This window comes from Vigna angularis, chromosome 11, assembly GCF_016808095.1.
Source record: "Vigna angularis cultivar LongXiaoDou No.4 chromosome 11, ASM1680809v1, whole genome shotgun sequence".
In the NCBI taxonomy this organism is placed as follows: Eukaryota; Viridiplantae; Streptophyta; class Magnoliopsida; order Fabales; family Fabaceae; genus Vigna; species Vigna angularis.
The window spans coordinates 22508415-22652593 of record NC_068980.1 but is presented as its reverse complement, the minus strand read 5'-3'; the positions used below and the strand labels follow the sequence as shown (position 1 = coordinate 22652593).

General features: G+C 33.7%; 6 protein-coding genes and 1 long non-coding RNA gene across 10 annotated transcripts; 2 read left to right on the top strand and 5 right to left on the bottom strand.

The window, feature by feature from the left end:
* Positions 1–31584: 31584 nt before the first annotated feature.
* On the top strand, positions 31585–34403 carry LOC108332284 (uncharacterized). Its single transcript, XM_017567453.2, has 5 exons — positions 31585–32454; positions 32661–32718; positions 32831–32914; positions 33001–33136; positions 33555–34403. Exons 1-5 carry the CDS (start codon positions 31806–31808, stop codon positions 33843–33845), a joined length of 1218 nt encoding a protein of 405 aa, XP_017422942.1. The 5' UTR covers positions 31585–31805; the 3' UTR covers positions 33846–34403.
* Positions 34404–50893: 16490 nt separating this feature from the next.
* LOC108333778 (uncharacterized) lies at positions 50894–51240 on the bottom strand. The gene is made up of 3 exons (XR_001832590.2): positions 51174–51240; positions 51020–51085; positions 50894–50929 (listed from the first exon to the last, which is right to left on the bottom strand). It is a non-coding gene; the product is annotated as an uncharacterized LOC108333778 (long non-coding RNA).
* A 9430-nt stretch (positions 51241–60670) lies between these two features.
* LOC108332628 (probable aspartic protease At2g35615) lies at positions 60671–62249 on the bottom strand. The gene has a single exon (XM_017567947.2). It carries the CDS (start codon positions 62206–62208, stop codon positions 60838–60840), a length of 1371 nt encoding a protein of 456 aa, XP_017423436.2. The 5' UTR covers positions 62209–62249; the 3' UTR covers positions 60671–60837.
* A 9406-nt stretch (positions 62250–71655) lies between these two features.
* LOC108332630 (zinc finger BED domain-containing protein RICESLEEPER 2-like) lies at positions 71656–76156 on the bottom strand. Its single transcript, XM_017567948.1, has 3 exons — positions 76085–76156; positions 72422–73266; positions 71656–72379 (listed from the first exon to the last, which is right to left on the bottom strand). The coding sequence occupies exons 1-3, from the start codon at positions 76154–76156 to the stop codon at positions 71656–71658; spliced, it is 1641 nt and encodes a 546-aa protein (XP_017423437.1).
* Positions 76157–80201: 4045 nt separating this feature from the next.
* LOC108333909 (nuclear-pore anchor) lies at positions 80202–118700 on the top strand. Its single transcript, XM_017569411.2, has 48 exons — positions 80202–80636; positions 80747–80893; positions 81103–81201; positions 81543–81671; positions 81767–81859; positions 81948–82013; positions 86827–86916; positions 87029–87106; positions 87379–87488; positions 89136–89256; positions 89344–89436; positions 89978–90026; positions 90495–90598; positions 90677–90745; positions 91900–92040; positions 92126–92230; positions 92328–92441; positions 92806–92884; positions 102435–102487; positions 102678–102751; positions 103383–103485; positions 103567–103701; positions 103807–103905; positions 103969–104010; positions 104096–104149; positions 104270–104449; positions 104535–104582; positions 105042–105092; positions 105277–105360; positions 105437–105511; positions 105599–105783; positions 105864–105966; positions 106578–106694; positions 109261–109353; positions 109922–110080; positions 110165–110218; positions 110582–110695; positions 110855–110932; positions 111138–111287; positions 111386–111457; positions 113424–113579; positions 113659–113712; positions 113822–113909; positions 114024–114091; positions 114198–114326; positions 116534–116638; positions 116805–116979; positions 117131–118700. Exons 1-48 carry the CDS (start codon positions 80331–80333, stop codon positions 118486–118488), a joined length of 6249 nt encoding a protein of 2082 aa, XP_017424900.2. The 5' UTR covers positions 80202–80330; the 3' UTR covers positions 118489–118700.
* Positions 118701–130698: 11998 nt separating this feature from the next.
* On the bottom strand, positions 130699–135188 carry LOC108334170 (YTH domain-containing protein ECT2). Of its 4 annotated transcripts, none has more exons than XM_017569860.2 (9): positions 134639–135188; positions 134423–134493; positions 134045–134210; positions 133866–133942; positions 133098–133529; positions 132513–133013; positions 132178–132390; positions 131918–132070; positions 130699–131174 (listed from the first exon to the last, which is right to left on the bottom strand). In XM_017569860.2, exons 1-9 carry the CDS (start codon positions 134658–134660, stop codon positions 131067–131069), a joined length of 1743 nt encoding a protein of 580 aa, XP_017425349.1. In that variant the 5' UTR covers positions 134661–135188; the 3' UTR covers positions 130699–131066. The 4 variants fall into 4 exon arrangements, with proteins under 4 accessions (XP_017425349.1, XP_017425350.1, XP_017425351.1 ...); XM_017569861.2 differs by having other exon boundaries at positions 134423–134490; XM_017569862.2 differs by having other exon boundaries at positions 134423–134484.
* A 5960-nt stretch (positions 135189–141148) lies between these two features.
* On the bottom strand, positions 141149–141921 carry LOC108332631 (F-box protein PP2-A15-like). The gene is made up of 2 exons (XM_052870230.1): positions 141418–141921; positions 141149–141344 (listed from the first exon to the last, which is right to left on the bottom strand). The coding sequence occupies exons 1-2, from the start codon at positions 141919–141921 to the stop codon at positions 141171–141173; spliced, it is 678 nt and encodes a 225-aa protein (XP_052726190.1). The 3' UTR covers positions 141149–141170.
* Between the last annotated feature and the right edge of the window lie 2258 nt (positions 141922–144179).

Sequence of the window (144179 nt, the reverse complement as noted above, 5' to 3'; positions counted from 1 at the left end):
TTTATTTTAAATAAATTTATTTACAATTACCTCACATAATTATATTATTGTATATAATAAAATTATTAATTTTTGAAAAATTACTTTAATATCTTGTTAATATAAGATTGTCTAGTATAATATAACGAAATTAAAATGAAATAGTATTTAAATATATAAGACATTAGGATAGAAATGCTAAATGTTATTATTTAAGTGTTAAAACGATATAGAGCATTTAACAACTAAGAGTCTCTAATGTATGTCTCATAAGTATTAAACGCTATAGAATTCATAACAGAGCGTCTAATTGCAAAAGCATCTAAAAGAAAGTTAGACTGTTTAGAATACATACAACTTCACTAAACATTATATCCTAAACACTTTAAAAGTTACTCAAAACAAACAAGTGTTAAACGTTACCATATGTATCATGTCTAAACACTTAGGTTGTCATATATATTCTTTTGTTTATTGTAACATCCCAAAAAAAATCACCCAAAATTAAAAAAAATTATTATCAAAACTTAAATGTTGTAATAATACATAACATCCCGAACATCAACTAAAATCTATACATCAGTTTTAAGCTCAGACGCAACTGCAAAGATAACATTGAATCCTTCTAATTCGATCTTCCATCTCTTCCTCCATTTGCACAGGATCACGTGACAATCCTTCAACTGCTCCCGTATAACATCACACATTATACGATCATAACAAACAAGCAAAGTAAGGGTGAGCTAACCTGAAACACATCATTTATAAAACGTGCATAGTTATTTCAATACAAATATCATATAATAATTAAGTTAGACATCCTCATGCCAACGTACCACAATTCCTGTTGGACACTCATCCCATAGTACCCAATAATTAACCCAGTACACAATAAACTTTCATCCGGATGATACGTTGATGAGCAAATCAACGGAAGGTGCCCCACTTGTGATTTCATTCTTAGTCCCCTCAATATGACCACAATCAGCCCACAGATCAAGATATCCTACTACAGTACCCTCAACCTCAATATATACACAGATATCGTATCCTTATTGAATCAAACGATAGAACCACGAACTTATATTATATCGAATACCGTTTACACGAACGTTAAGATTGATCACTTAGGCTCGACACTAAACACCAAACGCTATTATACCGAATACCATTAGGTCGCATACCAAAAGATCAAACGCTAAGTAAGATTAAGTACTTAGACTTCACGTTAAGACAGTGTACTCTACTAGAACAATTACTATTATTTCAAACACTATTCGAACGATTGCTCAAAGATCAAATCTCGCGCCCCACAGATTAAGTACCATTCGGACGAACACTTAATTAATCACTTTACTGGATTTAACATTATCTGAGGGTAACCTCATCGAGGCCGAATGTTCCCTATGTACAACCACTAATTGTTAACAATCCTTATCTGAGACAAGCGTCATCCAAACCGAGCACTACCTATGAATGATCACTGTCTGAATCATGCATCATCACGACTAATCACTATTTATTAATCGATCGCTACCTCAACGAATATCAAGACCGGTCACTCCCCGTAAATGATTACAACCTCAGAGCAACATCACCAATAAAGATCATTCCCTAAGAACCATCGCTACGAGACAGAGCACTATAATAAAGAACGCTTGAGTCTGGGTTAAACGCCTAGAGTACTCTGCTGAACACCTCAGTACTGACCGAACGTAATCAAGCTAAACCTCAGGTTACCAAATTAAGATCGGACACTAGATACCTGAGAACAACTATCATCAAGATCAACAGTTACCTAATAACGCCTGCTACCTGAAAATAAATAATACCAAAACCGAACATCACTAATAATAACGCACGCTACTACCTATAGACCCAACAAGTTTTACTTCCCATCTCCCTCGAAGAATTATTCCAAATCTAGATTTATCTGTACTACCATATCTCCCGTACCAGTACGATTATCACGATTGGAAACCACAGCCACAACATGCAAGATGAAAAACCAGAAGTATCACCTCATAAACCCATTACACCTACTATAACAATTTCCACGATAAATCGACTCACATGACACTGCAGACTAGTCTTTCATAAACTGATGTCGTTTACTTGTAATTCGTCGTCATAACCTGCTCTCAATAACAGGCGACCCGAGCTGTCTTCCATCGCGACTTTAGACCTATCTCCCCGACTCCTCAAGGACTAACGAGTAAAAACATCGATACTACGCGTAACAATGCACTATACTCAACACGAGCCGAAGTCATTGGGCGAGACATTCACCTCCTCGCGCAGAAGAAGGTGACACTCGAATCTCCGTCTCACGCGTGAGACTAGCAAAAATGCTAAAAAGACCGACGAAGTTACAAGTAAATAACATAGTGTATGTACCACCTCCAACAGAATAAACGTGCTCAATCACGAATTCATACATATTCTCAATAATATGTATAAATAAACCAATAGAATAAACGTGCTCAATCACAAATTCATACATATTCTCAATAATATGTATAAATAAACCAATATTGGATCAAGGAAATAACCAACAATTCTCAATAATTGATTTAAAATACTCCCACGGATTCATGCATTATTGCCGAACGCTATTTCCAACTCTGATGCTGTCTGAACAAACGTTCTGGAATCAATCCTCATCAAAGGCCGAACGCTGCCGATGAACACCAAACCTTATTAACCGAGCTCCAAGGACGAACGCTCACAAAACCAAGGAGGAACGCTCACAAAACCAAGGACGAACGTCCAAGATCCACACCGAACACTTAATACCGAACGCTCATTTATGGCCAAAAACCGAACACTCATTATACCAAAATACTGAACGCTAAAACCGAACGTTATATCTAATTAACTATTGTTTAGACGAACGCTCAACGATTGAAACTTAAGAATACTAACTCAGCCGGTCGCTCATAATTACAACAATACCAAGGCCGAACGCTCAACTACTGAGCCGAACGCTAAGATCAATGACTTAGGCCGAACGCTAAACCATTGAACGCCATACTGAATTCATCACTGTTTGGACGAGCGCTTAAAGATCAAACATCCTCAAAGAACGAACGCTCTTTATAACCTATGGACGTTCGTCTTGAGACCAAGGCCGAACGTTCAAGATTACTCCACGAAGTTACTAAGTTAAGGACGAACGCTCATTAATTCACTGTTTAAATACGATTTGGACGAGCGTCCCATATACTAAGACGAACGAACGCGGACGTTCGTTCAGAACCGAACGCTCAACAATTTGGACGAACGTCCAGTTTCACCAGAATTGGACGAACGTTAGGCCGACCACTATTTGGTCGAGCACTGTTGGGACGAACGTCCTTTGACTCACCAAAATTGGACGAACGTGCATTCTGCAGAATCGCACCAGAGTCCAGAAAACCCAGAAAAAAACCTCATTGTTTCACCCCTCTTTCCCAGATTTACAACAGTATAATTCTACCATCACTCATACAGATTCATAGCTAAGAAGGATACTCTAAACATAACATTATTCATCAAATAATCATAATATGATATCAAACCTATTATTCCTACAATTTATATACACAGATCTAGCTTCCCCTTACCTGGTTTTTCTCCAAGCACAACCATCCTACAGTCAAGAACTCTGCCCCGATCGGAACGACGAAAACGTTCGGTTGCAATGAAGCCCTCTACTCCATGGAGGCCATGGTAGCATCAGAATAGAATTCCTATGGTTCAAGGTGCTGGAATTCTAGAGTGAAGTGAGAGAATTTTGGAGATGAATGGTTTTCTTCCTTTGGTTGCTCTCCCCTGACGTCCAAAACAAGAGACCCTCTCCTTTGCTATGCTTCCGTAATAATGCACTCCAATAATTGCATTCTAATAGTCAAAGAGGTGGGTGACCACCATGTCCCCACCATGTCCCCCACCATCCAAAAATACGGGTCTTACATTTATTGTGTTTTTTTCCTTTTTTTTGTGGAGATTATCAACTTTATCAAAAAGTCTAGTCATAATCAAAACGATGTGAAGAGATAAAAGGATATTCAAAGAAATTCTCCTACATGCTTTATTCCTCTTATTTTTGTACACTGAGCATAGTTGCTCAGTCAGGATGCAACATAGCTTCTGACTTTATCTTAAAGGCTACATCCTAGAAAAAAGTCAAAAGCTCTGAGTAACAGATCTTTTTCAAAGAAGTCGATATAAAGGAGTTTACATGAATAGAAGAAGAGAACTTTTTGTATTAAGAATATTGCTACACTCTCTACTCTCTTTCTAAGCTCTTTAGTCTCATCTTTGAAAATATCTTTTTACAAATTTTTAGAGGTTCATTATATTGATTTTATATCCTTTCCAAGAGAATTATCTTCTGTCTTGTAAGATTTCAAAAACACTTTGTTATTTTAGTTTCATAAGTGAATTCAAACACTTGTAAAGTTTAACTCAGTGGAGTTAAACATTATAGATAGTTGGTCTAGTATTGATACCAAGAGTGGTAAAACTCGTCTAACCAATTTTGTTAGCTTGTAAATCAGGAGTAGTTTAACTTGTTTTTAGGGGAACCCCTTAAAAGGTTTTTATGGAAAAACTGGACTTAGCTCAGTTTGAGTGAACCAGTATAAAATCAAAGTTTCGTTTTCTGCCTTTATATTTAAACAAATTTTTCATTCAACGCTTTCTTTAAACCTAAGTGTTTAACTACTGTTGCAAATCATCTAATTCCTGCAAAGTGATATTAAACACTATACGAAAAGTTTTTAAAACACTATTTAAATCTCCTATCTAGTGTTTGCAAACTCAAAAACCATGGAAGTTCAAGTATTAATAACAAAAGCATGACAACTCATGAGACAAGCTTGTAACATTCAACCAAATAGAAAGGAAAATAAAATCAAGTAAATAAATGGAATTAAAAATGAATTAAGATTGGAAAAGGAGTAAGAGCATGTCACCTTTAATACAATAACTAAGGGATAAATGCAAGGACATTCACCACATGAAAAATATTATCAAGATACGAACCAAAGCAAGAGTAAAGAACTCATAAACTCTAAAAAAATTCATAAAGGATAGTTTCATTCAACCTTTAAGGTGTCTTTTACAATTGAAGGAAACTTCTATTTGTAATGGAGGTGTTCGGCCTAAGCGAGAAGAATGGAGAAAAAAATGGATTTAATTTTGATAATCAAGAGTTAACTTACTAAACATGATTAACACATCTTAAACCCTTAACATTAGGCAATGCAGATGAGTAGTTCCTTGAAATTAGAGAGATATAATAATGACATGCAAAAAACAAAGATAACTTGAATAAAATGCACATGGGTGGCATTGATAGCCATTGTTGTAGGTGGTTTCAAATAACACTAAGTTTCTCCAAATGTTGTAGAATAGAGTACAACCTAGGTTGATCTCAAAGGACACAATTGTGTTCAATCTTTAGTAAATCTTTAGTAATGTTTCTTTTACAAATTAAATTGGTGATTTAGGTTTTTGAAAACATAAATGCAAATGGAAATTGAAAACCAAAAAATTAAAACTACTGAATATAAATGCAGAGAAATTAAGAGTGTTAGAAATTGAACTTGATGACAATTAAGTTGTTGGAAAAATAAATTGCAATGAATTGAAGTGCAAAAATATAAAGTGCAAGAAATATAAAGAGCATAAACTAAAGAACTAAAAATTAAAGATCAAGAAAGTATAGAGCAAGAATACATGAACAAAATATATAAACAAATCCATCACAAATTCAAAAACCAAACTAAACCAAACCAAAAATCTTATAATCTTTAATTGATCTTGAGCTTGTGAATTGATTCTCCTTACTTGAATGAAAGTGTGGTACTGTAGAGAAGAAAACTTGAAAGAGAAGTACCACTTCACAAACCACATTCTCTTCTTTCTTCGAGCTAACCAACTCTTATCGTGAGCTATCGGTTCTTCGTGCATCCTTTGGTAGTTCTAGGCTCTTGAAATCAACTCTTCTCCACTAGAGTACGAACCTCTCGGTGCATCTCGCGGACCCTCTTTGCATCTTCCTCGAGAGCTTCTTCGAACCCTAGCTCGAGGGTTTCAACTTGAGGGAGAATTCAAACTCAAGCCCCTTCTTGCATCAACATTCAATTAGCTTTGCATCTAGAAACATTTAGCTGAGGGCCTAAAATGGTGTGTTTTGCTAACTACACTTAGGGTACCTCAACTTTGACCAATTAGTCCCCTTTGGCCAGGGGTATTTTGCTAAACGAGAAAGAATAAGAGGGGTCAAACAAAAAATAAAGACAAAAGAAGGCCTATTTATTAAAAGGATATTTTTCAATTCTGATTTTTTTTCTTCTAAAGAAAGACATTTTATTAATTAAAAAAAAATAGTCTTAAAAATAGCTTTTTAAGTAACTTTTCATCAAACTTTGGATTTTATACAAAAACTAAAATCTAACGTAATTCTAGAAAATTAGAAACTAAAAGAAATTAAAAAGATATTTTTACAAAGGAAAAATAGAGAAAAATTAGGAATTATTAAGGAGGCAGTTGGGAGTCTATTAATTTGTCTTATCATGTCCATGTTGTATAACTTCAAAGGAAATCATCTCATATAATATGTTCCCTAATTTTGGTTAAATTAAACTTTCTCTTATTTAAACAATTGACACAAAGACATTTAAACTTCACTTCATCATCACTTCTACCCTTATTATGTTGTATTCATCACCACTTCTACCCTTATTATGTTGTACAAATTGTGTAAAGTCTTCTACTCCTCTCTTGTACTCAACACTATATTCATGGTAAATTATCTAATCTCAATTCATACCTATATATACTAAATTATGTGAACAATTTCTGTAATCAGTAAATGAATAAGGACCTCACTTTTGTATTCAAGGTGTGATCTTATCCCATTCAAGAAGGTTCACTTTTTTTAGTTTATTACTACATATCAATTTTAAACAACATATCTTAAATTTCACAAAATTTTATCTACATTTCGTATTGATCTTCTAATTACACGAAACATATCAGTTGTGTAGATTTTCAGTTCCTTAACATCCAAAACCTATACATTTCGCCTAAATAAAATAATTAAAAGAAATAGTGAAAATTTTGTAAATTTTGTAAATTTATAGGTTTTGAAATCGAAGCATATATCTCATACATGTTTAGGTTATTTCAACAACAGAAATTTATAAATTCGCAATAATTCTAAAAATAACATCACATTTTTATATTCTTCATTCTTTTAAAAAACAAAAGTGATTTAAAAAACAAAAACTACAATAATAATACAAAATATATACATTCCTAATCAGCTATTTACAAACAAAGAATGAAATTAGACCTTGTCACTGATTAATGTTACAACTCCTATTATTGGTTTTCATGACCTATCCAATATTTTTTTTTTAGAGTTAACATTTATTTTAATTATAATTAGAAATTAAAATCAGAAATTATATACAATTAGACAATTAATGGGTGAAGATTATTGCATATTCCATTTTTATCTGCTATATATTTTTAATTCGAAAAAATACATCATAATTATTAACTATAGTTTTTTCCAAATGGTAAATATATAATTAAACATCTTTCATATTTTTTTCTATTTCTTTTGCCTTTTTTATTAAATTACAATCTCTTTCCTGTGATTTTCTTTTCTCGTTTTCGTTTTCAAGTTTAGTGTATTAAAATCATTTATCCTGCCTATAAAACAAATCTGTGTGTGTGTCTATATATATATATTAAAAAATTATAATATTATTATCGTAGTATCACATAAATAGAGAGTAGAGTATTCGATTTTTCGGTAGTATACATAAAACTCCAATATAATTATGTTAAAGAATAAAATATCATTCATCATGATTGGTTGACGCGTCTTGGATAATTCTTCTTAGTAAGAATGATCATATCGTGTTGCGTTGGTGAAGGTGTCAGAATCGATTCATTTTATTTTGGGTCTTGCATGTGCTTCAAGTCCAAGCATAAATCATGTATGCACCCATTCCAGATGGCTGGCTACACAATAAATTAGTAAAATCACTTGGTTTAGAATCCCAACTTTACCCAAACTTGTAGTGGCTGCTGCTTATAACGTAAATTACCACTAATATATATATATATATATATATATATATATATATATATATATATATATATATATATATATATATATATATATATATATATATATATATATATATATATATATATATATATATATATATATATATATATTTCGTATAATTTCCTATAATAATATAGTACAATTCAAAATTTGAATCTGAGATATCGTTGGTTAAAATTATTTCTGATCGAGAATAATGATTAACAATTTCCATAACCTAAAAGGTGTACAGAGTTAAATAATATTATTTTAGCATATTTTATTTTTATATTTAAAGTGACATCATAAAATTCAAACTCTAGATCATTTGGTTGAAAAAAACAACTTGCTACTGTTTCTACTAACCAATGATGGTGTGATGATCACATATTTGATGAAAAATATCGAGTAGTTTATAAATTATAATTTTGAAACAATCTAGATGTTAAGAATTAATTCAAACTGAAGCTTAATGAAGTGATTCTTTTTATAAAATTAAAATTAACACAGGATAGTGAAAGCTAATTGAAGTTGAATGATAAATTAAAAAAATCTGAAAAGGAAGTTTAAAAAATTGAAATACATTACCTTTGTTGGGTAGTTCCGAGAAGAATGAAAGCAAAAAGAAGAGAATAATTTGTGGAACAAGAACACATGTGGTTTTCCCCTGAAGAAGACACCGAAACAAAGGTGTAAAACCAAAATTCGAAAAAGAAAAGAGAGAAAGATGGAAAAGTTGAAATAATTAACTGTGGTCTCGTGCGTAGCTTGATAAAGAAAGGCATGAGGGGTAAGACAATCGTACGTACAAAGTCTAGGTACAAATAATGCAGCTATAGCAGGTGATTGTACTTTATGTATTATTTGCTTTTTTTTTTTAATTTATCATATTTTTTCTTGGATCATGAACACCCTTATAACAACAAAACAAAGTAACAACATCCTTTTTGTTTTCAGCAAGACAACTAAATATTCCCCACCACAACATAATCCACCTTTCTACATCCAACAATGCCAGCCTCTAATACCCTGCATTGCTCTTCTCTCACTCCCACAACTTCATATAATTCAAAATACTAAAAGGCCTTCGTGTAGAGGAAGAAAGTGGAACATGATATTTGATAGAATTGGGTAAAGGAAGATCAATTAAAAAAGAGATTGATTCTATAATCTCCATTAATAAAATTTAACATATTAATACTTATTATTAAAAAATAATTTTTTTAAATTTAATTCAACACAAAAAAAATCATCTATTTATATATTATAAATTAGTCTGATTTATATTATTAATACGAGACTTTTAACACATACAAAATATTTTATCACTTATTTAACATATTATTTACTTAATATGAATATTAATAAAAAAAATCAAACATTTTTAAAGTTATCTCAGAAAATGAAAAATGTTAATCAAAATTACTAAATTAATTTTACTTTTTACTAATATAAGAACTATAATACACTTCACTTGTGTCTAAATATAAAATTAGATATTTATCGATTATTTGAGAATAATCTGAAAGCAAATGGCTTGAAAAAGTCATTAAACTTGCTTAGGATACACTCTTATGCTAAAAATTAAGTTTAAATTTAACTAATAAATAAGATCTGATTTCTAACAAAATATTTATTCTTATAAATCACTTTCAAAATATTTTCTAAGAAGTATTTCTGTAAAAAAAAAAAAAAAACAGTCCAAACATGGAAATAAACTTTTTGCAGGTGTGTTAGATTTGGATAGTTAAATCAAGAGTACCTAAATGTTCAATACTATATATTATTGAGAAACTCTTTCTTTTTCTCTTTCCCTCTCTCCATCTTACCTTGAAAACTAAATCCTTCTGTATAAACTTCTAATTCGAGTAAACATTTAAAAAAATGTAACAAAAATTAGCAGTCAAAACCACATCATTATTTTATAATGGGAACCCACTGGGAAATTATGTTATGTGTCTTGATCGATGACGAGCAATAATTCTTGCACTGTAAAATTCAAATAAAACCAAAATAGAAAACTCTGTTGTTCGGTTCTCGATCACAATAATAATAATTCATGAGGAAGCCTCAAGGAAATGAGAATCGTGTGCTTTTCATCTCAGGAAAGAAAAATAAAATGAATTAAATAAAAAATTGCACAATGTGTTAGGAATTGGACTGGCATGCATATTTAGCATTTTAATCTTGTCCTATTTATCATTGCAGACATTATTAATTAATAATTATTGGGTTTAGAAGACGCGTTTCATAATCACATGGGATGTTTTCTTCGTGGGGCAAGAGTATCAACAAGAGTAGAGGCATAATTTTGGATATTAGGTAAATTATGTGCAAAATCATGAACATATATTACAAAAGAAGACATAAACCTGAATAAAGGATAATAAAACTACCATGTCAAAACAAGAAGAAGTAGAAAGGAAGAACTCGTATGTTGTCGCTGAGGTAGAAAAGTTTGCATTCAACTGCCGAGTAAAAACAATAAGAACTTTTGTCTATGAAGAAATTTAATTTATTCATGACAATATAAATTACACTTGAAACCGTAATCTATTTCATGACAATAATAATATATCACTACTTTAATATAGATTACATTTTTCAAATAATTGTGATCTATCATGTATAATAATTTTACATATGTGTATTAGTAAATTTAATAAATTTAATTATATATTTTACAGTTATGCATTTATTTTTATATTACACACATTTTCTTAAAGATACACATTTTTATATTTTTCAAAAGAAATTTAAAATTTTTTATAATACGACTTTTATGATATTTTAAATATAAAATAATTAAATCACTCACCTTTTTAATAAAAAATATTCAATTTTTTCTATTTTAACACTTTATTGTTTTAAATTTTCATATTTTTATATAAGTTTCTGTTAATATAACATTTTGAGTAAAATAGTAAAAGTGTATATCACTTTTTTAAAATATAAGAGAAAGAAGTGTCACTTGATGAACATAAAATAAAAATGTATATAGACAAATACTTAATTAAATAATTTGAGAGGTTTACTTACGGAAGCTAAATATATAACTTTAATCAAGTTGTAAATTTAGTTTCGTAAAAGTATGAAACATCTGGTTTTAGATATTTAGACAAAACATGTGTTCCCATGAAAACAATTTAGGTATCGTAGAGAGTTTGATATTTTCGTCACATTTTTATCATTAAGAAAACAAATAAAAAAGTTAAAAAGAATATATATATATATATATATATATATATATATATATATATATATATATATATATATATATATATTTACCACTAAAAAAATAGTTGTGTAACACGTTGCTTGTCACAAGAATGAATCATTGAATAAATACACATTATTTTAAAATCACTAAGCAGAAAAGTAACAGCATTTGTCAGCGAATAATCAGTGGCGCACTGTGAAAAAGAAAAGGAAAAGGAATATATAGGCAGAGAATTTTATAAAGGCAGATCCCTTTCCTCGTTTTCTCCTTACGTACATCGTTAGGTTTTTTGGTTTTGACAGCGATTACTCTAATTTTTAACTAAGTTAAACTTATTATTTTTAAGACATAATTACTGACATTAGTAGAGTGTTAATTTGCTTTTTTTTTTAAACAAAATTAATTTCATTCCTAAATTTGTTAATGTGTATCAATAAATTTTTCTGTTAATGTCATTGAAATAATTAACATTGACTGATTATACATGTTTTCATGAAAATTTATCTAGATATCACATATAAGGATTTTTTGACGTGAAAATTTAGGTTAGGAAATAAAATAAAAAAAGTAAAGTGTTAAGAGATTAACAAATAATTACAGAGTTTAGTTAAGAGTAAGGAGAACTCAAATGGTCTGACAAGACATTCATATACCTCAGTTAAATGTATAGAAAATTCAAATAGTTTAGTAAAATTGTTAGAAGTCTCACATTGATTAGAAATAATGTAAGGACCGTGCAAAGTGGGGAGGGGTGGCTGCACGTTAGAAGTGGAGAGGAACGGCTGGGTGGAGTAGGTAGCAGACATGGTGGTGGGTCTTCCCACTTGGAAAGTGCTCCAGCCACCAAAACACCATCATCTCCATCCAGTTATTGGGCTTGGCACTAGGAAGGGAAAGGAGTGGCTGGGAGTGCAGGGTTTTCCACTTTAAAGAGAGAACCGTGGGTTTGAAGAAGGATTGGAAGAATTGTTGCAAATTCTGGAGAGAAGAAACAGAGAGCTTGCTGCACGTACGGGAGAAGGAGAAGAGGAAGCTTGCTGCATCCAGTGGTGAGGCAGAGAACGTCTGGAATTTCACTGCATTCAAGATTTGCTAGGAGGTCTTCAAGAGGTAAGGGGAGTTGGATTTTTGGATGTTGATAGTGGTTGCATGAGTAGGATGCTGGAAAATTGTAGTTGTATGTATGGTTGGACTGAAATTGAGGTGTTGATTCATGTACGAAATCTTGTATGTTTTGGAATTGAAGGAAATTGGAATTTCATAGCTTTTTAGTTATTTGGAGAGGAAGTGAGGTAGTGATTTTGAGTATTTGGGATCTAGAGTGTTATTGAGCCTTTGGAACAGTTTCACCCACTGTATTATGACTTGTTAGAGCCATCAAATTGATCAAAATAGGTGTAAAGTGGTAGAATTGGATTTTGAGTATCTAAGTTGTGAAAATTGGTGTTTTATGGTTGAATTGGAGTATGAATTCCTTAAGAATTGAATAAGGAACGTTTATAATCAATTAGGTAAGTCCAATCTAGTATAAAACATGAATTTAGGGTGTTAGAAGTTAATAAAAAGGGTTGAAAATGGTAAAACGAGGTTCTGGCCTCAAATCTGCAGAATTCTGCATTCTGCAGAATTCTCGCCCGGGCGCCCCTATCGCGCCCAGGCGCCCCAGCCTCTGGAAATGCCGCGCCCAGCATGTCGCGCCCGAGCGCGAGATGCTACGGAGCGCGTTCGTCCGAGCCAAATTGGACGTTCGTCCAATTTGCTCTACAAAGCGTTCGGCCTTAAGTTTCTGTGAGCGTTCGTCCTCCACTTCAACAGTGAGTGAGCGTTCGTCCAAATAGTGAGCGTTCGTCCTTAAATTGCATGTTGAACGTTCGTCCAAATAGTGAGCGTTCGTCCTTAAATTGCATGTTGAACGTTCGTCCAAATAGTGAGCGTTCGTCCTTAAATTGCATGTTGAACGTTCGTCCAAATAGTGAGCGTTCGTCCTTAAATTGCATGTTGAGCGTTCGTCCGAATAGTTGAGCGTTCGTCCAAACAGTGAGTGAGCGTTCGTCCAAACAGTGAGTGAGCGTTCGTCCGAATAGTTGAGCGTCCGTCCAAACAGTGAGTGAGCGTTCGTCCGAATAGTTGAGCGTTCGTCCGAATAGTTGGCGTTCGTCAGAATAGTAAAGCGTTCGTCCAAACAGTGAGTGAGCGTTCGTCCAATAGTGTCCAGTGAATAGTGCTCGTCCAAATAGTATTTTACAAATATGTTGAATTTTAAGTTCCTTTGCTTTTGGATTGAATTATGTACCAATGTTTGGAATATTATCTATGGCATGAAATATGTGAATGTATGAAATATGTCGGATTTGTTGTGTTAATATGGCGGTATCTGATTATTCATAATTGTGGTTAAGTTTCAAAGTAACAACATGATTCATGGACGTAATTCCATGATCCTCAAGGAGAGGATACATGGTGGTGTTTTGGGGTTGTATAGAATGATTACACGGTAGCTCAGTTTTGGGGGTCATCCTGAAACTCCAATGGTCTTTCTTCTCATGTAGAGAGGATTGAACATGTGGTGAGGAGTAGCAGGAGGTCCTAGTCTTGGATGCTTCCATATGATCCAAGGTGAGTGATAACGGATTAACCTCGTGATTGTGGCTGGGCGGGAGTGCCCAAAAGTTTCACCAGGCGGGAGTGCCAGAGCGGGAGTGCTCAAGTTCCATAAAGCCACCACGAGTGCAAGACCCGCCATAGCTCGGTAATCATTCTGGTCCGGACGAGTCGGGATATAAAGTAACAAGTCGGGGTTTAATGTAATAAGTCTTGTGATATTGATTTACCATGTATGATTGACTTTTGTATATCACGTTAAATTGTATAACATGCTTTTTACATTAGCTCACCCTTGCATTGTTTGTGTTGTGTGCTATTTGGGTATGATTCTTTGGCGATGATCATCCACTTGGATGAGAGCAGATGGTGATGAGGGTACTTTGGAAGCAGCTCTTGATGGGGACAGCAGTGCTGCAGCTTAGTTTAGCTAGTTTCTCTTCGTGGTTCTTAATGTTTGGAATAAACTTGTGTGTATTCTAAGTTTATTTTCTCTCCGTTTTTCATGGAGAAATTCTATCTACCCTTGTTGAATTTCCGCTCTATTCTGAGGATGACTGTAATCCTTAATATTACTCTTGACTGCTTTATCATATTACGTATGATGACGTCTTTATTATATATGCATGATGTATATTTTTGGGACGTTACATTAGTGGTATCAGAGCAGTTTCTTCCTTAGAAACCTGTAGGTTATGAGTGTGCTTCGTTTGTGATTGCGTACTCTAGTCTCGTATAGGAAGTTGTGTTAGCTTGAATCAATCTAATGGTTTTTCTCTCTGTGTGGGCAGAAGATGGCACCCACGTCTCCACATCGTTCTCCTCCGCGAGTCGATCAACTTGACTCTAATCAGATGCTGAATGAGGTGCTCCAGACGTTACGACAGCAGAATACTGAGTTGATTCAACAGAATACCTTTGCACTGCAAAATCTTGAAGCCGCAAGGGTATCGGCGGAGAACGCGAGAGTGTCTTCCGAGAACACTCAGAGGGAGTTGATGGAATTTATGACTAATGCTAGGACTCCTCCGAGTGTTTCTTCAGTTGTGATTCCTGCACAAGAGTGGAGCTTAGAGAGCTTTCTGCAACATCGCCCAGCGAGATTCACTGGTAAGTGTAGCCCTGATGAAGCCGATCACTGGTTTGAGGACATGGAGAGGATATTCGAAGCCAAGGGATGTCCTGATGAGAAGAAGCTGGCTTACACCCAATACTTGCTAACAGGTGAAGCGGGACATTGGTGGAACAGTGTGAAGACGATCTTGGAGAGTAACGGGACTGCTATCACTTGGGAGATGTTCAGGACTAAATTCTACACTGAATACTTCCCAGACAGTGTCAGGTTTGCTAAGGAGATAGAGTTTCTTGAGTTGACTCAGGGCAGCAGATCAGTATCAGAGTATGCAAACAGTTTTAAGCACCTGCTTCGCTTCTACACCATGAAGATTAATGAGGAATGGCAGTGTCGCAAGTTTGAGAATGGCTTGAGGAAAGATATAAAGCTTCTGGTGAAGGGATTGCGCATTAGAGAATTCTCTGCTTTGGTAGAGATGGCCCGTGATATGGAAAAGACCAAGGGAGAACCAGAGGGGCCTCAGAAACAACAGAGCCAACCCCTTAGGGTTGGTGGACCTGTGATGTCCCGGGGAGGATCCATTTCCAGAAGGACTCCTTTTTCTAGACCTTCTTCATCCGGATTCAGGGGTTCCTCCTCTCAGTCATCGGGACGATCCAGTTTTGCCAGTTTCGTTAGATGCTTCAAGTGTGGTGGACCGCACTTCCAGAATTCCTGCCCTCAGTTAGAAGGGTATAGGAGGTGTAATATCTGCCGGCAAGAGGGACATTATGCCAGAGACTGTCCTACTACTAGGAGGGTAGGACCACAGCCAGGCCAGGCTGGCAGATCTATTCAGAGGGGTGGGCACAGACCTCAGGCAGCAGGGAGAGTATATGCATTGACCGGGACTGAGGCAGCCAGTGCAGGTAATTTAATTGTCAGCAGTTGTTTGTTATTTGGAGCATCGTGTGTGACTTTGTTTGATTCGGGGGCGACACATTCTTTTGTGTCTAAGGCTTGTGTGGAGAAGCTTGGTTTAGTTGTCAGAGAGCTTCCGTGTGATCTGGTGGTGTCTACACCAACAGCTGAGTTAGTCAGGACATCTAATGTGTGCTCCAAGTGTCCTATTGAGGTAGAGGGCCGCAGGTTCAGAGTGAACCTTATTTGCTTACCTCTGCAGGAGCTAGAGGTAATTTTGGGAATGGATTGGTTGGCAGCCAATCGTATTCTTTTAGATTGTGGCGGCAAGAAGCTAATATTTCCCGAAGAAGATGAAGACATGTCATTGACACTCGGTGTTTTGAGACAAGACATCTTCGAGGGAGCCAGTTGTTTTCTAATCACGTTTCATGAGAATGGGACTTCTGGTTTGAATTCTTCAGCGCTTGTGAACCAGAGTGTAGACCTTCTGGTTGTGAATGACTTCATGGATGTTTTCCCTGAAGAAGTTCCTGGTTTACCTCCTCCGCGAGAAGTGGAGTTCTCTATTGATCTGGTCTCAGGAGCAGGACCAGTATCCATAGCCCCTTATCGGATGGCTCCAGCTGAGCTGGCTGAGTTGAAGAAGCAGATTGAAGAGTTGTTAGAGAAACAGTTTATCCGGCCAAGTGCTTCGCCATGGGGTGCGCCAGTGTTGCTAGTAAAGAAGAAGGATGGTAGTTCGAGGTTGTGTATTGATTATCGACAGCTGAATAAGTTGACGATCAAGAACAAGTATCCGTTGCCAAGGATTGATGATCTGATGGATCAACTACACGGAGCCACGGTGTTCTCTAAGATTGATCTGAGGTCGGGTTATCATCAGATTTTGGTGAAAGAAGATGATGTGCAAAAGACGGCGTTCAGGTCTAGATATGGTCACTATGAGTATGTAGTTATGCCTTTTGGTGTGACTAATGCTCCAGCCATATTCATGGACTATATGAATCGAATTTTCAGACCCTTCTTAGACAAGTTCGTAGTGGTGTTTATTGATGACATACTTGTCTATTCTAAAACTCGGGAAGAACATGAAAATCACCTTAGGGCAGTACTTGAAGTGCTGAGAGAAAGAAGATTGTACGCCAAGTTGTCCAAGTGTGAGTTTTGGATGGAAGAGGTTCCTTTTCTTGGACATGTGATTTCGGCTGGAGGAATTGCTGTTGATCCCGCTAAGGTGCAAGCAGTACTTCAGTGGGAGAGACCTAAGACGGTTACAGAAATCAGGAGCTTTGTGGGTCTAGCGGGATACTATCGTCGTTTTATCGAGAGCTTTTCCCGGATTGTGGCACCGTTAACAAAACTGACTAGGAAGGATCAACCTTTTGTTTGGACCGACCGTTGTGAGACTAGCTTCCAAGAGCTGAAGAGCAGATTGACCAGTGCACCAGTTTTGGTTATCCCTGACACAGGTAAACCTTTTGAGGTTTTTTGTGATGCCTCTCATCAGGGATTAGGATGTGTACTGATGCAGGAGAAGAAGGTAGTGGCATATGCATCAAGGCAACTTAAGGTTCATGAGAATAATTACCCCACTCATGACTTGGAATTGGCAGCTGTGGTCTTTGCTTTGAAGATTTGGAGACACTATCTGTATGGTGCGCAATTTCAGGTGTTCAGTGATCATAAGAGCTTGAAATACCTCTTTGATCAGAAGGAGCTTAATATGAGGCAAAGGAGGTGGATGGAGTTTCTTAAAGATTTTGATTTCGATCTCCTTTATCACCCTGGGAAGGCTAATGTGGTGGCAGATGCATTGAGCAGGAAGTCAGTGCATATTTCAGCCTTAATGGTCAGAGAGTTAGAGTTGGTGGAAAGCTTCAGAAATTTGAGGTTGCAGGTAGAATTTGGAGCTGACAGCATCAGATGCAGTAATTTGGTGGTGTCCAATGACTTGTTGAAGCGTGTTAAAGAAGAGCAGTCGAAGGATGTTGAGCTCCAAACGTCATCCAGTTTGATTGGGACTGAGCAAGGAAAAGATTTTGCTTTGGGGACTGATGGTATCTTAAGATTTAAAGGCAGAGTTTGTATCCCTAGCAATTCAGAAATGAAGAGGTTAATCCTTGAGGAAGGCCATAAAAGCCGTTTTAGCATGCATCCTGGCATGACTAAAATGTATCAAGACCTCAAGGAGTCTTTTTGGTGGTCCGGTATGAAGAAAGATGTAGCTCAGTTCGTTGCTTCTTGTTTGACTTGTCAGAAAACGAAGATAGAGCATCAGAAACCGGGAGGTTTAATGCAGCCATTACAAATTCCAGAGTGGAAATGGGATAGCATCGCTATGGACTTTGTTACCCATTTGCCACGCACTATCCGAAGGCATGATGCAATATGGGTAATAGTGGACCGATTGACCAAGAGTGCTCACTTCTTGGCGATCGATTTGAGAATGTCTATGGCGAAGTTGGCGCAGCTGTATGTTAAGGAGATAGTAAGGTTGCATGGAGTGCCTTCGAGCATTGTATCGGATAGAGACCCGAGGTTCACGTCCAGATTTTGGCAAACTCTTCATAGTGAGATGGGAAGTAGACTACAGATGAGCTCGGCTTATCATCCCCAAACAGATGGACAGTCTGAGCGGACGATCCAATCGCTTGAAGATTTGTTGAGGACTTGCATTTTGGATCACTTAGGGGTATGGGATGAGATATTGCCACTGGTTGAGTTCACTTACAACAACAGCTACCAGGCTAGTATCGGCATGGCACCGTTTGAAGCGTTGTATGGGAGGCGCTGTAGAACACCTCTTTGTTGGTTTCAGGATGGAGAAGCAGTTTTGACGGGACCAGAGATAGTTCAGCAGACTACAGAGAAGGTGAAGCTGATACAAGAGAGGATGCGAGCATCTCAGAGTCGGCAGAAGTCCTATGCTGATCGGAGACGCAAACCGTTAGAATTTGTAGTTGGGGATCATGTGTTCCTTCGAGTGACTCCTACTACAGGTGTAGGAAGAGCCATTCGTGCTAGGAAACTTTCTCCTAGATATCTTGGTCCTTATCAGATTCTTCGACGAGTAGGACCCGTAGCTTATGAGATAGCCATGCCACCTCGGTTAGCTAACTTGCATCCAGTGTTCCATGTATCTCAGTTGAGAAAAAACATGTCTGATCCGTCACATGTGCTCGAAGTTGACGATGTGCAAGTCAGAGAAGATTTGTCAATTGAGGTGCAACCAATAAGGATTGAGGAGAGTCAAAACAAACAACTTAGAGGAAGAGATGTCAGACTTGTCAAAGTTATCTGGAGCAGTGGAACGGGCGACTCTACCTGGGAGTTAGAGGACGAGATGAGAGAAGCTTATCCCCACTTATTCTGTTAAGCCTCATTTTCGAGGACGAAAATTTTGTTGTTGGGGAGAATGTAAGGACCGTGCAAAGTGGGGAGGGGTGGCTGCACGTTAGAAGTGGAGAGGGACGGCTGGGCGGAGTAGGTAGCAGACATGGTGGTGGGTCTTCCCACTTGGAAAGTGCTCCAGCCACCAAAACACCATCATCTCCATCCAGTTATTGGGCTTGGCACTAGGAAGGGAAAGGAGTGGCTGGGAGTGCAGGGTTTTCCACTTTAAAGAGAGAACCGTGGGTTTGAAGAAGGATTGGAAGAATTGCTGCAAATTCTGGAGAGAAGAAACAGAGAGCTTGCTGCACGTACGGGAGAAGGAGAAGAGGAAGCTTGCTGCATCCAGTGGTGAGGCAGAGAACGTCTGGAATTTCACTGCATTCAAGATTTGCTAGGAGGTCTTCAAGAGGTAAGGGGAGTTGGATTTTTGGATGTTGATAGTGGTTGCATGAGTAGGATGCTGGAAAATTGTAGTTGTATGTATGGTTGGACTGAAATTGAGGTGTTGATTCATGTACGAAATCTTGTATGTTTTGGAATTGAAGGAAATTGGAATTTCATAGCTTTTTAGTTATTTGGAGAGGAAGTGAGGTAGTGATTTTGAGTATTTGGGATCTAGAGTGTTATTGAGCCTTTGGAACAGTTTCACCCACTGTATTATGACTTGTTAGAGCCATCAAATTGATCAAAATAGGTGTAAAGTGGTAGAATTGGATTTTGAGTATCTAAGTTGTGAAAATTGGTGTTTTATGGTTGAATTGGAGTATGAATTCCTTAAGAATTGAATAAGGAACGTTTATAATCAATTAGGTAAGTCCAATCTAGTATAAAACATGAATTTAGGGTGTTAGAAGTTAATAAAAAGGGTTGAAAATGGTAAAACGAGGTTCTGGCCTCAAATCTGCAGAATTCTGCATTCTGCAGAATTCTCGCCCGGGCGCCCCTATCGCGCCCAGGCGCCCCAGCCTCTGGAAATGCCGCGCCCAGCATGTCGCGCCCGAGCGCGAGATGCTGCGGAGCGCGTTCGTCCGAGCCAAATTGGACGTTCGTCCAATTTGCTCTACAAAGCGTTCGGCCTTAAGTTTCTGTGAGCGTTCGTCCTCCACTTCAACAGTGAGTGAGCGTTCGTCCAAATAGTGAGCGTTCGTCCTTAAATTGCATGTTGAACGTTCGTCCAAATAGTGAGCGTTCGTCCTTAAATTGCATGTTGAACGTTCGTCCAAATAGTGAGCGTTCGTCCTTAAATTGCATGTTGAGCGTTCGTCCGAATAGTTGAGCGTTCGTCCAAACAGTGAGTGAGCGTTCGTCCAAACAGTGAGTGAGCGTTCGTCCGAATAGTTGAGCGTTCGTCCGAATAGTTGGCGTTCGTCAGAATAGTAAAGCGTTCGTCCAAACAGTGAGTGAGCGTTCGTCCAATAGTGTCCAGTGAATAGTGCTCGTCCAAATAGTATTTTACAAATATGTTGAATTTTAAGTTCCTTTGCTTTTGGATTGAATTATGTACCAATGTTTGGAATATTATCTATGGCATGAAATATGTGAATGTATGAAATATGTCGGATTTGTTGTGTTAATATGGCGGTATCTGATTATTCATAATTGTGGTTAAGTTTCAAAGTAACAACATGATTCATGGACGTAATTCCATGATCCTCAAGGAGAGGATACATGGTGGTGTTTTGGGGTTGTATAGAATGATTACACGGTAGCTCAGTTTTGGGGGTCATCCTGAAACTCCAATGGTCTTTCTTCTCATGTAGAGAGGATTGAACATGTGGTGAGGAGTAGCAGGAGGTCCTAGTCTTGGATGCTTCCATATGATCCAAGGTGAGTGATAACGGATTAACCTCGTGATTGTGGCTGGGCGGGAGTGCCCAAAAGTTTCACCAGGCGGGAGTGCCAGAGCGGGAGTGCTCAAGTTCCATAAAGCCACCACGAGTGCAAGACCCGCCATAGCTCGGTAATCATTCTGGTCCGGACGAGTCGGGATATAAAGTAACAAGTCGGGGTTTAATGTAATAAGTCTTGTGATATTGATTTACCATGTATGATTGACTTTTGTATATCACGTTAAATTGTATAACATGCTTTTTACATTAGCTCACCCTTGCATTGTTTGTGTTGTGTGCTATTTGGGTATGATTCTTTGGCGATGATCATCCACTTGGATGAGAGCAGATGGTGATGAGGGTACTTTGGAAGCAGCTCTTGATGGGGACAGCAGTGCTGCAGCTTAGTTTAGCTAGTTTCTCTTCGTGGTTCTTAATGTTTGGAATAAACTTGTGTGTATTCTAAGTTTATTTTCTCTCCGTTTTTCATGGAGAAATTCTATCTACCCTTGTTGAATTTCTGCTCTATTCTGAGGATGACTGTAATCCTTAATATTACTCTTGACTGCTTTATCATATTACGTATGATGACGTCTTTATTATATATGCATGATGTATATTTTTGGGACGTTACAAATAAAGTCAATTTAAAGTATATAAGTGGGTACAAACCTCACTTTATAAGTCAGTTTTGTGGGATTAAGTTAGATTTAAAGTACACTTCTTAACATGGTATCACAGCCACGTTAGAGCCTCCTGGTGAGATTTGTGTGGACATATTGTTCCATTTACTATCGGGCCACTATCGGACTACCCATCAATGTCTAGTCTCACGCTCGAGATGTATATACCTCGGCGTGAGGGGCCTAGTGAGATTTGTGTGGACATATTGTTCCACCTACTATCGGACTACCCATTAATGTCTAGTCTCACGCTCAAGACGTATATACCTCGGCTTGAAGGGTGTTTTGGAAGTCTCACATCGATTAGAGATAAAGTCAATTTATAGTATATAAGTGGGCGTAAACTTCACCTTACAAGTTAGTTTTGTAGGGTTGAGTTAGGCTTAAAGTTCACTTCTTAACAAAAATATCTAGAGAACTTGATAAAGTATATGGAGAAGACATATAACTCGACAAGACATCTCCAAAGCTGGGTAAGGTGCATCTGATTTCTCTTCATGCACTTTACTAAGCTATTTATGTTTTTATGCAATTAGTTGAGCTATTTGGATGTCTTATTGAGTTGTTTATGTTCTCCATGCTCTTAGTTGAGCTCTGCGAATATCTTTTAGACCTCTCAACCTTTTCATTGTACAATTTCAAATTTTGACATGTATACATTGTCCTTTATCACATCACCAAACTCTTAACATCATTTCTAAAAAAAATAAGAATAAAGATCATCCGAATTTGGAAACAAAACTAAAACCTTTTGAAGATCAAGTTGACACATTACTCCCAAAGTGAAGACCATTTGAATAATTGAATCTTATTTTAACTATCAATCTAATATAAAAATTGAGTTAAATCATCAAACTAGATCATTTTAAAAATACTTACTAAGACATATTGCAAAAATAATTATAAGATTTTTAATGATTATAAAATTACAATAGTACTTAAAATACATATAAACATAATACAAGTTTTTGACACATTATATTATTTTATCACATAATATATGATTGAGTAAAGTTAGGATGCATTTAAAATTCATAAACATCTTATCTTAATATTAAATAAATGGTAATCAATTTAATGACTGAATGTAATCTTCAAAAAAATATAATTAAGATAAACAAGTGAAAGAGTTACACTTTAATTATTAAGTCAAGACAAGTATAGGAACAAGTTCATTTGGGTCAAATTGACTTCAGTTTTTTAAATGAGATTTTAAATTTAATTTTCTAAATAAATAATATGATTGAGAAAGATAATTAAGTTCTGCTTCAATTAGTTACGATTTTGATGGAGAATACAATAAAATTTGAATTCAAACAAAATATTGAGATAAATTTATAAATTTTTTACTTGTGTATAATGTTTATCCTTAAATTACTTGAATCAAGCCGTTTCCAATGGAAAAATTGACTTCATACTTTTAACTTGTTGTCTAAAAATAATGATATAATGACATTCTGATTACAAATTGATTCAAAATGTCATTTCAGTGGCTTTCTTGATCCTAATAAAAAGATATATGATTCCTTAATTTTGAATTGAAGACTGAGGACTTTTTGTAAAGTCTAGAAGTCTTTCAAGCCATGAATGACCTATCACTGAGCCTATTGTTATTATTATTAGTATGTTTCATGCTTCTACCTGACCCCATAAAAGTATACTATAATGTGCATTACGAGAACAACAAAACGAGGAACTGTTTTTTCTTCAACTAAACTCACTTTCTAGTTTTCAAACGTCAGTGGATAGTGAAAGTTTAAAATTGAGTGTAATATCTTTTACATTCATAATTAATTAAATATTATACTATATAATTTTCAAGGTATTTATTAAAAGAAATTTTATTATTTAATATTAGCTAATTTTATTCTTTTGAATTCAAATCGTTTATATCATCAATCTTATGATTTTGCTTTTAAACATGACTTTTCATAAAATAAAATATTTATATATCTAAACACTTATCTATGTGATTAATATTTTTTTGTAATGTCAATGCCTGCTACATTTACTTTTGATGAATTAAGATTAAGAAACTATTTATATAATTTGAAATGTGAGTTTAAAATAATTAACTTTATTTTATTCATAATATAAAAATATTTTAAAGTATATATATATATATATATATATATATATATATATATATATATATATATATATATATATATATATATATATATATATATATATATATACACCCAACACCAATACTTTTTGAGTATGTAAATTAAGTAAGGGACAAGAGGTTACAAAACAAATTAACGTTGTTTGACTTGATTTTTTTTTCTTAAAAATTTCTGTTTTTTAGAGGAAAAAGTTTTTTTAGAATTAAGATACAAATTAAAAACATTATAAATAAAACAAAAGCTATTTAATAATGATATTTTTAGTTTTAAATTTCCTTTAAAGATAAACGTGGTTTGGTAAAACAGATTAATTTATTTAAAATTAATTGCCAAACTAAAGGAATATATATATATCGATAAAAAAAATAAAAGTATTTTACAAGGTAATTTATATATATTTTAAATTTTAATTTATTCATTAAAAGATTGAAACCAAATAAATAAGAAATGAAAAAAAACAAATGTATAGTACACAGAAGAAGAATGTTTTGTATATATACACAAAAAAGAATAATAATTTTGGTGATACAACCAATATGAATTACTAAGTCATATAACAATTAGAAGGAAAAAAAATACAACGGAACTCTCCAATCAACATTATCAATTATTTTGTTATTAAAGTGAAAAACAAATGAACTAACAGAACAAGAGGAAGGTCGATTAGGGTTAAATAAGTGTAGGAACAAGGGATTAAAGAGGAATGAGCAAGAGTTTAAGAGTTGTTTGTTTTTTTAATTTTGAAAATTAAAATTATTCAAATATCCTTAACCTTAATATATATATATATATATATATATATATATATATATATATAAATATATATATATATATTGGGTTTGCTAAGTTATGTAACCTCTTAAAGTATACCAAAATTTAGTTGACAAAAATATCATCATATATTAAAAAAGACATAATTTTTATTTTTAATTTAAAATAAAAAATAAAAAAAAGTCAGAAATTATTTAAATATCTTTAACCTTAATACTTAGAATTTATAATATATAAAAATATTTTTGTCAACTAAATTTTGGTATAGTTTGAGAGGTTAGGTAAGTTAACAAATATATATATATATATATATATATATATATATATATATATATATTTTATATAGTATAGAGTTATTTATATGGAATTAATAATAAGTATCTGTGTCAAATAAAAAATATGAAAAAAAAATAAAAAAAAATATTGAAAATTGAAACAAATAATTACTACTGTGTACATAATCAAGTAATAAAGTGACTAACAAATTGTTTAAAAAAAGTGAAAACCGAGCAAAGTTAATTCAATCACATTCGGATTGGTTAATATCTAGTCATTCAATCATTTAATAACATGAATCCTTTTGGGTTTGACTTTATATATTTAAATCTAAAACTGATATATTGAATTGTAATTTTAAAACTCGAAAACCGATAATCTTAATGAACATGAACTTGTCTTTCCAGCCTAATTGAAATTAATCAATTTATCGGACCCATTCAAACTTATGTCGATCACTTCTATGAAATTGGAAAACAAGGAATAGAACATGGGCACGTATCTGTTCCTACCACTATTTGTCATTAGTGGTTGATTAATCAAAACCTAGTTTGGTTAAGCGTCTTGTTTCACCTTGCAGGATTCTAACACATGCCAATGATTTCCACTTTTGGAGAGTTCCATTAGAAAATAAGTTAAACCCTAACAATTGAGTATAAAGTCATTACTTACTCTCTCATATACTGATGTGTATCAATAGGTTTTCGGGTTGATAATAAGATTAAGTTTGAAAAATATATTCAATTATAAATAAGTTCTTAAGTATTAAACAATAAATATATTCAGTTTTGATATACATAAAGAAAAAACTAGACTTATAGAACATTTAATCAATCATATAATAGTTCAAACCTAATAATGTCATTAAGGCACATAAATCACTCTTCTTAACCAAAACATGTGAAATCATCATACTATTAAAGAAGTAAGGAGAATCTCTAATAATAAATATAATGAATCAAAACAATAAATAAGATATTATAGGTATTAGAAGAAAGAACCAAATATTAGGTTAAGCATTAGGTTAGGGATGATAATGAAAAGAAAAAACAGATGAAACACTAAATATTCTAGCCTAAAGTCTTCATATTTCTTGACTGCACATTTTAGTATATATAGTGAAGGAGGTGAATCTTGAACCACTTTTAGAAATGCAAGCAACAAGAAGGACAATAAAATAGACAAGAGGTTGTACTCCAAACCTCTACAAGTAGATGACAAATTAGCACCTACATAGGTAGGACCTAACAAAATTTGCAAGGTTTTAAGAAGGGAATCATATTGTTTGGAGTCGTACATGAAAGCCTTATTTTGACAACATGGAATGTATCAAATCAAATCTTCATATGTATTATGGCTAAATTATGTTACTTCTTTATCAAATCTTAAGCACCCAAATTTGAGATTTGAGATTGTAAGGTTAGGGATCAAAGCCAAACTGGTTACCAAGCTGAACTAAACTTATAGAGCATTTAAGTCTAGTCCATATAATTGGCCAATTATGATAATGACACTAGGCACTTAAATCACTCTTGTTATCATGATATAATATGAATATCGAATAATAGGTTAAAATACTCTTTTAATTTTAAAAAAATAAAAGTACTAACTTTTTTTTTCAATTAAGTTTCACTTTTTGAAATTTTAATTTAATTAAGTCTTCTTTTTTTTAATTTCTTCTAACAATGTTAAAAATATGTCACAGTAATTTGTAAGATACTGACTATTTGATATAAGAGTGATTAAACTCGTAGTAATTTTTTTAAAGATAAGTAAAATCTTTTAAGAGTTCTTCAAAAAGAACTGAACATAGTTCTGATGAAGTGAACAAGCATAAAAACAAGTCTAGTTCTTTATTATATTTTTAAAAGTTTCCTAAAAACTTCTAAAAATCTTTAAGTATTTAACATTATTTTGAGATCGTCTAATCCCTGCCAATAGCGTCTAGTATTAAATTGCGAAAATAATTTTAAACTCTCTTCAAAAACTCTTTATAAAGTTTACCTATAATTTCAATTGTTTGTTAACATGATAGTTAAATTAAAATATATGTCACATAACCTATACTATTAGTAAATTAAATGCATAAGTCATTTTGATTATCTATTCTAATAATACACGTTCATTATTATGTTATAAAATAATTTGATAGACCAAAAGAGAAATTTTAAAATATTTCAGAGATAATAAAGGAGACAATACAATATTTAAGACAAAATACAATTCTTTTAACCAAAATTTATAGTTTATTAAATACTTAACTTAGAAAAAATAATTTATTAAGTGCTCCAAACAGAAATATATAATATATTAAGACCTAAAACTTATTTAATTAAAAAAAATTAGATATATGAAAATATAAATAAACATTTTTTAATAATCAAAATTAATCGAACATCATCTCTTATTACTTGTTTTTATGTTAATAAAACAATCTTTTAACAAAGTCTTGATGTATCTATCTAATATTATAAACTTTAAGAAGACTTTCGTGGAAATTAATAATACACAAGATGTTATCTTAAATAATTGACGTGAGAAAATGGTAGAGATCTTAAATAAAAATTAATTTTTTAATATATAAATAGGAGTTTATCTTAAACTTAAATTTCAGTTACTCATAAGAATTTGTTCTAAATAAAATCTGTTGAAGTTATTAATTTGTATTAAATTCACTTGATTCCTATACCTTTTAGCGCGAAAATATGATGTCTCCACGTTTCCGCTACCATACTAGAAAAAGGAAGAAAATAAATTGATGTTTTGATTTTGTCCACGAAAGAGTGACTAATACCAAACCTTGACTTTAATGTCAATACAGCACTTAGTTGTCGAGTGAAAATCGCTTAATGTTTTGGTGTAAAAAGATAATGTGCAAAAAATTGAATTAGAGCTTTCTTCCAAATTCCAATTATTGAGCTGAAAAGTGACAAGCAAAAATGAAAGGAGTGTAAAATTGATGTTTCAGATTCTCTTATTTCCACATCACATGTCTTTATGTGCAATACAAAGAAAGTTGTTCTGCTAAAAGAATGCATGCTTATTTTAAGAAACAAAACCAGAAATATATATATAAACTATTATGTGGCATTTCATTAAAATATTAATGTGTATATATAATCATTAATTATTAACTTTTAAATCTTTATATATGGTTTATATGATTAGCACGTCTTTAAATATTGGCCTTTATAAATCTAAATTGTATATGCTTAATATACATTGATAATGAAAGTTTGTGTTTGTAAATGAATTTTTTTTTAAGAATTTAGTATGTTTGTAATTTAAATTGGTTTCATTTAAACTTTCCGTATTTTTAAATGTTTTTTATAAATTAATTTAAATTTCAAACTTTTAGTTTAGATAAGTTAATTTAATTTTTCATTGATATAACAGCTATACATTCCTTAAGAAAATATATTTATTATGCTGTTTGGATTTAAAAATTTATTCCAAAAGAAAAATTCATTTAAGAAAAGTTATTTTTGTTTTTTTATATAATATTAGGATAAATGATCTAAATATAAAAGTATCATAGTCACGATATTAAGAAAAATTAATTCAAGTTGTAGTTGTAATATCATACTATTTCTATAAATTAATTATTATATTTTTCTTTATCATTTTGATTCAGGTTTGACATAACTTCCACATAGCACTTTAGAGTAAGAGTTCCACATAACATATATGCTGTCCTTTCAAAAAAATTATGAATTCTCTTTACTATAAAAAATTGATTATAATTAATTTTTAATTCAAAATACAGCAACATAAATACTTTACTATAAAAAAATTGCAAATAATAATTAAATTACAGAATAATCAAACTTATTGCATATTCTATAAATATTTACTCTCCAAAATATTTTCCTTTGCAACCTACATCATTAACATATTATTTCCATTTCTTACTCCTTTTTTTTCTATACCCAAGTCATAAATCTTACTCAAAATATATCACATACATACCTAATAAACTCAACCATATATAATATAATGTATCAAAATTAGAATGTATTCGCTTCATTCAAATAATTTCTACATTATAAAATCAAAACAACTATATAAACAATTTTAAGAATACAATTGTTAACTAACTATCAGCCTTAATATCAAACCAAATATTGTTTTTAATCATAACTGCGTTTCCTCTCTTAATTTGTCTAGCATCATTTTAATTTATTTTTCTAATATTACGAATCATTATTTTCTTGAGATATCATAAAACATCAATCCAAAAATTCCTCCTACATTAACTAAATATTTTCTTATATTCCATATAAGTCTTTGAACATTGTTAAAATATATTTTCTCTTAAAAAAATAATGATCTTTTCTTTTCTCCAGTTCTAACATAATCACAATAGACCTACCTCTCCTTTTTATTTGTATTAATCTTAAAATACATAACAAAAGACTAATTTCACAAGCATTCTCAAATCTTTCTCTCTAATTCAAACAATAATATAAAACAATTAAAAATAATAATAAACTACATAACACACAAACTTCTCTTACAATCTTACGAAACTTCATAAAATACACTTTCGTTACCTTACTTCCGGTAATTGAACTATAATTTCATACTTCTTCTTTCTTTATCAAAACTTCATAAAACCTCAATTTCTCTTCCAATTCTTCTGTCAATTTTTAAAATTATTTATCTAAAAGAATTAGTATGTGCATGTACTCTATTAAGCCCTCCCTCTTAATAAGAAAATTACAGTTTTACTTTTATTCTTCCTAATTATCATTGAAGAGTAGTCATACTAATTTAAATTGTTTTTAATTGACATTAGTATAATAAAATTGTCCACCTCTGAGCTTTATATCTCCTATGAAAATATCTATATTTTCTTGAATAATTATTTTTTAAAATATGTATTTAATCTTTCATTTTTTTAACTAAAAGCAATTCACTCAAAAATAAATAAATAACAATAATAAACTATATATATTTATAAACCTAATTAAATATTAAAAAATATAGGTCCTTACTATAGTTATTTTGAAGCAAAATATTCAATATTAGTTTATAAGCTTGATGTTAATGAAAATTTATATGATGAGTTTAAGTGATTAATATTGAATTGACATGAGTGGAGGATAATGTTTGAGCAAATTATTATTAATAATTTTGAATTGTTTGAAATGCTTATATATCTTAAAGTAACTTTGAATAAAATATTTGAAATTGATTTGATTTTCTTGTATGTGATTGATTTTATGATATTTTTTTCTCAAGCAGTGAATTTTCATTTAAATGAAAATAAAATAGAAATTTAAGTCTAGTTCTATTTTAGCTTAATAGTACTAAAATGTATTTTTCTTTCTTTTTTCTTCTTATAATTTTAATGAATTAGATTTAAATATTTATTATGAATATAAAATGAACATTAATTTGTATATTAGTTGATTTTGTTTACATGAATCATGTTGTATAAAAATGGTTCTTGAGGATGCTTGTATGAATTTGTGATCACAAATTTAGAATCACATATATAATATTATATAATATTGTTTGATTTGTATATTAAATATTAATATTTATATTAATAAAAAAATTAACGGAAGAGTTTTTACCCTTATCCATTATTCTTAATTATTTTTTGTAAATCTAAGTAACGATTTATAATTGAAATAGTTTCTAGTGGAACATTACATAGTTTTTTTTAGGGTATTATAAAATTGAAACTAGTAATTAACTCATACGTGCCTTTAGGGGATTTATTTCAAGTATGTTTTGTAGCACATGAAAAGAAAATTCTCTCTTTAAATAATCACTAATATCCGACTTTGGTGAAAAGCAAATGAGACTAAATTTACCCTAAAAAAATCCTTTAATCAGAAGGTGTCCAGGAATATAAGAACAAAAAACCAGAGAAACGATCTCAGTTCGAGTGTCGTAACAAAAGTCTAACAAAAGAGTTTCACACATGGCCTCAATATATCATATTTGTGCTAGAACACCACCATTTAATTCAATCCAACAACAATCTTTCTCCGCTCTCAATGCTCACTTTCTAATGTTGCCTCAACGGATATCACGTATGTACTTTTTCTACCAATCCGTTTGAACTCACATTCTCACACACACAAGAAGATAAACATAAAAAAAATAATAAATAAATAAAAGACTGATTCCATACAGATAAAAGGAATGGGCCCAATGATTGCTCTTTTTCCTTGCATTTTGATCTTTCTTATGCATCACTCCAACACCGATAAAAGTCCCACAGGAAGTCACACATATACTGCATACATACAACACTGCAGAGGGCAGTAAAGTTTCACTGTAGGAAATTTTTAACATGGTTGATACATACATTATATGATTCAAGCACAGCACAATATCCCACCCAACGAATCCTCCAACAAGCTTCCTTGATTCTCTCCCAATTAAAACCTTATATAATATAAGTTATAAATTTTGATGCAGTGGTTGACAAGTTTAACTGATTCATAAGGTTTGTACATTGTAAACTTACTTTTATCCCTTATGGAAGCAGCATATGAGTATGAAGAAGTATTAATTTAGAGAGATTGCCAAGTGGCAAAAGTTAGAAGCGCGTGTCACAGTCATCCTCGTGGTTTAGTTTGCAAAAAAGTAATGCCCCTCACAAGAGGTTGTATGGCAGATCCCCACCTCCCCATGTTACAACTTCTCCTCAACCTGTCCCTACCTTCCCCACATTTTATAAAACCCCATAACCCTCTCTTCCTTTCTCCTAATTCACTTCCTCATCACACCCTTCATTTCATTTCCTCTCTTCCTCTTCCTTTCTTTCTTCACCCTTTTCAATCTCAACTCATATCATAACTAAAGGCACCAACATGTGTAGTTCTAAGGCCAAAGTTACTGTTGGCATAGAGGGTGTTGCTGCAGCTGCAACCACCACTGTCATGCCTTCTTCAGTGGCTAGAATCAATGGAAGGCCGGTCCTTCAACCCACTTGCAACCGTGTTCCAAACCTTGAAAGGAGGAATTCAATCAAGAAAGTGCAGCCACCAAAGTCACTTTCTCCACCATCACCACCTCTTCCTAGCAAGACCTCATTGACACCCCCAGTTTCTCCAAAGTCTAAGTCCCCAAGGCTTCCTGCAGTTAAGAGAGGCAGTGACAACAATGGACTCAACACTAGTTATGAAAAGATTGTCATCCCAAAAAGCTCCCCAAAAGCTCCAACTTTGGAGAGAAAGAAGTCCAAGAGCTTCAAGGAAGGGTCCTGTTCGCCAGCCTCTGTAGAGGCTTCCTTCAGCTACTCCTCCTCTTTGATCACTGACTCCCCAGGGAGCATAGCTGCTGTGAGGAGAGAACAGATGGCACTGCAGCAGGCGCAGAGGAAAATGAAGATTGCCCATTATGGAAGATCAAAGTCTGCTAAGTTTGAAAGAGTTTTTCCTCTTGATCATTCAACCACTGCTCTTACACCAAAGCCAACTGAGGAGGAGAAGAGATGCAGCTTTATCACAGCCAATTCTGGTAATTCGCAGTGAATATTTCAATTGGGTATTTTTAATATTGTTCTTGATTAGAATTGGATTTTTTTATACATAGAACAAAGTTATTTCAAATATTAACAACAGTTACTGGAAAAAACTCTAATCTTAGTTGAATGAATGTGCTTTACCTTAAAAAGCAAAAAGCAAAATGTGTTGCTGAGTCTCAACGTTGCTTTTGATAAATAGATCCCATCTATATTGCTTATCACGACGAGGAATGGGGAGTTCCAGTTCATGATGACAAGTAAGCCACCACTTCTTTCTTTTTCTGTCTCAAACACATCGCAGTGTGACACCTAACAGAAATATGCAGAAACTGACAATGATGACTGACAAAATCACTATTCTCCATCCAGGATGTTATTTGAGCTTTTAGTCTTAAGCGGTGCTCAAGTTGGATCTGATTGGACCTCAACCTTGAAGAAACGCCAAGATTTCAGGTTGAATTCTGTTTAAAGCATTCATATTCATAATTCTATGAACTTTTTTCGGGTGGAGGAAACTAATATTTTTAAATTATGTACAGAGCTGCATTTTCAGAATTTGACGCGGAAACTGTGGCCAACTTAACTGATAAGCAAATGATGTCAATTAGTTCTGAATATGGCATTGACATGAGCAGAGTCCGAGGAGTTGTTGATAATGCTAACCAAATTTTAGAGGTAAACAAACTCAAAAGCCGTAACCTTTTCATCACTCTTTTCAACTTAGTCTCTCTTCTTTTCTTCTCATGTCCCCCAAAATTATAGTTTGAGCTGGCTTAACTGAATATTCTATTATGAAACAACAGAATAGTTAAAAGAGCATTAACGGTAAGGAGGCTTCTCCAGCTACATCTTATTATTATATCTTTAATGTACCTAATGACAAGAAATTTCCAATAGATTACAAGTTTTAATAGTGACCCCACCCAGTTGATTCAATATTTTCATAAATTACGAAGTTTTAGATGCTGTTAGTTAACACTGGCTAACAATTATTGTTTACTGTTCATTTAGCTGGTAATAATATCAAAGTTGCATTAATTATCTATGGTTAACTATCTGCTAATGTTTGGTTTTTGAAATTGGGGTGTTGCAGATTAAGAAAGACTTTGGATCATTTGACAAGTACATTTGGGGATTTGTGAATCATAAACCCATCTCCACTCAATACAAGTTTGGGCATAAGATCCCAGTGAAAACCTCAAAATCAGAGAGCATAAGCAAAGACATGGTGAGGAGGGGGTTCAGGTTCGTTGGTCCAACAGTGGTTCATTCCTTCATGCAGGCAGCTGGCCTAACCAATGACCACTTAATCACATGCCACAGGCACTTGCAGTGCACCCTATTGGCAGCTCGCCCTCATTGTACCATAGAGTCCTCCCAATAAAGCCAATTTGAACTCAGAAATAAGGAAAAAGAGATTGACCCTGAAGAGCTCAAGACATAAATTAAGAGTTATTATGTATGCTGAAGATGGTGCATATATAATAATGTGGCTAACAATAGTTACTTTTCGGTTAATGTTGTGTATAATATTAGATAGGACAAAAAGGTTTTCTGATTTGTGAGATGTTGTGAGAACTTTTGATGACAGTTTGGGTGTGCTTTCATTTGCATGATTAATGAAAAAAAAAAGTGATTATAAGAGAGAAGAAAAAAGGGTTTAGGGAGGAGGCTTAGGGAACAGTGACCATGTGCATGTGCAATTGGGAGGCAAGGGCATGTGTGGTGTCAGTTTGCTTTCTAGACCATGTGACCCATCAGACTTTGCATTATTTGGTTCCCTTTAACAGCCTGTGTGTGATACTTGTAAGAGGGGATTGTAGGACCACCCTCCCCTCCCTTTTTCTGCTCTTGCTTTGTTTATGGGGTTGTTATCTTTACTGTATTCTCTAACTTTTTGGCTTGCCTCATATAAATTATATACCCCAATATATTTTGGAGTTGGTGTGGATGTTTTGAGTGCCCTTCAATTCATTTCCCATGTGCTTCTCTACTGTTTCATCCCTAATATACTTTTCAAAACGTTAACCAGATAAGATAAGTATCTCCCTATCTCCTCCATGTGCTCACTCACCTTATATGTTAAAGAAATACTTGTTTTCAAACATCAATATTCTAGTACGAGTTCAAGTTCTATATGAAAAAAAAAAAGTAAAATAAAACTAAGACTCTTTCTCTTCTCTTTTTCTTGTTTTCATTCTCTCCTATCTGGTAGTACTTGAGAGATAGTGAAACTCATTGCTACCACCACCAGTGTAGCAGCATTTAAGATGGTACACATGCATGCAAAGGACTTGGAAAATGCATGAGAGTGTTATTATTAGTGAGATTGGTCCTAATATGAAGGCTAGTATTAGTATACCTTCCTAGACAAAAGAGCATCCAATAAAGAATAAATGGCCAATTAATGCGAGGTAGTTGTCAATACCAAATACTGTAAAACAAGAAGAATCCGCTAAAGTACTCGCCAAGTATCCCTTTATTGCAAGGTGTAAGCAACTTCGTGAACCATGCCAACGAACATTGTACCAACTAATTAATTTTCACAAGTTAATAATAATGGTTGACTATTTTCTCTCCATCTTCTTATAACAGATTCATTAAGAACAAACTGAGAAATATAATATTCATTCATTTCATCAATCCAAATGCAGATAGGTTTTGCCTCGTTGTTTTCTAGGCTATATATGCTAGGATGATATGCAGATTCCTCAGAAAGTTATAGGCCCATGTCCTTCATATTCTCTGTTTTTTTTTCAGAAGGGTTATTCTACATTAGTGATCTTCATTGTTCTTTCTGCCCTTTTTCTAACTCCTAGGTGAAGTTATTGTAACAAAAAATCAAGCACTTTCAGCTTTGTATAGAGTTTCAGGCTACTTAGCTCCTGTCACCGTAATATGGTTCATACCAGATAATACGCAAATGTTGTTGTGCATCGATAAATAATTTTGAAAAATAACTATAGGTAAATCTAATTTCTTGAAGAAATATTGTTGTGCATTAATTTGTAAATAATTTTTCTTGCAAAAAAGATATTGTAAATAATTTTTATAAAAAAAAAATACAGACAGAATAAACAGGCAAAAAAGTATAATAAATAATAAATTGACTTTATTTTTAATTGATTTGGAACTTTCAGAATCAAATGACAGAGTAAGTTGAGTTGATCACATGTATAAATAAGAGTGTATTTTCTTATAAATTTAAAGTTAAAATACTTAAACAGTTCATTTTACTACAGACAGAATTTATTTGTATATTATTTATTATAGATAAATATATCTGTACAACTTTTATTTTTTGTATTCTAGTTTATTTGGATGATTCATTCACGAGTTGTCGTTTTCAATATAATTTTTTATAATATTGGGAGTTATTCAATCTAATTTCACTACGGATTAGGTTAAGATTTTCAACCTTATAAACAAACAACTTCAATCTAATCCATTTTTTAATGATTTAGATTAAATAAACGCGTTTGGCATTCCTAATTTGTATCAATCTTTTTATTTATTTATTTTTTCCCCGAAATCTCTAGATTCTATGTTTTAAACCTTACAAAATTAACTACTTTATGTTTTAATTCTTAGTCGCCTATTTTAGTGGGAAGCTTACATTGAAAGGAAACAAACAACAAAAATTAAAAGTTTGCTTATATAAAGACCTAATCTAGAAATATTCTGGTATAGGGAATAAAAGAAAAAGTTACCACTCTAGTATACAGACAAAAAGATTAACTAAACCTATTACATGTAATTTTCTCTCATGGTATATATGACCCACATGATTTTACTTTGTTAACTACCGTTAAGAAAAATTATTCTCAATTTTTATTTTGCTATGAGAAATATAAGTATTACACACAAATAAAATTTAAAATTTACAATATTATATATAAGTAATGATAAATATATAAAAAAAATACCATCTATTAATTTATATCTTAAATTATTGTTTTAAATATATTATATAAATTTAAGAATACATTTAAAAACTTATGTTTTATTTATTATATGTATGAACCTATTAAAATAGTTGTACTTTGTCACCTTCTAAATGCTCATATAAACAAAACGTTTTTATTATTATGGTTATTGAAATTAAATTTGATAGTTGTTATTTTTCTCTTAATATTTAAATCACCAAAAACATTTTTATTCTAGGTTTTCAGATCCTCTTTAAGATTTTTTAGCTTTTCTTTAATGGTAAACATACCACTTCCATCAATCTCATGCCTCTCCTATAGAACATCTTAATTGTTTCCTTAAAGTCTCTATTAGACTACCAAACATCTAAAGATCTGAATGGCTTTGGTCCTCGGTCTATTTGGAAGTTTTTGACAACAATTGCGCAATGATATGATACAGTCTTATCTTGGACATATTGTTTACTAGGAGACACCATAGTTTATTGTTATCATTTCTTCTACTCTGAATTATTTCCTCCCACATTTTCCTTTTTTTTTTCGTTATACACACAAAGTGAGTAAACATTCACAATAGTTATTGGACATTTTTGCTCTCCCCACTTACCCTTTATGATTAGAAAGCTTTTGCTTCTGCTATAGTTTTCTAATGTGAATGGGTTTTTGCGCCACATACAGAGAATTCCTCGTGCATGGTTCTTTGCAGTAGCATAAGCCCATTCTATATTATTATCACCCCACAAGCATAACATTTTGCATCATTTATTATCTCTGTTTTGGTTTCTTGTAGACCTACTACCTTTTTCAAACACTCCCTCCCCCATAAGTTTATTGGGATCCCCCAACATCTAATAATCGTTACTACTCTGTTCCAAAATTTCAGATCCTTGATCCACGGAATAATAGATTAAAAAATTGTTGCGAGCCATTCACTTTGCGCTTCCATTAGTTTGCTGATATTTTTGTCGTGAGCAGCATATTTGTTATCACACAAGAGTTGCACATGTATCAAACCATGGCAAGTGTACCGGTTGCAGTGTAGCAAGTAATAAGTATTTATATTGTTCTCTTCCAAGAGATTTGTGAAACACATGACAACTCTTTCTTTCATAACTCAATTAGACACTAAAATGCACAAAACCACAAGAAACTCCTTTTAGTACTTTTATCAAACAGTTGATGTGCAAGGAAATGTAACATACAGTATTTACAAATTTATTAAGGCTAGAATTCATCCATTTTATTCTCATGTATATTAAGACATCTCAATTCCATCCATTAGGTGTTCAATTTCAGTTCTAGGTTCATGTCATATTTTCTAATACATCAAGAATCACAAATCAAGCCACAACAATTGTTAAGCAAGGAAACTGAATACTAACATGAATTGGAAAAACATATATTATTAAAAGCACAAAATACACAAGAATTCCACCTTTTACAGCTAATTTCAACCAATAGGAATAACCCTCCATGGTGGAGGACTTAGGGTTCTACAAAATTAAAGAGATAGGCAAGACATGGTACACCAAAGAGAGATGCACATCCTTTCTCAAGGTTCTTTGTAGTTATTCTATGCTCCAATCGTGCTTTCCCTTCACATCAACACCTCCAATTTGTGATCCATCGTCATCCTCAACCCAAAAGGAGCAAAATCCCCATTGATGAAGATTGAAACCCAAGGAGGAGAAGAGAGAGCTTCCCATCACCCTCAAACAGTCTCTAAGGGCCTCTCCTAATCGCTCTGGGTGAAGAATGAAGTGTGAGAGGAAGAGAATCTAAAACCCTCACGAAAACTTGATTAAATACCCATTTTCAAGTTTCTAGAGTGACAGACTCGCCCAACAAGCATCAATTATTGCCTAACGACTGAACAGTGTTGCCTAGCGAGTGAATAGTACTCACCCAACGAGTGAATAGTGCTCACCCAACGAGTGAATAGTGCTCGCCTAGCGAGAGAAAGGTGCTGAGTGAATAATGAACAGTGTTGTGTGAGTAGTGACACCAAAATAATTTTATTTGCTCATTATATAAAATCTATTTTTTATTGTTTAACCATGCTTCCTTGAGTTCAGGCTTGTTTTCCTCCACCAGCTTCTTAATAACTTATTTCACACACTTAAACGATGCACCTAAAATACATTTCTTTGCTTTGTACATCCATAAAAATCCTTGGCCTATTGGGTGAAGAAAATAAATGAACTAACTACAAGACTACCATGTTATTGAATCACTTACATGCTTAATATGAAGAATATTTTTGGCTAGTTTTATAGTTGTCCCATCAATAAACTTAAGTTTACTTTTGGCATTTAATGCAGTAATGACATATTTGTTGTAAAAAATGCTGACAAAATCACGAGCAGTATTTTCTGAGGCGTGTAGAGTCACTGTCCTTAAGGACTTATCCGCGGTGTATTGCGCAAGTCCCCAAGGATACAACAGGAACTTCTTAGAATTTCTGAGGATCTCAGAACTAGCAAGGATCTCTAAAAAGAGTATAAAATAAACCCAGAATAATTTTATAAGAGGAAAAGAAGAAAAGAAAAGGAGAGAAGACTGACTTGGGATGTTTTTGGAATGGGGGTAAAGCTCTCTATTTATAGAGTTAGGAAAGAATAAAATCAATAAAAGGTAATAAAAGCCATTAAATATTTTACTGTTGGGGCACTTAATAAAATGAATTTAAACGTTATTGGCAATTAAAGTTTTGAACGTTGCAATCCAACGTTTCTCTTTTGCAATAATTTAACATTATTACAACAATCCCCCACTTATTGCAAAAGAAAAAGATAAGAAACTTTTATTCTGGGTCTCATAGGATGTAATGCATCAGACCTGGTATAGCAAGCTATATGAACCAGTCTTAGATTGAAATACTTAACACACATTGTAGTTGGTATAACAAGCTATATGAACCAAAGACACTTGACGTGTGTTAGAGGTTTATCAATCACAATACACCCCCACAATCCTTGTTGTTATCGTTGTGTTGCGCTTAATAGGCCATGCGCGTGCCCAGTATTCATGAGTGCTCTAGAGATCATGTCAAGATCTCATGCAAGCGGCCCCACTCGATACTCATATAGGTGATTTCATCAAGTGTATGCTGCAAATCATACACAACCTGTAAGGGATATGAAAAATCATTAAAAACTTTGTTTAAGCTAAAATTCTTTCACCACATAGAATTTTAACGACAAAGTTTAACCTCTCAATATTGCAGTCTCTAGCACTTTCACACACACCATAGGAAGGGACATAATTGATTAAAATCAATTTAGGGCTATCAGAACTAACAAGTGACTTGTTGTTACCCATATGAACCTTATTCATGGGATCTCCAATCACAAAGGTTGAGTTACCATCACTTGTTTGTTTGCTAGTGGCTTAAGTCTCATTCCCCTCGATGTTTCTAATATCATTTGTCTTCCTAGGGTTTTGTCAGAGGATCTGCTAGATTCCGTTCTGACTTCACATAGTTAATGGAAATAGTTCCACTCTTTAGCAGCTGCTTCATCAAATTTTGTCTCTATTCTTTCCATTGTAATTCTTGTTTTTAGATATAGCTATTGTCGATTGGCAATCACAATGTATTGATACCGATGGGGTTGGTTTCATTCCTAGTGGAATGTTCGCTAAGAAGTTTGTCAACCACACAGTCTCACTACCAGCCATCTCAAGAGCAACAAACTCATATTTCATTGTTGATCTTGCAATAATTGTTTGTCTGGCTGATCTCCATGTAATCGCACCACCCCAAGTGTGAATACATAACCACTAGTGGATTTTGTCTCATCTGAATCAGATATCCAGTTAGCATCATTGTACCCTTCTAGTACAGTGGGAAATCCACTATATTCAATGGCATAATCTATTGAACCTCTTATGTATCTCATAAGCCTGGAAAGTGCATCCCAATGTTCTTGATTTGGACATTGAGTGTACCTACTCAGTCTACCTACTGCATAACAAAAGTTCATCAAGTGTAGTAAGCTCCCAATTATCTGGGCATACTGAGGCTGAGATAATAATTCTCTTATATTTTTCATTAATTTAGAATTAGCATCATAAGGGGTACTCACTGGTGAGGTCATAAAACCTAAACTTCTTAAGAAGTTTCTCAATATATTATTCTTGGGATAGTAATATACGATCTCCCTTCCTTATGATTCTAATACCTAAAATTACATTGGCTTCACCCATGTGTTTCATTTCAAATTTTGATCGATCCTAGAAACAATTTAGTTCTAGCGACAATCTCATTACATGTACCAAAATCATGTCATCCACACACAAACATATAATGACAATCACCATTTTCAAATTTAGAATACTATCAATATCATTAGGTGAAAAAGCCAATTTTATTTCTTTGAGTAATTAAGTAAAATTATCAACACTTATTCTATTTTTAAAACAAAACTGCCACTACATTTATACAAAACAAATGCACCACCTTAAATCAAAATAATATATGCCAAAAGCACTAAACCGTATGTTAGCTTTCCATTCAATACCATGTGCCAATCTTTGAAAAATTTCTACAAACTTAACATTATAACAAACGAACCCATCATGGTCCCACAATATTAAATCCAAATTTTTATGCACCAAATCATAATATATATGTATGAAGATATGTTCACAGTACAATAAAATTGCTTATTCAAACTAAACTAAACCAATATGTTGAAGGCAAAGTTAACATCACACTTCACGAAAAAAAAAAATAAAGCTGACCATTAAAATAACTGTGCCTCAAATTATAGCCGGAACAACAATTCCAACAATATTATCCCGACATTCTTCATATTACTATTTTTGATAGAACAATTCAATATTACCATCACATTCTTGTTTAATTTCTATAATCACAAAACTTGAATACAGACAAAAATATTCAACCATTTCATTAATCATTATTATGAAAAAAAATTAACTTTAGTCTTCCCAGTTTACCAAAACATAATTATTTCATTTAAAAAAAACAATATTCATCAAGTGTTAAAGCATACCATAATTTATCCACTATCCATAGATATTCAAATCACATTCTTATTTTCCTTTATCAGATTTTTTTATTTTGTAACCTCAAAAATTAGAATTCAATATATATATACCCCTTATTTCACTTTTATCCAAGAAGACATATACATTCAGTACTTCCCCGAGACATCACACACAAAGAAATTACAAAGCAAGACAACCATACAATCTCATAATTTAAGATAACCATTGCAAATCAAGATAGTTCCCCGTACCTTTTTCGTTTTGGATAGTAACCGAATCAAAAATCAAAGGAATAAAATTTCAGTCGCTTGTATCTATATACAGATGTATAAGTCCTTAAGATTGTTGTAAAAAATGCTGACAAAATCACGAGCAGTATTTCCTGAGGCGTGTAGAGTCACTGTCCTTAAGGACTTATCCGCGGTGTATTGCGCAAGTCCCCCAGGATACAACAGGAACTTCTCTCAAAATTTATGAGGATCTTAGAACTAGCAAGGATCTCTAAAAAGAGTATAAAATAAACCCAGAATAATTTACCGTTGGGGCACTTAATAAAATGAATTTAAACGTTATTGGCAATTAAAGTTTTGAACGTTGCAATCCAACATTTTTCTTTTACATTAATTTAACATTATTACAACAATATCTACTGCATTAATGATAATAGTTAAAATCAAGAACACGAGGCAAGAGAAATGACAACGTTATCGCTAGGATGAAGATAAAGATAACTATGTAAAGGGAAATAATGCATCAATTCTTCACTCATGATAAAATAAAAGAAAACCAGGCGAAGAAGAAAAGTAAAAATAGAAAACAAAATGGAAAAGGATCATAAACACAAAACAAAGCTCTTCAAACGAAGTACTATGATTCCATGAGGCCTTATGAAATTGTAGGTGCACATCACATGATTGCACTTCATCAAGATGATTTTCAAATAATCTGAACTTCAGAAACGTGCAGCAAGAAAAGCATAAAAACAAAAGAGAAATGTGATGAAAAACATGAAAAAAGTATATAATATTAAAGGATACATACTAAAAGTTACATAAATAAATAAAGAGATATATATACTAAAAAACGAGAAAACCACAAAAGAGATAAAGTTGAGTTTGAGCATCACAAGAATAACTATTAAAATAGTCACTGTAATGAGCAAGAATTAGTTGTGCTTAACGCATCATTCTTAAAATTATTTTTTGTTGAATTTTGAAATCTTCCTACTAAAACTAAGATAACTAAATATTCCATCTTTAAAAAATATTATAAACTATTGATTAAAACAATTCGTGTATCATGTGGAAGTGAGAAAATAACGATGAGGTTTTCTTTTTATTGCAAGAGCTTTTTAACTTTTCATGACGAAGTTCTGAGTGGTCAGATTAAAGTCAAGTTAGAGTCAACAATACACTAGTGCAAAATAAGGTTTCAACGTTCCGTTCAATATCAGAATACGAAAAAATCAATAGTAAAAATGACCGGTGGAATTTTTATAAATAGATGTTAAATTTAGACGCCAAAATTTATTTTTTTTCCTACGTCATATGCTCATCAGACGTCATAGTTTTCAATTTTCGACGTGGATAAATTTCATTAAAATGTTTAGCACGAAGGTAAAAATATACCCACATATGACGTCGAATGACCTCATTTCAGACTTCAAAGGGCTATCAGAATATTACTTTTCAAACATTATATGTTAGTGAATTTATTAAAAATTTGGATGGGGTGAGAATTTATTCACTTTATCTTTGCACGAAACCTTCTTCTCTACTTAGACCCTTTTCAAACGAAGTTTTCAGCGATCAATACATGTAATTTTTCTTGCTTTTTACACAAATGCATGTTGATTGCTACTTTAAGTATTATTTTCATTTGTTTTGATCGATTGGTTACATGCACAAGTACTCTTTAGAGCATAGACGTGTTTCCCTTTCTCCCTTACTAGCAGCGTTACTTTATTCTAGCGACGAACCCACCTTCAAGAAGGTTAGTTTCGTTTTGGGTTTTTAATGAACTTTTGTTTTTGTTTTCGTTTTTATTGGCTATAAATTGGTTGAACTTGTTGGTTTTGTTGATATTTATATTGTTAAACTTTTTTGTTGTTTATACATCATATACATCGAAACTTATGGTAAAATTGAGAGTATATTCAAAAGAATCCCAAATGATTTAAATTTTTTTTTCAAAACACAAAAAAAGTCATGAGAAGCTCCCACAAAAACATTTAGATCAAAATTCAAAGTCTAAGTATTTGAAATATTTTTGCAAAGTTTAAAAAATACAAAATAAATTGATGAAAAATGGAAAATGGCCTATTTTTTGAAAATCTAAAAGGAACAACTGACTTTCCAAATAATTTTTAAACGTCATATGGACCCAAAATAAGGACTCATGGTGTTTCTTCCGTGAAATAGGGGTTTCAAGGAGTGGTAGAAAAAAATTCAACCAAAAATAATAATTATAGTTATCAAAACCAAAAATTACAAGTAAATAGTTAATATACACTACTCACTATAACAACATTAACTACCACTATTATTACTGTAACACCACTACTAACATAAGTAAGGATTGACATAATGATAACTATTTCTTCATTCTATGGGTGATGGTGCATAAAAATCTTTAGCTACATCCCCATGATTTTTCATATTTTTATTTGTGATGGATTTAGTTATGATTTTGATAAAATTTGAAAATGAGTTTTGAATATATGAAATGCTAAAATCGGGCTACATTTGCTAGTTTTATACTTTTTCAAGTTTGATAAAATTATAAAAATAATCATTTATTAAAAAAAATAAAGGAGGGACGTTTAGAAATACATTTTTAAATTTGAAGTTAGAATTAATCATTTATGACGTCGATTGATGTCTAAAAATGTCAATTTTTGACATCAATTAACATCCTTCGTTATGACCTGAGTGTTTTGGAAAACAGTAATGATTGAAAATAACATATATTAAAACTTTTTTCTATATAAGAAGTATGCTCGCATACAACATAAGAATACATTGTACCTAACTAGAATTTTGTATACACCTCATTGTTTGACTTTGAGCAAATTTCAATGACTCCTGAAATTATGTGTTCCATCTCTATTATCTTAATTCCTACCCTCTTCTATATATGCTTACCATGAAATATATCCAAGGTCAATTTTCAAGATATTTATTTTGAGAACTAAAACTTTCATTAATGGACGCATTTTTTCTAACAATATATATATTTCTCGTGAAACTATTAAGTTGAACTTTTAAAAAAAAAACAATTTTTTTATAATGGTGATAAATTCAAGTGTGGAGTAAAGAGTTTCAAGTTAAATAAAGATAAATGAAATATAAAGAAAAAAAAAAAGTTACAAACTCATTGTCATGAGATTTTTAATTAGAGGTGGCATAAAGTCTCTTATATATGGGTTTATGTATGATTTGGGACTTATTGAATACATATCTCCAAGGTTAGGCACCAACTATCATATGCACGCAAGTAATAATTGTCTGTCATTGAAGATTTATAGGCAAAATACGTTTGAAATAGATGAGAAAACTGTAATGTGTAAAAGTCACAAACACATTACTTGAGGTTTTAAGTTAGAAATATCTTTTATGTATAAGTTGATTTATAAGTCAAAACTAGTTGAATTTACATTTTCTAGATGGAAAAAAAAAATCACAAGAGAAACCTAAATTGAAAAATTAAATATATAAAAGAATTGTTGTGAATGACGCCAGTTCAACCTACTAGGGTTTGTTTTTTCAGAATCGAAATTCCTTTTTGAGTTTTCTTAAGAAACTCGATTTCCACCACTGTCATATGGTTCTCAGCTTCATCTTTCAGACACCTTAGTCGTTTGTTGTGAACGTTATTGAGGCGCTTCATTGGTTTATTGTGGAGGCGTGTGCTTGTTGTATCGATTTGTGTCGCGCGTTTCGTCTTCGGATTTTACGGTACAGGTTTTTGATTTTTTATTTTCTGTCTTAGGCTGTGTAGTTTTTGTCGCAATGTAATTTTTTGCTACATCGGTTTATTGATGTGGGGTTGTGGGGGACCAATCTCTGATTTTTGGGTTGATGGGAGGTGGGGTTGGTTTGTTGGTGATGTGTTCTATGTTGGAGGTGGGGTTGGGGTTGCTTTGCTGGTAACGTGTTTTATGTAGGAGCTTTATGTGTGGTGCGATAGGAAGCAGAGTAGTAAAAAGGTTGAGACTTTTGAGTTTCATTTTGACCCTAGGGTGTAGGCATGATACGGGGTCCATTTGGTTTAAAATTGGGGAGGTGGTTTTTTACACTTTTGAGTTTGTTTTTGTCGCTATGCCGTTGACTGAGGTGGGTTTTTAAGACCCTTTATGCATGCATGAGTTGAGTAATGAGCTGCAGTAAGTGGTTATGTTGTTAATCCTATGTGGTTATTTGTAAATCTGGTTTTGTACTGCCGTAGAAGTTTTTTATATTCAATGAGACAATGAGAGCCTTAGAAACAATGAGACCCTTCACAACCTGCTAAGCCAGTGAGCTTGCAGGACAACCTTTTCTTCCACTCCCAAACAAAATCAGATTGCAATATTCTCCCTGCAGTAGCTGGTTATCTTGTTAGTCGGATGTGGTTATTTGTAAATCGGTTTTTGTACATCTATAGCAGTTTTTATATACAATATCAATGTCCACATTTTAAAGTGCAATAAGTGGTGTTATGGTTAGTTATGCATGCATTAGTTAGATACATTGTATTTTTTGGTACAGTAAGTGGTCAATGTTCAAATTTTAATATCACGATTCCACTTTATGCATGCATTAGTTTGATAAATTGTATTTAACCAATTTATTAATTTGAACATGTGACTGTCAAGTGAGATACATAGTATTATACAATCAATTTTATTTTGTTTTGTTAAATTTGCAGGATATAGTGATATGGACAAAGAAGTCAGTGAAATGGTAAGTATGGTGTATATTTATTAATTTACTATTAAATATGCACATTGTTGTATTGAATTAAGTAACATATGGTTTGATTTATACTTGCAGGCCTCACTTAGAGTTAGGCATCGAGTCCAGACACAACATATAGTTCAAGTGAACGATTGTCTATCATCCTTTCAAAAGGAACGTTTAAAGTCAACACCTTTCAAGTGGTTGGTGGATATGGTTGATGATATGGTTATTTCTAGCCCTATTCTTATAGAGTTAATCAGTATGTGGGACGTGGTTCATAAGGCATTTAGGATTAGGGAGAATTTAGTGCCTTTTAGAGTTGATGAAGTTTGTTTTTTTTAGGTTTACCTAATGTTGGTGAGAGTGTTAATTTAGAGAATGATGTTGGTGGCATTGTCAATGACTTGTTTAAGGATGAGGACATCACAATTTTAAGTATAATGGAAAAGATGAAGCATAAGACATTTAAATCCAAAAGAAGTGTTGACATGTTTTGCAGGTTGTATATTTTGTTAGGTTTTGGAGCATTTTATTTTCCTAGGAATAGTAATGTGATAAACAGTGTCCCTTTTAGTAAACTAGATAACATTAATGATCTAAATATATACAATTGGGGTGATGCTGTACATGGTTTGATAGTAAGTAGTTTGAATCGGGCATGCAATAAATACAATAGCAGATCTTACCACGAAGTTATACACATGGCTGGGTGTGCAACAGTTTTGCAGGTATGTTTATACATTCATTTATTTAACTGTTACAAAATAAATAATGATATTTTTTGAAAGAGATATAACTATTGTAATGAACTTTACAATTGTGGGTTGTTGAACACATCAGTTTGTATCATCTTGATGGACGATGTATTTATCCCCGATTTCTTCATTGGGTTGTTATTAAAGATAAAAGGAAAAAAATCAAATTAACTTTTCAACAAATAGAGGTAATTCCATACTTTTTTATATAATGCTTACATTTGTTGTGTTATTTTGATTAATATGATTTATTAGCGTTGTTAAAATTTCTATTTTGTTTTGAAGATATTGTGGGAATGCAACTTGTCTGAAGAGCAATTACAAAATGATGAAATGAAGGAATCACAAACTTATGGTGGGAAAAGTAATCCTGAGTCAAATGATGAGAACGTAGAGTTTGCTAGACTTGTGGAAGAGCAGAGAGTATTGAGGAGAAGAGTTGACAAGCATGCAGAACGGCTTGATGAGTTACAAATGAAAATAAGACGTCTTGAAGAACAAGTACAGAATGAAATGCCATATTTTAATGATGGTATGGAGGGACCATCCACAGCTGACAAAATGAATGATTTAGCTATTGTCAATTTTGTGGATGTGGGAATAGAGGGAGCTTCGAGACAGGACAACATTGATTTTAGAAGTGTTTACACCACCTGCACTTCATCACTTTGTAATGATGCTGATGTGTAAGTTATACATAACTCAATGGAACCAAAAATTCAAAAAATTATGTATAAATGTTTTTATGATTGAAATTTATGAGGAATTTGTTTTGTATATAGAGCGCTTGTGGAGGTGTCTAACAACATCTTAACCAGAGGAGACTTGCAATGCTTTCGACCTCGTGCAAAAATTGATAACATCGTAAGTTCAAATACCCGAAAGTTGTTGTGTAGAAGTACTATGTGAGGAGTATATAGAACGGTTAAGATTGAAAAATGCTACATTATTTTATTATAATGAAATATAAATGTGAAAAGGATATTCAGTGATTGGTTATGAACTTTTGGTGTAGGTTATGCTGTTTGCGACTGCGATGCTTGTGTTAAATCAATTGCATAAATCAGGAATGATCAGTCGATGTTGTTTCAATCCATTTTTTGCGGTACATTAATTATTCATTGATGTTTGACCTTGGTGAAGTACGTATGTTTGAACTAATGTTACTGATGCAATTTTTGTAGACAACGATCATTGAAAGAATGAAGATTCCTAAAAAAAAAGAGAATTATTGGAAGCAATAGATTACCATAATTTCTTCCAACCTCAGAGTTGTTCATTAAATCATTTGTTAATTTCTGAATTTGTAAGTACTTCAACCTATACCTTTATCATAACATGTGTTGTTCACTATATTGATGGTTGTGGTTGTGGTTCTATAGTTGTTTGTGCCTACTGTGAGTGATGACCATTGGTGGTGCTATTGTGTCAATTGCCAATCAAGGGAATTTTTCATTTTAGATTCTCTTGGTCATAAGAGGCGGACCAGATATGGTATTGACAAGGCAATGGTAAGAGAAGTTATTTTGTAGACTTGTTATTTTGATGGAAGTATTATTTTAGAGTAAAAGGTGTACAATATTAATGAATGTGTTGAATACAAATTTACAAGGTCGGTTGTTTGCAAGAGTTATTCAATATGATAGATAATGAAGCAAATTGTAAGGAGCGACAATTGAAGGTCATTAAAGAAGATTTGCCAATTCAACCAAATACGTTAGTGACCTTATCCATAACCAATGTATTAGGTTGTCTCATATGTGATCCATCTAATATTAGTTTAATGTGTAGGTATGATTGTGGTTTGTTGGTGATGAAATATATGGAGTTATGGGACAACCAACCTAAATTTGATGGCAAAAAAATGCCCGATTACACAACGGTTGGTCTTCTTTAAGTATATGTTTGTATTGTTTTATATGGTTTTTGAAAACAGGTTATTAATTATAATATTTCACAACTGTAATATCAATGCAGGAGCAATTACAACTTATTCGACAACAAACGGTTTGTGATTGGGTATTACATGAAGGAAATATGCATATAAGTACAGTAATGAAGAACTGTGGAATGCTATAGCAAATGAAGAAGTCATGAAGTAGGATATAACTTGTAATGATGTTGGTGGAATATGATAGAATATGAAACAATTTTTGTTATCGTTTTTTAAGTTGTTTACTATGTATAATGAAGGATCACAAATTGCATTACTTATGCACTAGTATCACCAATGTCCAATGTAGTTCCAGGAGGTGTTAAATGACCAATGTCCATTTTGTGTACATAAGCTATTAACTAAATTAGCAGAAGATGCAGTGAACAAAAGTTATTGAGCAAATAACCATATAAAACTTAACAGATAACCAGTTACTGTACGAAAAATATTTGACATTGAAATTGAAGTTGAACACTTGTATTGTTGTACATAACCTATTCAGTAAATAACCGAATAAAGTTGTCCATATATCCAGTTACTGCATCAAAGAATTAAAACTTTGATATTGAATTTAACCAGTAATATTGTTGTACAAAATAAAATTCAGAAATAACCACATAGGTCTAACAACATAACCAGTTATTGTAACCAAATCAGCGCCTATGCATGACGTGACCGAGCGCTCTGTACACGTGACGAGCGTCCAGCTGACCGAGCGTCCAGCGTTTCAGCACATCACCGTGTCGCCCAGGACGCTCGTCACATAGCGAGCGCACTCACATTTCATAGGAAGTTGACGGTCGTCGCCCCCTGCACGCACAAGAGGACGCTCGTCCACAGAATATCAAATTGACGCTCGATCTGCTAGTGGACGCTCGTCCATACGTCCGTCGCTGGCACATGGACGCTCGTCTAGCGCTCGTGCAGACGCTGGACCAGATGGACGCTCATCCAGACGCTCATCCAGAAGGACGGTTGTCCAGACGCTCATCCAGACGCTCATCCAGAAGGACGCTCGTCCAGACGCTCGTGCAGACGCTGGACCAGATGGACGCTCGTCCAGACGCTCATCCAGAAGGACGGTCGTCCAGAAGTGGACGCTCGTCCAGACGCTCATCCAGAAGGACGCTGGTCCAGACGCTCGTGCAGACGCTGGACCAGATGGACGCTCGTCCAAACGGTCATCCAGAAGGACGGTCGTCCAGAAGGACGCTCGTCCAGACGCTCATCCAGACACTCATCCAGAAGGACGCTGGTCCAGACGCTCGTCCAAAAGTGGACGCTCGTCTAGAAAATTGGACGTTGGTCCAACGAGACAGCCGTGACTCAATAATTGGACCCTTGTCTTTAAAAACCAGATCTCGAGTCCAGAACCAGAGAGTTCTGACGGGGAGGAAACCAGAGGACGCTGCAGCCGTGGTGGTGTAGAAAACCAATTCAATAAATAACCACTTGTATTGTTGTAGAAAACCAATTCAATAAATAACCGAATAAAGTTGTCCATAAAGTTAAACACTTTTAATTTTCACCAAATGAACTTCATATAAAACTTATAACATAACGAACATTACATAACCACTTAATGCAACAACAAATTGTTCAACATAAGTTAAGTAGTTCACAAATTTTTCTAAATAACACATCCATGTAACCACGCACAATATTCGACTACAAACAACAACGATAAATCTGAAATACAGGCAACGAAATTATGAAAGTTTTAAAGTTGTTGCATTTATATTGTTCTTCTTTCATCCAGTGCCTTCAGGTTTGTGAAGAGGTGGAATCAATTTCGATAGAATGTCAGCAACGGAGCGTGTTGGAGGCTTGTTGGTATCAATTGGTATTGATAGACGTATGAGGTCATCAGTTGGGCCCCCAATATCACTTCCAAAAACCTGCACAATCCGAGAGTATCATTTAAAGTCATAGAAAAGTTTACAACATATATAACAGTACAATAGAAAATTGTTCACAAAAATCTTTACCTTGACAATATTCCTCAGAGTTATGTTAAGATAGTATGTTTCACGTATTGGTGAAAAAATTGAAACCTGTAGAAATATTATTGGTGGAATCCATATTTTGATGTGGGAATATAAGGTCAATAGCTAAGTGTTTATGAAAATGAAATATACTTACATCTTGTAGGATTATCACACTTCCAACTTTTAAGTGTACACCTATTTCAGGATGATCAATGGCCTTGTGGTGAACACTTGCTTTTACAGTCCCTGTTGGATCCTGTTAAGAAAGAGGTTCATTTATCACAATAATATTTGAAGATGGTCGTCAAAGTAAATATACATCAACCTACCCGAATTGTTATTTTCATGTCACCCAATCCGTTATGTTCACAAGCTTTAACAATACATCGCAACAAAGATAACTTAGAAGTTCCTCTCAATGAATCAAGGGTTGAGATATGCTCAACCTCATGTTTAATCAACAATCCGGCAAATGAAATGACTATTTCGATAATCTTCCTAAAATAGAAAATTACAAAAAATCTATCAACATCAACTCCCAATTAGGGTATTTACCGTGGATGTCAATGAATTTTTCAGCCCATAACCAAGCATTGGAAGTGAAGTCACGATCAAAACTAGCTTTAGCTATGTCACTCAAAAATTCTTGTGTTGGAATGTTTTCATTCACTTGTCGGTTAAGCATAGCTGCCTCAATGACACCAGCAGGGCCCGGGATGACAGTGTCATTAGAATTGCAACGGCAAATAAAACTATCAAGATCACTTTCATCAATATCAAGTTCTTCCCATGGCTCCATTGCTCTCGGTTGCTGTTGACACAAATAAAATTGAACAAAAAAATCAAGTTCACCAAACTAAAACGATGTATTCCCTAAATCCTATGACGTGTGCATGAGAAAAACACAATTTCAGAGGATGTATGCAGCAAAAGTAACCCTAACAATGGGGGGAAATTTCAAAATCGGGGAGACAATAACGAAGGTCGGTGTTGTTCTTCTAAAAATTATAAAATGAAGAGGATGTGGCCATAACCAAATATAATCCATAACCAAATAATTAGTTGGGGGTGACGGAAATGAAACCTTAAAATTGGGCATACCAGGAAGCGCAGATATTGTGCGTCCGTTCCAGTGAAATGTTTCGTATTCCTACCCAACCAGAGGTTTTAATAAGAGAATTCTGCAATTACATAAATGCCCTTATGAAACATTAAATGTGATTGCTTGTGGTAGAAGTCATGCAATCACTGTCTATTTAATGTCTCTGCCAAAACTTAATGACCCACACACTTTTTTCGTTTTATGATTGAAATAAAAGGTAGAGACAATGTTGTTTCCAACACAATGAAGTTCAAACCCAACCGTAAACCCTAATATTGGTAGGAGAGGAGATGACCGAATGGAGAGAGCTCATACTCATTTATTGAAGTGCATTAATCTCAACAACCATTGCAGTTTTATTGAATAGGTAAGTTATTACAACTTTCCATTCAAAGTAAGAAACATTTACAGTTGGCCAGAAGGTTGTTCACTGCCTTTATTGTTGGGAAATTATATTTGTCATTTTCTTTGTGTTTGTGATATTGTTCTTAGTGTCATCTTTGAATTTATACCCCTTTGAATGCATAGACATGGTACAATGGTGTGTAATGTTCGGTGTGACAAAAATCATTGCATAGTGTACGTTTCAAAAGATTTAACGTTACAGTAAATGGTTGTTTCCTCATTGGTACGTGGTTATTTGTTAAACTGGTTATGGACATATAGAAAAGTACTAACTTAAATTAATGAAGACGATATTAAGTAGTCCAATAATGAACAATAAAAGGTTTACTGAATTAATGTGCTTAAACAAAGTCCATGGACATTATACATGCATATTTGGATGATAATCACATTGATGATCAACATTTAATGTGCAGTTGATACGCGGGTCGCACTGCGTACAAATTTTATACAGATTAATGAATGCATTATAGTTAGGAAGTGACTCCTAGGTCGTCTCTCAAGGACCAATTTTTGGGGTTCAGTCTCAAATCACACACGAAAGGGGGGTTTACAATTTGTTTGAACAGAAAATTAAATTACTGTGAAAATTAAACTAAAACTGTAAAACAAAATTGAAACAGTAGAAATTAAACTGCTACAGTTAAAACGAATTTACAGTAAAATAAAACATTAAAATTAATTCTGGAATAGAAAACTAAAATATAGAAAATGAAAATACAGTAAACAATAAATACAGAAAACAGTAAAAACAGTAAAAATAGTAAAACAGTAAATTTTAGAAAACAGTAAAAAAAAATGAAAATACAGTAATATAAAACAGTAAAAATAAATCTGGAACAGTAAAAACGAAAATACAGAAAAATAGAAAATACAGAAAACGTAAATACAGAAAACAGTAAAAAACAGAAAACAGTAAAAACAGAAAAAGAAATTACAGCAGTAAATAATAACAGTAAAAGAAATAAATACAGAAATTCAAAATCAGTAAAACAGTAAAAGCAAAATACAGAAAACATAAAATATAGAAAATAGTAAAAACAAAAAACAGTAAAAATGAAAATACAGTAAAAAGTAAAAACATAAAACAGTAAAATTCAAATCTGAAAACAACATCAATATTACGGCGGCAAAACATTTAGATCAAAACTACAGCTAATAATTTAACGTGCAATAATCAACAACGCAGTGTAGATAACAGTATAAATTAAACGATAGGCAAACAACGACAGAAATTATATCGCAACAGAAATTAAATTACAACAACAAAATAAAGGCAGCAAACAATTCTAGAATTTAACAACATGAAATTGCATTGAATTTAAATTGTGCATGAAATTATTACAACAACCAACACAGTTAAATTAGAACTTGCACACCGTTTTGGCCTCAAATTTCTACTGTGCATTCTTCACTGTTGTTCCAGTCTCTGCCGTGAATTTTCCAGTGTCCAGTTCACTGCAGCAAAAACCTCACGGCCCTCTCACTTCAAGCTCTCCACTCTCTACTTCTACACTACACTAAAATACTGAAACTGTAAAACTTAACTATTGGAAGCTTTCTGGAAGAGAGAAAGACTCTCCCCAGACGTGACCTGCACTCTGCAGAACCGGGACTCCTCCTTTAATTCTTGGAGGTCTTTTCTCCCATGGCTGCCGTGAGTGTATCTCCATCTGTCAGTTCCACCTTGGTCTCCCATTAACTTCTTTTAAATTCATTTCTTGCATTATCCATTATGTGCCGAATAAAATAAGGTGGGGCCTTCCATTTTTTAACTTCTGCATGCTCTGCACCGAGAACACCATGCTACCTTTCCCTCTTCTGCGCATGCTGTAGTGGAGGTTGTGTGTGTTGCCACTGCTCCCAGTGCATCCAAGCTTGCTGGATTGAGATACCTCAACGTAGGTGGCTGCTCATTCTCCTTCTCGGTTGCTGCTTGAACTGCTGGATGCGTGTTTTTTTATGGACGTTGAGGACCAAGAGCTTCCCTGGTTAGTGCTGGATGCTCTTCTCCTCTTCGATGGTGGCTGGAGCTGTTGGTTGGCATCTACTGGACGTTGGTTTTGCTTGTTGAACGCTTGGTGCTGCTGGAACGTGAGGCTCCTGGAAGAATGAAATCATGGTTGCACGTGCATGTCCTCTTGCTGTGTGGTTTTTCAAAGCTGGCTGCCATGAGCTATCTTCTCACGGTGTTGCTGCTGGGAGTTTCATCTCCTCTTCGGTGGATCTCCAGCTTGGAATGAGATGCGTTTTTGTTGTGTTTCAACCAGCCAACACCGTGACAGAGAGCTCCAAGCTGGACGTTGCCTGCACCATTCTCTGCTTCACGTGCTCCTTTTCTCTTCTCTGCGTGAATCCACACGAGCCAGCTGATGTTGGATATAGAAGGTTGTTGGACGCTTGAAGGACCAAGGTTTCCCACCATGGTGGCGGCTGCACCAGCTCTGGACCGAGACTTCTTCTCCTCCAAGTGTTGTTGGATGCTTCCGCTTTGGGCCGTGGAGTGAGTTGTTTGCTGTAATGGATGTGCTGGTCTTGCTTCTCCAAAGAGGCCGTGTCATGTGTTGGTTGCAGCTCTTCCTCTCTGGACCAAAATCTTGCTGGACGGAGCTGTTGCCATGAAGAATGGAGGAGCTTCTGCTGGATTGCTGGGAACGTGAAGACTTCTCTGCTAGACCGTGAAGGCTGCTGGACTTGGATGCTTAATGTGTGTAAGAGTTGCCTCCGCCGTGTGAAAGTAGCAAAGGAACAGAGCTTCTATTCTTCTAAGAAAAATAATGGACCATGTGTTTCCTTCAAATTGGAAAAGAACGTGACCCCCTTCTCTTTTGTTCCAGAGAGTGATGGAAAGCCAAAATGAATTTTCGGGAATGGGTAACTGTGATCTCCACTTTAATTCAATGTGGCCCCCCCTCCATCTTTTCACACTTCAATTTCATTATGTGCTGCATAGCCGTGGCCCTCCAATCTGCACAACACTCTTCTTTTATATTTTTTAAGCCATGATATTCTCTGACTCCCAACTCCTTTCACATGCTCCACTGTCTGCTGAACATTTCACTGACGCGTGAGCAATGCTGTGTGTAGATTGCTGCCAAAATAAATTCTGATGGCCATGCAACATATTGTATTTTGCAATCCCACATGTGCTGTCAATTTTTCTCAATGTGGTGGCCCTTCATGGTTTGCACTAAATTGAATTTGCCGAATTGAGTTGGTCGTGTGTGTTGTGGATGCACCAATAATTTTGCTTTAAAATGAATGACTACCCCTTTCACATTCAAGACCATTTTCACGTTCAAATCCATGTGCACTTTTGGATGCTGCCATATTTCTTTGTAAAAGAAAATCAAGTCCATTTCCCAAAATAAAATGTGCAGTACATCAAAATAAATCTCCACCTCTCGGTCCAATTATATTTTTTTTTATTAAACCTTCAAATGTACCAAATTGTATTTCCAAAATTTCTCCTGTAATTAACAATGCAAATAATTAGCTCAAATAATTCAAATTAGACAAAATAAGAATTATTGGTCAATTTAAGCACAATTAGTAAAAACGGGGAAATACCGGACAATTAAGCACAATTCCCCGATTAATTCTAGCACAATAAACTAAGTGAAGTGTATAAAATATTGATTCATCAGCAGTAAATGGTTATTTTGTCATTTCTATCTGGTTATTTCCTCTACTGGTTATGTACAATTATAAAATTTCATTTTCTTCAATATGAAGAACCATACTAATTAGTGCAGTGAGTAGTAATCAATTTTTTATTAATTAAATGTAGGAAAATCAGGTACATGGATCATACAAATACATCTTTGGATGATATTCAAATTGATGAACAACACGAATAAACACAAGAAGAATTAAATGAGAACAATGTTCAACCTCTCTCAATCGCTCCAACAATTGGAATGGTTTTTGAAACTGTAAATGAAGTGAAGTTATTTTATAGACAATATGCAATATCAAAGGGTTTTGGAATTCGTACAAGGAGTTCAAGGAAGAACAACAAGAACGAATTATGTTACTTCATGATGGTGTGTTCTAGGACTGGAAAATATGTCTCCGCCATTCCCCCTTTAGTCTAGGGTTTCCGAAAATAAACCAAAAATATAAAGAAAGATAGACAAATTATGAGAAAAGAAGAAAGGAAGAAGAAACTCATACTTTATATTCTTCAAACGGTACAAAGGGGAGAAATTAGAAAGGGGACAAACCTTCCGCGCTCCACATCGATGACGTCCGGTACGAACTTTTCCTTCGGCTTCACCTTCGCTGGTACAAACTTTTCCGATCACGTCCAGCCTCCGGTGGCAGCAATGGAGTTCTCCTTTTTTTTTCTCCCTCGATCTCTCTCGTTCTCTCGTTATCTCTCGTTCTCTCTCAATCCTAACCCTAGCTCCAACTTTCGAAATTTCAAATCCCACACACGACACTAACACAGCAAGTGAAACGCAACGTTTCATTTACTTTTTTATGAGCCAACTCAGCACCAGCCCATAAACTGAAATGACCAAGCTATCCTTCACGATGTTGACAATTATCGGGTCACACCGCGTGTCAAATGAATGTAATTTGCTTTAACCGTGTCAAAGAATCATTTTTGTATTTCAATTTCGACAGTAAAATTTGTCTTTTATGAGCTTTTGACGTCATAGATATGAAACTAATACCTTTAAATCTTTTATGAGATGTAAAATGTGGAAACATACTTTGAATATGAGATAAATCAATTTAGGAAAAAAGTATTTACATTATATACCAATATAATGTAAATAATAAATAAGTAGAATAAAAATATGTGAAACAAAAGGTTTAAAAAACAAGAAGTAGAATTAGCAATTATTTTGGACTTTTAAATTTTAATAGAATACATCTTTTTAATGAATTAGCCAACAGGAAATTTTTTTAAAAAAATTATATAATTTTCATTAATTAGCGCATAAGAAAAAAAAAAGTGTTTACATATTTTTAATTAATTACCCAACACAAAAGAAAAAAGAAAGTCTTTATTCATTATCCTTTGCTTCATTGATCCCAGCATTTTCTGAATTTTTATGAAAAGTTTAGAGAATTTTCATTTCTTAACATTTTTTCTTTTTTCGAAAAGTATATAAATAATGTACAAAAAAATAAAATATTAAATATGAAGATTTCTTATTGAGAAAAATTGTAGAGGATTATGTTGGAAGGAAACTTTAGAGAAGGAAGTGTTTGAAAATTAGAAGATGTTAGAAGATTTTGAAAAAAAAAAAGATATGTTGTAGTATTGAATGCTTCTAATTTTTTTTTGCTTGATTACAAATTATATAATAACTAGTGACACCTCTTTAATCAAGAGTTAGAATCTTGTCACACAACATTAATACAAATATTATTACTCATTGATTTCTAAAACATTCTTATAATTCTAAACTTACACTAGTGCAGTAAAGGGAAACGACAACGCTTATTTTCGCCTATCCGCATTGGTCATGCAACCGAGGTATATACTGGCGAGGCAAAAAGCCTATCACTTTTTGCCTTGGTTTTAAACAGAGGCAAATGTTCATTTTTTCACTTTTTTTTTCGCCAGACTTTTGGTCTCGGTTGCTGGTGAACCGAGTTAGTAGAGGAGGGCTTATGCCTCGATTTGGAATTGAACCGAGGCAATAGAGAGTTTTTTTTTTCTTCAACCTTTCTGCAATTAATATGGGAAGACTTCTACTCTATTGTCTGTATCCTACTGTCTCAACCAGAGAACATTAGGACTCATGCCTTGATTTCTTGACCAGGTACCGAGTTTGTTTAAACACAGGTTGAGAGTTTTCAACTAAAAAAAATTCTGTATTTCTACTACAAACAAATCTATACTTTATAACCAAAGCTTATACAAAGATATGTGATAAATATAAGAAAAGAAAAGGAAGCATAAGGGGTAAATGAAAGAGCAAGTGCAATGAAGGGAAGAATCACATAATGAAGAATATGATCCAAATTTGTTGACTTGAGGTCTGTCTGTGCAGTGTTGTATCCATGATAAGTTTAAGGAGACTTGTTAGACTTTCTCCTCAACACAATAATCCATGTGATGACTTCCAAGAATAAGGCAACTAGACCTAACGCAATAAGCACTCCAGTGTAAGTAGTTTTCCATTTCTCATTAGGATGCAAGATAAGCCCCTGAATATGTTGATGATTCCCAAGATAACCACAGTGTACCCAATGTTGTGGTGATTCGCGTTCCATATATACCTGTACTTGTGAGTCTTCACTAAGAACAATGCAAAAATCACAGAGCTAACATTGTTAAACTTCATCTTTATTGGATTAAGATATGAAGAAGAAGCAGAAGAACAAGAGTAGACTTACTTATAGAGTGGCAAAGCAAAAGAGGGCAATTCCAAGATTGCGATGCACACTGTACTGAACCCCTTCTGATTCGCTTCCAAGTTTCATACCAATTCCTCATTCCGAAATTAGAAAAAAAAATCCCCATTTCACTTCCAACTTCATAACACTCCATCGCTACAACGAACCAGGAAGCTCCCTTAGAAACACTTGCAAGCAAGCCGCCACAAGTAGATATGTAGTGTCCTCCAGTCCATACTCAATCAGCAACACCACGTCATCCATATTCAAAACTAGAGAAGCCAAATGTGTCTCACAAGCATGCTTCATCTCCTCACAACAAAACTTGTTTGAAAAAGAAAGCATCTCAAGAATAACATTAGGAGGGAACTCACTCAGCCTCTTGGTTCTACTAAAAATCTCAACAACCATCATTGCCTTATTTTATGCTTTCTGAAACAAAAATGGGCAGGGCCCAGATCCTTTTTATTAGGGTTTCTAATCTTCAGCCAAGAGCAAGAGAAATGGGAGCCTCTTTTTTCGATTATTTCTTCACATAGCAAAAAAAAAGAAAAGGAAACAACCACGAAAGCAATGATGACAGAGGGCTTCGACGGCTAGAGGAAGATTTTCGGTCTACGGCGGCGACGACATTCAATTAATGGGTGAGAGGGTAGCGGCGACTCGCAGTGAGGAGTTTGACGACAAGCGTCGCGGTGGCGACGACGGAGGGCTCGCCGATCTGGAGTGGCTTGGCGACAAACGCCGCAGTCAAGGGCAGCACCCGCCGTAACGCACGCCCTCAAAGGTCCTTGGGTGACCGACTACGTTTTGCGGGTTCCGTAGTGGTGGTGTCTTTCGTGAGTGGTGATGACCGGAGGAGGAAGGCCTCCTTCTTCAGTGCGCTGTGGAGGCCATCTCTGACGTACAACATGAACTCCGGCGGAAGGATTTCGCTGACTACCGAACGGATGACCATTGTAGTGGCGGCCATCAATGCCGCCATGGAGAGAGCCGCCTTGGCGGTGGCGAGGTTTGAATCGGGCGTTGAAGAGGAAAAGAAGGACATTGTGGCTTATTGGTTTAGGAAAGAAATGGTAGTGGCTTGGTTTTTATCCATTGGTATATATTGGGATGCGTTTAGCGTTTGGGAGTGCATAATTTTCAAAGGGGAAAATGTAGAGAAGGAACAATGACTAACTCCATAGCCTTGCAGACCAAGATAAAACATCAGAAATAACAACTTATTAACTCGGTTCTTTACTTAACAGAGGCGGAAACCTCCAAAATATTTTAAAAAATAAAACTATTAATACGCTGGTGGGCAGCAGATGAAAAGTTTGGGGTTTTCTGCTTCGGGTGTTCTCATAACCGAGGCACTAGCCCTTTAAGTATCGATTCCTGGACAACCGAGGCATATACTTTCCCTAAAACTACGAAATAGTCATTGCGCTTTTATACGCTTCGATTTCAGTAAAACCGAGGTGTATACAGCGCATTAAAAAACCTATTTTTTACTAGTGTTATCTAGAAGCAACTTATAAATAAACATCTTTAGATATTTTTGTACATCATTCTAGAATCCATCTAGATAGGATTTTCTAGAATTGTATTTGGACCATTTTCTAATTTTGAACTTCTATTTTATAAGCCCAAAATCAATTTACATTCCTAAATTAACCCAATATTAGTTTAGTTTGTTGCTTCTAAAAGTTAACTCTTAAAGAATAACTCCTGTGTGAATATGTAGAACTAGTTGATTCATAGGAGCTGATAAATAAAACCATTTCCAAATTTAACACAAAATTCAATTCAGATTATAAGTAGAGGCATCGAATATCACCGTACATCTCAAAGGGCAGTTCCTACATAGTTAAGTAAAAGACTAAAACAAAGAACACAACCTATTTCTTATCGAAATGCAACCTAGATTAAGAAAACAATGTAAGGTCTGGAAGGATAACTAAGGCAGTTAATAGATGCTGCAATTGGTAGGAGCAAAAGAAACTTTTCTCGCCGCAAGGTCATACTCCACTTCAAAATTAATCTGTGCCCAATTTCCAAAGATAGAAATACCAGTGGTGGGTACCACTGTCATGCAAATCAAGTTGTTGTCCAAGGCAATGAACATGTTGTTAGGGTTTAGCACAACATCAGCCCCAGTGAAATGAAAGACAAATTCAGGGAAATTCATGCTAGAAGGGTTTCTGACACAAAACTCAAATGGGTTTGGAGCATCTTCAGCAGCCTCCACATTAAATGCTTCCTTAACAGAACTTATGAAATCAACATAGATTCTCTGTTCAAGATGTGTCAGTATTGGCACTGAATCTATGATTATGTTGCCACCAGATTGACCAGTCAACACCTTTTTTTGACCAACAGTTATACCCTCTAGGTTGAGGAGATAATAAGAGGGCAAAGAAGGGTTGATTACGAAGGGAGTGGACACAACTCCATTCGTTGGTGATTGACTTGGATAGCTCCCAAATTTCAATTTCCCACTTGAGGTTGAACTAAAGGGAACCATGCAATAGGAAAATTTGTGGCCAGTTTGCTCACCAAGTTGTGAGGCAAGTGATAATGGGCCTGGGCCAAGGCCCACAATGCCATTGGCCTTGCTGCTTATTTCAAAGGTGAAATTGCTGTAAAAGGCACATCCAAAAACGGATTCGGGAAAGGTTGCAGCTTGGCCCGTAGTTGACCCAAAATTAACAGTGTCAGAGCCCAGTCTCCCAATGGTGATTGAACTCCCACCATATTGTTGAAGGTAAATGCATTGCCTAGAGTTCCCACAATCACGTTTGTTTTGGGGGATCAGTGTGCATGCTTGTGAATCGCATGCAACTTCCATGTACGTGGAAGATTGAGTTGGATCATACAAAGGCGCATCTTGCGGGTAACATGTTTCACAAGGGGAACATTGCACCCAAGAGAGATCACTCCCTGTGTCAAAAATTGCAAGCCTTTCAACTTGTGGGGTGCCTAAGGAGAATCTCATGAGGTATTCACCATGGTCAGGAACCGGAGTTATGGCACTTTCAGCAGACGAAGATGAGGAGGAGGACGAAGGTGGTGAAGGTAAAGATGGTGATGGTGGTGATGGTAAGGGTGATGATGATTCATTTTGACCTATGAAGTCAAGTAGTTTGGATCGAGCAATTGATCGCATTGCAGCACTTTTCACTAGCTCGGTTTGAGTCATTTCGGAGTTGTACAAAGGGGACATGGGAGAGTGGCGTGGGATGAGATCAATGCTAAAACCCATTAGGGTTTTGCTAGCATCAACCGACAACACACTACAAAATGAAAAGATTAACGTTGTGAGCACAAAGGGATGCATGTTTGCGAATTGAAAGAGGAAAAGGATTGATAGACCAAGAAAGTGGGAAATAGATGATTGAGAAGAGTACCTTGAAGTGCTTCTATTTATAGTTTTTTAGTTGTATCTATCTAGTGAGCTTTTTTTTTTAAGTGACAAGATAGTTTTATAGTTTAATGAAACAAAATTTTGATTCGTGCAATATCTTTGAGTTACCTTTTACGGTGACTTTTTAATTGTGTTCCGTAGTTATTTTGTCTTGTTATTGTCTCGTTGTGTGGACGGCACCGAGCGGTGAGATTCTTCAATTTCGGTGTTACGTTTTGTAAACGCAAAGCTGCAATTAATATGTGACAATTGAACTAAATAAAAGAAAATGTTGATATCAAATTAAAAGAAAAGGGATGTGTCAAGCAAATTTTTTTAGTATAGCAAAGTAAAAGTTAATTTAATGAGGAGTTAATCAAACTGGCTAAAGAGTTTTTTTTTTCTTCTTTTTTTACAGTGATTTAGTTACAAATTATTAGATATATTTGGATGAATTTTTCTATGAACAATTCTATAAGGAAAAAGAGAAGAAGAAATGAGATGGGTTTCTTTATAATCTATAAAATTTAGTTTATAAATGGATTAAAGTAAGAATTTTTAAGAAAGTTATACAAGAAAAATTCCAAGAATATTTATAAATAACCATGTTCAGAAATATTTATGTCATATACTATAGTAAAAATCAAAATTATGATTTTTTTTTCTCTTATTATCGCTTTGGTTTTACACTAACTAAGTATCTCATTGGATAAAGTTAATTAATTATACAATCACATCAAGGTATTTTGAATCGATCAATGACCAAAGTTTAAACAATGTTATTTAGTATGAGATTCATTTTTATATTCTCACATTAATAATTACCTTCTCATACTTATCTTCTATAATCTATGTATAACTCATGCAATCGCCTTTATTTTTTTCTTAAGTTCTCCACGATGTGTCCTTTTTCACACTTCAAGTCGAAAATTATTCGTGACTTTCTTTCGTGTTTTGATTTTTTCTTTTTCTGTTTCATAAAAGATAAATTGCTCTCATATACTTTCCTAATATAAAACAAATTTTATTATTTATGTGTCTCTTTTCTCCTCTTAATTTAATTTATGTTGTATAATGGGGAAAATTAAAAAGTAAAATAAAACAAATATAGTTTTGGCCTCTTTAAAATATTTATGATAAAATATTAAAAAAAATAGATTTTATTAACTAATCAATTATATACTAGTAAAATAATAAGTAATAATATGATAGTCATATTAGATTAATTGTGTTGAACCTTGAAAACAAAGTTTTTAACATCAAACTAAATTTGACTTATTTTAATTTTATAGGATAAAAAAGCCAAAATATTTGAGGTACAGAAAAACATATTTTATCTCAAATGTTCATTACCCTTTTATCATGTAAATATCTCCTTTAAAATATTATTACGAAATTATTACACCCAATATTAATATTTTTTTCCGCATTTTAGAGTTTTCAAGACAAAACACAAATAAAACAAAATAATTTAGGGAATAAAAGCCTCTAACCAATATATTAGAGAGACCGAAATCAAAACTAATTTTATCAAAAGAACAAAGTGGATAGACACAAAGAAAATAGAATTTATCGAGATACAAAATTTATCAATAATTATAAAAATCTATTGATAAATCAAAACTATTAATGTATTATCTAGAGTTAAAAGATTGTATATAAAATATTTGTCGAAAAAAAAATTAATAGATAAAGAAAACTATCAATGATTAAAATATGTGTATAATCATCTATTAATAATTATTAACGGTCAAAATTTAGTGATAATTATTTGTCTTTTTTTTTTCTCTTCTCTTCTTCCTTCATAACCTTTGTTACTTCTACTTTCTCTTTCTCCTTTTCAACTTCATGGTTTTCATTATGTCCCTTCATCACTACCGCTATAGCTTTAATTGTGGTTACTATTGTCATAGTTGTATTTGTTATTACTATCTCTTCCTTGTTCTCCTCCTTTATTTTTCTTCCTCTTCTTCCTTTTTCTCCTTGTTCTCACTTATCTCTAATTAATTTACAATAAAATATGGTTTAGCAAAAAATTTGGTTTCCAATTATCAATAGATTAATTGACAAATTTTCAAAAATTTCAATTACCGACAATTGTTTTTAAAAAAATCTATTACCAATGAATTTAGCAACGAATTTTAAAACAATTCAATTATGAATTTTACCCAGAATGGTCAAAACTTAAAGTGTAATTTTGACTCCAATTTTCCTAACAAAATTTATCAACAAAAATATATGTTAATATTAAAAAATTTCAAATTTTGATAAATTTTAATTAAATTGATATTAAAACCAGAAAATCGACCTAATTTGATATAAAAATTAATTTTAATTTATTTTTTAATTTTTGTAGTACATATATTTTATGTGTGATATATGTGTTAGCTTTTGAATTTGTTTATGGAGTGTTTTATGTATTTGTGTTGTGATTAAAAAATTTATTTTAGATAGTAGTTATTTTACTAAATATGCTTTAAAATTTAAAGTACATAATCACATCATCTTTAGCTTTATTTATTATTTTATATAGGATACTTTATTATGACCCAACTATTATCTGAATATTTCAAACTGAAATCATTCTTAAACTGGTTTTTCAAAATTCTATATTTTGCCAAAAGATATAAAGTAAACTCATTTTTATATTTTATCTTCGGCTATATAAATTACTGAACGAATCCTTGGTTTAAAAATAAATAAGTTAGCATCAAAGCACTAGTCACATGAAAACATTATAGCCAAATTTGTTATATAATAAAAATCCGTAAATGGATGTCAAAAGCCAGTTTCTTATTTAAAAAAAGGGGGCATTTCCAACTTGATTGCTTTTAAGTATAAACTAAAAGGCACGAATAAGCAATGTAAGTTGAATGTTAGTAAATTTTAAGTGTAACACAATAAACTATGAAGAGCCACTATAATGCAACATTCATGACTTTTAGGGAATAAATTTAAACCTTAATTTATTTTTAAAAAAATAAAGTGCATGTTTAATTATTACACTAATCCCAAAAGACAGAAGGAAAACATAAAATTTAATTATTACAATAATCACCCTTTAAAATTTAAATACAAACCTTAATAAATGTGATGAAAATTTTGCATCTCAACTGTGTTAGCTCATTACAGTTTCATTGATAAGATATGAAATTTTTATAAAAATAAGAAAAAAAGTATAAAAAAACATGAAGGACTAACCCTAAACTCATTCACAAATATAACAACTTTCAAAAACTAACAATATAAATTGAAAAAGACAAATGAAGTATAAAAAAAAGGAAAAAACTAATACTTTAATTCAATATTAATTTATAATATTTATAAATACAAATATGATTAAAAGATAATACTTTACTAATGATAACTATTTTTTAATAAAAATAGTCAACAATAAACTTATTGAACATTTCATTTTAATAACATATGATTAAAAAAAATATCAACTTACTTATGTTAACATTGGAAGATGCTACCGTAAAATCTTTCACCAAAATAAGCCTTCTCTGTACAACTTGTTCTGTGTATAAGCAAGTCTTTGAACGGTTTAAGTGTACTCACATATATAAAGAAATAAAAAATATAAGTGGATCAAGCAACTATAATAATTAATAGTGAGATCCTTATACTATTATATAATATAATTTAATAAAGAGATTACTCCTTTTTGCTGTCCACATTTTTCTCAATTTTATCCTTCAAATAATCGTTTTTTTTAATTTAACTATTTTTTAAAATTTAACCATTTTTTAAAATTAAATAAATAAAAATATCTACAAAATAAATTAAAAATAATCATTTATATTTATTTTTATAATTATAACTTTATATTTTTTGTTATTATAAAAAAGTGAGGCATGTGTGTTTTTACTAGTTTGTATAATAAGATAGTGGTGATGGTAATACAAGTCACTAAAAATAATATTAATATCAATTATATAAGTAAGAAAATTTACCATTAGTCAATTACTAAATGACTCGTTTAAATTATTTGACACGTGTCAAAAGTCGGTGTCTTTATGTTACTTTTTTATTTTATGGCAAATCAACAATTTTAGTCTAACTATTATATTTGTTATGTCATTTTATATATATATATATATATATATATATATATATATATATATATATATATATATATATATATTATATTTTCAGGATTACTATTTTTTCATTTTGATGGTCAACCATTATACTTAATGGTCAGAAGAAATGATTGATGAAAACACTTAAGATGGTTTCTCACTATTTTTTCTTTTTCAAGTATTTTACTTTTATGTTAAACCTAATTATAATTTTCGTGTGGTAATTTTAAAAGAAAACAAAATTTTCAACTATGTATCTTGTGCTTGTGCATTTTATTTTATTATTATCGTATTTTTGTTGTTAAAGAACCAACTTTTTCATCTTTGTATCAGTCCCTCGAGAATGTATATATATTTTTCTTTTGAATGAACTTTCATTTTCATTTGCATCATGATTTATGATTATTGTTGGTTTGAAGTTTGTTTTGTTGTCATTTAAGTTATCTCATCTCTGTTCATGATAACGTATTATGAGACAAGTTTCTATTTTGTGTTTGAGTTGTGTTTTTTGCTTTTGTATAATGAAATTTATTGGTTTGAAGTTTGTTTTTTTGTCTTTTAAGTTATTCCATCTTTATTGATCAACATGTATTATGACACAAGTTTGTATTTTGTGCTTGAGTTGTGTTATTTAGTTTTATATGATGAAGTTATTGTTGAATACAGAATGTATTTCTTTTGTCCAATATATTTTACATATTGTTCTATTGTGGTTTGTGTTTACAAGGGCATTTATTAAATGACAAAGAAGAGAAACCTTAAAGATATTGATGGAAGAAGAGAAACCTTAAAGATTGTTGTCAGAATCATATATTTATGGTTTGTTGAGAATAGCGATTCCAATATATATATTGAGATGATTCTTATTAATCAAAAGATAATTTAATCTATCCATGCATGACTTTAACTTTGGATAACATATATTAAATCTTAATTGTATTTATACATAATATGATAAATGATTTCATGGTCAAGGTGATGTCATACCTACCATGGTTAAGAAGAAAGATTTGGGTTTGTAGGAGGACAGGATAAAGGAAAATGAAAGTTATATAATGCATAATTTCAAAATCTTAAAAAACAAAGATCAATTTAGTGTATGTGACCATCCCTTTAATCTATTGTTCATAGGAGCAACATCTATAAGGCCTAAATCCATTGTCAATGTACCTTATGGAGGTTTTCAAGTTCAAAAGTTTAAAGGACATCATTGATGGAAACTACTCTATTGATTTGTTATATGATTGAGTACAATGTACTGTCGTGTTTCTGAATTGCTAGATGTAATTTCTTGGTCATATTGATTTCAAATTATTTGTTCATGTACTTTTTATTTTTTACTTTTAGATGTAATTTGTATTGCATAATTAAGGTTATATCATGTACAATGTTAAGAGTAAAATGATGAAAAATGTTATATTTGACCTAAGGGATTTAAGGTTAGTTAATATCATGTACATCATTTCTATATTTAACATTGCATAATTAATCATTTAATTTTATAACCTATTAACCATATAGTAATATTATAATTTGTTGCACTTTGTGGGATTTGTATTGTGCGAAATTGCTTAGTAATTTAGGACAAGTCAAGTTTCAGAAAATTATGCTATCATTCTCACCTAGGTTAAGATAAAAGTTGTATGTTATTTATGTAATTTAGGTTTAATTGCTTTTTTTTTTTCCTAGTTTCGGTACATTGTGTCAAGTTGGTCAAACTTCTTAAAAAAGTTTCAATTTTGTCCTAGTAAAACAGTTTTAATTTTATCTTGGAAAAAAATTTTAATTTTGTCCATATAATATAATTTGCCTCAATTAAGTACTTTTAAATAGGTGTTAACTTTTTTTTTCTCTCCTATGCTCTTCTGGAAACCAACAGCTCTTTGTCGGTGCTATCAATACTTCAAAATTACTTCTCTCTTTATCAGTAAATACTTCAAAATTACTCCTCGTGGAAATTCAGTTTATTTTAAAAAATAATTCTTTAATTTTATTTAAAAAAGTTTTAATCAATAATTATTTTCAACATTAATCTCGGGCAAACATGCTACAAGTCCATTTATTGTGCCTGGTCAAAGGAAAAATAGTTGCAGAAACCATACGAACATTATTCTATGATGGTTAATAAAGAGAAATTCGCAGGCAAAAAGCACATGGAAGTAGAAATTTTGACACATGACAGTTTTGTATATGATAGTTTTGTTTTGTATATTATAAGAGCTATGAGGTTGTATGCCAACTTGAAATTGAATTTAAATAATAATATTATAAGTCATATGACAGTTTTGTATATTATGTATTTTTTTATATATTTTAATTTATACGAAAATGAAATGAAATAACATAATATCATCAAACTAATTCAATAAATAAGTTAAATAATTAAAATTAAATTAAATTAAATTGGATGACACATAATAGTAATTAGTAAAGATTGGTACATAGTATTAAAATTCAAAAGTGAAAATAATTGAGTAAAATAAATCATTTTACCTCATTATTAAAAAGAAAATATATGAAATGAAATTACATCATAGAAAAATATATGTTGTTATATTTTGTGATACAAATTTTTCAAACTGTTTTTTAAAAGATAAAATTCATTTCAATGTTTTATCATGCAATTTTTTTAATTATATTTGAAAAATAATTTATAAATAAACACTTATATATTGTTATTTTTTGTTTTATATGATTTCATTTGTTAAATTAAAATAAAAAACGTTTAATTATATAAAATCAATCATTTTAAATTGAAGTTTAATTATAATAGAATGTTTATGGTTACTTTTAATTTTAATTTAATATATATTTTTTGTACAGATGATGATGAGAAAGCCAATGGTTGGTTGGTTCACCCGTGCTCCAAGTTAGAAGTTGATGAATGAGGTTGGATTTGGTTCACCAAAGAGTCTTTTATAAAATTATGATTTCACAAGCAAGTTTTAACAACTTTTTATTTGTTTTGTATTATTTTATCCAGAGGTGCAGATGAGAGAACACTGACAAAGACAAGGGTATGCTGTTGCAAAGAGAAGTAAAGGAAAAGTTAACGTTGTTTCTACATATTTAACGGAAGGGACTTGATTGAGACAAATTATAGCAGGTGTGGACAAAATTGAAACTTTTTTACTAAGTGTATACAAAATTGAAACTTTTTTAAAAGGTTTGACCAACTTGACACATTACATCGAAACTAGAGACAAAAAAACAATTAAACCTGTAATTTATTTTTTATATTCTGCTTGTAACTAATGTATTTCCTTTTACTTAGGACCATGGTCAATTTCATTGTTTAACTCATGGAATGATTCAAAAATGCTAATAAGTGATGATGTAAGCTAAAAAAATTCAAAAAGCAGTTTTGATATTAATTTTTTGGTAGTGTATCATTGTTTTGTTGTTATATGATGTAATACAATTCAAAATTGATTGAGATCTTTAAAATTTAGTATATGAAGGAATGAATTCAATAATATGGATACTATCACAAAAATCACTTTTTGACTTTTGCTATTTTCAATATTTAATGTCATTATACACTCTGACGTCGTAGTCAAAGATGTCAAATTGACGTGCGTTGAAGACAAATGTCCAAGAATATTGATCATGTGGGAGTCTAAGGTTCAAAAACGGCGTGCATAATAACAGAGCAAAGTCCAATTTGCGTCATTTCTAACTAAAAAAGGACGACATTTGATGTTTGTTAGCACACTAATAGACGTGCTAACAAACATCAAATGCTGCCTTTTTTTTTAAAAAAATATTATATTTATTCCAGCATAGTTCAAAAAATTTCAACACATTATAATTCAAAACTAAAATTATTAAAACACAAAATGCAACTACTAACACTAAAACTATCAAAACTAAATAATAAAACAAAACTAAAACTTTTATAATAAAAACTTGTCCTAGACAATTTTCAAGCAAAATACAATTGTTATTGTGGTACCCAACTCTATTGTTCCAGTAGATACGATGTTCATTCCTCTTTTATCTTGAATTGATGAAAAAATAACACAACTTCATTATGTATGAATACTAATGCTTATAGTTTGATGTGATTTCTAATATGTGAAAGGTATACATTATTACCTCAATCCAATTTTTTCTAATTCTTGCTCGAAGGATGGTTTTATCCAAGACATGACATAATAGTCACTTGCGCATGAATTTGGTTGTTTGTTACATTACATAGAGCTGTCAAAACAGGTAACCCGACCCGACCCAACCCGACCCACCACGGGTTGGTCACTTAGTGAGCCAACCCAACCCGGCTCATTTATTAGCGAGCCAAAAAAATTCGAACCTGACCCGACCCACCACGGGTTGGTGGGTTAAACGGGTTGGCTCATTGGCTCACTTAATTAACTTCTTTTTCACCCTCTTCTTCCGAGATTCTTATAACATGTTACTTTGATCGATCAAATTGAAACAGTAATAATTGGATCAATTAATATAAAAGAAAATGAAACAAAAGAAATATATTGTTATATATATTTTAAGTTATCCAAGCATAAAATTTTGCCAATTTAGTTTAATGAGACATACGTAATTACATATAGCCGTTAACAAAAATATATAGCACAAGATAAAACTGTCATGCTTGTAAATAGGTCTAAAAACAAGATAAAACAAATGATATATTCCTGAATTATCCATCTATTAAATTGGAGTTCTGAATGAATAAATTCATAGGATTATGCTCTCTTGAAGCATCTTCTTCTTTATCTCCATCTACAATACAATAAAAAATAGTGTTAACTAATAATATTGAAACACAAAGTAATAAATAATTAAAGACATATGAGAATAACAATAATGTTACCTGTTAGTTCAAAACCATGCAACCAGTTTTGAGTTAAAATAAGTGCCTCAACATTCTCTAGAAGAATGGATGAACGATATTTGGTTAGCACACGAGAACCAAGACTAAAGGCAGACTCACTAGCAACTGTAGTGATTGGAATGTTAAGAACATCACAAGCCATCTTAGACAAGTTTGGATAACGATCTTGACGATCCCTCCAATAACTTAATACATCCAACTTATCAAAAAACTTTGGGTCAAGATTCCCTTCATCTAAATAAAGATCTAATTCAAACCTTCCGGTGTCATTAACATGTTGGCTCAAATAATCAACATATTCCTAAGACATCATGAAACAAAGTTAATATGTCATTAGTCACAAGTAATAAATAAAATATACATAATAAAATAAAGCAAATATAAGAATTAAAGACTTACATCAAATGCATCCATCACTGGCTCATCATTAGTAAAAGAAGGTTATTATGTTGGAGGAGCAACTTGAGAACTTGAAGTATTTGACTCATTTGAATTTAATTTGACATATTCTTCAAACAACTTATGCATGTTATCCTTTAAAACATTAATTTTTTCTTCAAAAGTAGAAGGATTAATCTTTCTATAACAAAATCGAATGGCTTCAAACTTCATCCATGGATCAAGAATAGCCCCAATAGCAAGAATGTCATAATATTGATCCCAATACTTACTAAACTTGTTCATCATACTCAATGACATATTTTTAATCGTCATATCATCACTTTTTACATTTTCTCGTAACAAACATTCAATTTTCCAAACTTGCATGAAGTAACGGTTAGAAGTTGGATAAGAAGAACCTGAAATCAAATTAGTCATTACATAAAACGGCTTCAAGAACTCACACATTTTTTCAGCCTTTTTCCACTCATCATTTGACGGATAATGAAAATAATTTCTATCACGGATAGCCAAACTTCCAAAGGCGCGTCGATATCGAATTGCACTCTCAAGCATAAGATAGGTAGAATTCCATCTAGTAGGAACATCCATTTTCAAACCTACTTTGGTATCAATACCCCTCACTTGAATAACACATTCTTTAAATGCAATTTTTCTTGCCTCTGATCCTCTCACATATTTTATGCTCTCTTTAATCTTTTGCAAAGCAACAGAAGCCACCTTTAATCCCTCTTGCACAATAATATTCAAGACATGTGCACTACACCTTATATGAAAGTAATCACCATTACATATCAAACTATTTTACAATTTCAATTGCTCACTCAAAATTTTTTGCAACACCTCATTGGCATTAGGATTGTCGAGTGTAATAGAAAAAATCTTCCTATCTATTTCCCAATCAAGCAAGAGAGCAACTATTTTTTGTGCCAAATCATGACCTATATGTGGAGGTTCCATTTTACAAAAGGCAATAATCTTACTATTCAACCTCCAACTAGCATCAACAAAATGAGCAGTCAAACAAATAAACCCTTCTTGATTTATAGAAGTCCAACAATCAGATGTCAAACAAATTCTACTATGAGATTTACACATCGCAAGTTTAACCCTCTCTTTGTGTTCATGAAATTTCTTTGAAATATTAGACACAACTGTATTCCTACTTGGAACTCTTACTTCTGGATTTAGATATAGAAGTAATTCTTTAATCCATTTATATTCAAAGAAATTATATGGAAGTCCATGTTGAATAATAACCATTGAAATAAGGTCATTTACAACTTTTTGGTCAATTTCTCTAGATCTTAATTTCCCAGCATGATCAATTATCATTTTCCCTATGTCATTGTCTTTTAATTTCTTTAGGACCGAGCACTTTGATAAATGACGCAACATTGTTGAGGTCCCTATTTTCATACCACCAGCAACATACTCTGTTCCACATGCATTGCATTTTGCCTTTTCTTTACCATCTTTAATACCAATTTTCATAAAATGATCCCAAACTTTTGAAGTACTTAACCTAGGTCTCTTACTTTCTCTATCAAAATCTTTATCCTCATTCTCAATGTCTTCTATGTTAGGTGGCGAACCATCTTTCAAATGATCATGAACACTTTCATCATTTACTGTTTCAGATTTCGTTTTGTTCTGTAATAATTATACAATATTATTAATATAATGATCACAACAAAAGATACACACAATATTTTTAAACAACAATTTGTTCCACATTAAATTCAATGATCAAATAGGTAAAGAAACAAAAGGGTTTAAAAACCCTTAGTTTAGGGGTCTGCAGGTTTGGAATGAGAAAAGGAAAAGAAATATTCATGTGGGGCCAGTAATGATTCTTTGGTAGTTGATTGGATGTGTGGGGGCAAAAGGGTTTTATTGTTTCATTTTTATGCATGATGGAGGGGTCTTACGTAACAAATGGCAGAGAGGATATTTCATTCAAAGAATGAAACCAAATAAAAAATGAAATCGTGACCTTCTAGACTTAGCACTAGACTGTTATGACCGTAGGGTTATCATTGCTTCAAAATCAAAATATCTCAAGCACTAAGCTCCTGGAATCAATGCATGGTTCACTCTCAAAATAAAGCACCCCTCACATTACACTTTATTATGGCAAAAACATGAGCAAACAAAATTTGAAAGCTATCAAAATATAAATCGTTTCTTACCTGAGATATTTGAGAGGACAACAAGGGTTTCACGAAGGGGAAGGAGAGAGTCTGCTGCACGGCTCTGCTACGACGAATTTTTTGCTGCACTAAGGGGAAAGGCTGCGTCGAGTGAAGGGAGCGTAAGGGTAGGGGAACTTAGGGTTTTATTTGCATAGGAGAACTTGTGAAAAGACTATATATTACTAAGTAAAAGTTATACATTTTGAATACTTAATTTAATTAATTTAATTTTAATAAAAAAAATAGAATTTAAATAATTAATTTAATTAATTTGATTTAATTAAAAAAAATAGGTGGGTTGGTGAGCCAACCCGACCCACCATGGGTTCAACCCATGTGAGCTGGGTTCTTAGTGAGCTGAGTCAAAATTGGCTCGCATAAAAAATTTGACATTTTTTTCCAACCCAACCCAGCTCAAACCCATGGTGAGCCGGGTTGGCTCACGAGTTTCAACCCATTTTGACGGCTCTAACATTACACATGACAAAGAAAATAATCACATACCAAGGTTATAAATTGGCATGCGAAATTAATAACTTTAAGATGAATGAGTTTCAACCTTTGGATATAGTACTTGAATTTAATGCGTTGTGGGCTTACCCACAACTCTAACTAAATTGAAAATATTTGAAATTATTAATATAACTAAGTAGAAGATACAAAAAAAGTAGAACTTATGTTCGTACATGGATTTCAACTTAGGTTTCATCTTCTTGTGTAGGGAACAAGACCGTACAATTGTGCATTATCTTGGTGTGATGACCATTAATTGACAATGGCCCCTACCATGAATCATAAATAGTTAGTCGATTAGTTTGCATTACTTCACAAAATATGTAAGTTAGTAACAAATAAGTTTGACTCAAACATCCATGTTTGCAAATAAGTTTGTTTGTACTCAAGTGTGTTTCTAGCAGATTAAATAATTTGCGGTTCAATAAGCCTAGCCTTGGTCCACAATGACTGTGTCCATGTACCTTTAACAAGAAAGTTAAGTATATATTAATAAGTAGTAATTCCTGTGACAGCCGGGCACTGACGAGGGCGGAGAGTGATCGTCGGTGCAAAAGGCACGAAGTGCAAGGGGCACAAACAAGGAGCGGCTCCTGACAGGTTCCAGTGGAAGGGACACATGGATGAATCGAACATACACCGGAATGAGAGGGATCTAAAGACTGTATAGGTATGAGACTATATAGTTGAAGGATAGCTTAAAGGGATTGATTTGGCTACTCATATCACCAAAATGCATTTGCTTTTCGGTAGCCTAACCCATAAGAACTTCATGGTTAAGCGTGTTTAGCCTGAAGTAATTTAGTAATAGGTGACTTTCTGGGAAGTTTTCTCAGAAAGTGTTAAGTTGCCGGGACGTTACAATTCCAAGATTTAAATATGGAAGACAACGAAAAATCTTACATGTATCATAGTTGTTTGATTAAAATATTTAACATTTTGTCTCCCCTAATGACCTCTAGTGCCTCACTTAGAGTAATGTACGATAACATATGATAGTACACATATGATACTACAGGCCAAATACTCTTAATTTCCACTCTAGCTCTTCTATCTTTATTCAACCTGTTTAGTTTCATCATGAGCTTTCCTAGGGGATCATCCTTTAGTTTCTCTTATGTCATCATTTTCATGGATAATAAGTTGATGCATGACATGTTTCTCAAGACGGAAAAACTAAAATAAAGATTTCCAAAGGTATGGATTATTTATTTATAAAATGTTACATAAAATTATTAAGAATAACAATATAGTACTTGTGGTGGGCATTTATAACATGTTACATAAAAATAGGTTTAATAGCCTATTTTGTCCACAGTTTTGTTCAATAATGTCAATTCAATCCCTCGTTTTAAAAGTGTTTGAAATTGATCCTCACTTATTAATTTTTGTGTCAAAATTGTCTCTTCTGTTAAATAGAAGCAAACAGAGTTAATGGGCTGATGATCTATCAACGTTAGTGGTAATGTGTCATTATTTAGTTATGTGCGTGTTAACGTGTTATTTAATTACACGTTGAGGTGGATATTAAAGATAATATTTTTTAAATAGGGGAAAAATTGATTTAGGGCATTTTGATTTGTGCGAGATTAGGGCATTTCCTCATCGGAGTGGAGAAAGCGTGATGGAGAAGAGGTTTGTTCTTCTCTACAATCCTCAGCGGAAGAGTTCATTTCCTTAGCCACCAAACAAAAGCTCAAATCTTCAAAATCCTCATTCAAAACCCTAATCCATTCCATTAAACCCTCCTCTCCTCTGTGTACCTTTCCCCCTTCCACCCTCTCCGATTCCATCTCCACCTCCATCCAATCCTTCCAGAACCTTCCAGGGTCCATATTTTGTTGCTGCCTAAACTAAAGCCTTTCTTCAAGTGCTTTTTGTATTTGTTGTTGTTGTTGAATTTGTTCCATGAAGTGTTGCTCCATAACTACTATGTGTTGATTAATTCTTTCCTCCAATTGAAGCTTCATTTTCCTTAAGGCTTCCTGACTCAAGAACTCGTTCCTTCTTTGTGGAGGACCAAAGTAATCTCAAAGACCAATTGAACCTCCAACGTCTCACACAAGATTTGGGTGCTCAGGCTTTCCAGTGGTTGTTGTGAGTATATTATCCCGACCATGGCCAACAAATGAACCCTGAGTCTGTTGCTCAATTAACTCATCTTGCACCACATAATCAAGTTTAATCATAAAGCACATCATATGACCTATGGTTTTGGGTTTAATGTTTGTACTTACTATTTTCTTATATATCAATTGAGCTGATAATGATGTTATGTGCCTATCATACTTAATTTGAGCAACCTTTCACATATCGTACTTAGCAGATGCAAGTTTCTAGGTTAGGGGACTCAAGTCCTAAAGCCTCTGCAAAAGATTTTCTCAATCGTTTCTCCAATAATGCATAATTAAGCATCATTAAACTTTTGTCTTTGTTGAGCTGTTATTTGTTTTGTTGTTACCTATAACATAAATTTATAATTGTATATCACAAATGTATGCCTTATATGACTATTAAAAAATTAAAAAACAAACTTATCAGTTCCCAAACTCTTTAGATGCATGAAACTACATCTATTCTTTCTCCATTATTTTGTACTTCCCACAAGGAGTGTCATGTTGCTTGTCTCTGAACACATAAAGACGTGTGAGCCTTGTTTTAAAGTCTCTCCATCTGATAGCCATGTGAGATAACACTTTCTTCCTAATTTGCTCAGTGTTCAGAATGTCAAAATTTTGTTGTTGAAAACAGAAAAGATGTTAATGAATTAAGTAAATATATTGAACACTATATTTATTTTAAGTAAACATACCAAAATATCCTACCATATAAGATTCTTCTATGTCTTTGGGACGTCATCCCAATATGTAGTCATAATAGTGACATGTGTTTTAGCCAACATTTCCAAATAGCTACAAATCTTTTCTCATATGGTCCTTTAGGTTTACTTGATAGAGGATCAATCTCGACCACCAACCACTCCATAACAATCCATCGGGTTGTCACTTATAGCAACCGAGTCACAGATCTACTAGGTTCGCTCTTTCCTGATCCAAAGCTCGTCATATTTGAAAACACATTGTTACTACATGTAGATAAGAAAAATATAACCAATTAGGTTTTTAAAGTTAGAATAGGAAAAATAAAAAATTATAAATGTGGAAACATTAATAAAAAGGTACTTATTAAGGTATTGTTTTCTCCCATATTCTTTCATTGTGATAACTTCGAATGACATGGATGTCATTCGCTACATCATCTATCACGCCCCAAATTCCAAGGTGTCACGAGTTATTACAAAAACTAAACATTTCAAAATATTCTTATAGTGTGGGAACATGTTTTTCAAAATCTCATTATTGAAATGTGCGAAAATAAATCTAATCGTAATAGTTTCAAAAGTTGTGTCCAATCACACTATTCGGAAACAATTAAAATGACTAAGGAAATAAAATAAAACTCTAATTACATTGTCTCAAAAGTCTAAACAAAAGAACTTTTCAAGGAATCTCAAATATTTCCTCGTCACCTCGCGAATTTATCATGCTTATGGAATATATGCAATATCATCTGCTATAATACATTATATGATCATTGCCAATAATTTCATTCACAAACACGCAAACACAAATAAGTATGAGATAAGCCACTATAAAACAAACCATAACAATATAAGATATGATTAACAAATAACAATACATAACATTAAGAAGCAACCCCTTCTTATTCACTAGCATCACAATAGATTAGTGGTTCCGTCGTCAATGCAAATCAACAGCGATCCTCGATCCTTGATTTCATCATGAACATCACACACATAAATCAACAATTTATCCATTCATAATCACCTATGCTAACTACATTGCAATCATAATAACCATTATGATCACGCAACCCCATCAGGAGCATCATCACCATCATAAGTACCATTATCATGAATATCCCCATCACAAACACACCTCCATGAATATCTCCATCATGAACACACCATCATAAATATCCTCATCATGAACATCACCATGAGCATCTCCACACTATGATCTCCGTCATGAAAGAATCAATCACACTCTTGTACCCTACCTCACCACACTTGTAGCTTCCTCATACAAGTCATCATGAACATCACCATGGGCATCTCCACACCATGATCTTCATCATGAAAAAATCAGTCACACTCTTGTACCTTGTCTCATCACACATGTAGCTTCCCCATACAAGTCACCTGTAGCTTCCTCATACAGGTCACATGTAGCTTCTCTATACAGGTCACATGTAGTTTCCCCATACAGGTCCACTCGAGTCGTCCCACCTTCTGGCTAGATAGAGGGAAAGAGAAAAAGAATTAAACCTTGCAGTGTTCTCTAATTTTTCTATAAAAAGGCCTTAATAATTGATAAATATTTATGATAAAAGATAATTTGGGAAAAATATTTCTTTATATATTTTTTTGGGTATTTTTAAATGAAATCACAAGAAAATATTAGAGTGGGTGTGAATAATGTTTTTAAAATTCTTTCTTAAAGCATCGTCTAATAGATTGTAAGAGATAAATATAATTTAAGTAAGATGTTTAGACACTGGTTTTTATAAAAGGGCATATATGGAAAACGTTATAAAGAGTTAAACAATAAAGCACGAATTTTATACTAGTTCACTCCACTTGAAGTATGTTCAGCTCTCCCTTAAAAACTCTTAAGGGGTTCCATTAATCTTCAAGAAGATTACACAAGTTTTACCTTTTCAGGTTTACAACGAGTATTAACATTGCTTCTTGTTCACCTAGTCAACATGACTAGTTCGAGTTTAACCACTCCTGGTATATAAGTATTCTAACCAGTCCTGGTTCAATCTTAGACAATTATCTAGACTATTCAACTCAACTAAGCTAAACACAGTATTTTAATTCTCTTTAAAATATACAACACAATGAGTGTTAAGAGCAAATACAGATTTATAACTCTTAAGGAGATGATAAAAACAATACAATGAAATATGAGATTTTGGTAATGTTCTTTCTTTATAAAATTTGGCTTCATACAATATAAAGCAACAATAAGCTTTAATGAGCATTTATGAGTTCACTATATTATCCTTCTTGTTTTCTCTTCAAGCTTCCATCTATTTATAGCTTTCTTGAGAAATGACCGTTATATCTGTGCATGTTGGCTTCATGTAAAATTGATAGCCTTTATAGGTGAGAAGTCGGACTAAAGTCTACTTTGCCGTGTGTAATGTTTTGTCATAGCTTTATCATAACAAAGCTTGTACGATGTGTTAGAGTAGAAGACTTAAAGGGACATATTCCCATAATGTTTTTCATATCTCTCAACGTCTTTTATCTTGTGTGCAGTGATTCTAATAAAGTCTTTTGCACTTTTGTGATATACACAAATACAATAAACAAAATATACAAGCATCAAAGCTCTTTATCATACATGCATTAAATATTTTGAAGCACCTTATATGATATACCAAATATTATGTAAATACATTATATTAAGGAATATCATGACCTAATCAAACTACCAATATTTAGTTATATATACCATTAATATATGAATATTTGTACTTACAAATATATCTCATAATATCTTCAAGTTCTTTAAAATTCTTTTTAGAGTATCTTACTTAATATATTTGTTATACATTGATAAATAAAAAAAATAAATGTTAAATTAACCAGAAATTCTAAAACCCAACAATATATAATTGGTATGATCTTTATAACACTGAGATTTTTTTTATTGATGTTTTGTAATTCAAAAATATTTTCTAAAGTAAAATGGATTTAGTTTATCCAAACGTGAACTCACACCGGGCCTGAAGCCCAATCCGTAAAAGCATTGTGAACATAAAATTTTCACCTTTCTCTTGAACCTTTACCAATCCCTTCGTTTCCCCTTCAAATTTCTCACTTCCCTCTTCTCCTTTCTTTTCCATTCCCCTTTACTGTCTTTAGTTTTCTCATTTCTACTACCCCTTTCAAACTCTCCGATTAGGGCACACGTGATGCCTCTCTTCCTCTCCGACGAGGAGTTCTCGCGGTGCTCCGGTGACGGCGCCGCCGTGGCAGCGAAGGCCGACGCGTTCATCCGCGGCCTCCTCCACGAGCTCGACACTGTCCGCGCCAAGGCCGACGCCGCTGATATCAACGCCGAGCAGAACTGTTCCCTCATCGAGCAGAAATACCTCTCCCTCACCGCCGAGTTTTCCAAGTTGGAGGCCCACGTCGCCGACCTCCAATCTTCCCTCAGTCAGCGCCTCCGCGAACTCGCCGAGGTGCAATCGCAGAACCACCAAATTCAGTTGCAATCGGTTCGAATCGTTCCAAAACGAAACATTTCTCCACTTTTTTTTTATTGTTATGTTATTATTGTCGTTGTTGTACTGGTTGTGATTTGATGCTTTTTTTATGGGTTTATTAGGTTGAGAAAGATAGGGAAATAGAGCGGTTGAGGATGGAGGTGGGGGAATTACACAAGTCAAAGAGGCAGTTGATTGAGTTGAACGAGCAGAAGGATTTGGAGCTTAGTGAGAAGAATGCAACTATGAAGAGCTATCTTGATAAGATTGTGAGTTTCTCTGCTTTTTGGTTTCTGGTGCTCGTAAGGTTTTAAAAGTAGTTTTCGCTGTTGCAATGTGGAGGTTTTGTGGTGTCTGCTACCCCAATTGTGGCCATATCAGCCGCATAAATACTAAGAGCCATGGCAAAACCGTAACGTGATGGGTTTTCTTGTAACGGTGTTGACGTGTTTTGTGTGTTTCAATGGTGTTGTTAAAGGTCCATTTAAGTGAAAATGCTGCTCATAAGGAGGCTCGATTGAGTGAAGTTGAGGCAGAATTAGCGCGGTGCCGGGCTGCTTGCAGTCGCCTTGAACAGGTTTTTTTTTTTTCTTTAGTGCTTGCTGTTATATATTACTTGTTTCCTTTGATTTGCCTTTCTATTTTTACACTAGCTGATTACTTGGGGTACTGGATTCCTTAACCGTCTGACTCTTTTAAATGACTCATTTCGGAATTAAACGTAGTTGTGGCTTATTAAATATAATGGTAAACAACTTGGAAATTTTCAATTGTGCTGCTCTGTTTTACTGTTTCCCAAAACAGCAAAATGTGTCTGAATATCTATTTCTCTTCTTATGGACTAGACTCTTTCTTGTTTTATCTAGTATTAAAACTTGAATGTTTCTTTCACGATAACTGTGCAATGTGTGTAAGCAGGAGAAGGAGATTATTGAGAAGCAGAATTCTTGGCTTAATGAGGAGTTGAATGTTAAAGTTAATAGTGTTTTTGAGCTACGCAGAAAGAACGCAGATTTGGAAGCTGATACATCTTTCAAGCTTACAGATGTAAGCTAGTTGGAAAAATGACTTTTTCTTTTCTTTTTGAATTTGTTTTATTCTCTTTGCATTAATGATATTTGGGTTGACGTCAATGCTTTCAGATGGAGAGACAATTGAACGAATGCTCTCAATCTCTACAATGGAATAAGGATAGAATAAGGGAGCTTGAAATGAAGCTTAAATCTGTGCAGGAGGTTGAACTTGGAGCATTATCTCAAAATGTGATTAGTGGATTTCTTTTATGTGGAACCGTGCTTGATTGATTTTATTTTACCTTTTTAGGAATTAATTTCAGCTAAAGATGCTGCAGCAACCAATGAAGAACAATTATCTGCTGAACTCTCTACTGTGAGTTTTATGACAACCTTTGGCATCCACAATCCATACTCTCCTCCCAAAAACGCTCCTTATACTCTTTCTTGACATAGTTATGTTAGGCATTAGATATAGGTTCATTTCTGTTGACTTTACGCTTGTGGCATATTAGCGGAATCAATTGGAAATAAGAAATTGATAGATAGGGAAGACCTTTTGATTAAATTTGAGTAGGTTTCAACATATTACAATGATCGAGTGAAGCTTAGTGGGTGTTTTTTTTTTTGTATCAGTTTGAACAGAGAAAATGGATTTGAAAGCTTTAGTTCATGAGAAACAGCAATTTATTGTTTATAAATCCTAGACATTGGTTCACCAGTCACAATCACAGAATAGGCATTTGAGGCATTGATAAATCCAACATCCCTTAAGATTCAGAAAACAGTGGTATGATTTAGAGAATGAAAATAGTGATTGTATTATAGTATACAATTGATTGAGCTGATGGGGTACAACTGATATTTATGAGATATTGAGGATTCATTTGTAACTGAATTCCAACCGTCTTAATTAACTGTAGCTGAAAACTATACAATACAATTATGCCCAGACTAATGCCTTGTGCAAACTCTAAAATGTACCCTCACCCCCAATCCAAAGCTGGATCTGGCTGAGCTAGGGTCTGATGTACTTCGATCAGCATGCTGCTATTATAAGGAAATGTGCAACATCTTCAAGCTTTGTTGATCACCTTTTCTCAGAAAGGAAAATGTCCTACTCCATATGCTCTGTCCTAGAGTGAAGTATACAGTGCTCATGTTTTCACAGTAGGTTTTTGGTGACGGAACCCAAGAAATTTGTGCATTGGTTCTTGGCTTTTCCTGAACCATTTGCTTTCAGGATCACCAAGAGATGATGTTATGGTATTCATGTTGACTTTGTGTCATCAGGGTATGATGATCACTCTAAAACGTGAAGAACTATCCTTTGAAGCTAGCTCTAAAAGGCAGAGAACCAAACACTGAAATATTCAATCAAGTATCCCGTACTACTTTATGTGGTACTTAGGCGTCTCATAATACCGAAGTCTCTATTAGAGTAGGTCAATCTGTGATAAAATGATATATAAGCTATAGAGGTATTACTGATGATGCTGGTTGAAATGTAAGCCCTGATTCATAATACCCTTTTGACAATGCAGTATGTCCAGTGAGACTGTGAAGGTGTATGTTTATGCACTTTGTTACTGAGAATGGAGGATCAGGAGTAATTATAGCAAACTGTAATGATCCAATTATTGTTCTGTACAATAAGTAGTCTGGCTGCTGTCTTGATATCTTTAAGGTTCCAACCATGGGGGAGGAAATGTGTTTGATATGAGGAAAAAGATAGTTAGAATATCATTGGTCATTTAGTTTGAAGGGTAGTTAGATACAAATAGGGGAAGAAGAATAGGTGGAACTGAGATTGGTTGATACTGTAAATTGAGCTTTGGTTCTTTGTGAAGGGACAAACTCATTGTCAAGGGCAAACCAATGGAATGACAGTGCTCTCCTATTTCTCTTATTTATTATCTAACTACCCTTCTAACTAACAAAGTAAAGTAACTAACTAACTAACCCATTATTATTGTAAAAACCTTAACTAATTTCTCCTTTTCCTTATATCAACAAAAAAAGCTTTTTGTTTACCAAATTAACCTTCTCTAATGTATTTGGACTTAGTGTCAGCAAAGTGCTTTGCTTCAGTACCAAGGAAATAGTCCAATTCTTTAAGTTATTTTGGGGCAAAGTTGCTGTGTCAATGATTAATGAGGGACTGCATGAGCCTGTTAGGTTCCTGAGTTGGAGACCTAACTAAGACAACCCAATCACACACACAAACAAGAATTAACACTGTAAAAGGAATGGGTTTCTGTATTGATATTGAAAGAAGGTACACAAGTAGCGTTAATGGAGGCCTAATCCTCCTCTTAACCATAGCGGAGGCCTAATCCCCCTCAACAAGGTCCAAGACCTGTTTACAAATAGTAAAAATGATTCCCCCCTTCCAGAATTATCCAAAAGGTTTATTTATACTCTCTCTCTCTCTAACACCCTAACAAACTTCCCCGCTCTTCTTTATTCCTCTACCTTCTATCCTAAACCCATTACCCATATTGTCCTATCACCCTGTATCCTAACAATACCCCCCCGCTGCAGAACAACCTTGTCCTCAAGGTTGGAACCAAAAAACTTGATCTCTTGGCTCCTCTTTATCATCTTGTTATTCTATGAAGGGAACCCACTATTTATGCCCTCCAATTCCAGTCAGGAGGCTTGGGTGGTGGTCGAGATGAGGTATAAACTTTATAGGACCCTTTTCGTGTCTGCATTATTTCCTTGAAAGCGAGGAGCTTCTTATCCTTCCATGTAAAATAACTTCTTCTACCGTCCGGCTCTCTTCTTCCTATCTTTATACCGTTCGGCTTTCTTCTCCCTATCTTTAAACCGTTCGGTTTGCTTTCCCACGCTTTTCCACTGTTTGGTTTTCTTCTCCCTATCTTTATACTACTCGGCTTGCTTTCCCATGCTTTTCTACCATTCGGTTTTCTTCTTCCTATCTTTATACCGCTCGACTTGCTTTCCCATGCTTTTCTACCGTTCGGTTCCTCCACCCTTACTTCAACCGTTCGACTATCGTTCCCTTCAACCGTTCGTCTCCAATAACCTCTTCTACCGTTCGGCTCGGGCAATCCTCTCACATTCGCTTCCGGACGTCCTAGACCGTTCGATTCCTTAAGTCCTCTCGAGTTCGCAACTTGTAGTCCTAGCCCGTTCGGTTCCGGTCGTCCTGTCACGTTCGGCTTCGTCAGTCCTCTCCCGTTGGGTCCAACACTCCTCTACTATTTGGATCTGATCGACTGCTCGACCACTCCCGATCGGCATGGGCTATAGCACTTGTCCTCGGACCGCTCGACAACTCTTGATCTGCCTTGTTTATAGCAATTGGCCTCGGGCTGTGTCACCTCACCGCACGTTCGTCCCCTTGACAACTGGTCTTCTATGGCCTTAGATTGCTCGACCAGTGACGGGGAAACCGTTTTGACTGTAAGACCGTTCGACATGTGACTACAACGATAAGACAGTTCGGTTCCTGCCGTCCTCTCACGTTCGGATTCGATGGTTCTCTCTCGTTCGGGTCTAGCAGTCCTCTCCTGTTAGGATTCGATCATCCTCTCCTTTTTGCCTCCCTGAAATTCTTCAACATCCTTTGTGATTCGCATTGCCACCTTCAAGTCTTGCGGGTCATGCGTTCGGACTTGATTCCGTATGTCCTCTTGCAATCCTGCCAGAAAATATCCTAACAGCTACTCGTCCGACACCCTCTTCGTTCGACCCGCCCATATCTTGAGGTAATGTCATACTCGTCCACCTTCCTCATCTGTTTCGATGTCGCCAAACGCTCAACAATGGTTCCAAACCTTACCACCAATGCATTCTTCAATCTTGCCCAAGACTGGTTCTTGGCCTTCTCCCTCCAGAATCGGGACCAGTACCTCACGCTACCCTCCATGCATGTGGCGACGAGCTTCATCTTCTCCTTCTCCGTCACTCTTTCGAGATCGAAGAATTTCTCTGCCTGTGCGATCCAGCCAGTTGGATCCACACCTTCAAAAATAGGTAGTTCAACGTGCTTTTTCCAACTGTGTCGAACTTCTCTTCTGTCCTCTTCCGATTCCTCCTCCGAGTTTTCCGGCGATCGTCGTTCGAGTCCAACATTGACGGAATCACGACTTCCTTCGGAGCTTCGATGTTGGTTCCTGGTTCGTCGTTCACAAGTGCGGCTAAATGCTTGTAGTTTGCAAGTTACCGCTCTCAACTCTTCTATCGACGATCCAATCGCAATCAACCTTCCCTCCATTCTTCTTCTTCACATGCGCTCTGTTCGCTCCTCTGACAAAGATCCAGTAGGTTGGACCAATTTGTTAGGTTCCTGAGTTGGAGACCTAACTAAGACAACCCAATCACACACACAAACAAGAATTAACACTGTAAAAGGAATGGGTTTCTGTATTGATATTGAAAGAAGGTACACAAGTAGCGTTAATGGAGGCGTAATCCTCCTCTTAACCCTAGCGGAGGCCTAATCCCCCTCAACAAGGTCCACGACCTATTTATAAATAGTAAAAATGATTCCCCCCCTTCCAGAATTACCCAAAAGGTTTATTTATACTCTCTCTCCCTCTAACAGCCTAACAAACTTCCCTGCTCTTCTTTACTCCTCTGCCTTCTATCCTAAACCCATTACCCATAATGTCCTATCACCCTGTATCCTAACAGCCTTGGAGGGCTAGATTGTTTGAAAGGGAATTGTATGAACTTGTTGTTTACAGTTTAGACATGTGGAATTGATTGAACATCTTATAACCCAAGTGTTGTCTATTTTTTGGAGGTATTGTATTTGAAGGATGAATATTTTATGATCTATAGTATATGGGGTAGAAAATAAATTGAGACAAGAGAGATGGTAAACATTTATGGTGAGGACAAGGAATCCTTCAATACTATGAAATATACCTAGGGAAGACAGTTGAGTGCTTGAAAATTCTTGCAATGGAATAATGCTGTCTATTAATCTTGACATATTTGAAAAGTTCCTTTGAAGCAGTCAGGAGTAGAAGACTTAAAAGATAAGTTATAAAGTAATTCTAGCAACTCATGTTTTGTGGAGCAGATGTATTTCCTGTGGAAAGTGAAATTTTGTTTACACTTAATGAACAATGATGTTTTCTTCAAGATTCTATGCAGCAAATTTTTATTTGTGTCTCTTTTATGCATTTTGAATTTGAAATCTCCCTTTTCAGGTTAATAAGCTTAATGAGTTGTATAAAGAGAGTTCCAAGGAATTGTCAAAAAAAGCAACTGACCTAGAAGGTGTGATAAAAGCGTTGGAGGTGAATTTATTTTGCCATTGCTCTATCTTTTATGTTTGGATGTTTGGAGAGAATTAGTCAAATTATAAATTTCAAGACATGGTATTTTTAAATGTTACTTGTGTGTAAACAGTCCGACTTAAAGCAAGTTGGGGATCATTATAAAGTGGAACTTGAGAAGGAATTATCTGCCAGAAAACAGGTTGAAAAGGTATTTTTGTCACCTAAGTTCTTTTAGTTTTCAGTATTTCATTGCTTTGCCTTCTGACACGAATAACTAGTGGTACTAAAAAGAGTTAAATTAGTATGGTTCTTTAAGCTGCTAAGTGTTTTAGGTTAGTGCAGGTAATGCCTAAAGTTGATAACTACTTGTGTGACACTGGGTTGCCAGTGGTCTCCTTTTGTTTGAGGGTGGATATTTATTTAAAATAGATTGTGCTTGAATGTACTAATAGCCATATATGTCTATTTGGGTGCTTGTAGGAGGTCACTGATTTAAAAGAGAAGCTTGAGAAATTTGAAGCTGAAAGTGAGGCAAGGAAGAAGACCAATGAGCTGAATAATCTTCCTCTTAGCAGTTTCACTACTGAATCGTATGTCTTTACCTGTTTTTTTTTTGAATTTTGATTTTACTCATAATTCAATGTTCTACTTTTGTCCTCATGGTATAAGTTGCTTAAAATGTCAAGCCCCAAGATGCAGCATTGTTATATGCTGTCTTTTGTATCTAAAATCTAGTCCCCATTTCATTGGTTGTTGAAAAGGGCTAAAATATGCTAAAATCTGTTTTTTTCACTTTGGAAGATGTTATACTACCTAATCATAAGTTGCTTAGCCATGGAGGTCTCAGGTGTAACTAAATTGCTGTCCTGGTATCCACTATTGGCAACATTGAGCAATGAGCATGGTCAGACTTTGTGTGTACATAGTGTTGGTATTTGATTGGGCTGAGGTTTTGGAGTTGGATGCCAGAGTTAAAATCGTATTACTTTATTGATTGTTGTATCTTTATGTGGAAGGGAATTGCTTTTTGTTTTTTTGGGGAGGGGGGATGTGATGAATATAAATCACGGAAGTTTAATTGTTTATGTTAAGAACTAGCATTTTAACCCTTGCAAAAATGCACAACCTGAATATTTATTTATATACAAAACTTTAGTTATATAAATGGAATCTCTTTATTATATTATTTCAATGATTAATGAGGGAAGAGAGAATATAAAAATGTGTTAATTGAGTTTGATTGATAGAGTGGGGAGAGTTAGAGTCTCACTCTCCAAAGTGAGTACTGAACTATTTAAGATAGGAGTATAATATGCCTAGGGTTAGGAATGAATAAGACGGAAAGATGACCATCAATGGTAAATTAAAAATGTGATATGAAACTCAGCAGATATATTTCTTACTTTTAAAGAATAGAGATATATGAAGGGTTCTACTTCCAAGGATATCAAAAGTAGTACTCCCTCCTGTTCTTATTGTGGCATATTTTAGAAATGATTGATGGCCCAATTTCAAAGGCATTTTATAGTTTCTAGGCAGCATTAAATTTGTTTTTATTATTTGCTTGTATGTTTTTTTTGTTAATGAATGTTGACAAAAAGATTGGTATTGAGGGTAAATTTAGTACATCAGTAGCATTTTTTGTTTAAATTTCATTAGTTTATTTATTAATTAGTTTTATTGGTCTGCATAATTCATTAAAGGTGTCTTATATCGAGAATTAAAGGGAGTAATATATAGAGCAATGTGGAACTCAAAACAGTTGATAGGGGTGACCCTTTGAGTTGAATGATACGGTACCATGTTAAAAATTATAGGTTATTAGGTTCATGTAAGGAGGAAGAAAATGAAAGAAAGGTGGCCTGACGCTGTAAACTGAAAATATCATAGATTTTGGCAAGAATGTTAAAATAATATCTTTTTTATACTAGTAGTTGTTATATGGTCTTGTTAGTTTGTTAGTAGTAGCTTAAGTCCACTAAACAGTGACACTAATGATTGTAACATGTAACCAGTTTTAATTCTCAATTGATTAATATTCTCAGTGGAAGCAATAGATAGATGATTATTGTTGACATTTTTTGTGCAAAATCAGCATATATAATTGATTTTCCTTCCAATCCTTTTCATGTATTAAGTTATGGAAACATACCTATACATGAAAATTGTAAGACATAACATAAGGCCATTGTTTGTTCCCATAATTCTTTTTCTTAATTAGTTGTTTTGTTCTTAAGGTGGATGGAATCAGTTGAAGCTGATAGCATGGTGGAGGAAAATAGCTTGCTAGTCCCAAAACTTCCTGTTGGAGTTTCTGGAACTGCATTGGCGGCTTCACTTCTTCGAGATGGGTGGAGTGTGAGTTTTAAAACTTTTAACACTGGTCCCACTTTTCTTTTGATTTACACAATGATACATCTTACCATATACATCTATTTGTTGAAGTTGGCCAAAATGTATTCAAAATACCAAGAGGCTGTTGATGCATTGAGGCATGAACAATTGGGAAGGAAGGAGTCAGAGGCAGTACTGCAACGGGTATGATTGACCTGGTGCATCTTTTTTATGTATAACCTCAAAATTTGATGAAAAGAATTGGCATGGAATGACCATTTTTGTGTATTTATTTATCAGTGAAGGACCAAGCTAGTGAATAATGATACTTGTAGTTTTGGAGGACTGAGATGGTGTCAACTGACTATTATTTCTTTTTCTTTGGTTGGATAAAAATGTTTTGATGAATGTTTGAGATACAACAGATTATAATTGTTCTCTCGGCATATATTTGCTTTGAGGTGCATTTTGGTTAACTTATGCTTCTGGATGCACGTTGATTTGATTTGGAAAATTGATTTACTGCAACTCTACTCTACAACTCAACTGTGTTCTGGTTTGCCCAAGTTCAAAGGTTATGTTTTATAAATGACAAATTATATTCATTTTAATAAAAAGTTTTTTTCGGGAAGGAATTTGTTTATAATATCGCATATCACTAACTGCATTATTTTCAATACTAATACAGGTTTTCTGTGTTTATTATGTTAAATATGACGCAATGCTATTCTATTAACCTTTTCAGGTTCTATTTGAGTTAGAGGAGAAAGCAGAAGCAATTATAGATGAAAGAGGTATATTTTTCTGTTAGATTAAATGTGTGAAATCCCATTCCAACATTGCCCTCCATGTTGATCCACAGAAAAAGTTTAACTAGAAAACAGAAAAAAATGTAGATCTGATCTCAATTGCACTGCATTATTTCTCTGATTAGATGTCTAATACGAAGTTATGAATGTACAGTAATATTTGGTGGTTTCTATTTTTGTGCTTCCTCCTATTTTTTATCATTTTGATGGTGGTGGTGCTGTTGTTTCTCAAAGATTTCATTGTGCACTGCTTGGGCAAATACGAAAGAATTGATTGTTCATTTGAATTTTAAATTGGTTGGTGTTTTTTTATGTATATAATGGTAATTTTCTAGCAGGAATCAGTTGTGCCTGATTTCACTGTGGGGTATACGCTAGCATGTTATTGTTTATATCTGTTTATCATTGATGCTGTAGTTTTTCTCTGAATTAAATCTAATGGTGTGCTTGCAGAGGAGCATGAAAAGATGGCCGATGCATACTCTTTGATGAGCCAAAAGTTGCAAAACTCCCTGAACGAAAATTCCAACTATGAGAAAACCATCCAGGAACTGAAGGTTTCAAAACATAAAATACAGTGTCATCTATCTAAATTTTTGTTTACATGTGGATCTGCTAAGGTGTATCTCATGCAGGCTGATCTGAAAAGGCGTGAACGTGATTATAATCTTGTCCTGAAGGAAACTGACGACCTTCGAAAGCAAGTAAGAAACAAGAACACGTATATATTAATGTAGTATTGTAATAGAATCATACTAGTCAATAGAAGATGGCAGCATGGAGTGGCCACCAAAAAAATCTTTTGTGGGATAGTGGATAGTGGATGATTGTTATTTGAACATTGAGTAGGTTTTTATTACATGACATATATTTTATAGATAAAGTTGCTAAAATTAAAATCGTTTATACTACTGAACCAAACAAGGAATAAACAGAGATCTGCTGTTGAACTTGAATGAAAATTATGGGTTAGTTCTGGAAATGAAGAGCCAACATCTGAATATTATAAAGCTTACTGGAACAAGGCCGAAGCAGATTAAAATATGATTGAAGAGGTGTGAAGTTGCAGAACATAGGAAGAAGTTAAAGGTGTCACGGGGGAAATGCAGAGGAGCGAGACAAGAATTAAGTGAATTGAACTGAATGCATCAGATTTATTTGACATGGGAGTTTACAAATTTGCCTCCAATTGCAACCTGGTTTCAGGGCCAGAATTGACTCAGGGTGTATTCTCAACGTAACACCTTTGCAGGCCACTATTTGCTATGATTTCTTCTGCAAATTGTGATGATCCTGCCATGATTGCTGTGTGCTACAATGAATTTTGTACGAGCAGCAGGGTGCTACTGTGCTCCACTGCAGTGTGTTTGATTTGTATGTGTGATTGTAACATGAAATATGTCTTTCATCAAGTTATTTGTTGAGATGAGTTTGTAGTTTTTCTTGTTATTGTGCAATGCAAATAGTTTAAACTTTATTAAAAGTTGAAGAAAGTGAGGGAAAATGAATGGAATTTATCAAACTGATTACAGGCTAAGCTGTGTTAGTTACAAACTAACTCTGACCTCAAATGACAGGTATATCACAATAACAAACTATATAATAGAAACAACAAAAGCTTAACATCTTATGTTAACAGAAGTATGCTATGCTGTTTATAACTCTAATATGCCTCAAGCAAATGGTACTTTTGGTGCTTATTTTGGATCTCACACCTATTTGCTTGTTAAGATGTAATAGTTTTATCTAAAAATTTTCATTTGGAGCATTTTTGTCTCACTTCATTATAATCATTTTCTTGGCCTTGATCATGGTTGTTTATATTACAGATTATTATTTAATAATTGATTCTTTACAGGTGACAGTACTTTTAAAGGAATGTCGAGACATTCAACTTCGTTGTGGCTCAATGGGGTATGATAATGTTGATTATTCTTCAAACACTGCTTCAAGGACAATTACAGAGACTGAAGCTGAACATGTCATATCAGAGCACCTGGTAAGCTGCTTATGGAAATAATTTGTATCTTCTTGAACTTGCCTGTTTCATTGTTACATGTGTTAAATTGAAATTTGGGATGCAGTTGACCTTTAAGGACATTAATGGACTAGTTGAGCAGAATGTTCAACTTAGAAGCCTTGTACGTAGTCTTTCTGGCCAGATTGAAAATCAGGAGGTGGAATTCAAGGTTAGTTGAAAAATAAATCTTTTGCTATCCTTATACTTGTTACTGCAAAGACCCTCAACCACAATATTTGGATTTTTCTTGTCCTATTAAATTGTAGGAGAAGCTTGAAATGGAGCTCAAAAAGCATACTGAAGTAGCTGCTTCTAAAGTTGCAGCTGTTCTGCAGAGAGCAGAAGAGCAAGGGCAAATGATTGAGGCACTTCATGCATCTGTAAGTTTATATAATACTTATTTTTATAGTTCATAGTCTGCAACCTGGGGAGGAGGGGACTGGACTGAGATGGGTGGTTTTTGTTTTAGATATGAGGAGATAGCCTTACAGTTCCCTGTGAGATTAAACCACTATATTTAGAATACTAACTGTAATGACTGAAGTTATAACTGTAGGTCAGAATGCTCACTTGTAATGTTCCACCTCTATTATAATTGTCATACTTTTTACCTTGATTTTTGTTCTTATGAAAAGTTGTATTCTTTGGTTAATTTTATGTATTGAAAATCTTTAAAAGCTGATTCCTTGTTACTACACTATTCAGGCCTCCTAAGTTCATACTTGTGATGTCTACTTCTTGTAGGTTGCCATGTACAAAAGGTTGTATGAGGAGGAGCATAATCTTCATTTATCTCATAACCATTCTTCAGAAGCACGTGCAGGTTTCACAAATGTTTATTTGTTGGCATTTCCTTTTAATCTTTCCCCCTATTGTGCAATCTGTTTTGAATGAAAACATGTGCTTTATGAGTTTGAGACTCACCATAGAAGACATTTTTCTAAACCATTTTATTTCAATGAGGTTGAGACAGGCCGCATCTATGTAATTAGGTGTACCATCATAAGCTACAAATGAAAGCTGAACTGGGCATAAAAGTGCTGGGAAAAGATAGAATTATTCTATTCGATCTATTTACTGATTTCATCTGTTGAGGCTTTTTCACATGCTTCAATGTTTGAACACCATGATATCTTAATGAAAACCAACTTAAGGAAGAATGCATTTTGTTTTTGCTTGCTATTTAAAAGAGTGGTTGTTTGATATATTCCATTGCTTCTCTCTAACTACCCTTTTAATATTGCTTACTGCTGTGATCTGTTAGTCCTTGCTAAAGTTGTCATATTCATGTTAACACTAACTGTCTTTAACATCAATTAGTATTCTGTTGTCTAGAGGTCTTGTAGATGGATCCTTGGACTGATCTAGCCTGCAGTGTAACTTGTTTGTTCTTTGAAGGTGTCAATACTGCTTAACTTGTGTGAAGTGGCTATCTTGTTAAAATATATTAACTCAATATTTGTATTACATATCTGGCACGTATGTGTAGATCATCATATCTTTTTTGTATTTTATGGATTTTAGAACCCATATAAATGAATGGATAAGCTAATAGACATTTAAGCTCTCACATTTTTTCATAATTTTAATCTTAAGTTGGTGTTAAAATGGGTCTATCATACTGTTTGTCATTGTTTGGTGAGTTCACCTCCAGTTGTTGTTGTCCACTGTCATTGGTTGTCAGTTGCTGCCATCTTTAAGTCTCAAACCGCAACCACATGCAACTTTTGAAGACAAAATACCTAGAAATGTGTTGCCTTCCGGCCATTGGAACGGCTCTACACTAACTCCATTGCTGTCATTGACCACTTTTTGTGAAGTTGAGTTAGACTTCAAGCCCACTTTTTCATATGGTATCATAGTCATGAATTAGAGTCTATTCTAGCGAGTTTTGTTTTCTGTTGGGTCTATTGTGCCACCTGCTATGAAAAGATTTATTGTTTGTTAGTTCTATTGTGCTACCTATCGGGTCACTATTGGATCACTCATTAATGTCTTGTCCTAAACTTGAGATGCATATGCCTCGGTGTGAGAGGAGTGTGTTGGAGTTCTCACATTAACTAAATATAAAACAAGTTTACAATATATAAATAGGTGCAAATCTTACTTTACAAGTTGATTTTGTAGGGTTGAGTTAGGTTTAAAGGTCGCTTCTTAACAATAGGGAATGGTGCTATTAAAATTTCACAACTAAAGAAACATTTATGTAATCGTTTTTGGAACAAAGATCTTGGATGTCTTGAGTATTTTCTCGGTATTGAAGTAGCTTTGTCAAATAAGTTGTTAGGATATTTATCCTATTTTATCATCATTATAGTGTGTCAAGGGTTACCCTATTTATCATGTATTTGTGTATCAATTTATTCTTATAAATAGAAGATTGTGAGAGGGATCAATCAAGCCCTCTAGAATTATTTTACAGTTTCAATCTTAAGTTGGTATCAGAGCGGGTCGATCCCGCTCTGGTTTCTGTCTCGTAATATATATTTGTCCGGCGCCACAGTTCTTTGTCGCCCGTCGCTGCCCGCCGCTGCCCGCCGCCGGCCACCGTCAACCGTCGGCCACCGTCTCCGGCCACCGTCCGGCCACCGTCTCCGGCCACCGTCACCGCCGGCCATTGCCGGCCACCGTCGTCCATCACTGTCAAAGTTTCCTTCGTCTAAACCCTTAGGGTTTTCTTGTTCTTCGTTAGTACTATTCGTCTTCTTCAGAAATGGCGTCTGGTAGTACTCTTTCCTTCTCTGGAAGTCCATCAATTACCTCCGAGAAGCTAAATGGAAAAAATTATCTATCATGGTCTGCTGCCGTTGAAATGTGGTTCCTTGGCCAAGGGCATTATGACCACCTTGAGCGAGATGGAAGCCATGTGCCTATTGAAAAAGCTGATCAGTGGAAACAAGCAGATTTCCAGTTGTGTGCCCTGTTATGGCAATCAGTGGAACCCAAACTTTTTGTATCTTTGAGGGCTTTCAAAACTTGTCACTCCTTTTGGAAGAAAGCCCAAAGCATTTATGCCAACGATATTCAACGTCTCTATGACACTACGAATAAACTTGCATCTCTTAAAATGGCAGACCATGATATGGTGTCCTTCATGACTGAAGCCCAATCTGCTGTCGAAGAACTTAGGATGTTTTTGGAAGTAGATCTATTAGAGGATATAAAAAAGAAACTAGACAAATTCTACATGGTGTTGATCCTTCGTGCCCTACATCCCGATTTTGATCATCTCAGAGATCAACTTCTAACTAGTCATGAGGTCCCCTCTATGGAAACATTGACCACTCGCCTTCTGCGTGTCCCGGTATCTCAAACTCAAGAAGCGCATGAACTAGTGGAACCATCTGTCATGGTTGCCACACGAGGAAGAGGAGGACGTGGCACTAGAGGAGGAGGACGAGGAGGTCGGGGACGTACTCAATGCACATATTGTAAAAGGATGGGTCATACTCAAGAGAATTGCTACTCCTTACATGGTTTCCCTTCCAAAACCGCCAATATTTCAAAGACTGAAACTTCCACTTTGAAAACTGAAACCTCTACTTCTATGTTTTCTGAGGATGAATATCAAGAGTATTTAAGGTTAAAGTCTAACAGCTTGGCACAACCATCTCAATCTCCCAATACATCAACAGCCTGCGTTTCTCAATCTATGGAATGTCAAAATTCATGGGTAATTGACTCAGGTGCTTCTGATCACATTTCTGGTAATACCTCTTTGTTCTCATCTATTTCCTTTCGAGAAAAACCTCATTTCATAACCCTTGCAAATGGATCTAAAACTTCTTCCAAAGGAGTCGGTCATGTTTCTTTGTCTCCCTCCCTCAATCTCAAGTCAGTCCTTTTTGTCCCTAATTGTCCTTTTAATTTAATTTCCTTAAGCCAGTTGACTAAAATGTTAAATTGTTCAATAACCTTTGATCATAAATCTTTTGTTATACATGAGCGTGGTTCGGGGAGACAGATTGGAGAAGGATATGAAGCTGACGGATTATACCATTTTGGATCTCGTCCAAGGGTGTCTTGTGTTGCTGCTCTTAATCCTAAAGTGCTACATGATCGACTTGGCCATCCTCATTTGTCCAAATTAAAAAAGATGTGTCCTGAACTTAGTGGTCTCCAAACCTTAGAATGTGAGTCATGTCAATTAGGAAAACATGTTAGATCTTCCTTTCCTAAAAGGTCTCAATCAATATGTAATTCTAGTTTTTCCATCATCCATTCTGATATATGGGGACCTAGTCGTATCTCCTCCTTTGGTTATAGATATTTTGTTACCTTTATTGATGAATATTCAAGATGTACTTGGGTTTATCTTATGAAAAATCGTTCTGAATTGTTAGCTATCTTTACATCCTTTTTGAATGAAATCAAGAATCAATTTGGTCAAGTAATCAAAATATTAAGAAGTGATAATGCCAAAGAGTATTTTTCATCCTCCTTTTCTGCCATCTTGAGTTCCCATGGTATCTTACATCAGTCTACTTGTCCTCATACACCACAACAAAATGGTATAGCAGAACGAAAAAATAGACACTTGGTTGAAACTGCTCGTACCCTTTTGCTTGGTGCCCATATTCCTGTCCATCACTGGGGGGATGCCATCTTAACTGCATGTTATCTTATTAATAGGATGCCCTCCTCCTCTCTTGATAATAAAGTCCCTTTCTCCATTTTGTTTCCTAATGATCCTCTCTTTCATACATCTCCCCGAGTGTTTGGCTGTGTATGTTTTGTTCATGACATGTCTCCAGGTCTAGACAAACTCTCCGCTCGCGCTCTCAAATGTGTCTTCTTAGGCTATTCTCGACTTCAAAAAGGATATCGGTGTTACTCTCCTGAAACTAAGAAGTATTACATGTCTGCCAATGTCACATTCTTTGAACAAACTCCTTACTTCTCTCCATCTGTTCAGGATGTTTCTATCCTCCAGCAGGTCCTTCCTATTCCAATGGTTGAGTCAAATAGCTCCACTGTCTCTGTCATTCCCAGTCATGATCACAATCCTTCTACACCTGTTTCTCCACATACTGAGATCATCCCACACAGGGCCCCAATGGATAGTCCACCTCCCCAAGACAATGGTGAATCTCCTACTTCAGATTCTTCTCCCTCGTCACCTCCTCCCACGCCTCCTGGTGCAAATGATTCAGCATGGCCTATTGCCCTCAGAAAAGGTACTCGTTCCACTCGGAACCCTCATCCCATTTATAATTTTCTAAGCTATCATCGATTGTCGCCCTCCTATTTTTCTCTTTTATCCTCAGTGTCCTCTGTTGTTATACCCAAGAATGTGAAAGAAGCACTTGATCATCCTGGATGGCGACAAGCTATGATTGCAGAAATGCAGGCTCTTGACCACAGTAATACTTGGGAGCTGGTGCCCCTTCCCCCAGGAAGAAAGGCGGTTGGTTGTCGATGGGTGTATGCAGTTAAAGTTGGCCCTGATGGTGAAATTGATCGGCTCAAAGCTCGGCTTGTTGCAAAAGGTTACACTCAGGTTTATGGTCTTGATTATTGTGACACTTTCTCTCCTGTAGCCAAGATGACTACTATTCGTCTCTTCTTTGCCATGGCAGCCATTCGTCACTGGCCACTTCATCAATTGGATATCAAGAATGCCTTCCTACATGGTGATCTTGAGGAAGAAGTTTATATGGAGCAACCTCCAGGGTTTGTTGCTCAGGGGGAGTCTGGTATGGTATGCAAATTGCATCGATCTCTATATGGCCTCAAGCAATCCCCACGTGCTTGGTTTGGAAAGTTTAGCTCCATTGTTCAAAAATTTGGGCTAAAACGCAGTGAAGCAGACCATTCAGTTTTTTATTGTCATTCTTCTCTCGGGAAATGTGTTTACTTAATAGTATATGTTGATGATATTGTCATTACAGGAAATGATGCTGTTGGAATATCTCAACTAAAAGAGTACTTGTGTAGACATTTTCAAACCAAGGATCTTGGAAGTCTCAAATATTTCTTAGGCATTGAAGTAGCGCAATCAAAAGATGGAGTTGTAATCTCCCAAAGGAAGTATGCTCTTGATATATTACAAGAAACAGGCATGATTGATTGTAGACCGGTAGACAGTCCCATGGACCCAAACCAGAAATTAAGGACAGAAGAAGGTGAATTATTCTCCGATCCAGAGAGGTATAGGAGGCTGGTTGGCAAACTGATTTATCTCACTATTACAAGGCCAGATCTATCCTTTGCAGTTGGAGTGGTTAGTCAGTTCATGCAGGCTCCATGTATTGACCATTGGAATGCTCTCATTCGCATTCTAAGGTATGTAAAGAAGGCTCCCGGGCAAGGATTGTTATATGAAGATAAAGGAAGCATTCATGTCTCTGGGTATTGTGATGCAGATTGGGCAGGTTCACCTATTGATAGACGGTCTACAACAGGATATTGCGTTTTTCTGGGAGGAAACATTATTTCATGGAAAAGTAAGAAACAGAATGTAGTAGCTCGATCAACCGCGGAAGCCGAGTATAGGGCAATGGCATCACTAACATGTGAACTTATATGGGTGAAACAATTCCTTCAAGAGGTTAAATTTTGTGACATCCATACTATGAAGATGTATTGCGACAATCAAGCTGCTCTCCACATTGCATCAAATCCAGTGTTTCACGAGAGGACTAAACATATAGAAATTGATTGTCATTTTGTTCGTGAAAAGTTGTTGACCAAAGAAATATGTACTGAGTTTATTGGGTCAAACGATCAACTCGCAGATGTATTGACCAAGTCATTAAGGGGTCCTCGGATTGAGTTTATTTGTTCCAAGCTTGGTACATACAATTTGTATGCTCCAGCTTGAGGGGGAGTGTTAGGATATTTATCCTATTTTATCATCATTATAGTGTGTCAAGGGTTACCCTATTTATCATGTATTTGTGTATCAATTTATTCTTATAAATAGAAGATTGTGAGAGGGATCAATCAAGCCCTCTAGAATTATTTTACAGTTTCAATCTTAAGTTAAGTTATTGTCATCTATGAGAGAAAGTGAGCCTTTGATATTTTAAAAGAGGCATGTATTGTTGCTTGTTGACCTATGGATAATCTGGTGATCCAAATAAGATATTCTAAAAGAGACATGTATGGTTGGTTGTTGACCTATGGATAATCTAGTGGATCCAAATTAGCAAATAATGCAATAACATGAGTAAGCCATTCTTAGACCCAAAAAGATATAAAAGCTTGTTGGTAAACTTAGTTATCTCACTATTACTAAACTTGTCTTTTGTTGTTGGAGTGGTTACTCAGTTTATGTAAGTTCCTTGTCTTTATCAATGGAACACTATCATTTGCATTCTTTGATACCTCAAAAGGCTTTAGGACAAGTATTGCTCTATGAAGATAAGGAAATACATAAATAATTTGGTATTGTGATACTGGTTGGGTAGGATCTCCTTTAGATCTGATAAATATTTGGTTTTACAACCAAATATTGTGTTTTTATTGGAGATTTTTTATTTCTTAGAAAAGTAGGAAACAAAATATGGTTGCTCAATCTAGTGTTGAAGCTAAGCAATTTCATTGCTCACTTGTGAACTTATGTGGATAAAACAACTCCTTTGAGAGCATAAATTTTGTGAGATACAAGAACAATGGCACATGTATTATTGTGACAACCAAACAACTATTCACATCACTTCCAATCTTGTAATTCATGACATAATTGTTGGAGATCCCACATCGAATAGAGATAAGACTAAATTACAATATATAAAGATAAGACTACTTTACAATATATAAGTGAGTGCAAACTTTATCTTATAAGTTGATTTTTTAAGGTTGAGTTAGACTTAAAGTTCACTTCTTAACATGATATCAGAACTATGTTAGAGTTTGTTTTAGCAAAGTTTGTTTTAGCAAAGTTTGTTGTTTATTGGGTTTATTGTTCAACCTATTATCACGCCACATCATATTACCCATAGATATCTAGTTCCACATTTGAGATGTCTTGGTGTGAGAGAGTGTGTTGGAGATTCCACATTGACTAGAGATAAGGCCAAATGACAACATAAACATGAGTGTAAATCTCACCTTACAACCTCTTTCTATACGATTGAGTTAGACTTAAATCCATTTTTTAACAATAACCAAATATATAGAGGTTGGTTATTATTTTATTTGGGAGAAGTTGTTGTCCAAGTAAATTTCATGAAATTCCTCAACTATAATGATCAACATGCAAATATTTTAGAACAAGTCCTTGGGAAGACCTCAAATTCAATTTATTGGTTCTAAGTTTGGTACATAAGATCTATGTGCTGCAAAACTTGTTAGAATATATTAACTCATCCGAAAAATACAAAAAAACCCATATCTAGACATTTTTCATGTTTCGATTTGTAAGTCCAGGTGTTTGTTGTGGAACAACAGAAAGTTACAGATTGTAATGGGTAAGGATCAGGGTTTTAGGATGAATAAAATGAAGCAAATAAGTATATCAAAGAGTTATTGAGTGTAAGGTAAAGGCAAGAAGCTTTACAGGGTTAGCAGAAATCTTAAGTGGTCTATTGCGTGTTGTTTTGGAGCTGTGAATGTACCTAGGGTTTTTGTTTGATGTTTTTCCGGGAATGTTGGAGGAAGAAAAGGATCAGCAAGGGTTTCAGTGTTGGTTATTATTAATCTTGTCTCTGGAAGAATTATATTTGGGTAGCACAGGAAATCTGAGTGAAAATAAATTGTAATTTGAGAAATAGTAACAAATGGCCTGATCATCCCACTTGAGGTCCCTTAGACGTTAGTGATTGGTTTAATTAGCATAAGAGATTGAGGAAGGAGTGTAAGGCTGCTCTACCTTTTGCAGTCATATAGCAGTTTAATGATTTCCTTTTCCTTGTAAGGTGTGAGAAAACATACACCTAAAGTTTTAGATTCTTAGGTTATAAGAAAATGTTAGTTTTAAAAAGAAAAACTAGCTTATGATAACATCAAAATTGAATTTATGTATATCCATACATAAACACATACATGCACAGTCGCTATCATTGCTATGGTATGGACCCTTTTTGTAAGAGTTTTATTTTTTAAATAATTAAACAAAGATATTTGAGGATATTAATAGATACAAAAACATAGGATAGACAGAATTTTAAAGCAGAACAAATACTGGCAGATCTTATAATATAGAGGATACTAGATTTATTTCACCATAGGATTGAATCCTTATGGAGAGCTTATGTTTCGTATCGTGACTCATACTATTCATAAACATTTAAAAAATATAACATACAAGACATACAAACATGTAAAAATGTAATTAATAATAATAATTACATTAAAAAAGAGTGGTTATATAGTAATAAATTAAGTTAATATTATAATTATTGGATTGAGATAGGGTTTATGACTCACCTCCTTTGTTTAATGAAAAAAATGGGTTGATAAATACTGCCCCTGCAAATACTAGAATGTCCAGTTTCCTCCATTTGGAAGAAGACAAATTGAGATTTTTCTCTTCCTCCCAACGTGACCCCTGAACAACATGAATGATGTTCACCCTTGGTAGTGCTACAAGACAGTGTTTCGACCACCCTAGTTAAGCCTTGAATCATGTCCTCCAAATGAGTTTGATTTTCCTGGTGGGCCTTATCTTGCAAAAATTTCTGCAACATCTTTTCCACTACATCCATTCCATTCGTGTATTCACCATGCTCCACACCCCGACAGGACCAAGAAAGTGACTCTGAATACCAAATTGATAGGTATTCAGAAATCACAAGATTGTTGATAGATAGATTAACACGGATGACTTAATTAGAAATGAGCATAATGTTCTACAGAAATGGTAAAAACAGAAAAAACATCAACATACAATCCAGGAAGTTATAACTACCTGCCTCCTATATTTCTTCTAACATAAACCTTGCCACTAAACCTATCACCATCAAATCCTCCATGTCTGGATCCCAGAATTCTGTTGAGATTTGGTCATGATTTTGGTCACAATGTTTTGCAATGGCTGCAGTGCTGAGGTGTGAGGTGTGACACAGCGCAAACTTTTTGTGCTGGGAGTGTCATTCCACTTTGTATCAGTGTGAACGCACACTATTGACTACTATGGACTGCAGATGGAGTTAGAATTATTTTAACTGTGTCTAATGGTAAGTGGGTTGCATAGTCCATGTAGGTAACTTACCTAGTGGGACAAGGGCATTTTTGTTCAGTGGTTGTACTTGTGTGCATATGTATTTTTGTTTCATTTTGATAAATGTTAAAATGAGGATTTCTTAATGGAACTTTAATATCTTTAAGCTATTCTAGCTTAGCTTCTTGTCTTTGTTTTATTATTGTAAAACACATGTCTGCCTATACAGTTTTGGCATCTTATCTTCTATTGATTGTTGGTTTTTCAGCTTTTGCCGAAGTTGGAAGAAACAACCTTAAGACTTCAATTGAAAGTTCACAGGTAATTACTTCTAATCTCATACTTCCTCTTATGGATCTGCTTGACATTATTGAGTTGTGACCATTATTTTTTATCTGCTCTGACATCATGTAAATAACTAATTCTTCAACAAACATTATTTATTTGGTGAATTGTCCTGAAAGGTTCTAATGTTAGCACTTGTATTTTGGGGTGTTTTCATTATCAACAGGAGGCTTCTAAGAAGTCCCTGGAAAAAGCTGCTGAGCGTATGAGATGCCTTGAGGATGATTTAGCAAAGTCTAGGTATGGTTGAAAATTTGCTGTAACATTATTTTCAGAAAAACGTGGCATATAAAATCTTCAATTGTTTTTTTGAAAAACGTGATTGCTTACAGTGGTTCTGGATTTCTGGTTAAATAGTAGTACTCTGCCTTTTCTAATCTGCTAATGTATTAATTCAGTATGTCTAATTGGCTGAAATGAGAAGATTATAATGATCAAGCTGATTATACACAACTGAATATAACATAAAAAGGTTTGTAGACCCCTGAAATGCAGCATTGTCTAGAAAGGGTCCTATCCACAATGTGAGTGTGTGAAAGGGCTGCCTCACACCTTTATAATGTTTAATCCACTTACCTCGGAGAAGTAGTTTAAATTTAGTTCTTGGACCTCTCAAAAGATTTGGTTTACCTGTAGTTATGCAACAGTGATTTTTCTAATTTCAGGTTATTTATTCTCAATCCTTCTAACAATTAATGATTTTGCCGACTCACAATTCCCTTTTTTTTTTATTTTAAAGAAATTATAACCAGGTAATCTTAATGCTGATTATAATAACAGTATATAGATTAGTAAATGTTTTACATACAGGTACCTATGTGCTTTCTGTATAGCATATGTATGGTTTCAAATTCTGAAATTGTGTCTTCAGGAGTGAGATTATTTTATTACGATCTGAACGTGACAAGATGGCACTTGAAGCAGCTTTTTCTAGGGAAAGACTTGATAGCTTTATGAAAGAATTTGGGCATCAGGCATGTACTTCCATAATGTTAAGTGCATTTTCTTGAATATATGTGATGTACTTATTTATGGATTTTCGAATGACATTTTAGAAAGCTGAAGCAAAAGCCATTTTAGAAAGAAATGTAGAGTTTTCTCAGCTGGTTGTTGACTACCAACGAAAACTGCGTGAAAGCTCTGAGTCTTTGATTGCTGCTGAGGAGCTTTCTCGGAAACTTACTATGGAGGTTAATATCTTATTCAAGTTAATTATTGGGCTATTTTAAAATTTATAAACCTTTGAACGGAGATGTACCTTTGTTTCGTGGACACATTTCATAACTTCATTTCAGATGTCAGTTTTAAAACAAGAAAAAGAAATCATATCAAATGCTGAGAAAAGAGCGTCTGATGAGGTTCGCAGTTTGTCTGAAAGAGTGCAGCGTTTGCAGGTAAGCATTGTTTTTGTTTCTTATATTTCTTAAATTTGCGTATTCTTACACTTGCTATTGCAGGCTAGTTTGGGCACCATACAAAGTACTGAGCAAGTTCGAGAGGTAGGTTATAATCATCAACAAGTGTTATCTTCATGTTCCTATGAAACTTTCCATCAATATGATCTTTTTTATTTGTAATACATAGGAAGCAAGAGCTGCAGAGAGGGTTAAGCAAGAAGAATATATAAGGAAATTGGAGGTGTGTTCTCTTGTTTCCTTATAAATACTTCCGACTAATTGTTTAATCATAATTTCATATAGTTAAAAAAGGGCAGTTTTGGTCATTTTTTACATATTTATCATAAATTTCACTATTCAGAAGGAGTGGGCTGAAGCCAAGCAAGAGCTAAATGAAGAGCGGGAAAATGTGCGGAGATTCACACTAGACAGGGACCAGACCATAAAAGGTTCTCTGAGACAGGTTGAGGATATGAACAAAGAGTTAGCTAATGCTTTACGTGCAGTTGCATCTGCTGAATCAAGGGCTGCTGTTGCCGAGGTATGGGTTTTTGTCTATTCTCTTTTGTACACTTTATTAAAGTCTTCACAAATTGTAGAGATTAACCTCATTATTCTATGCACAGGCAAAACTCTCTAGTCTACAAAGAAAGTTGGGTTCCTCTAATGACAAGGTTTGCTTCTTTGATTTGTTTTGTTAATTTATGAATTGTGTTGCTGATGGTTTGTTTTATGGTTTACAGTCCTTATGGTTTAGTTTGTAGAAGTTTTCAATGCATATATTTTATAACTTTCAAATTAAAATGTTTTCTTGGGCATTATAAGTTTTTAAGGGCACGTTTTTTATTGAATGAAGAAATCTATTAGATGTGATAGAAATGAAGAATGACTAAGAATGTGAGAGAAGCAGGAGAAAATTAGAAGAAAGTTTACAATATTGCCAAGTACCTGCATGCCACTTCTCTTGGCCAAGTATCTATTTACTTACCAATGGATTCATGATGTGTCATGTAACCTCTGGGATGTTAAATTGTTTCTCATTCATTAGGCCGAAGTCCAATTTTAGTATGTTTGCTTTCCTTCAATCAAAATATTTATCTTTTAATTCTAACTTCTTTTATTATTGAATGTAGCTTGTCGAAATGGGCGAAGAGAGTGGACCTTCCACTTTGTCAAGTGATGAGGTGGGCACAGTTTTGTATACATCAATTTCTCCATATTTGGAGGCATTTCTTGTGCATATGAAAATATGGTTAAGTTTATTGAAGAGTGCATAGTATTTAGGGCGTATTTGCTTTCTGCAAGAAGCATTTTTTTCAAACTATACTTGTAATTGTGCTTGACAAATATGCCCCCAACTTAATCTAGGTTGTTACTGAATTGCAAAAGGCAAAGGAGGAGATAGAAAAGTTTAAAGAGGAAGCACATGCCAACAAAGTTCACATGCTTCAGGTTGTTATTATTTTCTTAACAAATTATATTTAATTTTTAATTAAACTAACACCTGTGTTTAAACTCTGCACTGAAGTATAAGAGCATTGCTGAGGTCAATGAAGATGCACTGAAACAGATAGAAATGGCACATGAGAAGTTTAAAACAGAGGTAATTATGCATATTGAACCTTGACATAGTTTTTTCAGTCAGTTTGATATTGTAGTATATTGTTTGTCTTCTCTTAATAACAAATAGGCTGAAGATGCCAAGAAAGTTCTTGAATCTGAACTTAATTCACTTAGAGAGAAGATGTTAGAGATTGAAAATGAATCTAGTTTGAAATATGAAGAAGTTGCTTCTGAAACTGTGGGAAAGGAAGAGGCTCTTACATCTGCTATGGCTGAAATCACAAATCTTAAAGAGGAAATTTTAACAAAATCGTAAGTTGTTTCTTAATGCATTAGTGTTTAATATAACGTTAGTTTGGTTTCACATTTATTACTTTTTTTTTTCTGTGTAGCTCTCAAATTTCAGCATTGGAAATTCAGCTATCAGGTTTAAAGGAAAACCTGGACAGGGAGCATCAGAAATGGCGGGCAGCTCAAACTAATTATGAAAGACAGGTGCTTGAAATATGTTCACTTGGTTTGCATGATGGTTTTGCTAGTTTGTCTGATTTTTGAGCAGTTTGATTGTTCCATTTTAATTTCACTGATATTGCAATATTTATACTCAACTAGCTGCAAAATATTTGAATTTTGGTTTAGTTTTGTTATCTTTAATAATGTTCATTTACCATCAATTGTTGTAGTTGAAATTAAATATGTAGTAATCAGCTGAAAGAATATAAAATTTTATTTCATTTATAATATAATTAAAATAGTGACTGTTCTGTCATTTCAGTTTTGGGATTGGCCGATCCCTTCCATGATCTGGGATTAAATCCTATTGTTGTGTATTTGTTGAGCATATCCTTGGACCTTTACCTATCACCTTTGCCTTCTGAGCTGTATTTTCTTCTTCTGTCAAATAAACTAATAATACAATCTGTCTGCTTAATGCGCATATAAAAGTGCAAGTCATATTCTGAAATTTTTTCTTTGTTGCTAGAATTTTTAATTTTTGGGGACGTGGGTATATATATATTCTAGGCAAAAGTTCAGAAACTGTTTGAGATAACACTGTTTTTATTCCTTTCCATAGGTTTTAATCGTAGTTGTTTCTTATTTTTCAGGTTGTTCTCCAGTCTGAAACGATTCAGGAGTTAACAAAAACATCTGAAGCACTATCCTTGCTGCAGGAGGAGGCATCTGAGTTACGGAAACTAAACAATACTCAGAAAGTTGAAAATGTAAACTATTTCCTATTCATAATATACTCATGTATTTGTTTTTCAATACTTCATATTCTACCCATAATATACTTTTGCTACAATACCTTTCATTTTCCCTTCTGCTTAAGTTTTCATTACTGAAGTGTTTATAGCCCTTATAAAACCTTTGCGGGTTTTATTTGTGGATTGTCATCAGATTATCATACAATAATTTTGTTGACTTGGATTATGCTGCTGCTTTGTTTTTTGGCTGTAATGAAGTCTTGAAAGGATTTGGTATCTTGTATCTTAGTGATTTTTCCCATGAGTTGTTTATTAATTGCTATTTGAGGTTGCACACATCTACCCAAAAATGGAATATTAGTTGTTTATTTCTTAAGTTAAGAGGGCCCATGTTCTAAAATGAAGCACTATTGAATTACTGTTATGGTGCAACTGTATAACACGAATGGTTTGATGTTCTTTTGCATTTCTTATTCTTGAAATTATCTTGTTTTAGATATTGGTGGAGAAAAAGAGATAAAAGATAGTGAAACATTGAATTGATATCTAAGACATTAAAATTTATTGTTTCATTTGCTATGTGTACAACCTGTTGTACAACTCCTACTTGTACCAATAATCCTACACAACTGGGGAAACAAATCATGATAAGAGAAGAGGAAATATGAAAATTAATCCTAGAGATATGATAATATATTTTCATATATTCTAACACTCCCTTAAGTTAAGCCTTACTATGCTGTAAGTTTATTACAAATGGATGTTTTTCTCATATTAAACAAAGAATAGTTGTTAGCAATAATGGCACATGCACGTCTTCTAAACAATCAAAGGAGAGGGGCATAGCAAATATGATATGAGGTAGCTGTCATAAAAAATTAACTTTTGAAAGAGAAGTTCAAAGGAGAAACTAGGTCAACACTGATCAGTGATAATCAAACAATAGTAAAGCTTAACATAGCGAAAATCCAAAGATCTATGCGATGCAGTGGATGTTGTAGAGTGGAACAAAGATGGAATTGCTGGAGGAGACAACAAAGCGTCTGAATTTGGGGTTTCAGCACAGATCTGGATGGGCATGTTCAGCAGAGTGACTGAGCGTTAACAGTAGTGGCAAAAAAGGGAGATCTAAACTCGGGGAATAAGCATACATCACTAAAACAATGTCATATTATTAGGATTGTGGCAATGAAATATACCTTAGGTCATGTAGAATGGTTTTGCTTGTTTTAGTTGTGGCCCCTCTTTGGGGACTGCATTAATTGTAGCCTCTAGGGTGGTTGTAGTTACAAGTGGAATGGTTGAATAAAACAGTTAAACTATTGGAAGGAGAGAGATCCTGAGCTGAAACCTGTGTTTCTGATACTGTAAGAATGCTTTATTTCTTTTGAGAAAACAGAATCAATATAACACATAAAGGGGATTTGATATCCTCTATTGAGAAAACGGAATCAATACACAATAAAGGAGATTTGATGTCCTCTAATGATAAAGATATTGTAGCCTCAAGGGTGGATGTAGTTACAAGTGGAATGTGGATATTAATAAAACAGTTAAACTATTGGAAAGACAGCTCCTGAGCTGAAACCTGTGTTTTTGATGCAGTATGAGTGCTTTATTTGTATTGAGAAAACGTAATCAATATATCCTCTAATAATGAAGATATGATACGAGAATAAATAAAATAATTCCTAATGATACATATATAATTTAGACACTCCACATTATATATGATTTATTCCTTATTTCTATAATTATGACAAGAATTTGAAAGGCTTGGTTAGTCCACACTTAACAAGCTGGTTTTGTACAGTTTCATTAAACCCTATGTCTGAATTCTAAGGGATGTTAACTCAATATTAGCCAGTTAGGAAAACAAATCACTATTGTAGAGATCTAAACTTTCCAGATTGACAATACAACATAATTGAGGCTTCTTGGTATCAATGGGCAAAATACGGAAAACACAATTCCATACTTTTACAAACATGACAACGAAATTTTTATACACAGCTTATGGAGAATGGTGTCACTATGATCCTGTCCTGTGTTTTCATAGTTTAAGGTACTGATGGAAAAAACTATTCAATTGATAAAAGTCTTAAATGATGTTGTTGGAAAGTTTCATTAATTGCAGTCACTTGTTGCTTGCCTATTTGTAGCTTCCTTCTTAGGGTGGTAGTTTAGTTCCACATTGATTTGATATATGATTCAATAGAGCTTTTGATGCTGGGGTAGCGCTCACCAAACATGCACCCCCAACTTTGTTGTAGAATTAGATCATGGGCTCAAATTCCAAGATATTTAACGCTATCCCTAGGTCATATATTTTTGGCAGTTGTTTTTGCTAAGCTCTGTGCTGGTGCCTAGGCGTGTAGGGGAGTGTTAGAAAGATGCCATAGTTGCTCCATGTTACTTCCCCATTCAACTGAGTACCTGCTATTTTACTTGTTTTTCCCTAATTCTTTGTTATGCTTTGAGATTTGTACCAATTATTTTATCTCTGTATAATATTTTATGGTTGCTTTTCATATTATGAATATAAATCTGGCAATTAATTTTCAATTCCTATGTTGGACAGAATGAACTGAAGGCTAGGTGGGAAGAGGAGAAGGCACAATTAGAGAAGTCTAGGAATGATGCTGAAAGGAAATACAATGAAATCAATGAACAGGTAATTGAGAATATCTCTAGACTATTTTATGCTTCAGTACAAAAGATGGCAGTAAACTATATATGCAAATTTATTTGCATAGCTTTATTATGCTACTAAAATATTAAGTGATGCTACATGATTGTTTCCTTACTGTCATATTCTTTTGGTTTCTAATTTCATTAATCTGGGAAATGGGTTAGTATTATTGTTATGTTCTTAATTTTCTACTGCTATAAATATTCTTTTGTTTTCTAATTTTATTCATATGGGATTAGACAATGTTTCTGCCATTTTTGTCTTCTCCTTTTTAATTCTCCCATTCCTTTTTTTTGAAGGATTTCTTACCAATTCTTTTATTTCTCTTGACTTAATTATACCTTTCTAGATCTGTTCAACTGCATTTGCTTCGGTGAAGTAGGTATATAATTTTTGTTCTATTTGCCATGGTGAGAAATGCATTTAGGATTTTTATTGTGTAGAAGACTGAGCTTCGTATGACTTAGTGTTTGCTTGTAATGATTTCTTACTTATATTGTACACAATAGATGTTATCATTCCCTCCACATAAATTTTCTACATTTTTCAGAATAAAATATTACACAGCCAACTTGAGGCTTTCCATATTCGATGGGCTGAGAAGGAGCGTAATGCTGCTGGTATTTCATCCGGAAGTAGTAGTGCAGATGCCTTTGGTGATGCTGGACTTCAAAATGTGATTAATTATCTCAGACGATCAAAAGAAATAGTAAATATCTCTGCCTTGGTAAATACTTTTTTATCTGTATGTTCATTTCCTGGTTATCTAATAATGTTTTTTGAACTTTTACAGGCAGAAACAGAAGTTTCTTTGTTAAAACAAGAGAAGCTGCGGTTACAGTCACAGGTAAAATTGTGTATTTATTATGTTTCTTGCATGATGTGTGTGGTAATCAGGGTTGCATGGTGGACAAATTATTCGTCTAGTAATCTAAATAATGCTTGAACTCTCCTTACATTCATATTATGGTTTGTTACCTTAATATATTGTTCAAAATTGCACCATTTGTTTAACAGCAGCAGTGCCTTCTATCTATATTGATATCTGTAACTGAATTAATTCTCGTCCAATCACTGTTTGTCTTGCTAATTTGAACTGGTGATAAAATTGTGCTTGGTTTTGTAAGGATTTGTGATGGGGCTGGGGATTTTGCTATTTATATTGTGTATTTAATGATATAATCTTCTGGGATCTTATGGTTCTGTGTAGCTTGAGAGTGCTTTGAAGGCAGCAGAATCTGCACACGCATCACTAGAATCTGAGCATGCAAAACTAAAATCGTTTTTGTTTACTGAAGAAGAGTTCAAATCGCTGCAACTCCAGGTTGAGAATCCTATCATCAAAATCTACTTTTCTATATTATTTGAGGCTTGTTTCTTGAAAACATAATAGGATTATAGATTTCAACTTAAGTGTTTCTTAGTGGTGTTATTGTTGAATCAATCAAATAATTTACTGATTTTTTTAAAAAATATTTTGTAGGTCAGAGAAATGAACTTACTTCGTGAGAGTAACATGCAGCTCAGGGAAGAAAATAAACACAATTTCGAGGAGTGCCAGGTATACAGCTATGTCAATTACATTGTCTGATTTTGTTATTCCAACACATGAACATCGTTGCAATGCTTTCTGACAGGCTAGAAGAAAAGGTTTTTGGAGGTGTCATAGTAGCAAAATGTAGTTTATGTTAGTTGAAATGTATTTTGGTAGCATCTGTTGTATTGTGTTATGTTGTTACTGACACTTGCAGCTTTCGGTTTCTTAGAAACTGCGTGAACTAGCACAGAAGGCTAGAGCTGAGACAGATAACCTTGAGAATGCCCTGAAGGAAAGAGAAATTGAGCTTGAAGGCTGTAAGAAGGAAATTGAAACACTAAAACTGGAAAAAGATAATCTCAATAACAAGGTTTTGGAGGTATATTCTTTTGAAACATTGAAAGTTAATTATGACAATGTATTACTGTCTTTGTTCTACAGTTTTTTTTTCTAATTTTTTTTGCATTCTTTCTTCAGTTGCTTGAAAAGAGTAAAAACGTTGATGTTGAGGATTATGATCGAGTGAAGAAACTTGCTAGAGAAATTCAGGTTGTTTTATTAGCATAAATTGTTCATTTAAATGAGTACTGAGGCCTCTTTCAACCTTGCAATTGTATAGCACAATTGATTATTTGATACATGTTTCATGCCTTATACATGAACTCTGTTATCTAAAGCGTGTGCGTTTAATAATTTAGGAGTATTGGCGATCAAGCTGGGTCTGCCTGCTTTAAAACTAATATGAAATCTATTATGATAGCAATCACATTTTATTACTTCCATTTTTAGCATATTATAATTAAAGTGTATAACGGAAATATCCTTGAATCATAGGGATCTAGTTAGCTACTTGTTATTATATTTTCAAAATTAGTCTTCCAATCTCGTATATATGTCTGATGTACTCTTAGCAATAAAATCATTTTATTCTATCTTAATATTTGAGATGGTATTTGAGCGTTCCAATACCATCTATCCTGATAGCAGCCTCTGAATTTGCTTTCCAAAAGCCCTAGATGACACATCCTTCATTGCTGTTAAGGCCAAGTTCAGCAGATTCAGCAATGGTCAAAGAATATATTGAGCAGGATAGAGTTTATGATTTTTTGGTGGGCCTTTAACTCTAATTCTTATCAGGGTTCAGACCCTCAAAAAAGTAAAAGTTGCTGGAATCAATGAAGTAGCAGCTATGGTCAAAAGTGAATAAAGTAGAAGGGGATTGATGCAAGAAACTCGAGTTATGGAAAACATAGCCAAAATAGCCAATGGGGCCTCGACCAAGAGGGTAAACTAGAAAAAGGAGGAAATAACCAACATTGAGAACAAAAGTGAAGGAGTGCGGTGTACAGACACACATAACCGCTCCAACTAATAAAAGAAAACAAAGAGGAATTGGTTCAACTCAATCAAGATGAAATAGAGAAAATGAGATCATTTTACATCATATTGGATAAACCAAAAAGTACGTTTGGAAAATTTCCTTTTGCTGTTGGACTCAATGTGAGATTCTATATGAAATATTGGATACTGAATGTGGGTGGCTCTGATCACATGCACCCCTACCTAAAAATTTCTCCTCCTACACCACCCTAACAATAAGAAAATCTTCGCAGCAGATGATACTTCCATCACTACAACAGGACATCCGTTAGATGTTGAGTTTGATTTGTAGTTCAGTTGGTTGTGAGCATAATTAAAATGTTTTTGAGAGGGTTACAAATTTAAATTTATGAAATTTATTTTATAATTATTTAGATTGACACCATAAAAAGGAAATCCTTTACAACAAAAGACCATGAATGATGTTGTGTTTGTGATGGCTAATTCAAGATTGAACAAGAAGGTTCATGAAAACAGATGATTATAACAATGATGATCTTGCGTATGAAGATGAATGGCCTAGTTGAAGTTAGAAGAGATGAAGATGCTAGTGGTTGTGTTGCTCAAGCTATGGATGATTTGGAGGTTCCTCCAATTGCTGATAAATAATGAAGGTCATGGAGGAGATGATGACTTTAATGAATTTGAAGATCATGTGGAGGAAGATGACTATTCTGCGCTTAATATGAATTATTTTATTGGATAGTTTGGTTCAAACATTTGTGAATTTATAAGTTGTTTTTTATATGAGCAGTTTTATGAATTGTGAACCTATTTTTAGCTGTGCTATTTATTGGATCTTGCTCCTTTAAGACTTATTATGAGTTATTTTGATCATGTATATTATGTTTATCGCATGCACTAATCTATGAATATATTTTTTCATCCCCCTTTATGATCCTCTTACTATACTCGAGTCTGACAACATTGCAAGAGAACATATAATTCCAAAAATTATAACTGTATTTGCAATACCAATTGAGCTTAATATGAGATAGAGCAGTTTAAAGTTGGCACGAAACTTCTAGTTTTCATTTACATGTCTGGTTTACACACACACCTGCTATTGTTAGATTTATATTTAGTTTTCTCTATTTGAAGAGAGATATCATTATCTTTTATTTTGTCTCATCAGGATAAACTCAGAGATAGGGATGCTCAGATTGAGGAAATGAGTAGAAGTCTATCAGAGAAGCAGGATTCTGTTTCACGTCTAGAAAAAGATCTTGCAAGTTGCCGATTGCAGCTTGCGGAGAGAGAGAAGAGAATTCATGACATTCTGCATAATGAGGTCACTGGGATATTCTCTATATTTGATGTTTGGTGATATATTTTCTCTATTAACATTGATTGTCTTATGATTTAACCAGGCTAACCTAAAACTTGATTTGGAGAAGCATAGGAAACTGCTGGCTCAGTATAAGGTGCGTGGAAGTTCTTATTTTGAATGTGGATAGTGTTCTCTTTGGACAAACTGTATACTCCAATTGTTAAAATATTTTCACATTACTTTTCTTTGCCATCCTTTTCCAGAAGAGGATTGATGTTTTGTTAAGGGAAAAGGAAGAGGCAGGTAAAGAGAACCAGCAACTCTCTAGGCAATTAGATGAGATTAAACAAGGTGATAAAATTATTTGTCCAATCTGTATACTTTGTCGTCCGTGTTTATATTTGTTTCTAAACTGCTATTGCTTGCTGTTGGAATTTCTTGTTAAAATTTCATGGTGTATATTAGGGAAAAGGTCAGCACCTGATACAACTGGTGAACAAGCGATGAAGGAAGAAAAGGACACAAGAATACAGGTTCATTTGAAACAGTAGCTTTTGTTTTAACTCTGCCATAATTTTACCTTTTTTATGGTGAGCAACTCAATTTTTCTTAATTTTACTTGTTATTTCTGATTCGTAGATTCTGGAGAAACATCTAGAGAGACTTAGAGATGAATTAAAGAAGGAGAAGGAAGAAAGTCGCCTAGAGAGAGGGAGGCGACTGAAGAGTGAAAAGGCCATAAAGGACTCTTACAACAATGTTGAGCAGGTTCTTCCCCTCACCCACCCACCAATTGTCTTTCTGTGCCCAGTACCTTTCCGTGATTTGTTTGCTTTAATTTCTTGTACCTATTAATATACTCATTTAAGTGAAAAATTTATACCCTAACTTTATTTACTTGGTCATAAAGTGTGGAATTAGGTTTAACTCAACCTTACAAAATTTCCTTGTAAGATAAAATTTGCACTAACTCATATTCTATATTAACCATATCTTTAAATTAAGTGAGATCTCAAACATACCACCGTGTGTCGAAGACCAAACATCTTGATGTGAGACTAGATATTTGTGGATGGTCTAATAGTAGCACATGAGACCCAAAAGTCTTACTCAACCTTGTGAAACTAGATTATTTTGCATCTACTTTCTTTGAAAATGGACTTAGGTTTGACCTAACCTTACAAAATTGACTTGTAAGGTTGGATTTATACATATTTTTATGTTATAATTTGGCCTTTCCAAGTTAACGTGGGATTTCCAAGACAATCTTGTATATCTTAATCATATTTCTAGATAATGTACGATCTCATACACATGCATAAGGTGAAGGGTATTCAATGATTGTAGTACGGTTAAGTGCAGTTATAATTGTAAGAATAGTACGATTTAAATCATGATTTGTTAGATACATACATATCTTTTGGTAGAAGATGAGGTTCAACGGAACAGAGAATAGGAAGGGAGAAGGCAAACAACAGAGAATAGGAAGGGAGAACACAAACATGAGAGAATAGGAACGAATAAGACAAACAGTGAAAAGAGAGTGGGAAAAGACTAATAGTGAAGAGGAGGATGAGGGGATGATCCGTGAAAGAGAGAGAAGCTTGAATAGCTTTTTCATCTTTTTTGGCACTGCAAAATTTAATATTTTTAATCTTACTAACTTTAATGATACCAACTTACGTAACGATAATATTTTGTTATTTTTATTTTGTTTTATATACTAATATGATTTCTTAGGAAAACAGTTAATTATTATTTAAATTAATACATAATTGTTATTATATTTTTTATTTTTTATAAATTAGTTTTTATTTAATGATATTTTATTTTTGTAGAAGTTTCACAATATTATTAAATAATATATATTTATTATATTTTTTATTTTTACTATATATTTTTATATAAAATATAAAATTAGTTGTTATTAAGGATTCTTTTTATTTAATTTATTCGAAAAGAAAATAAGTTTGAATTACTATAAAATTTTATTATATTCTTTATAAAAATTAGAGATGGTTTAAGGATTTTGTTTATTTTATCTTTTAAATTATCAAAGTAATGTATCTTACATTCAAAATACATAAAAAAAAGATTCACGATTCGAATCTCAATGCAATAACCATGGTATGGTTAAATACTTTCCCTAAACGGAATAACTTGAGATACGTAGAGAGACAATATATTTTTGGTACAGGTCATTGGTACAACACAGCAATTTTCCAATATAAACTATTTAAGACCTAGGCGAGTTTTTGATCATTAAATCTACCCCTACCCATTCATGGGATATAATTGGTGGTGGTTTAAGCTAGTAAAACAAAAGGTAAGTAAATACTTTGACTTTAGAATTCATCCATTTCCTGCCCCTGCATTTTATTGGCCAATAAATAATTTTGTTAAAACCTCTGCCTGTGAACCGAAATTTAGTTGGTTCAATGAACGAAAATATTTAGTACGGCTACTCATATATGCATATAATTTTCAGCGTGTTTTGTTTGAAAATTGGAGTCAAAAGTGATTTTTTTTTATCTTTTTTTATTACTTGTCTGAAGCCTTGTATTGTCATATATACTGTTATTCATGTTTAAGCTCCTTCAGTGTTACTTCTGGTCTCAATAGCAAGTGCAATTGTTCTTTAGTAGCATTGGAAGAATGCAGTTTTTGTTTCTTTGCTTGTTACCGTGCTCTTTGAGGATTTCCTTTTAGTTACATCATTTTGAGTTGAGGTATAAATATTTGATATGAAAGCTGAAACGATAGTGACGAGGTTTCTGTTAACTTCCGATTTAAAGTACTAGGCCATTAAATTTTTGTGAGGTGTTTGTATTTATTGTATTTGTCGATACATTCACCAATATGCATCCTTACAAAAATATATATTTCTGGCTCACTATTACTAATAATGCACACCGTATTACTTTGGTTGAGGAACTGTTAGTAATCTCACCTTTTATTGATTTGTTTACTTTCAGGAGAAAACAAAATTTGTTAATGAAATTGAGAAGCACAAGGAGTCTCTGAAAAAGTTATCTGACGAGGTCGAAAAGCTTAAGATTGTTATTGGCAATATTCCCGAGGTAAGAATATAAAACAGTTGTTTATTGTGAAATCTAATGTTGAACAGGTAGATATAATTTAGCCTTTGTGAATTTTTTATTTTAACTTTGTGATCTGATCCCTCATTACTTGCTATTATTATATTTGAGTCAATTGTTTTTGAGCAAAACATTTTTATCCTTTTAGGGTTCGAATGTGGTTCAACTTCTCTCTGGACCCAATGTTGATGACTTGGCTACTTCTTACATATCTTCTGTGGAAAGTTTTGAAAAGGAAGCTCATTCAATATTTCGTGAGCTTGGAGGTCGCGGTAATCTTGGGGACGCAGCTACAAATACAGATGGTTCAACAGCTGCTACAGGTTGTTTCATTTATAATTTGTAGATCAAGTTTCTTGAATAATGATTTAATTTAGAAAGAATGAAGCTTTTGGATAATTACTCACGTTTATTCTTGGCATGAGTCAAGCATGTACCTCTAGCTATATTAATGGATAGAATACAATATATCAGGTTCTCTTGTCCAAGTTCAATCCCAAAGCACGGCATCTCTGGCTGCTCCTGGAGCTAGCAGTTTACCACCAAAAGCCACTGGAGAAAGTGAGAAAAGACTTGCATTACCATTATCCAAAGCTAGTGTTGAAACTCGTCGAACAGGTAGAAAATTGGTCAGGCCTAGACTCGTAAGACCGGATGAGCCACAAGGTGACACTGAAATGTCAGATGCCGAAGGACCACTGGGCAAGACTGGGCCGTCTAGTGACACAGAGACAAGTAATTTTGCTCAATCATCTCAACCATTGGCTCGTAAACGTCTTGCTCCGACATCCAGTTCTGAGTTACGTGAAGAATCAGTTGCATCTGGAGAGAAGAGCTCTGATGTAGTAGCACCTGTGTTGAAGAAGTCAAAAGGGTCAGAGTCACCAGAAGAGAGTACAGAAGAACAACCTGCTGCAGCTCTGGAATTTACTGGCAGTCAACAAGCAACTGAAGAATTATTTGATAGCAGTGAGTTGCCACAAGGCCAAAATGAGGAAGGTGAAGTCCAAAATGAAGACGGTGAAATTGCTGTTGGCAATGACGAGGAATCCAAAGATCCACAACACTTGGATGGTACAAGTCATGAGGAATTACCAGGGGACAGAACTGGAATTTTAGATGAGAATCCGGATCAACCTGATGAGATGCGGAGGGATCACACTGACGCAGACAACCAGCAGTCAATATTGGCGCCCAGTGGTGAGAGAGAAGAGGGAGAATTGTTGCCAGATGCTGGAGATCTTGAGGGTGGTAGTGATTTGTCTAACATTGTGGAGAACCAAGAATCTCGGGAAGGTCAATCTGAGTCTGCTGCAACCCCTGAACGTTCCCCAGCACGAGGGGATGATGATGCTCTAGAGGCTGGTGAGATTAACTCTCCTGAGCTATCAAGCGATGATAAGAATGATGAGCCTGACTTGGTTGAGGAGGCTGCCGATGGTTCTGACAAGTTAATTGATGTTAATGAGCCAATATCAGTTGAGAGTGATCAGGTAGCTGACCCGACACCTGTTGTGAGTGATGCTTCTACTTTGACTAGTAGTGTTATAGAAAGCAGTTCGTCAAAGGTGAACATACCTGTTCCAAGGCAAGGAACCCCCACCGCCCCCTCTGAAACAGAAGAGACAACAAAGCAGGCATCACCTATTGGTAGTACTTCAACTACCATAAATTTGTCAGAGCGAGCACGGGAAAGGGCACAAATGAGACAGGCTGGTTTGGTTTCTACCCCTAATGTTACTAGAGGTCGCGGAAGAGCTGCTCCCCGTGGACGCGGTCGTGGTCGGACAGTAGTACGCCGGCCTCCTCCATCATCTGGTGGTGAACCATGAACAGTAAATTCACTGCCAGTTTATGAAATTATTTTACTCAGGGTTGTAAACTTCTCCCTTAGTCCTACTAATTACATTATAGACCACTTATTAGGTGTAAATTGGCGATCTGTTCTCGTCATGTAAATACAATTTTGCTTTTCATTGGTTTACTCCTTTCTATCACTTTTTGCCTCGAATGATGATTTGGTTGTGAGAATGGTGGTCCTGTTTATATCGTTTATGTCTTGAAGGGTTGTCATGTTAGGAAAAGAAAATTTAAATAATGGTGCTGCCTCAACTCATTTCATAGAATCGTGAACGAGCATTGAATCTGTCGCCCAAAGATATTTGAATTCCTTCATAGAATTAAAATAATGTACAATCTATGGAGATTTTCATAGAAATAAATAATCTACAAGATGTCATTGAGTTTGATAGATTTCTACACACACACAAATATACATATATATATTTATATTGGATTTGAGTTACATAATGGATTGTTAGGGTAATAATGATTTCTTATGCTCATAAAAATTTGGATAATGCTTGATAGATCCAGTGAAAAATAATCCAAAGGCTAACATTAAAAAAGAATATGAAGGATAAACATTGAGATTTTTAAACATTTAAAGAATTTGAAAGATAAATATTAATACTTTTATTGAAAATTACAGCACAGAACATAAAATCTTATAACGCAATTGTTCGGATTTTACACGTGTTATAAGTGTAGCTTAAAGAAATTCAAACAATTAACACCAATAGATAAATTCCTTTCATTGGACGATTTAGCCATAACGTTATATTTTTCATAAGCGTAAATAGATAATGTGTTGAATTTAAATGCATATTGTACAAGAGGTTAGGTTACAAATAGCGTATTATTAGAATAACAATTATTTTTAATATTTGCATAGTAATTAAACAAATTATTTTCAGAATTTTTTATTCATTGTAATATATTTTTATAATTTTAAAAAATATTAATGCAGATGAGAATGTAATTCATGTCAATGTTATCAATAGAGTATTTCTTTATTTTTTTTTATAGTGAGGTTTTGTTGGTTTTGTTAATAATTATCATTATTTGTCATCGTTCAAATTTTTTTAAGAATAAAGGTTAAATCTTTATTTTATATATATATATATCAATTGTTTTATGTTTTTTTTGTCTAAGTATGTAAAGGTAAGAGTACATTCAATATTGACTTGTTATATTAAGGTGTTTAAAGTTTTTATTTAAAAAAAATAATCATATGACTCTTTTCGTTAACCTCTTCAATTCATATTAAAATAATCAATTAAAAATTCATTACATTTACAAATGGCAATAGTTTACCTTTACAAACATATGCTTGGAATATTAAAGACTGTTTTGTATGTTTCATAATTGGTCAATAATATTGCCTTTTTCAACTGCCTACAAAAGATTTGAACTATCCAATAACTCTTATTTCTCTTCTTATAGTGTATTTTAGGAGTTTTCTATATGGAAAATAATTTTAGGTTCTAAGGAGAAGAATGAGTTGTAGCCACTACAATCCAAGTCCCAAAATAAAAACAAATGTCATAGGCTAACAAGCATAAGGAAAGAAACATGGGTAAATTTTTAAATAGGTTAAACTCCGAAGTCCCTATTGGATTTTACTTAAATATATCTCTGTTTTATTAGTTTCGCCAATTTAATTCTTTATAATAAAAAATTGATTTAATTGACTTTCTATCGTTAAATTGATTTAACGGAATTAAATTTTGAACTACCGTGTGCAATTTTTTAAATGTGACATTCTTACGTAACATTTGACAATATTTAATATTTTAAAAATAGATATTTAAGAAATGTATAATGTGATTAGGAATTAGGATTCATTAAAGTTGAAATTGGGATAAAATATCTGAAGCACAGTGTATCGCAACCCTTGGCGAAGTCGTTAATGAGACTCTTTTTGCTTAATTAGGGCTTGATGTTCAACGCCAACGTAACCATTTTATTTTTTGTTTCCTCTGCTCTCACCCTGCAAACCCAAGCATAACCAACGAATAACACAAAAGTTGACAAGCGGAGGTTGTTGTTGTTCCCTTTCTTCTTGGACACCACAATCTACTTCAGCTTTTCAATATCTGAACGACCGAGATGAAACACGCCTCTGGTTGCATCGTCGGGGACTTGCAGATCCCAAGCTACGAGGCTTTTGTTGTTTGGTCCACCCTGTCTTAACCAATCGCTGGTAATTTTTTGTTCTAAATGATTGGGGTCTTGGATTACCTCCTTGCCAAAAAACGGAGAAAGTTCACGTAGAAGAGAAAAAGTTGATTGTGGTTGATCTCTGCAAAGATAAGTCCAGGCTTTGATAAACAATGTTGGAGTGGGGTAAAAGGTGGTGGATTTCTCTAGCCTCAGCAAGATCCGTGCGTGTTAGATGGTCGAAATCAACATCAGATTCAGCTACAGTGAGGAAAACAGTGTCACCGGATTTATAAGTGAGGATGGGCATTTGGGAATGAAGGGGCCAAGTGAGGTGTCCGGCGAGAGGGAAAAAGTGGGCAAGTGAGAGAGAGAGTTTTTGAGTTTGGAAAGAAGGGAATCGAAGAAGAGAAGAGTCGGATGTTAATCCCGATTTCGATTTCAATGAACCCTAATTCCTAAATCTTCAATAATCACTAACCCTAAATTTCTAAATTTCCATGTTTACACCATGCCATGTTTTAAAATCCATCAAGAAATCCAATTTTTAAAATGTTTCTTTTATCAAATGTCACCTATAAATGTCATGTTTGAAAAATTGCACACGTCAACATCACAGGTCATCAAAAACTTAACTCCTTTAACCTAATTTAACGGCAAGAATTTAATTAAGTCAATGACTAAATTGGCGAAACTGATAAAACGAGGATCTAAGTGAGAAAACTCCACGTAAATAGAGACTTCCAAAGGAGTTTAACCTTTTTAAATACGACTTCATCAACAAATGGGTATTGCTCATTCAATTTTATAAAAATGTTTTTTCTTCATATATTCACTACAAAGTTCATTTATTCTTTCAAATGTGATATTTATCGACAATCAATACATCATTGTGCATGTTATCTCATTTCTAGTAAAGAATAATTTTACATTTAACTTGATTCACTCGTAAACTTATTTTAAAATATATTTTTGGAATAAAAAGATTTGTTAATTTTGATGATAATTATACTTATGTCGCGTAGCCATACATTATGAAAAATAAATATAAGATTCTTCAAATTTTGTTATTTCTTTTATTTTGTCAAAAAAAAATTAAAAGGATTAGGTTTAATAATGGTATTGTTCATGAACTAACACATATCACTTCATGACAAAAATGGAGTTGTAGTAATAATCATCATCTTCTAAAGGTTTCCAGAACCATCCTTTCCATATTTGTTCCTAAAACTTATTTGGGAGAAAATGTGTTAACTACTACATGGCTTATCAATAGGTCATCCACTCATATCTTAAATAATATTAGCATTAGTTGTATCGATTTTTGTAATCTTTAAAACATGCAAACTATAACCTATAACTCTTAAATATGTATTGGTTATACTTGAATGTAAAATGGTACAAATGTTATCATCTTGAGATTTGTTGTGTCTATATCACTATTGATATCACCTTTCATTATAAAATTTTTCCTTTTGTCAATCCTACACTTCAGGGTTATATAATACTTGAAGTGGATGACTTATCCTTTTTATCATCAATATATCCATCTTTGCATGATGTTAAAGATCCAAGTGATGAAGACACTACAAATGGGATTGAACCAAACTATAATGAAGAAGAAGACAAGCTCTTTAACAAAAAATATGAAGGATGACAATCCACTTTAAATCTAAAATAATAAAAGTTGTTTGACTTAGGGGTAAGGAGCCTTGAAGGCAACAATATGAAGGTAAATATTCTTAAGGGTTTAACAATTATGTTGAAAAAAAGATCATGTTTTAAATATCATATTCCTTAATATGTATGCATTAATAATCTTTCTAATAGACAATAAAGTTTTGTTATTCATATTGTGCCATAGAAATTCCTACCTCAATCCAAGAAGTCATGAGAAGTGAAAATTAGACTAAAGCCATGAGAGAGGGGATGGATGCATGAAAGAGAAATTCAACATGGGAGATTGTTGAAAGGCCTGGAGAGATAAGGAAGTAGGGCGGAAAAGGATACTTATAATGAAACATAAGACAAATGGGTCAATAGAAAAATATAAAGCTAGATTGGTTGGAAGGAGGTATACTCCAACTTATGGAATTGACTATGATGAGACTTTTTCTCCTATGATAGATGAATAGAGTTTAAATTTTTCTTTCTCTTACTACTAAATTTGGATGGGATTTACATTGGTTGGATGCGAAGAATGTCTTTCTTTATAGATATTTAGAAGAAGTGTACATGGAGGTTCATTCAGAACTCGAAACTCACCGTGGAAGGAATAAGGTATGCCTCCCAAAGAAGGCCTTATATGGTTTTATTCAATCTCCAATGCATGATTTGGGTGATTTTGGAAAATAATGGCATAGCTAATGAGAATACCTTATTCATAAAATAATTTGTTACACATAAACATATATTATTATTGATTTATGTGAATGACATGTTAATTGCATGAGATGATAAAAAAAAGAAATTAGCTTTAAAGGAAAAGTTGACGCCCAATTTGAAATGAAAGACTCGAGAAAAAAATTAAGTATTTCATTTGAAAAAGGTTTCTTATTGGAAAAGGAAATTTTTATCTCTTAAATAAAAATATATATTTGATCTCCTTAAAGAAATAAATAAATTGGGATGTAGAAACTTAGAAGTTTTTATAGAACAAAATCATAGAACTCGAAGTGAGGAGAGACCTCTTGTAGAAAAATCACAATATAAGAGATTGACATAAGCAACTTATTTATTTATCACATGCAAGACAAAACATTTGTTATGTAATTTGTGTGGAAAGTTAGTGTATATGTAATTCAAGAGAAAAACACATGCAAGCAGTTGAAAAAATTCTTCATGACTTAAAGTCACGCCCAACAAAAAGGCTATTCTTCATAAAACACTTTGATCCTCATGATATATACTTGTGCAAACTATGTATGTTCTATTATTCAAAACAAAACAAAAAATCTACATTTGGGTACCATATGTTTCTTGGAGAAAGTCTAGTAACCTGGAGAAGAAAATAATAAGATAGAGTATCATGTTCTAGTGCAAAAGATAAATTTCAAGTCCTTGTTCTGTTAAGACAAGATCGTCTATAAGATTGAACTCTCTAATCGTCTTCATAGGTTTTGAAGTTTAACAAACAATAATAAATGAGATAAGCATATGACAAAGTGTTATCTTGATAAAATGATATAGTTAAAAGATAAGCGGTTTATGAAAAAGCTTTGTGAAATTTAAATACTTTGAGAAAAGCTTTGATAAACGCGCTAATACATGAATAGACACACTATTAAACAGTTTCCCTACTAATTGTGTCAATGTGTTGTATGAGAGTCTTGCCAAATACACTCGTGTTATACTTTGCTAAACAAAGCTATATGGGCTCTCACTATGATATATATATATATATATAATGATATTTTTGGTAAACGTGCTAAAAGGTACAAACATCATTCCAAAAACATGTTGAAAGATATTTCACTAAACACGCTATTGAACCAAACAAATGTTTTCTAAACAAGGCGCTATTAGGAAAAGTCTTGCATAGGCTAAAGAAAAGGTAAGAAAATGTATGAGTAATCTAGAATACTCAATTCAATTCTCAAATAATTGAACCTATCTTGTGTTAATAGTTTGGTGAATAAATCAACTAACTAGTTAATAGTATCAATATACTTGATCTCACAATAACCTTTCAAATTGTGCTCTCTTATAAAATGATGTTATATTTAAATAGGTTTGGTTTGTGAGTGTTGGATTGGATATTTAGTAAAAATATAAAATTAGTACTATCACGCATTAGATCTAGTTGATGACCATAGTTCAACAATTGTTGTTTCAACTAAAGAATAGGTACCCAACAACTCCTAACAACTATATATTTAGCCTTAGTTGAAACAATAATATAAGTTTTCTTCTTATTAAGTTAAGACACCAAGTTGCTTTCAAGAATGTGACAAGTATCCTTGGTAGTTTTCCTGTCAAACTAACACGTACAATGTGACACCCGGGCACGGAGACGAGGGCGGGGAGTGACGCCGGTGCAAGAGGCATGGTGCAGGGGGCACAGACAAGGAGCGGCTCCTGGCAGCTTCGGGTGGAAGGGGTACATGGATGAATCGAACATACACCGGAATGAGAGGGATTTGGAGACTGTGTAGGTATGGGACTATACAGTTGAAGGATAGCTTAAAGGAATTGATTTGGCTACTCATATCACCAAAATGCATTTGCTTTTCGGTAGCCTGACTCATAAGAACTCCATGGTTAAGCGTGCTTAGCCTGGAGCAATTCTGGGATGGGTGACCTTCTGGGAAGTTTTCCCAGAAAGTGTGCGAGTGAGGACAAAGCACACTGGAAAGCCTGGTGGTGGTCTGTGGGGGCAGTCAACGGTCCCTGTGAGTTGCCGGGGCGTTACAGATGGTATCAGAGCCTAGCCTCTCCCAGTACGGTGTGGTTCGAGGACGAACCAGAGCAAAAGCTGGTGGGCATGTGACACCCGGGCACGGAGACGAGGGCGGGGAGTGACGCCGGTGCAAGAGGCATGGTGCAGGGGGCACAGACAAGGAGCGGCTCCTGGCAGCTTCGGGTGGAAGGGGTACATGGATGAATCGAACATACACCGGAATGAGAGGGATTTGGAGACTGTGTAGGTATGGGACTATACAGTTGAAGGATAGCTTAAAGGAATTGATTTGGCTACTCATATCACCAAAATGCATTTGCTTTTCGGTAGCCTGACTCATAAGAACTCCATGGTTAAGCGTGCTTAGCCTGGAGCAATTCTGGGATGGGTGACCTTCTGGGAAGTTTTCCCAGAAAGTGTGTGAGTGAGGACAAAGCACACTGGAAAGCCTGGTGGTGGTCTGTGGGGGCAGTCAACGGTCCCTGTGAGTTGCCGGGGCGTTACATACAAAGTCAAAATCTAAAATTAGTATCGACTGGATACCATAGTCCAACATAAATAGTTATTATAAGATATTTCAGAATTCTTTTGGTAGCACTATAATATGATTTCATGGGGTTTGATTGATATCTTGTACACATCCAAACATTAAACATGATATTAGGTGTGGTAGTCATTAAGTAAAGCAATGATCTAATTATCCCTTAGAACTTAGTTTTATCAATAGTTGTTCCCTTCTCATCAAAGTCAAACTAGCATATTGTAAACATAGGTGTAGCAACTTCTTCGTAGTTCTCCATCTCAAATTCTTTGACAAGTTTATGCAGTTCTGGATTGACCTAAGAAGGTACCCTGCTTCATTTGCTTGATTTGAAGATCTAAGAAGTAAGTAATCTTATCCATCACAGACATCTGAAATTTTCCTTGCATAACTGATATAAACTTTTCACACAAGCAACCATTAGCAACACCAAAGATTATGTTAACTACATAAAATTGTACAAGAATAATATCATCATGAACTTTTTAATTGAAAAGAGTCTAGTCAATTTTTCTTTTAGGAGAAAAGAAAGTTGCTAAGCCTCCTATACCATTATCTTCAGGCTTGCTTAAGTTCATATAGAGCTTTCTTCAGCTTGTACACATGATATGGATATTAATGATCCTCAAAGTTGGGAAATTGAGATACAAAAGACTTCTTCATTTATGAAGCCATTGAGAGAGACACTCTTGACTTCCATTTGAAAACACTTGAAATCACTCATACAAGCATGTGTCAAGAAGTAATTTTATAGCTTCTAGTCTAGCTACAAGGGCATATATTTCACCAACATTTATTCCTTCTTTATTATACCTGGTTCATTCATTTTAATTTTGAGAACTCATTTAGTACCTATTACATTTATATTTTCAATTATAGATACAAGCACCCAAACATAATTCGTAACAAATTGATTTAGTTCATAATACATAATAGATACCTAATGTTCATATTTTAAGGAGTCGTCGACATTTTTATCATTCAAGTTGCGAAACAAAAGACTTTATATTGAAAAAATTATTTAAAGAATGTGAGGTAGATACTCCATTTTCAATTTGTTCCATCACATTGTCAAGTGAGAGATCTTTAAGAAATCTTCACCCATTTGGGAGATTCTTATAATTCTCTTGTTATACACGAACTTCACCAAAATTGTATATGTGCCTAAACGCTCTCATGTTTTGAAGTTTAATTAAATAACATTGAAAATGAATAATAATCTGAAAACAACTTAAGGTGAAAATAAAGACCTAGAACCTAAATCTCCAAACATAGAAAACCCACATAAAAACTTAAAACAAGAATCCACAACATAAAAAAGCTTAGGAAAACACTTAGAATCTTAGGTAATAGCAAAAAAATCTAGGTTAAAATCTTAGGAAAACGCTATTGTGCTAAAGCGTCTAAGAGAGTTGATGTTAAACGCTTGATGATTATCATATCTGAAAAAGGTATTCAACAACTCTCGAAAATAAAACATTCAAGACGATGTCTCTAACAAAACACATTAAATGACATTAAATATTAAAATATAAAAAGAAAGCTTAAACAAGTTAAACACTATCTATCTAAGAAGAGACAAAATCAAGAGAAGTGTTTACTTGATTAAAGGATACTATGAGGTTAAACAATACTTCGTCCAACGATGAAGTCTCTATACAATGCTCGGTATCTTTAGAAAAGAGCTTAATTATAAAATGCTAGCTAACGGTAGAAAATCAAAAAACACTTTGGTGTTCTGAGCAAGTATTAAATGACATTATATGCTCAATGTTCTAAAACAACAAAAGTGATAAGAAAAGACAAATTTGTTGCATGTACAATTTACTCTTTGTAGATAAGTTATTTTATACGCATCCACATAACTAGAGATCAAATATCAAAAGTGAATGTTAAAGACAAAAGAGATATTCACAAAATGTTCTTCACTTGAAGTCATACCTTAAAAGATCGTATAACCTACTTCAAGTAAAGTACTGAAAAAACATGTCTGCTTTGACAAGTTGACTCACCCAACGACTGTTGTACAAAGAAGAAAGAGAAAGTACGAGTATCAAGGCTAAAAGCTCAGTCTAACAAACAAATATTCATGCAACCTTTAAATAAAAGAACTTTTGAAAGGAAAATCAAGAGGATAACTTAAGAGGATAGTCAAGTGAAAAGTTTACAATGAAATATTTATCCTAAGAAGCATTTAGAAGAAAAGAAAAGAGAGTTCAAGAAAAAGAATACATCAAAGCTGAAGAAAAGAAAAAGGGGAAGAGAATAGCAAAAGAGAAAAGAAATACTCTCAAGCTTCATTGTTGTATTGCTTATGTTGTAAGAGAAAAAAGAGAAACACATGCGAGTGTTTAGACTGCTTTGTATTGTAATCACATCCTCTCTGTGAGAGATATAGTCTAAACAACTTGTAAGCAATCATTGATTACAATTCTGAAGAGAATTAAAATACTTACAACTGATCTCAGTTTGAGTTGAGGAATCTTGGCAAGGTTGCTAAGTACCTGAAGTGGTTCGATTACACAAAGAAATCTCAGCTAGGGTTGTTGAGTACTAGAAGTGATGTGAATACTCAAAGGAAATCTTGGCTAGGGTTGTTGAGTACCAAGAGTGGTACTAATACTCAGATACCAAGGGTGGTGCGAATACTCATTTGTAACTGTGTGAAGATTATAGTGAAACTCTCTACGAAAGAGACTAAACATACCTTAGTTGGAGTGAACCAATATAAAAACACTTGTGTAATTATCTCTTCTCTTATCTAAACGATCCTCTCACAAAAACTTGCAGTTGCGTTTTACTTCCACGCAGAAAAATCTTCCAAGCTAAATGATTATTTTTTAAAGGAAGTTCTTACAAAACACTGCACGATATATTCTGAATAGCACATCAAAAACATTTATTATTTATTTATATTTATCAAGTCGAGCGTTTAAGCTTTTGAAAGAAAATTTCAGAGCTCAGTAATGTGATATATCGAAAAGGTTATGAAGAGATTTTCATTAAAACTATTCCACCTCCATTGTAGTGTTTTTCATAAACTTCATAATAGTGATATTTAATAACCCATTATCAGCTAAGCTACGTCACTTCTTGGCAACACTTTATTTAAAGAATGTCAGGTAGATATTCCCTTTTCAATTTATTCCATCACATTGTCAAGTGAGAGATCTCTAAGAATCTCCACTCATTTGGAAGATTCTTATGATTCTCTTGTTTTGCACGAGCTTCATCAAAACTGATTTGTTTGCTTGATTTATTCATATTTAGTCTAGTAATAATATCTAATAACTCATTATTACCTATATCACTGTTCTGGAAACACTTGGCTCTCTTGCTTAGATTCATCAAATACAACATTCACAAATTCTTCAACAATTATAACTATTTTATTGAATATTTTATATGAATGATTATTTAAGGAATAATCTAAAAAGATACTTTCATTTATTTTTCATCAAACTTGTCTAGATTAATTATGTTCAAATGATTTGTGACTATTGTCATATCATTGGCAAATACTTAGCAAATTAATTATGCTCATGGACATCAATCAAAAGTGAATTTTGTATGGTAATTGAGGATCTATATGTTTCTGCAACCAAAGATTTTCCCTGTATTATTATCACTATAGGTGACAAGGTGACAAAACCTTCTGTTTTCAGTTTCAGATGTACAAACTTCTCCTGTCACATGCCTTGAATAGTCATTGTCTAAGTACCAACATTGCTTTCAGCCTTAAATTGCACTTTCAAAATAGTTTATACAATAGAGTATGGTACCCTTATTAATATGGGTCCAACAATGTTAAGTTTCTAATTGGCACATAATTCACTTTACTTTTCCATTAGGAACAACAATTTTTTTTTATATATTTTACAGTTTCTAGTAGTTTATAGTAGTATGACCATTTCTCGTGTAATAGAAACAAGTAATGAATGGGGAGCTACACGTTTTCTCTATGAAAAGAAATATTTGTAAACTTTAACCTTTTTCTAAAAATCTGATTTGTAACCGATGTTAACTTTATCGAAAACATAATTTTGTAAACCAAGTGTAACTTCTAGATTAATTTTTCCCGTTGTAAACTTGGCCAGTGTGATAGAAACCATCTAGTCACAAGCCTAAAAGAGGAAGACTATAAACTTGAAAATTATATAATACTAGAATTTTTTTTTTCTTCTTAATCTTGTACAAATTATATAGAAGTGGAATTTCTTTATACTTTTGTAGAGACTTGCATGGACTTAAATTGGACCATTAATTCCCTCTCATGTATCTAATGGAGTTACTTGGATTCCTAGATGCGTTGGTTGTCCAATGAAACTGAAATGGAGGCCCAATTTCAACCAAATGGTAGTCAAATAAACAAATTTATCATAATTAACAATATAGAAAAAAAATTAAAATGTTACCGAAAATAAAAGCAAAGAAACAGTGATTAAAGGTAAAAACAAAATCTAGACATTTATTAGAAATAAAAAATGTGTTTAAATTAGGTAATTCGTTTTAACTCTGTGCACAAACTACCCAAGTTACTCAATATTAAGCTTTATCATTTTCAAGCTCAAATTTTAAAGCGTCCGTTGCATGTCCCATTTGTTAGAGTTAGGTCAAATAGCTTGAATTACATTATTAATCAATTTAAATATATATATATATATATATATATATATATATAATTGAAAAATAGCTATTATTAAATCATAAATAACAATGAATTTCTATAATCAACTACCGATTAGTTTTCCATTGCAATATTATTTATGTTATTCACTTTTATTACTTGTGAAACTTTCAAGTTACGTATGAATTAGAACTTGATTGGCATCTTTTTTATTTTGATTCTTGATTGTGCGAAGACAGATGAGTGAATTTCATCACAAAATAATGGGCGCATTCTACGACCATGATATGCAATAATATATTGAAAATTGAAAGAATGAAATAATGCATGGTGAAAAAGTTCCCAAGTCCAATAATTAGCATCATTATTTTCAACGCATTATTATTGGTGAGCTGTCCCAATCGTGGCATTTGTTATGTTGTTAAAATCGGTAACTACAAGTGCAAGGAATAAAATGTGAAAATACCAAGAACAAAGAAGAACCAAACTGAGCTTATTATGTGCAAACAAAGATAAAAAGAGTAAATGAGAAGTGCTTTTCAAAGCACTATGTAACAGCTATATCACCGGGTCCATCATCTTCCAAGACTTTCTTCCTTTGTAGTTTTGTACAATTAGGAATGCAGTCACCATTTTCCCCGACAAAAATTATTTTCTTTTCATTTCTTTTCTTTTTTCTTTTTTTTTTCCTTTTCTAAAGCATCATCAGCAAGAACTTTTTTTGTTTAGTACTTCAAATTTGAATTCATTAGCTTTTCTTACTCCATGGCCCACGTGGCAGTGCCAGAATGCACCATGCTGTCATGGCAGGTCCCCGGGAACAGTATCAGCCTACGTTTCTTCAGTCCTTCACTTTCTCAACTACCTTAGGATCCTCCATGTTCTTCACAGATGATGATGATGATGATAGCTCTACTGACCCTAGTGATGTGGTTAATTCATCTATATGCTGCCAAATATAACAAATACTTCAATAAAAATGTACTGAAATGCATGATTTTAGACTTTCAATCAATCAAAGATCATTGTTAAAATATTTCTATAGAAGTCAACAAATTTATCAGCCCTATGAAAAAAATAAAACTTTAACAGACACCCAGTATAAAAGATTTTAACTTGTAACGAATCTGTATATCTTAATTGTCTTTTAAGATATTTATTATAAAAATGTGAACAAACTTATCTGCATACAACAATTGTAAAAGTTTTTCTCTTGTCAGAAATCATCATTAGAACGATTTCTTAGATAGTTATTACAAAAGTATAACAATCTAATCATGCATGCCAGTTAGTGATTAGATGAAAGTGTAAGTGCAAATATTGTTTATTCATAAAATTGTTATAATGGAGCAATTGGGAAGGAGAGGAAAGCATCTTGAAAGGAATATGATTACACAGAAAAGTTAAATAAAGAACTGAGAATAAATAGTAATGCTCGAAAGTGTCTATAAAGAGCTCTTAGTTTATGAAATTTCCCAACACCAAATTATTCTGTGAGGCTTTAGAATTTTTCTTTTTTATCAACTAGGCAAGATCAGATATAGAAAAAGAGTTCCTACTCCAAGCACAATTATGCCAATGTGGACCCACAATCACATGCGTTCATCAGTAGTTGCCATTGTCCATCATATCAAAAAGGAAGAGTAAATACTTAGTAAAATTTTGGAATAAGGTAGCAGTGTAAAAGCAAACCTGTATACTGGTATGGGAAATAGATTGCCTTGTTTTCTTCTCCTGCAAGACCTTCTGGCGACTTTCGTAAAACTCAAAGTCATCCAATATGGAAGTTCTTGCCACATAGTTCTTGAAAATGTTGAGTATTTCAACACCTTGGGGAAAACTCACCTGAAAGAAGAAAAACATAGATGACATGATGAGTAAGCACGCAGAAGAAATAACCAAGTCTTTCTCAGTGGATTGTGTTGGTTTACAATCAAATGCAAAATGCAGACCTCTTGTGTGTCTCTACTATTTGTGACGGGCTTGTGATCATTATTCTCAAGTATTATGTGCCGTAGTTGAGGATTTGGAACATCCTTTATAATGTGCCATTTCACAGGAAAGTATCCATTCCATTTATCTTGTTGCCAGAAATCCATACTTTTGTTGAAATCAACCCGACCAGTCATCTCAGCTACTCCACAAAATTGACCACTAGCATTGACCTGAACAGCATAAACAACTAGCAGTAAGATATTGAGGAACAGTTATTAATCTTAAAATACATAAGCAGATAAACATGGATGCAAGGAATCTTAAGGTTTTGAGACAGATCCAAACGGCATACCGAAAAGAAAAGGAAGACAGGGCACTTGCATCCTTTCTCTTCCATTCTCTTCTGTGCCTCCTGATATGCACCATCCAGCCTCTTGTTCCCATTAGGAGTACTTGCCCAAACGTTGTATTTGATGCTCTTGTGGATATCATCTTCACTGTATGATTTGATGACAAAGAAAAGTGCATGGTCATATTTGGTTGGAAAATCAGGAAGGTTGTATTGATCTGTCCTGATTTTACTGCTAACATTTCCACTCCCACCTAGGACCAAGTTTCTCACAGGGTTACCTCCAGACACTAATGCACCTTTTGCATTAGCTGTTCTAGGACCTTGATTCTGCTCATTAAATGAATCATTGACCTTGTTTCTGTTTTTCAACTTATCAGTACTAACCCAGCCCTTTGTATTGGTTTTCACACTAAGCAAGTTGTTTGGATAGAGAAATCCACTCTTTCCTTGATTGTATGTGGGAAACTTGGAAACAGGTGAATGGAGGACTGAAACTGGTGCCTGAAAAAACATTACAAGCTCATTAGAATAATCTATTCCAAGAGGGACAGGGTAAAGCTAAAGGAAGAAGAAATGTAAGGTTACTTTGTTTGTTTGTTTTGGCTGGTTTCTCTTAACATGAGTTGATGTGACCTCCAATAATGGTGTTGAACCCTTCACTTCTGCCGAGTTAGATGAGGGTGAAGACTTTGATACAACACCACCAGAATGACTCTGGGAAGACAAATTAGATCTACCATTTGGTTTACCAGCCAGATCATTATAAGCATGTCCTTGAAACCCATCTTGTGTGATCAGGGAAGAATCCCATGAGTATGTTGATGGTGGTAATTCTCCATAGGATAGAGAGGCTGGTAAATAACCAGGTGATCCAATTGGGTGTTGAAAGATGGATCCAGGGTGGTAGACATTATACTGTCCTTCAACACCAGCTGTACCTATAGGAAAGTATGAAGGGTAGCCAGTCTGAAATCCTGGCACGAGATAGACATAAGATCCATTATCTGCTTGCATGACCTAAATGAAGCAACAGAAAGAACAAAAGTATGTATTGAGACATGTATCATACATCAATGAATATTAAAAACCCCAACTATATGTTAGCTTGACTTTAAGGTAAAATGCAAACATAGTAACATAGTAAAGTCCCATTGTTTCAGCAAAGCAGTTAGTGTGTACATAGCTTGATTATTTCTCAAAAAACATTAGAGTGAAAATGCAGTTAAATTGAAGTATTTAGACATGCATAGCCTGAATCGACCAGATTTGCATCAAGTCAACCACAGTCCACACAGAAAGACTCAACAATAACATCAACAGCATGACCAACCACGGTCAACTCAAGAGACTTACAGGGTATTGAAGATCCATGGCATCTGCACCAACATAGTACCCTTGGTTGTCTGACTCTCCAAAGAAACCACCATAACCTGTGATCACTCTACCGTAAGAAGTGAAAACATAAATATTGCAACCAATTGAAATGAATAGGGTACCATTGGAGGGAACATCTTTAATCAGCAGCAACTAACCTGGATAGTAGTAGCCATAATAGCCACCAGCAGGATAAGGACCACCCTGATCTGTGGACAAGTACTCATGATCCACATCAACATCCTTAACACTACCTGAAGCATCTCCTATCGATGATACACATGATCTTGCATCAGATGGGGAACTTGCACCCTTCGAGGGAACCTGAACAAACAACATCCACATGAACACTAAGAAAACATGAATTATCTGTGCCTCTCATGCACCACCAATGAAACAGTTATTTCAAACCAAAGAACAGAAAAAATAATATTTAAAAAAAATCCTGAAATCCAAAGCTAAAGTAATACTTTACACATCACATGCAACAACAGAAAAAGAGGCATGAGGTTAAAATAAAAATTATCACTCATTACCGTATTGGAAGTATTGAGTTCAGCCCCTGGAGAATCACCATGAAGCTTCTTCCTCATGTCATCTGCAGCTGCTAATAGCAGAAGATTTAAAAATCTCTCCCTTTTTTACAATTTTTTCATCTCATTTTACAAAGCGTAACCAAAAGAAAAGAAAAATCCAAACCATGAATAAAACCCATAAATCAAAAGAACAAAGTAAGAGAGATGAGGGCTTACACTTTTTCAATTGAGCAGCCATGCCAACAGTACTTAAACTAGAATCTATCAGCTTTTTCAACTTCAACGAAAATCCTCAAAACCCCTTTAACACAATTCACTGAACAGAGAAAACAAAGAAGATCCTCCAAAACACCCAAGAAATACAGTTTTATATATTTATATTTTTAATATTTTAGTATACATAAAAAAGTTCAGTCTGTGAAGGTGGAATCAAAGAGAACAACAACTACATAAAACAGATAAACCCCACAAGATTTTTCAGAGAGAAAATTATGGGTATGGATTGTTTTTTGCGGCGGGTCTCTAGATTTCAGGGTTATGCTGAAAAAAATCACAAAAAAGAAGATTTTTTGTGTAAAGAAGAAGAGAGAAGGGCGAGAAGCACGGCCTGAATATCCTTTAAAAGATAATATTTTTGGATGGAAGATATGGTTTTGAATAGAGAAACTATTTAAAGAGATGCTGATGAATGAATGGAAGAGAGAGAATCCTCAGAACAGAACAGATACACAATTGAAGAGAGAGAAAGTGAGGGGAGAAAGAGAAGGAGAAGAAGCAAAGGGCATCTCATAAAATAGAGAAAAGGGACGGTCCACACGACTCCACGTCATCATCTTTTAGTTCAATAACAGAATATTTTATGATAATTAAAATATAAAAAATACTTGTTGATATAGTGTTTTTACAGCTTTCAGACTTTCACTTCTCTTCTTTTAAATGTGTCTTTTTTGTCTGTGCATGAGACTACCCGCGTGAATTCAAAGTGGTAGAAATAAAATTATTAATTAAACCGCAATTCTTCTTAAGTTGTTTAAATGGTTTTGGAGAAAGTATAATTGTAATAAAAATATTATTTTAACAAAATATATTATAAGATTTTATTTTATTGTATTTACTTTTTATATCATAATAAATATATAATATATAAAATAATTAAAAAATGATAAAAATAATAATCATTTTTATTATATTAATTTTTAAAAATTACAATTAAATAAATTATATTCAAAATGTAACCTTTAAGGAACCAAAGTTATATTCAAAATGTTAACATTTTTTTGTGTGTACTTTTAGACATTTAACTTGAAAAGGAACTGTTTATTTATTATTATAATTAAATTAAAATTTTATTTTAAATCTTAATGGTTAAGTGATAAAAATTACAAACGAATAAAAGAAATATAATGTTAAAAAGTGATTTACTTTTATAACTTATCAAATAAACATGAGTATTTGATACATTTTATGAATATATGTATAAATTATAAATGCTAGATTGACAAAGGGATTTTAGTTTAAAAGATAAAGGTTTAATGTCTCCGTAGGTCTCTATTTTGGTCATGAATGTCAAATAGGTCCTCTTTCTTTTCGGCGTTTCAATTGAGTCCTTGTTTTTGTAAAATTGAATCAATTATAGGCCTGATTGGACAAACACCGTTAGACTGATGTATACGTGGCATGCTGACGCTAGTGTTTTGAATGATGTGGCAAGGGTTAAGTTAATCTGACATGGATATTTGTTTTTTTTAAATTAAAGAAATTGAGAGAAGTTAATTAAAATGAATTGTTTATGAAAATTAGGGATTAGAGACATCTGGGTGCTTCCTCAAATTAGGGTTCCTTTAGAATCTGAGTTCATCTAGATACCTCTCTCCCTGCGCCTCCGCTCCAGCAATCCTCCCTTCCTCCGCCGCCTACTCCCCCATCGTTCCCCTTCGACGGCTGTTGAATCAGAAGCGCTAATGCCAAACTATTCAGTGGTGTCAACATTCCAAGAGTTAGCATTATTCAACCGTTTGCCCTCAGAGAAGATATTGGGGATTCGCTCGTCGGCGACAGATGAGACTGGATCTCTTCTTCATCGTCCATATCCTTCATTCTTATTTTCGTTTCTTTAAAAGAAATTTGGGTGAAATTGGTTTGGAACCTTTTTGGAGGTTTCATTGACGGAAGGGAGTGAGTTGACGGTGATTGTCGAGATGTGCTTGAAGAAACTTTCAACAATGGCTTCTCTTATATGTTCCCTTTACTAGCCGAAGGCTCATCCAGAAACTCTGCAAATTATCCAATGCACAATTGTAAAGGAGCTTTCTATTAATGAAACCACTTTGACTCTACAAACTAAATTTTCATATTTGGGTGCTGATTCTCTTGAAATTGTGAGGCCTCAAATTCTTCCTTCCTTCCATGTTTGTGAATTTCTTCATCTACAGAGTGCTCTTTCTGATTGCTCTTTCCTGTTTTTCAATTGCTCTTTTTGATTGGGCTAGGTTAGTTTGTTTCTGTCTAAAGATTATCAATTGGTCCAAAAATAAGGATGATAGAAGAAGGGATGATGGTTACGATGAACTGGAGCATATAAGGATGATGAGGATATGATGGAGCAGATAAGGATTCTGGGATGGAATTGGTGAAGATGATGATGTTGTAAAAAGGATCCTAATTCTTTTTTAATTTTTTAATTTTAAAATAACTCAAATCCAAATCATTTAATCATGTCATTTAAAAATAAAATCCAATGTGCCACGTCAAATATTCAGTAACTGTCGTTAAGTCCAATTTAACGGTAAGGGTCTAATTGATGCAATTTTCACAAAATAAGGACCCAATTGAGACGCTGCAAAAGAAAGGGACCTATTTAAAATTCTGGATAAAAATAAGGACCTACCGAAACATTAAACCAAAGATAAAAGTTAAACATAATTGTTATATTAAATAATAAAAAAATATGTATGTACTTTCAATTAAGTGACAACTTTTAACAAAAGAATATATATATATAATAATTTTTTAACGATATTTTAATGTCATAATGAACTTTTAAATATATTAATTTTGTATTTATAGGTCTCATCAAACATTGCTTTAAAGAATTCAATTATATTTTTCTTCAACAACAAATTATTATGAAAGGTAAATATATTAAATTTTACGATAATTATCTTAAAATTATAATTCATTATTTATCTTTAGTTTACTATTTAAAAAAATGTAAGAAAACTATTTTAATAATATTTCTTAAACAAACATTATTTAAAAATATAATATACTGATTGATAATATAAATAACTCGTACATATCATGCAATAAAAAGTTATGATATGATAACATTTTGTCTTTTGAAAATTTGTTTCTTCATATATCTTGTTTTATAATTGAATGATAATATTTTTTATTATTATATTATAATAACTAAATTGATATTAAAAATATAATAAGTATTATTAAGGGTCAAAATTTGTTGAAAACTAAAAATTTTGTCAGTAATAATATTTTTTTATGGGTTATCATTCATCGATAATATTTATTTATTGAATCTTATATTCTTTAGTAATTAGCGAACGAAAAAATTTTCAGTAAATATAAAATATTCGTTGGTAATTATCTTTAAAAAAATCCGTTAGTAAATCTGTCGATAAATATTGATAGAAAAATTTCTCAGTAAATTTTGTCGATAAATATCGCGATTTGGTTTTTCTTCCTCATCTTTCCTTCTTCTTCTTTGTTTTAGGGTTTTCGTTCTTTTATATTTGTGTTTTTTCTAACCAACAAAATCAGATTCACCTATGTTTGTCGTCGTCCTATTTCTCCGTCTCGATCGCACACTTGTAACTTCTTCTCAACCTAACGTTTCACCTTTACATCCAACACTTCATCTTCTTCCCAATCAATTGTCAATTGGGAATCCACTAACACATAAATACACATAGAACTCATCAATACATAACCAAACACATCAGCAATTCTATAACTTTTACAGGTGAAACAGATCGAGATTCTTAGAGCAAAGATACTATGATTGTTGACGGTTGTGACACAACTTCTAGTCTACAGCAACGATGCATTTGGGAGAAAGTAAGAAGTTGTGGAAGCTTGAGGGTTGTGGCTGTGAAAAGAAATCCAACAAGGTGTTGCGAGTTGTTTAAAGGTTGAAGGTGTTGCCATGGTTGGAGGCGTTGGTGTTTTGCAAATGTGGTGTTGTGGCATCCGTGGGTTTTGAAGAAAAAGGAGATCAAAGCATAAAGTTGGACAAAATATTTGGGGGAAAATTTGTCGTTTTTTTTTAATGATGGATTTACCGATGGATTTTTCTATCGATAAAAGAGGTTACATTACCGACGAATTTACCGACGGATTTATCGATAGAAAAATTCTTCGATAAATGAAACATGCATTATCAATGGATTTATCGACAGAAAAATCCTTCGATAAATGAAACATACATTATCAACAAATTTATCGACGAAAAATCCTTCAGTAATGCATCTATCAATAAAATTTGTCAGTAATTAAAATTTGAAAATTCGTCAGTAACACATATTTACCGACAAATTTATTGTCATCTATAAAAGTCTATCAATAATTTCATATATTTTTGTATATAATCCTATATACATAGATATTTATTGTTATGTCTTACATAGTTATTTTGAAATAAAATAAATTAAATATTCATATTTAATCATTTACCTTAAAGTTCAAACTAGATCTGGTTAAAATTGTAGTCATATTCAAAACAAATATTATATCGACCTAAGTAGTGAATTTAAAATATAACATTTGATTATTTTACTTTTTAAAAAAGTTAAATTATAAATAGAATTTTAGTTTTATTAGTTATTATTTCTCTAAATTTTTTTATAAATTTTTTATTTATATTTTTTTTAGATTTTCGACTTTATCCTTTGTATGTTTAGAGATAAGAGAATGTAGTAAGAATCCTAGATATATGCGCATCAATCCAATTAGAATTCAAAATAAAATAAGTTCACTTTTTATTTTTTGTTGAATCATTTTGGTATTTGAGTTGCAAGTGATTTTATATGGTCCATGCATGTGATTCAAATAGCTAAAAGTGAATCTTTATTTGTTTGTGATCAATAAGATATAGAAGTTTTTGCCCTAGATATCTAGCTCATTGCTAAGTATAATACTCGATGTATGATTCATAGAAGTTTTTACTTGTAAGTCCTTGAGGAATAGGGGAAACAGGACCTACTACGATAGTGGGACGACTCGACCACCCATGTTTGGGGTATTAGTGTGATTTGAAAGAGCTAAGAGTATATCATTGAAGGCAGGGTGTCATGAGTGATCTTGTTTTAATCACTAATTGAGTATACCACTGAGGGCATGGTCTCAAGGGTGATCTGTTTGAGTCTTTGATTGTTATTGAAAGAGTTATTACTTTGTTAACTATTTTGCATGTTCTTATTTCTTTATGTTATTATTGTTAACTCATCCCTATTGTTTGTGTTTGTTGTGCTAATTGTATAATATTTGTTATATGAGAACAAATGATGATTTAGATATTGTAGATGTTAAGTAGGAGCGATTAGAGGATGGGAAAGATTAAAGAGGGAATTTATTAATTTCGTTTTGAATAAGAATTTTTTTTTGAAGCAATGTAATGTTAACTTTGAAATTAGATTCATGTGACAACTCTTTAGTATATTATTTTTTAACTTTAATTACAAGGAATAAATCGATTTAGTAATTGATTTTAAAAAATTGAATTTATTACGTTTTTGTGACACCTGAATTTGCGGTGTTACTCCATTCTGTCACCCGAATATCCAGGTATTTTGGCACCCAATACCACTATGTTGGGGCCCAACGGTTCCAAGACAATGAGCTTATTGTCTTAGTAGCGCCTAACATTACGTACATTGCACCCAACAATACATACATTGTGCCAAACACTAGCAAACCCGAGAGCCCACTAAAACGATGACACCCAACAATTTATGAACGAGACTCAATGGTGATGCAATGAAAAACACTCAAACACAACAATACTTTTTATATAATTAACCATTTAAAACCAACCTTTTCTTAAACTTACTTAAAGTTGTAGTTTATCTAATTTATAAACATCCAACAACAGTACCAAACACCAAACATCAAATGTGTGTAACATCTAGAAATTAACAATATACTACACTATTTAATCCAAAACCCTTCAAAATACTTATCAAATCATTAATTCACCTACACTTATATTTTCAAAAACTTATTTATCCACATAAAATTTAATCTCATGCCTCTATTTAATCACCAAATTTAAATTACATACATCATTAATCAAATTCCTAAAATATAACCACTACAAAAAAAAAGGGTATTACCGAAGGCCAAAAGCCCTCGGAAAATGCCAAAAGCCCTCGGAAAATGCCATTTACAGACGGCTTATCGACGGCCAATCAACCCTCGGTAAATCCCTTGTCGCTAACAATTACCGAAGGCTTTTGACCTTCGGTAATTACCGAGGGCCTAAAGCCTTCGGTAATTACCGAAGGCCTATTTATATCAATCACACGCAGCTTCTTTGACGCACTGCACATCCAACAACCTGAGCCCACTGCCTCGTACTTGTCTTCACGGTCTGAGGGTTATCACCTTCATAATGTAAAATCGCTTTACAATATCAGAACATCAGACAATTTAGTCACATAATATTTTGTTTCTAAAGTCAACATTCATATTTTCTTTCCATTTTCTTTAGAATCAAACAAGAAACACATTATCATCAGTGTATCCTTCTTCTTTCTCGTGATACAGCTTTAAAGACAAGTAAATCTAACCTAGATTCTTCAGTAGGAATCCAATTCCAATATCTCCGGTCATCAATTCCAGTAATCGCCATCGCCCTCGCCGAAATCGACATGCAAACCCTTCCCGTGACTCTGTCCAGCCACACTTCCTGCAAAACCCTAAACAATCACTAAAATCCCTAAAAGTTTCAGCAGCCCCTAACTAACCAAAAAAAAACTGACCTGGAGAGCACCACCCACCTTGTGGCCATCGTCGAAGGGCAGGGGCCGTGAGAGGAGCGCGAAAATGTCCTTCTTCGAGAGATTCCGGTGGCGCTCCGGCGGGAACAGATCCAACAGATCCTGGTAGTTGCGTGGCAGCTTGGCCTCCCAGACTGAGTCCGAGGAGGCGGCGCCGCGAAACGCGCGGTTAAGGCGAGCGAGGTTACAAATCTCCGGTGGGCGCTGGTGGCGGTGGTGCATGGACGTCCGGTTCCTGTGAATGGAAGAGGGAAATCCCAGGAAGAGTGGCGGTGGCGCGGGGACGGGAGTGAAAATTTGGGAGAAGCTTTCCCAAAAAGCATTTGGAAAATGGACGAGGGAAATCCCAAATTCAGATTTTATCAAGTAAATGCATATACCGAGGGCCAAAAGCCTTCGGTAAATCGTGTGTGTATTACCGAAGGGCAAAAGCCTTCGGTAATGACCAACTTTAATGACCGTCGGGGAATCCTTCGGTATTGTCATTTTTATCGAGGGGTAAGAGGCCTTCGGTAATAATCCTTCGGTAATGAATAAATTTGTAGTAGTGAACCAGCTCAAACTTTTGTGTACAAATTCAATTGAAACTTCATAATTTAATTATCAATTTTCATAAACCTCTTTTTCCATCATTTAACAATTTACTTCTAAAGATATCAATTTTTCAAAGAATGTATTTCTCCAACCAAAAATTAGAACAAAAAATTCCATTAACTCCCCTTACACCAACCCATCAAAATTACACAACTCCAATCCATTTGAAATGTTACAATGTTAGGAGTGCAATGAGTGCAACACAGGGAAGGAAAAAAGGCTCCACCTTTTTAAAGTGAAAATCACTTTTAAGAAAGATTTTTCGCCCAACCATTGTTGTTTCCTTTTTATTCTGAACTTTTAATGACGATTCCTCGCCCAACCGTCATTATTTCTCTTGATTTTTTATTTTTATTGGCAATTCCCATAAAACTGTCATAAAAACTTCATTTATTTATAAAGTTTTCATCACGTCTTTTTTTACGACAATGACTTCTAATCCGTCGTTAATGGGTCTTTTTGCACTAGTGTATCATGTAATTGTTTTCACCATTAAATTTAAATATCTACTTCACTCACTAGGATATCTCCATCTTTTGAGGTACTTGCAACATAGCTTTGTGAGGTTAATGCTTTATAATTCTTTCCTCCATTCTTCTTATGCGAACAATGTTTCTTTGCATCTCTCTCTTGCCACAATGGTAGCATTTGAGATGTTTCTTACCTAGAGACTATGATGTACCATGTTGATCTACCTCTCTTCATCATCAAAGTTTATGCTTCCTTTGAACTTTTCATCCTTTATACCTTACTCTTTTATCTACATTCTTCTTCAAGAATAATTTCGACAATATTCTCAAATTGTAGGTGCCCATTAATATTTTTATCTGTTATATTGAAGATGAATTGATCATATGAATCAAGTAAGCCATGAATTACAAGTTTTGTACATTGTTTTTTAACTATGTTGAAATTTGGATAAATAATGTGTTTAGATTGTTGATGTGTTTGGTAATTGATTTGGAATGACCAATTCAAAGAGTATAAAGCTTCTTCTTCAAGAATACGTAAAATGATTGAACCTTGTACAATTTGATGAGAGTGTCTTAAACCTCATTGACAATGATATTCTCCATAATAGTGGATAAAATCACATTTGTCATTACTATGTTCAAATTTGTGATAACATTATCTTTAATTCAACCTTTGATTAGTGATATCCATAAGTTTTTCTTCAATTACATCTATAGAGTTATCTTTTTCCAAAATTACTTTCATCTTTAGTTTCCACAATGAGAATTTATTCTCATTGAACTTTTCCATGTTTTGTTGTCATGACTTTAAAACTAACTTATGCATTTTCACTATGCAAAGTATTTTCTATTGGAATAACAATTGTAGACCATTGCACATGAGGTAAGTATCAAGAAAGAGGTGAGTCATTAATAAACACGCTTAAATGTCAAGTCTTTAATTTTTAGAACTTTCGTACTATCACATTCTATATTTAGAAACAATAATAATTATTTTCCTATGTGAAAGATCAAACTTACTAAAACCAAAAAGTATACAAATTTTTTTATACAATATTAATAGAGGCAATAATAGCAAAATAATTAGTAAGCAAGATTTGATATCATTGTTAATACTAAAGTAATAATATTAAAACCCACTAGGATAAAAGATAAAGAGAAACTAAACAAATGATAGATAATAATGTAATTTTACTTTATGAAAAAAAATTACACTACCATTCTTTGCAACTCCGAGAAGAAAATAATAACAAACTCTTTTTGAAATAGGAAAATTAACTACAAATATAATCTTCCAAGAGAAACAAATTTTCTTCTATTTATTTTTTTCTTAAAAACTAAAACAATAAAAATAAAAAGAATTGATTTCATTGTATCTTACTCTTTCTCTCTGTAAGGACCACATTTTTTCTGGGTGGTGGGGACACGGTGGTCACCCACCTTTCACATTATTGGAGTGCATTATGGAAGTGGAATGATTGGAAGGGGGAAAAGGATCTCTGTCCCGCACTCATCCTTCTCTCTGCACATCATTACAATCATCATCCACACTCCCACTGCTACCACCCATCTCTGCTTATCATCCATCTTCATCCTTACTTACGATCATCATCAAGGAGGAAGGAGCCAACATCCACCAATCTTCATCAAACCATAATTTCTTGAACCTGCAACCAG

What these genes read in the sequence shown, in the direction of transcription:
- LOC108332630 (XM_017567948.1), bottom strand. Translation starts at nt 76,156, where the DNA reads ATGGACCCTGGAAGGTTCTGGAAGGATTGGATGGAGGTGGAGATGGAA. An exon ending in AGAGGGTGGAAGGGGGAAAG is followed by an intron (nt 73,267 to 76,084) that starts GTACACAGAGGA and finishes TAATTATTACAG; the next exon opens with AACAAAACGAAATCTGAAAC. An exon ending in TTGAGTGAGCAATTGAAATT is followed by an intron (nt 72,380 to 72,421) that starts GTAAAATAGTTT and finishes CTTTCATATAAG; the next exon opens with GTGTAGTGCACATGTCTTGA.
- LOC108333909 (XM_017569411.2), top strand. Translation starts at nt 80,331, where the DNA reads ATGCCTCTCTTCCTCTCCGACGAGGAGTTCTCGCGGTGCTCCGGTGAC. An exon ending in CCAGAAAACAGGTTGAAAAG is followed by an intron (nt 87,107 to 87,378) that starts GTATTTTTGTCA and finishes GGGTGCTTGTAG; the next exon opens with GAGGTCACTGATTTAAAAGA. An exon ending in TTATTGGCAATATTCCCGAG is followed by an intron (nt 116,639 to 116,804) that starts GTAAGAATATAA and finishes TTATCCTTTTAG; the next exon opens with GGTTCGAATGTGGTTCAACT.
- LOC108332284 (XM_017567453.2), top strand. Translation starts at nt 31,806, where the DNA reads ATGTGTAGTTCTAAGGCCAAAGTTACTGTTGGCATAGAGGGTGTTGCT. An exon ending in CTTTATCACAGCCAATTCTG is followed by an intron (nt 32,455 to 32,660) that starts GTAATTCGCAGT and finishes TTTGATAAATAG; the next exon opens with ATCCCATCTATATTGCTTAT. An exon ending in ATGCTAACCAAATTTTAGAG is followed by an intron (nt 33,137 to 33,554) that starts GTAAACAAACTC and finishes GGGGTGTTGCAG; the next exon opens with ATTAAGAAAGACTTTGGATC.
- LOC108334170 (XM_017569860.2), bottom strand. Translation starts at nt 134,660, where the DNA reads ATGGCTGCTCAATTGAAAAAGT. An exon ending in CCATGGATCTTCAATACCCT is followed by an intron (nt 133,530 to 133,865) that starts GTAAGTCTCTTG and finishes TGCTTCATTTAG; the next exon opens with GTCATGCAAGCAGATAATGG. An exon ending in ATAGTAGAGACACACAAGAG is followed by an intron (nt 132,071 to 132,177) that starts GTCTGCATTTTG and finishes TTCTTCTTTCAG; the next exon opens with GTGAGTTTTCCCCAAGGTGT.
- LOC108332628 (XM_017567947.2), bottom strand. Translation starts at nt 62,208, where the DNA reads ATGCATCCCTTTGTGCTCACAACGTTAATCTTTTCATTTTGTAGTGTG.
- LOC108332631 (XM_052870230.1), bottom strand. Translation starts at nt 141,921, where the DNA reads ATGACAATACCGAAGGATTCCCCGACGGTCATTAAAGTTGGTCATTAC. An exon ending in AGGTGGGTGGTGCTCTCCAG is followed by an intron (nt 141,345 to 141,417) that starts GTCAGTTTTTTT and finishes AGGGTTTTGCAG; the next exon opens with GAAGTGTGGCTGGACAGAGT.